Source organism: Callospermophilus lateralis, chromosome 2 (assembly GCF_048772815.1).
Source record: "Callospermophilus lateralis isolate mCalLat2 chromosome 2, mCalLat2.hap1, whole genome shotgun sequence".
Taxonomy (NCBI): domain Eukaryota; kingdom Metazoa; phylum Chordata; class Mammalia; order Rodentia; family Sciuridae; genus Callospermophilus; species Callospermophilus lateralis.
In genome coordinates this window covers 80,759,456-80,903,634 of record NC_135306.1, presented here as the reverse complement: position 1 = coordinate 80,903,634, position 144,179 = coordinate 80,759,456, and the positions used below count along the sequence as shown (strand labels likewise).

At 37.3% G+C, this 144,179-nt stretch overlaps 1 protein-coding gene and 1 pseudogene across 1 annotated transcript; one reads left to right on the top strand and one right to left on the bottom strand.

The window, feature by feature from the left end:
- Positions 1-24,718: 24,718 nt before the first annotated feature.
- On the bottom strand, positions 24,719-25,176 carry LOC143390992 (cytochrome c, somatic pseudogene; annotated as a pseudogene).
- A 40,256-nt stretch (positions 25,177-65,432) lies between these two features.
- Rasef (RAS and EF-hand domain containing) lies at positions 65,433-131,772 on the top strand. Its single transcript, XM_076843505.1, has 17 exons — positions 65,433-65,863; positions 91,437-91,583; positions 94,764-94,854; positions 98,205-98,300; positions 99,634-99,711; positions 102,244-102,359; positions 104,407-104,475; positions 106,031-106,115; positions 107,290-107,378; positions 110,816-111,050; positions 111,344-111,481; positions 111,600-111,747; positions 113,210-113,291; positions 114,327-114,441; positions 118,152-118,271; positions 120,922-120,998; positions 129,861-131,772. Exons 1-17 carry the CDS (start codon positions 65,433-65,435, stop codon positions 129,958-129,960), a joined length of 2,217 nt encoding a protein of 738 aa, XP_076699620.1. The 3' UTR covers positions 129,961-131,772.
- The last annotated feature ends 12,407 nt before the right edge of the window (positions 131,773-144,179 follow it).

Genomic DNA, 144,179 nt, shown 5'->3' with positions numbered 1-144,179 from the left:
TACTCTTTACCCCCAGATTTTGCCTGCTTTGCAGTATCCTGTCCACTTAGACCAGGCAGGGTTTAATGTGAGCCACTTATGCTTTCTAGTGTCCATATTTTCATCATAAAATAATGGCTTCTTAGATCTGCAGATTTTTCCCCAGGTGCCATCTAACTATGCTGCTGGTGGGTGGCTCAGGGAATTTGCCATTAAAATTTTTATTTAACATATCTATTTTTTTGTGTCCATTTAAGGAAGGTCATGTGTTTTGATAATATTCTACAGGTGACTGTTATTCCAAATTCCTTCAGACCTTGATTAGAAACATGTTTGAAAATGTTTGTTAATGTATGTGAAGCTAAAAAAACAAAAATACAAAGCTGTTTTAATAATTTTCATGATAAACTATTTTTTTGTACCAGGGATTGAATCTAGAGGCCCTTTTGCCACTGAGCCATATCCCCAGCCCCCCTTTTATTTTAAATATTTTATTTAGAGACAGGGTCTCACAGAGTTGCTTAGGGCCTCCCTAATCTGCTGAGGCTGACTTTGAACTCAAGATCAGCCTGCCTCAGCCTCCCAAGCTACTGGGATTACAGGCCTGTGTTGCTACACCCAGTTGATATAAACTACTCCTTACCAAAGTACAATACTTGTGAAACTCTCTGCAGTATATCTAAAGTTATGAATAAGTAGAGTGAAGTTGCTCTGAGTAATGGTGGTGGCACTAAAAGATTTAATCAATGGCCCCTTAGGACTTGAAGAGACGGCTCTTCAGCAGGTGGCACTGGGAAGTAAATGCATCCCTTATTGTTGTGTAGGCCTCCCTCAGTGGGGGATTTTTATTTTTCAAGCCAATATTATAAAGCATTGTTTACACAGTTTGATTTTCTTTTAAGGTAGGTTAGGCTTTTCTCTGAGACAGGAAATGATTGATGTCTAGGAGCCAAGCATTAGTTCAAAATATTCTGGCTTCATTCTGTTTAGACAAATTCTATGTTATATCAATTTTTATGACCTTAGTAAGAAGACTGCCTGACTTAAGGGACCTTTGCATTATCCTAAAATAGTACAGCTTGAGGGGAAAAATACAACAGATACTAAAAAGTAAGACTGTTTGGGGCCACATTATTTGATAATTATCATACAATTACATATAATAGTATGACCGCAAGGAAGGGTGACACAAGGGTTTACTTTCACACTGAATAAAGGGCTGGTTTTAAAACATCCTGAATCCATCACCTACAAAAATAACCCAATTCATATTTTCTATCTTGGTAGAAGAAAAAGTGTGTTTATGTTAAAGTGAAATCTTGTCATAAAGTGATCTGAATGGCGAGAAAATCCTGGAAGAGAATAAAAACACAGAGATAGGGATACAGATAGATAATGGCTATAATGACCCTCCTAATTTCCATGAATAAGGCAAGAGTTATTCCAGAAGTTAGGCTGGACATGATGGGCAATCCATATATGATTGGTATTTTCCATTCAGAGAATATATGAAAAGGAAAAGTAATTTCACACCCATACATGGGTTCTGCCTGCAATACCAACCATCTCCATTCGAGGTTGTTCTCAAGTGACCTCTGTGATTTTGACCTTCCTACCTTTAGAACATTATGGTTTTGGGTAAATTCAGGTTTAAATTAGCTTCTTAAAATATTCAAGTTTCAATAACAAAAAATACCTAGTGTCTTTCATGTTAAGCTTCTAGACTGAAAGGATTGAATTCTCTTTGTTTTTACTTCTAATGGAAGTAACTCCTTGGTATGAAGGCAGAGGGACAATAGAAGCAAGTGTGGACTGTGGTATAAGGAACGCCACTGTTACAGAGAAAGATGATGCCTCAAATTGCCTAGGCTCTAAGGGTTCAATGAATCCAGTTTAGCTCAGAAAGATGGAGTCAATTCTCCAACAGACATTGTCTTTTCACTATCCACTGCAAATCAATAAACTTTTGATAAGGAATAATTCCATCCAAATAACTGTCTCAGAAGTCTTACTTTTCACAAATTGGGTTTACTAAAGGTGAGAAAAGCCAGAGGTTCCACCTCTGTCATTTGATATTAGTTATATGGTTCTAAATTGTTTTTGACTATGGTACAAAGGTCAGGTATGGACTGTAGGCCAGATCATACCTAAGCCTTGGTTAAATTTCTCCCATTGTTTTATTATGAAATGTTTCAAATCTAGTTAAAAGTTTAAAAAATTATATAGTTAACATAATTACTTACCATCTGGGTTTTATAATTACATATTTTATTTGCTTTATCACATATCTGTCTGCCCCATTCCTCCATTATTCATTAATGCATCTTTTTAAAAAACTGATTTTAAAGTGAGTTACAGACATCTGGTATATATACTTTACCCCTAAACACTTCTGTATACATATAATTATAGTTCCTTTTCTTAGGTAAAATTTATGTATAGTAAACTGCACATATTGTAAATGTACTAGTGACTATTTGACAAGTGTGCACACTTGTGTGGGCCCAGTCCCTCCAGAAAGGGAATGTTACTACTGCCCTGGAAACTTACCTCTTGCCTCTTCTCAGGACAAAATCACTGTTCTAAGTCTTTTTTCCTGAGGGCAAATAACATTTTTTTAGGCTACAAATTCAATAGATATCTATTAAAGATCATTTTTAAATAATTTTTAATAACATAATAACATAATCAAGATTATAGAATATATAAAGCATAAAACATTTTTACACATCATTTTTACTTAAGTGTTGTCTCAGCTAGAAGTTCCTTATAAACATGATTTTTAATGGCTACATGATCACTGGCTGTTTGGTTGGACAGCCTCCTATAATCCAACAATGACTCTTGAGTTACTGCTCTCCCCTAATGTAATTTGATACCCTCTAAAGGTGTGATTCAGTTGGAAAATAAGCTAAAGGAAGATGGGCTGAAATGCACAGAAATATTTTCATTGCCCCAGTCAGCTTCTTCCCCTTTCTCTGGCTGGGCAGCTTATGCCTTGGTTGTTGGCTTCCATGGTGATTTCTGGTATTAGTCTGGACCACTATCATTTTACTGACTAAATCTCCTTCAGACCATTCTGTGTTCTGAAGGGTTTCAGAAATGCTTCTGAATGGTTTTAATCACCCAAGAGTTGAATGTGACAAGCTGCAGTGGTTCTGGGCTTACCAGAGAAAAGGTCCTGGTCCACAGGGGGGGCCTTTGCAGTCAATTGACAACAGTAGACATAAAGTGGTCTGGGGCCATGGATGTGGGCATCATAGCTGTTATACTAGAAGTTTCAAAGTACCTCACCAAAAGTTATCCTGCCATTTCCAAAATTAACTAACTAATAATGCATTTTCTAAAAATAGTACTTTTGTTCTGATTATGTACAAGACACTGTTCTAAGGGCTATATCTGCATTATTAACTAATTTTAATTACTGGCAAGTAAATAATTATAAACTAAAAATAATTAAGTGGCTATTTTTGCTATTAATTACAATGTTTTAAGTAATCCCTGTAACAACTCTACAAGGTAGGTATCCTGATTTTTTTTCTCATTTTGCTTATCTTGCAGAGTGAAGTCAAGTAACTGGCACTAGAGTCTGTAATGTAAACATGGACAATGAGATTTCAGAGTCCATGTGCTCTCTGCTGAGTATCTATTTTATGCAGAAAGAAAACAGTGAGGATCTTGATTTATATGAAATGTACATATTGTAAATATGCCAGTGGATCTAACCATATGGTTTTTGTAGAATCAGTTATATTAATCTCCATTCACAACTAGGAGTGCCAGGTTTCTAGATGGAACATAACCCAGAGCAGGGATTGAAACATTTATCTCTAAAGAGCCATGCAAATTATATTTTAGGCTGTGGGAGCCATAGGATATAACTACTTAACTCTGCCTTTTTACAACTATAAATGATATGTAAATAAAAGAACATAAATATGTTACAACAAATGTTTGTTTTTAAAGTCAAGTTATAGACCATAAATGGCTAACAGGTCATAATTTACTGACCCCTGCTAGAGAAAAGTGATTCTTAAGATGTTCAGGGTAGCAACTTTGAGAATCAGATAAAAGCAATGGATTCTCTACCAGTGTAGACACATAATGACATATATGTAAAACTTTTTACATATTTTTAAAAATATATTTTTAGTTATAGTTGGACACAATATTATCTTATTTATTTATTTTTATGTGGTGCTAAGGTTCAAATCCAGTGCCTCTCCTGTGCTAGGCAAGCACTTTACCACTGAGCCACAACCCCAGCCCTACATATGTTGATATATAAAAATATGCATATATCTTATGGTATATATGTCAGTTGCTACTATATATTTACATAGATTGATGTATTTCCTTAAAATATATTTTCTTCAGAAAAATCAGGACATAAAACCATATTTATGAATAATTTATCTCATTGATAGTTTTCATCTACCTGCTGACAAACTGAAATAACTTTACACTGTGTAATTAATACATAAAGCAAAAGTTAAATCTGCTTCAAAGCAAATCTAATATGAAGGCAGATTTTGAATGCAAAGTCTTTAGCTTCCTAATAATTGTGACCTCTTTGTTCTGATAGTAATGTAACCTGAGAGCTGAGCCCTGACTTGTAAAAGTGCATAAATGGAATCAGAACTCTACTGTGTTTTCATCAGATAATGATTCATATGCATTGAAGCATTCTGGATTTATCAAAGGCTCTTATATTGAATTAAAGCTGTATCATTTCCTTTATTTTTAAAGCAATAGGTCACCCTGGCAAGGTTTTCTTTCTATGGCACCCAGAAAATGATTGCAGATCTATATTTCCAGCTGAAGGATCATCTTAGTTGAAGGAACCTGTTAAATAGTTCTGTAACGTTTCTAATTATATTTAGAGTTCTACTAGAAGAAATATTACCTCCAGCAATGCAACATTGACATACTCCTTGTAACAGTCAAAAAAAACTAGATTATGTTATAACAGGCAACCTCCAAACCATATACACTTTGAAAAACAAAGGTTTATTTCTTACTGATGTCCATCCATGGGTTTGATATCTGTGGGATTCAACAAACTAAAAACATATTTTTAAAATTGCATCTGTACTAAACTTTTTTTCCTTATTATTATTCCCTAAACCATACAATAGCTATTTAGATAGCATTTATATTCATTGTGTTAGGTATTTTTAAGTAAACTAGAGATGCATAAAAGTATGTGGAATGATGTACATAGATTTTTTTATATGCTGTGTCATTTTATGTAAGGAAATGAAGCATCCTCAGACTTTGAAATCTTTGAAGGTCCTGGGAAAAAAATCTCCTACAAATACCAAAGGATGGCTGTACTTACTCCAGGGTCCATGGCTGGCAAATTCCAGGGTGAGACAAATTGCATGACTGATCATTGTCTTGGAAGAAGGGAAATAAAAATTGGTGAAGCTGACACTGGATCATAAAGCAACACTTCATAGCCAGAGCAATGAGTTCTATGGGATGGGGAATTGCAATTTTATGACATTTCTGGAAAGAAAGGGAAAAAGCAAACATTTTTGAACAGCCCTCTTGACATCACAATTGACCTTCTCTAATCTGTTTGCCCTAGAGTAGGATATAGTTTTAGTTTTCAATCAGCCTCTCTGACCACCTAACCCTTGGCTCCAATGAAGTTAAACTCCCACAGCAGTTGGAAAAGCTTCTTTCAGATTTGCTAATACAATCTTAGATGTCAATATATGTCAAATGCAGAACAATGACTCAGTCTGGCATTTCCACCAGAGCATCAAGATGTGTTGTGAAGCTTTACAAGTGCATGTTCAGGACATGGGACCTCTAAGAACCATTTGAGGGAATAAATTTAATATCATTTTGCAGATATTGGTGTTTTTACCAGCTTCCTCAATGGTGAAAGCAAAACAAAAATCTGTCTTCGAGGATGTTTATATGTATGTAAGAGATGAAAACTGGGAAACATCGGCAATGAGATATTTCAGCCATTTCATCCAGTTGTCTGTGTAAGGAAAATGCTGTAGATGCCAGACACCTCCATGGCCTGCTCAAAAGTGCAAAAACTGCTTGATAGAGAGGGAACTATTCAGGCCAGGACATGACCTCAGTTCTTTCCCTGTGCTCCAAGTCATATGGTAGGATAACCTTTTCTATGACATCTATCCAGAGTCCCCTCATCGTGCTTCTCAATGTGAAAAGTTTCCTCCTAGGATGTTTTAAGATAAAGATTTTGTATTTTAGTGACTCCAAGGGTTCATAAAGTTTCAGCCTTTGAAAATGGAGCCTTCTTTTCACAAAGAACATACCGATAACATAATTTTGTGTTAGAGGTAAGAATGCTGTTTCATGTTTTCCGATTTTGTGCATTCAATGGGAAGAAATGTGATTTTTATATAATGTTATATTTAGTGATAAATCTAAAATCAAGTGCTTTAATACTCATTTTGTTTCATTCCTTTGTCAGTTTTTAGCTGAAGCTTGGCCTAGTGGTGAGCAGAGAAATTTTCTGTAATGATCATGATATCTTTGTGTGTTTTCCATAATTAATTTCCATAGGAAACTATTCTTGGCTAAATAACATGGTAGCAATGATGAAAACTACATTTTGACTGACCACATCCAGGAGTAGTCCATATCCCTATGACCACATGGATTCAAGCAAAACCTTGATAAAATAATTTGAAATATAATTATGTTTTCTACAAAGACAAAAATCAAAGTGTCAAGAAAGCAATGGAAGAAATAAGAAGATATATTTGTGCCTGATATATTGACCCCTGCAAAGTCTATCTATAAATCAAAATGAAAGTTCATTGTTTACCAAAATGTAATTTCTCTTTAAATTCTAATAATAACTCATACTAGTACAAGCTACTAACTTAAGAATTTGGGGTATGAGATTCTTCTTTTTATATAAAAATATTATTGAAATATATGTATATATTTAGCAAACTTTCAGCCTTCCAGGTCTGTCTATTAATGGATGCCAGATTACAGAAACAGTTCATTAATGCTTTAATAGAAAAGCATAGAAACAATCTTGAACTTCTCATCCTTACAATTTGTTCATTACCTATCAGCTTCAGTAGTACATCCTTATATCTTTGTATTTTACAATTAGGTATTTTCATCAAGAACTCCTTGAGGCAGAAATTATACATCTTTGTCAGTTGAGAAAAATGTGTTATTTGGAGACACTAAGTGACCTGCTAGGAGACATACAGAAAATTACAGAAGCCATACCTTCCAGTTTCAAATGTTGTGTTTTCTGTTTTATAATACAACTTCAAACAAGTATCTTGAAAATATTTCTGCCCTTTATTACTGTTCTAAAATTTGTTTTTCCTTCTCCTTCTTTTTCTCCTTCTTTTATAGAGCAAAGCTAGTTACAGATAGCTAGAGAGTTTCCCTGTCCTGATATTTCCACTGTCTTGGAATGAAAGAGTTAATACAATGCATTTACTCCAGCATGAGGGAAAAATGGTTTAATGACCATGCATTCAGGAGTTACCATTCTCCCATACTCTGGGTGAGAATTATATGTATATGTAGGATGACCAGCAGCAGATGGCAGAGGTAGGAAAACACCCAGACTTACAGAATTCCAAAGGTACTTACAAAATGTGACTTCTGGAACTTGAAGTCTCTTCAAACTTTGATTTAGAAGTCTTCAGGTGAGGCAGCATTAGAGGGTCTGGTCTGGCAGCTGATTTCCTGATGCTCCCACAGAGAAAACATCTAGAAAAGAACCTTTATGCAAAGCAGTATAGCCTTACTCTATATTTCTAAAAGTAAAATGATACTGAGGATGACAGATTTTTCCTTCCTCCAATACAAATCTGCTTTTGATTTTTGAATAATTTAAATGGTGTTTCGTGGTTTTGTCCACAGTGAAGGCTAGGTTCTATGCATAAATAAGCAAATACCATGTTTATCTCAGTAATTCCCTGTAAAGAGGCTGCTGTTGTCTCTTCAAGTTTTTGTTTGTTTGAAAATACATTTTTCCAAGGCCATCAGTCTGGGAAAGTCTAACTGAATAATACATTTCAAATGGTGTTATGCCAAAACCATGGCAAATTATGACCTCAATGTGAATTGTGAGTTTAATATATTCTCAGTGTCAATTAAAATCCTAACTTCAACCAACTTTCTTCCTTATAATTTTATAAGTCAGAAAGCATGAGTCACTTTATATTGTGTTTCCAGAGTTTTACAGGAGACTAGATATTTGCTTTGGACTGTGGTTATTTTCATGCCTTAGGCTTGCTCTCTTATCAGGAGAAAATCATTCCACTAAATGGACTCAAGTAATTGGTCAACTTGTCACAAGGACAAGGGGCTGAATAAATTATAATTTATTTGTGAAATGACTGTTCTTTACTCATTGACATACCATTCACCTTTTTTTCTTCCAAATTTTCACTTCTCTTTGAGGCCTTCTTTGAGTAGTAAGGGAAAATGTAAAAATCACATAAACCTGTTCATTAGTTATGTGAATTTGGCAAAGTTGTGTGTTTTTCTGATCCCTAGTTGCCTAAGTTATAAAATGTTGTCCATGATGACTATCATGTAATTTAATACTAACATGTAATTTAGTGTTTGCATTATTTGTTGAGCATCAAAGTTTGAACATTTATAATACTTCCACATTTTAAAGTAAATATTTCCCAATGATATACCATTTTGCATGGAGATTCTTATCTTCTCTTTTATGATTATAGATTTAGGAGAGATTTTCTGAGGTGAGATTTTTGGATTTAATCAAATGAGAAAAATCTTAGTCTTAGAAAAATCTCCAGATATTCACAAAAGTGAATACATTCAATTGACAGTGGCAGTACCCTTGCCAGTATGCTCTTTGGTGGTGGCATACTGGAGGATGGGACAAAGTGAACTTCACTGATTTGACTGGGGAAAAAAGTCACTACATAATTGCTTTAATCCTCTTGTCTTTGATTATTTGATTTTATCTGTATCAATAGGTTGGCTATTTTTATTTCTTCAACTGTAAATTTTCTGTTTAAATTTTCTGGAAGATATAATGATTTTTGTAACAGATTTTATCCAGTGGTCTTGGATAACAGTTATTTTATATCTATATATCAGGTTATTATATCAACTTTTTTTTAACTGTTTAACATATTTGTCAAAAATTGACTGTTAAATCCATAGGGATTTTTAAACACCGTGCTTCCCTTTTAAATGTAAAATCAATGTATATTTTAAAATTTAGAACCTGCAAAATTAGAGGAAAAATTCTAAAATTCCCCATAATTCTATCATTGAGCAATAATTTCTGTTTTCAGCTTTCATATTTCCTCTATATTCTTTTTTTTCTGTGCAGAAATTTAAAAGAAAAAAAAGGAGGCTCATCTTAAGGATAGAATTTTTGTTGTTGTTAACTGCTTTGGGAGCATATACCCACTGGTCATTCCCAACTCATTTAATTAAATATCCCTTGAAAGCATAATTTTTAAGAATCATATCAAATGAAGGTACCAATATCCTTACAGAAACTTGTATGATTTTTAAATGTCTGCTATTATATATAATATGATGAAGAATCTTGATAGAGTCTTAGAGGTATAATTGCTGGATCAATGGACATGAAAATTAATATTTCAAAATAGCTGTTTGAGAAGTGATAACAATTTGTATTCCAGCAGAAAATGCAAGTGTCAATCCCAACACATCTTGTTCTCATTGAGCATTATTACAATTTTAAATAAAAAAATCTTTGCTTCTTTGACACCTTAAATTATGTTATTTTTATTTGCTGCTCTTTTTAATGACAGGTTTGAATATTAATTAGGACAATTCTTTATCTTAAATTTATTATTTGCCTCTATTTCTCTGTGGGATATATGTTCATATTTTTCTCACACATGTATTAAAGGAGTTTTGCTTAAGATCTCTGAACATAGAAGCCATTTCAGTTATGTAAGTATTTTTTTTTTTATTTTGTCACTTACATTTTAAAATTTTATTGTAAAAATTATAAAAGTTTTTTGGTTATATGTTAATCTTCTTTATGCTTTTTTATGGAGATATATATATGACAGTGGAATACATTAAGATTCTTATTACACATATAGAGCACAATTTTTCATATCTCTGGTTGTATAGAAAGCATATTCACAACACTTCATGTCTTCATAACTGTACTTTGGATAATAATGATCCTCACATTCCACCATCATTAATAACCCCATGCCCCCTCCCTTCCCCTCCAATCCCTCTGACCTATCTAGAGTTCATCTATTTTTCCCATGCTCCCTCTCCCTATCCCACTATGAATCAGCCTCCTTATATCAAAGAAAACATTTGGCATTTGATTTTTGGAGATTTGCTAGCTTCACTTAGCATTATCTTCTTTAACTCCATCCATTTACCTGCAAATGCCATGATTTTATTCTCTTTTATTACTGAGTAATATTCCATTGTGTATATATGCCACATTGTTTTTATCCATTCATCTATTGAAAGCCATCTAGGTTGGTTCCACAGTTTAGCTATTGTGAATTGTGCTGCTATAAACATTGATGTGTTTGTGTCCCCATATTATGCTGTTTTTAAGTCCTTTGGGTATAGTCTGAGGAGAGGGATAGCTGGGTCAAATGGTGGTTCCATTCTCTATTTTTCAAGAAATCTCCATCTGCTTTCTATATTGGCTGCACCAATTTGAAGTCCCACCAGCAGTGTATGAGTGTACCTTTTTCCCCACATCCTTGCCAACAATTATTGTTGTTTGTCTTCATAATAGCTGCCATTCTGAGCGGAGTGAGATTAAATCTTAGAGTGGTTTTGATTTGCATTTCTCTAATTGTTAGTGATGATGAACATTTTTTCATATATTGTTTATTGATTTGTTTATAATCTTCTGAGAATTCTCGGTGTCTGTTCAGGTCCTTGACCCATTTATGGTTTGGGTTATTTTATCTATCTATCTATCTATCTATCTATCTATCTATCTATCTATCTATTTATTTTGGTGTTTAGCTTCTTGAGAGATTAGTGCTCTATCTGATGTGTGAGAGGCAAAAATTTGCTCCCAAGATATAGGCTCTCTATTCACCTCACAGATTGTTTCTTTTGCTGAGAAGAAACTTTTTAGTTTGATTTCATCCCATTTATTGATTCTTGATTTTAATTCTTGTGCCACAAGAGTCTTATTAAGGAAGTTGAGACCTAATCCCACATGATGGGAGATTAGGGCCTACTTTTTCTTCTATTAGACACAAGAGCTCTGGTTTTATTCCTAAGTCCTTGATCTATTTTTTTTTAAAGAGAGAGTGAGAGAGGAGAGAGAGAGAGAGAGAGAGAGAGAGAGAGAGAGAGAGAGAGAGAGAATTTTTTTTAATATTTATTTTTTTTTTGGTTCTCGGCGGACACAACATCTTTGTTGGTATGTGGTGCTGAGAATCGAACCCGGGCCGCACGCATGCCAGGCGAGCGCGCTACCACTTGAGCCACATCCCCAGCCCCTTGATCTATTTTGAGTTGAGTTTTGTGCATGGTGAGAGAGGGGTTTAATTTCATTTTGTTGCATAGGGATTTCCAGTTTTCTCAGCACCATTTGTTGAAGAGGCTATCTTTTCTCCAATGCATATTCTTGGCACCTTTCTCTAATATAAGATAACTGTAATCATGTGGGTTAGTCTCTGTGTCCTCTATTCTGTACCATTGGTCTACCAGTCTGTTTTGGTGCCAATACCATGCTGTTCTTGTTACTATTGCTCTGTAGTTTAAGGTCTGTTTAAGGTCTGGTATAATGATGCCACCTACTTCGCTCTTTCTGCTAAGGATTGCTTTAGCTATTCTGGGTCTCTTATTTTTCCAGATGAATTTCATGATTGCTTTTCTATTTCTATGAGGAAAGTCATTGGGATTTTGATTGGAATTGCATTAAGTCTGTATAGTGTTTTCGGAAGTATGGTCAGTTTGATAATATTAATTCTGCCAATCTAAGAGCAAGGAAAATCTTTCCATCTCCTAAGGTCTTCTTTGATTTCTTTCTTTAGGGTTCTGTAATTTTCATTATATAGATGTTTCACCTCTTTTGTTAAGTTGATTCCCAAGTTGTTTTTTTTTTTTTTGAGGCTATTGAAAATGAGGTGATTTTCCTTGTTTCCCTTTCTGAGGATTTGTCACTGATATACAGAAATGCCTTTGAGTTATGGGTGTTGATTTTATATCCTGCTACTTTGCTGAATTCATTTCCTAGTTCTAGAAGTTTTCTGGTTAAACTTTTAGGGTCTTCTAGGTATAGAATCATCAGCAAATCATGCCAATTTGAGTTCTTCTTTTCCTATGTGTATCCCTTTAATTTCTTTTGTCTAATTTCTCTGGCCAGTGTTTCAAGAACTACGTTAAATAGAAGCGGTGAAAGAGGGCATCCCTGTCTTGTCTCAGTTTTTAGAGGGAATGCCTTCAATTTTTCTCCATTTAGAAAGATGTTGGCCTGGGGCTTAGCATAGATAGCCTTTATGATGTTGAGATATGTTCCTTTTATCTCTAGTTTTCCTAATGTTTTGAACATAAAGGGTGCTGTATTTTGTCAAATGATTTTTTCTGCGTCTATTGAGATGATCATATGATTTTTATCTTTAAGTCTATTGATGTGATGAATTACATTTATTGATTTCCGTATGTTGAACCAACCTTGCCTCTCAGGAAGGATCCTACTTGATCATGGTGCACCATCTTTTTGATATGTTTTTGTATTCCATTTGCCAGAATTTTATTTATAATTTTTGTATCTATGTTCTTTAGAGATATTGGTCTGAAGTTTTCTTTTATTTGATGTATCTTTGTCTGGTTTTGGAATCAGAGTTATATTGGCCTCATAGAATGAGTTTGGAAGTGCTGCCTCTTTTTCTATTTCCTGAAATAAATTGAAGAGTATTGGTATTGGTTCTTCTTTAAAGGTCTTGTAGAACTTGGCTGTGTATCTGTCTGTTCCTGGGCTTTCTTTGTTGGTAGACTTTTGATGGTTAAAATTGTGTATATTATCCTGATTCAATTTGGGCAAATTATATGATTCTAGAAATTTGTCCATGTCTTCAAAATCTTTTATTTTATTGGAGTATAAGTTTTTAAAATAATTTCTAATTATCTTCTGTATTTCTGAAGCGTTTGTTGTGGGATATTTCATTTTTCATCACATATGTTAGTGATTTAAGTTTTCTTAAATCATGGTCAGAAGGGGCGGTCCTGTGCCAGAGGCCAGGCTCTGGAGGGTGTCTGCCCCACAGCGGGAGGGTGAACTGGGCCTACTGAAAATGTGGGTCCTGTGAGGGCTGGTGTAGGTGTTCTGGGCTGGACCGTGGCTCCGAAGTAGTCTGATGGTCAGAAGGGGTGGTCTCCTTTATGCTTTCTCTTTCTTTTTATTGAAAAATGGCTTTTTACTACCCTGAAATTAACTAGTCACCCATTTTTCGATCTTTAGATTATTTTTTCTCAACTCTTAAGACATTATTCTTTGGAAACCAAAAATGCACAAGAGAATATAATAATTATATGTATTCTTTTTTTCCTCAACATTATTGAGGTACAATTAAGAAATGATAATTTCATAAATTTAAAGCATACATTGTGATACTTTGATATATGCATGCATGGTGAGGTGAGTGAAATGATTGCCATAATCAAGGTAATTGTTGTACCTTCACCTCTCAGAGTTACTTTTTTTATATGTACATATTGGTTTGAGAATATTTTAGATCTACTCTCATAAAATTTCAACTCTACAGTACCTGAAATATTCACCACCCTGTATATTATGCCTCTGGATCGTGTTCACCTTATAACTGAAACTGACATCTCCTATTTTCTCCACCTTTCAAGCCCTGGTAACCACCCTTCTACTCTCTTTCTGAGTCTGACTTTTTTAAATGAAAAAGTTGTTTTTGAAGGGCTGGTAGTCAAACCCAGGGCCTCTTGCGTGCTAGACAATTGCTGTACCACTGAGCTTCACCCACGGTCCTCAACAGTTTTAGAGTCCCCATATAAATGAGATCATGTTTTTCTGTGCCTAACTTATTTTACTTGACATAATTTCTTTCAAGTTTATCTACCTTGTGAAAATAGCATAATTTCATTCTTCCACAATGGGGTGTGTGTGTGTGTGTGTGTGTGTGTGTGCTACCTTTTCTTTTTTTATTTGCCCACCAACAGACATTTAGATAGTTTCTGCATCTTGGTCATTATGAATAATGCTGCAACATGGGAGAGTATATTTGAGGTAGTGATTTTTTTTTCCTTTGGATATATAACCTGAGGGAGATATCTGAATCTTTTGGCAGTTCTATTTTTAGTTTTTTAGAAATGTTTTTTGTCCCGACCGGCAGGACACATCAACGTGGGCAGCGAACCTAGATGGGGAGGAATGAAGGGACAAGAGACACGAAAAGAGACAGCAAGACAGTAGTTCTGATCAAGCTGCAAACTTTTATTGTCCACACAGGGGTATTTATGGGCTGGGGATGGGGAAGCTCTCTTATCAGCAGTTGCTAGAAGTCTTCACAAGGTGAGATAACGCAGGATGTTTCAGGAAGACAGATGGCCGTAGAATGTCTCAGGGAGATAGATGGCTGCAGGGTGTCTCAGGCAAGATGTCTCCCAGGGGGCTGTTTCTTGTAACTGTCAGGCTATTCTTTGAAGGAGAACTCCCTTTTGGTCCCTGGCAGTTTTTATTAGTGTGTTACGGTTAAACATAATAGTGGGGTTCATTTTGACATATTCATAAATACATATAACATAGCTTGCTCTACTTCAATCCCCAACACTTTCCCTTTTCTCTCCCTTCCTCCTCCTTTGTATTCATCTAAAAGGACAAAAATCTGCATACTATAGTGTTATATGCATACCAATTCATATCAATGTTTATCAAAGCATAATGCACAATAGCCAGGTTATGGAACCAATCTGGATGCCCATCAAAATAGATGAGTGGATAAAGAAAATGTGGTATACATACAATGAAGCTGTACCCTGGCATAAAGAAGAATGAAATTGTGTCATTGGCATGGATGGAACTGCTAAGGGTAATAAGCTGTACTCAGAAAATCAAAGGTCAAATGTTTTCTCTCACATGTGAAAACTAGTTTTAGTTTTTTAAGGAATTTCCATAGTGTTTTTCATAATTACTACCAATTTACATTCCTACTAATAATACATAAATGCTTTTCTTTTCTCTAACATTTTTTATTTTTTGAATTTTGATAATAGCCATCTAAACAGCTTCGAGGTGATATTTCATCAGGGTTTCGATTTAAATTTTTCTGACAATTAGAGATATTGAGCAACATTTCTTTTTTTTTTAAGAGAGAGGGAGAGAGAGAGAGAGAGAGAGAGAGAGAGAGAATTTTAATATTTATTTTTTAGTTATCAGCGGACACAACATCTTTGTTTGTATGTGGTGCTGAGGATCGAACCCGGGCCGCACGCATGCCAGGCAAGTGCGCTACCGCTTGAGCCACATCCCCAGCCCCTTGAGCAACATTTCAAAATGGATTAAAAACTTAAATGTAAGATCTGAAACCACAAACTCCTAGAACAACAAGGAAAATCTCCATAAAATTGTTGTGTGGTGATGACTTTTTGGATGTGACACCAAAAGCACAGGTAACAAAAGAAAAAAAAACAAACAGAATAGTATACTTAAAATGTTTCTATACCACAGAGGAAGCAATCAATAAAATTAAAAGGCAACCTCCAGATTTGTGAAAATATTGCAAACCATATACCCAGTAGAGGGTTAATATCCAGAATATGTAAGCAACTCATTCAACTCAATAGGAAAAATCATGATAAGACAAAACAAAATCAAACAAATGACACCCCACAAACAACTTGATTTTAAAAATGGGACAAGGATTTGAATAGACATTTCTGCAAAGAAATAGCCAACAGGTATAGTCATTCTTTTTATTGCTCCAAATTACTATTATAAATAGTCTAATAATTAAAAAATTTTGTCTTTTCAAGGAAAAAATCAACTACTTATGGCTTACTAGCATCCTACGTATAATTCACTTTTTTCCTCCTTATTTCTTCTAGCATCCTATATATAATTCACTTTTGTTTTCTCCTTTTTCTCAGCATTTTAAAAAATTAATTAATAATTTACTTTTTTCTGGAGATTAAACCCACAGGCTCTTTCTTTCTTTCTTTTTCCTTTTTTTATCAGATAGGGTTTTATCAAGTTGCTGAGGCTGGCATCAAGCTTGGGGTCCTCCTGCTCTAGCCTCCCAGTTCCCTGGGATTGTAGGCATGTGCCATTGCTCCAGCCTTAGGATACTTTTGACAGTACAAATTCCAAAGCTATGAGTGGGGTGGGGTTAGGAACCAAGTCATCCTAGCCCTTCTTCTCAGAGCCAAGATCTTCTGTTTCTTTCCTTTCAAAAGTTTTTGGAGTTTACTCTGTTCAGTGGGCAGTGAGAGCCTTCTCTCCCTGCATCCCGCCCCCTTCCCCGTGCCTTGGTGACTACAGAAAAGTTTTAGGTATGTTTAACTTTTGTCATGTTTTATTTTTCATTTCATTAGCTACTGGGGTGGGTGGGGGGAGATTCTAGGTTATAGTTACAACCCAGAAAGTCCCTTCTTATTCTTATTTAAGTCACTATCATAATATGGGGGACCAATTTTCTAATATTGTTTGCCACAGAATATTAGAAATGTTTCCAAATAATATTCCATTGGTTTGGAATGCTTTCTTTAGTAAGTTTTCCTCCTCATCAGAATATATTTTATAGCTACATACTCTAATACATTGATTTGTCTGTCAATTCTTATGTTAATATTGCATTTTTTGTTACATTTTTATTAAATATTTTGATAAGTGAAAAGGGAAGCTCCCCATTTTATTTTAGATATTTTATTCCTCATTCTTCTCTGCTTCATTTTTATAGAAAATATTAAGATCATTATCATAATTTTCTTCAAAAATTCTTTTCAAGATTTTTCTTATTGATGTGTTTTTAAAACTGTAAGCTATTCAGAAGAACAAATATCTTGTCAGCATTTGAATTCTGCATGCTGTCCTCAGATTTATTTCTGGTCCATTAATTCTTCACACAATTTGCTATTCAATCCATCAATTGAGTTATAAATGTTAATTATTACATTTATTTTTTAGATGTTTTCTTTCTTTCTGAAATCTGCCTAACCAAGTTTGATAGTTTCTTATTATTTCTTCCTTCTTTAATACTATCTTTCATTTCTTTAGTGACATGCATTCTCATACTCTGCATCTAAAAATTCCACTATTAGCAGACCACACATCTGATTCTGTTCTTGTTTCTGCCAGTTTTTCCTCATGGTGCCTTGTTTTTTTTCATGTGGTTTGCAATTTATTTTTTATTTTTTAATGTCAGCTTCTGTTGATATTCTGTTGGGACCACCTGGAAGACTGAGTGAACATACATTTCTCTAGTAAGGATTTGCTTCACTTTCTGGTTCCAATGAGACCCCTTGTCTCCCCCTCCCCACCCCCACCCCAGCCCCTTGGTTTCTACTGAAAAGTTTTAGATGTTTTTAACTTTTTTCATGTTTTTTTTAATTATTTTATTAGCTTCTGAGGTAGGGGGTAAAGATTCTGTGTAATAGTTACAACCCAGAACGTCCCTTCTTATTCTTATTTAAGTCACTATTATAAGGGGAGGGCCAATTTTCTAATATTGCTTGCTACAGAATATTAGAAATGTGTTTAAATAATAGACAGAATTACTTTGAAGGAAATTCCTGATTTAAGATATTTAAAACCAAACAGATTGTATAAAGTTAGGCCAAAAAGCAGTATCAAAACTAGCTCATGATTATTAATAATGAGGTAAAGGAAGACAGGCAATTTCTGTGATGTCTTCCTTTGTGGAATTGAGCACAGTTTACTCTTTCACTAAAGGTAGAGCCATTGAAGACTCTGACTCTATGCGCACACTCCTGGTTCCCTTCTTTGTATACACTCTAGGCTTTTTATCTTATCTTCTGTGGTGTCCTTAAAATTAAAAATTCAACACATGTCCTCTCATTTTCATTCTAAATCAAGGTGCTAGCATCAGTTAATATATGCGAAGAGATTATAATAGTAGTTTTGCCAGCATTGGCAAACATCTATCCTCAGCCTGCATGAGATGGTGAAGGGTGAAGCATTGGAATGCTATTGGTATACTTTAATCGGGGAGAAAAGTGCCTGCTTAGTTTTCAAACCAATGGGAAAGTGTATGGTTTGGATATGAGGTGTCTCCAAAACTCCTGTATTATCACAGAAATGTTCACAGGGAAAATGATTAGATTATGAGAGCTGTAATCTAAGCAATGGATTAATCCACTTGATGGATTAATACTTTAAATGGAATATTGGATGGTAACTGTAGGCAGGTGGGGTAGAGTTAGAGGAAGAAGGTCACTGGGGATGTGCCTTGGGGATTATATCTTTTGTTTCTTGCTCCTCCTATTCTCCTCCTTTCTATTTCCTGGCTGTCATGAGTTGCCTTTCCTCTGTCATGCCCTTCCACCATGATGTTTTGCCTCACTTTGGGCTAAGAGCAATGGAGTTGGCCATCCATGGATTGAATCTCTGGAATCATGAGCTAAAATTTCTTCCCCTAAATTGGTCTAGTCAGGTATTTTGTCACAGTGACAAAAATCTGACTAATGCAGAAGGGGTGATGAGAACCATTGCTACAGTTTATATATCAGGTGTCCCCCCAAAACTCATGTGTAAGATAATGTAAAAAAATTCAGAGGTGAAACAATTAGGTTATGAGTCCTTTAACCTAATTAATGCATTAATCCTCTGATGGGAATTAACTTGGTGGTAACTATAGGCAGGTAGGGTGTGGCTGGAGAAAGCAGATTACTGTGGGTGTACCTTTGGGATATATATTTTTTGTCTCTGGTGAGCAAGAGCTCTCTCTGCTTTCTGGTTCCATGTCTAGTGGTGCTTTCCTCTTCCACAGTTTTCCACCATGATGTTCTGCCTCACCTCTGGCACAGAGCAGCCCTCTATGGACTGAGACCTCTGAAACTGTGAGTCCCAAATAAACTTTTCCTCCTCTAAAATTATTCCTGTCTGGTCTTTTGGTCACATCAGCAAAAAATTTGACTAAAACAACCACTAGGTGAGTTCTCATTGTATTATTAGAGAGTTCTCAATGTAATATGCTCCTTGTGGTTTGGGCTAAGGAGTCTAATGTCAGCCTTGTATTCTTTTGAGTCTATTCTGGCTCAGAAATGTGATTGCTCTGGAATCATAATCTCTCCATATTAGATGTCCATTTTGCATAAGTTGATGCATGCTAATTACTCTGAGGCTTTGATAATGCTAACTACTGCAAATTAATACCAACAAGAGTTTGGGTCACTCAGTTCTCTTTAAAAATATACTTATCTGAGTAATTAAATGCTTGTTTGTTAAATTCATAAGAATTCAATGTCTGCACAGATCTGTGGATTCTTATCAAACTGATACAATAAGTAGCAAATATGGACAGAAATATGTTCCTTTCACTTTAAAACAACTTTATGGGAATTAGAGATTGAACCCCTTGATTAACTCATGAAGTCTTTCTACTATTAGGGGAAACAACACTGAGAAGAGAATTTATAACATTGCTTCTGGAAAGAAATGCGAATGGATTTTATAAAATGGGCTAAAGCTTGCACAGTGAGAGAAATGACTATTTTTTTGATTAACTAATTGTCAGCATGAGGCACATTCTTTCGATTTTCAAGCAATTTAAAATACCAGCATTAATTAGGTTTTGTAAAATGCCACCCACTGTTCATACAGCAACAAGGAAAGTAGTAATAAAGAATTGTAGAATCAGCATTAGATCAGAGACCATGCTGACTGGAGTGTCTTTGTTTGTATGATTTTTTTTTAATTTAGGAATTGTTCAAAACTTGCCATATCCTCATCAAATGACTTCTGTGCTTTCTTTCAGCACCATAAATAGTGTTCATAACCTGGCAGGACCCCACCAAGCAGACTTTTGATATATTATGTGAGTCCATTAAGATGAAATCAGAATTACAGAAACAGAGGGAGTGTTTGCTACTCATAATTATTTTTCTATATAAAAGAACATAAATCAAGCTATCACATTGCTCCCAGGAAGCTTAAACCATTTATAAAATAATAACTTTTGTTTTCATAAATTGGTTTAATTCATCCATTTCCTTATTACTTCTTAGCTTCCTATAATATGAATGCACCACAGGACATAAATAGATGCACAGGCATGACCCTACAGAAAAAGAGCTCATAACGTCCTCACAGATTCCATTGTCTAATCCACACATTTTCACCTCCTCTGTATTCTTGGTCTCTATGGAAATGAATAGAGGTGTCAACATTTTTAATATGTGGACACCTCTTACACCTCTGTAAGCTATTGCCTTATGCTTTTTCTAATTCTGATGCTGGGGACTGCCAGTTCATCATTTCTGTAGGTCATGTTGCATCAGAAAAGAGGAAACTTAACTTTCTGGCTGCTACCCACTTCCCAGTCCTGGGGCCACATATGGCTAAGAGAGCACCTAGCGATTAGCCAGAAGGCATTGCCGTGGGTTGTGATGAAGAATGGGACCACCTCTAGGATAGGCTCAGAACCCTTCTGCCCTCAAGGACAGCTCCTGTCTCCCATTACTGACTGTAGGATGGGTGTAGATGTAAATTCTCCCCACCCTGCTCACCTTTATCCTGATTGGCTCCTGTACATTATATTAGCTGTGTATGTTTTCTCATTAAACGAGCTCCTGCTTTGACAGTTCTCCCTGGCGCGTCTGATTGTCCTTTACCTTTCTTGGCCCATCCTGGTCCGGGCGTGCTCCCCCAATCTTTCCCACAGGTCAGGAGGGAACAGGGGGCTAAAAACCCCGACACACTTCTGATGGCCTTGGTCTATGTTGGTACCAAAGTGCATACATTTTCAGAAAGGCTTCTCAAGGTCGAGTTGTATGCAGATTGTTCCCTTGAGAAAAACAATGAACATGAAGTGCTTGATGTAGGACTAGATATTCAGCTTTTGTGATCTGGTTAATTTTGTTATTGGCTATAACCAGAAGTAGTTCCATGGCACAAACGAGGATGTGGTAGGTGGCACAAACAAGGATGTGGTAGGAAGTTCAATCAGATGTGGTTAAATACAAAAAAAAGCCAACCTGTGGATTGTTCTCAGGAGAGCAGATTAGTAATCTATGATAAAAAGCCTTGGACAGAGGTCTTAAGTTGAGGCTTGATGACCGTGCTTCAGAGTGAAAGGAAAATGACCATAACACTCAGAGCGACCAAGAGATCTTTATTGCAGCAGTGCAAAAGATGAGAAAAGAGAGAGAAAGAGTGGGGAAAGAGAAGAAAGAGAGGGGAGAGCAAAGAGAGAGAGAGAAGGGAAGAAGAAGAGGAGGAGGAAGAGGAGAGGAGAGGAGAGGAGAGGAGAGGAGAGGAGAGAGTGAGAGTGAGAGTGAGAGCGACCGCAAGAGAAGAAAGAGAGAGCATGAGCAAGAGAGAGAGAGAGAGCAAGAGCAAGAGAGAGGGGCCCGGCAGGAAGGAGGTTTTATAGCCAAATCTAATGGGGTTTCTGGGTCTGCAAGCTGCCTTGTTGGTGCACAGTGATTGGATCATACAGTAATGTCATCTTCTGCCTTCAGGCAGATGGGGCAGGGGCTAGATGTGGGTTTCTGTTGCACCAGACAGGTAGGGGTCAGTATTCAGCTTTGAGTGGGATTGAGTGTTCAGACTTGATGCAAACAGGTGATAAAGGACCTGACAGAGGGGGATTTGAGTGGGTGGGTTATCCTGCAGCTAACATTCCTTCAGCCTGCCCTGCAGACAACTTAGTTCAGCCTGCCCTGCACCTAACACAAAGAGTATATAGATTTTCTAAAATTGCAAATAATTTTTGTATTTAAAAAGCTATATACGTTCCTGAAGAGATAATCTATATTCTTTCCTGGGTTCTCCAAAAGATTCATAAACTGTCCCCAAAAGTTATGAACCATTGGCTTAGGTCAAGATCAGTGAACTTTTTTCTGAAAAGGGTCAGCTACAAACTATTTCAGGCTTTGATAGACTATAGTCCCTGCAAACCAATGTGTATGGCTGTGTTCCAATAACATTTTATTGGAACAGAGTAGAACTTTATTTTTCCAAAGAACTTTATTAGAATAGTTCCCCAAAGTAGAATAGTCCTGGGAACCCTAGTTCTCTGAGATCTGGCTTAGGCTATGATTTGGTAACGCCAAACTTTCAAATACTATGCTGAAGTAAGTTCAGCCAAGTTTTTTTTTCCCCCTGTAGCATTGGAGTTTGAACCCAAGGGTGCTGTAACACTGAGATATACCCTAAGTTATTTTTATTTTTTCATTTTGAAACAGGGTCTTGCTAAGTTGCTGAGACTGGCCCTGAACTTGACAATCCTCTTGCCTCAGCCTCCTGAGTCACTGAGATTACAGGCATTCGCCACCATGCTTACTTCACTCAAGTTTTGTGTCTTATAAAAATCATATTCCACATAAGTTTACTTAATATTATTTTTTATTTTTTATATTGAAAAATGTTTTACATTTGATAAAATGAACACATCTTAATTGTACAATTTGATGAATTTTTATATATGCCATATTCCCACATCCATGGAATATCACCCCAGTAAGTTCCTACATGTCCCTCTGTAGTCATAATCTTCCCCTTTCCTCTGAAGGTAAACACTCTTCTTCTGTGCTGATGGAAGTTTTGCCTTTTCTTAAACTTCATTTAAATGGGATCAGAGGGCACTGTGTATTTCCTTGTGTCTGGCTTCTTTCATTCAACATGTTTCTGAGATTTATCTGGGGTTTTGAACAGACTCAGATTTTTAATACAGATTTTCCTACTTGCTTAAAAATAAGAAGTTGTTGGCTCATTTGCTGTTTCTAATGCTTTTTCTAGGAGCTATAAGAAGATGCATGAGAATTCCTATCTCCAGCCCTCCTCCACTTGGAGTTAAGCCACAGTCACGTACATTGCAATTCAAGAACCTTAATTACAAACAACATCAACAAAATAAAATGTTAACTACAAGTATCTTCTTTCATTGGATAATTTGAGGTTTTAAACATACTGCTAATGAGCAAAGACTCTTGTTTGTCTTAATCTTCAGGTGGTAGAAATTAACTTGCTTGCATTGGGCCTATAGAATTGTGGGGAAGTTTTGATGTTCTTTAGTTCAGTGCTTTTCTGAACTTGTATGCATATGATGCACTCAAAGTCCTTGTTAAAAGGCACAGTATGATTCAGTTGTTCTGGGGGTAGCCTGAGAATCTACACATCTGGCAAGTTCCCACAAAATGCCGAGACTACCCTCATGCAGAACATGCTTTTGTTTAGTAATCATTGCAATGTATTTATACCAGAGATAATGATGTCTAAGGGCAGGGACTGTGAAAACATATAAGTAAGGTATTATTAATTAAAATTTATAGAAGTTCTGAGAAACCAGAACAATAAATGAGAAATAGTAGAGACCAAGGATAAATCTTAGGGAGACATCTGCCTTATGCAGCTAGATTAATTGCAGTAGCATACAAATTTATAAGTTAATGCTATTGAAGCATTAAAATTTGTGTGTATATTTAACTATGCTGAGTTTGAAGTGTTTTAATATACACATATAGAATGTAAAGTTAGGTATTAGGATATAGAGTCCTGGAGCTCAGAACCACATCCTCCTAGAGAGATAAATCTGAGAAGTCATGGCTATCGTTGATATCAAGGGAGAAACTGTACCATGAGTGAGGAATACAAACTTGCTCTTGGCTTTGAGAAACTCTTAAGGTCAATGGTCAGAGAGAGGAAGTTGACTTTATGAAAAATACTAAGAAGTATCCAAAGGGAAAGAAGAAAAAACAGAAGGTACATACTTGAGTGTATGTACACATAAATGTTTGAAATAAAAAGAAGAGAATGTAAGAAATAAACAATGGTTAACAATACCCAGAACTGCTGAAAGTATTTATTTATTTATTTATTTATTTATTTATTTATTTATTTTTCATGATCTGTGATTGTTAATTTAATTATCTTAAATCTTATGGTAACATATTTTACAAATTTGTACTGATGGGTATATCTCTTTTACCTTAATCTTTCCATCTAATAAGTTGGCAAAAGCACCACTACCAACCACCTAGATGTTCCATAGTATTGTTTCTGAATAGTTGTTTTAAAACAATCCTGAATGATAACTTAATCTTAGAAAATAAAGAATTAAAAAGTAAAGTCCAACTTGTTATTGTATTATGCTGACTTAAAAGCATCTTATAGATCAGCTGTAAAATGTGAGAAGTGTTAAATATTCTTTATTTAATATCATACATAAATCACACTAAAATGCCTTTCCATAAGGAAAAAACAGCATTTTAGATACAGGGAATTCTAATTAAATTGGCATGGTCAACAAAAATATAAAGTAGACACTGCTTCCTTATCTTCAACCACTGCCTTTAATAGGCTAATGAACACAAATTGAAACAAATGTGAATCATGCTTGGTTCTGAGTGAAGGGATTTCCCCCATATTTAAACATATTCACATAATCAATTCTATAAAACTAAATATAAAACCAGTTTTCAGATGTCATTCACCATTTCTGTGAACATTACTAATTAAGTCCAACCATAACTTTAAAAGGGGGAAACAGTGACAGAATTTACTGAAGTGGGAATATAAGCAAAATATTAATTTAACTGCAAGTCAGTTTTACTTAAATCAGGATTGTCCAACAAAAATAATTTTGTCAGTCATTCATGATCTGATTTCTGGTGTATCACATCAATTAAATTATGGTGCACATAAAAAAGCCAAGAGGCATTTCTGTTTGGTAATAAATAAGGCAGTAGCTATTACTCATTAGTGGCTTTTTTGAGGTAAGCTATTAGGTCTGCCCTTTCTCCCTTCTTCTTAATGCCAGAGAAGATCATTTTTGTTCCACGGATATACTTTTGGGGATTCTCCAAATACTCCATCAGTGTATCCTCTCCCCAGGTGATGCCTTTGTTCTTGTTGGCATCTGTATAAGAGAATCCAGCAGCCTGACCTGTCTTCTGCCCATATAGGCCATGGAGATTTGGCCCAGTCTTGTGCTTGCCTCCCTTTTCCACAGTGTGGCACTGGGCACACTTCTAAACAAAAATCTTCTTGCCTTTCTCAACATCACCCATTTTTAATTCGTTCTTTCATCGCTAGCTCAAAGAAGGTTCCTGATCAGAAGCCTGATGTCCCACTCTCTAGCCCAAGGACACGCGGGTCTGCACCTATGTACCTGTGTCAGTGCAACCGCACTCGCTCCATCTCCCCGAAGCCTGATGTGAGCTAAAGTATTTAAAATAGGATTAATATATGTCCATAGGATTTAGTTGTTATCAATTATTAGTGACCTTTTTGAAAATTATTCTGATGGAGCGACATAGTCAAAAAACAGATTAGCACAAATTGCTGAATAAATGAGATGTAAGAAAATGGAAAATTTTTCCATTCCCAGAAGGGTGGGAAAGAAAGGTAAGGTGATTGGATATGAATGTGAAGTTAAAAGAGTGGTTTATAACTGGTTAGACATGAACATGTTCAAATTCCACTGAAAAGAATTGATTTGAGATGAAGTGATTAAAGAGTAAGATGGAAAAAAATGGTATTATATAGTTCTGAGGAAGACTGGAGTTAATGGGGTCCAACTATTAGGAATTGACTTTTTAAAGGAAGATAAATGGAAAATCAATGTAAGATGAGTTGAAAAAGATGAAGAAAAATGTGTGGAAGGATGTGGTGGTGCAGTGTTGAGGGCTTCAACATATTCCATGAAGTGGCTATAAGAAAAGGAGAAGCTGGGGCTATAAGGACATGTCTAAAGAAGAGTAACATACATTAGAAATAGCCACTGAAAAGAGTGAAGTATGTTGACCAGAAAAATGTAACAGATTGTTGATCATTTGTTTAAAAATGTAAGTAGATTAAGTGACTGACTCCAGTGCAAGGCCAGAGAACATGGACACCATCTATGTGGATCCCACTTATGCAAGACAAGTAGGATAGGATTATGAGTGAAATGATGGATTATAGAATTTAATCAAAAGGAGAATGAAACTGAAGAAATTAGAGGCTGATAGTAGGAGGGATAGTAAAGCAGAAAATTTTTGGAGACCATTGTAGGCAGCAGATTGGTCACAGTAGGAGAAGATAATAAATTAGTTAATAAGCTGAAGGAAAATGTAGTTGGGATCTACCAAGAAATGCCCTCATTAGTAATTTCAAGGCATGACAAAGTCCAAAGCCTTCCTAGTGGAATGAGTAACTGCTGAGGTGCAAAGGATATGGTCCTATGTGATGAGGAGGTCACCCAAGATCAAGGTGCTGGAGGTGCTTCACTTGGCAGGAGATTGGCAGGACTTGCAGTGGAGAGGAAGACTATGGATCACCTGACAAAGTCTTCCATGAGTGGTGGTGACTGGAGGATAACAGAGGTTTATGACCAACTAGTAGTTCTCTAAAAATCATTTGATTGCTCAAACTAATAACTGTGAACCAAAATAAAACAAAACAGATCACATTCAATACTTCCCCATTACCAAAACCAGTTTGCTTTGGATAAAAGACTTCTTTATACTCTTCCTAGATTTTCAAACTTGACTTTGGTGCCAAGTATAAATAAATAATTTAGGCAAGATGGCTTTGGATTTTTTCATGCTTTGAAATTACTAAATAGGGCAAACTTTGGTAGATCCAACAACTTTTTCTTCCAGTTTAGAAACTACTTTCTGTGATTTAGTTAAGTGACAGCTAAGGGGCAAGAGAGGCTATTATATATGATGTAGGGGCAGACGATAATTGTTAACATTGGTGATGGGGAGGAAAGAAGAAAAAACTCCAGGTCCTGATGCTGAGCTATCTGACTGTGAGAAGATAACAAGAAGACTTCACTTGAGAGAGAGATAGGAAACCATGCACATTTAGAAGATTTAGTGAATGAAGTATTATTTCCAGAGAGTTCATCTCAATTGTTAGGATGAGTGGGTGAGAGAGGGCTGTCCCAGGGGCCCAGAAGGACTGAGAGTTTGTGGGTGGAAAAGAGGATGGATGACAAGAGACTTATACTTTGGGTGTTACTGATGAAATGTATGGTGGTTTGCAGTTAATCTCCTTGAGGAAAGTAGACCTTGGGCCTATTGTCTAATCAACTTTTCTAGGCTTCGATGACATCGGTCCTAGAAGTTGTAATTTTGAATCCAATTGGTCTTTGGTGGTTTTCTTTCAGTCTATAATCTATCAGCCAAGGTATGGAATAGTGTAAAACCCCTTATTGTTATTGAAATTTATAACAAATTTCTTGGCTAGGATTATTTTCAGTTTCTATATGTCAGCATGATACTCACTTGGCGCAAGTTGTCTTGGGTCTATATTAACGCGATCACACAGTTTCATAGTGTTTACAGGCTTTAGAACAGTTTCCATAGTATTTTCAAGCACACGATCACATATTATATCATACATTTTCTTATACAAATACAAAGATTTTTCTCTTACAGTTTATTTGTAATTCTGGTTAAATTCAGGCTTGAGTTAATTATTTTTATCAAGTAGAAACAGAAAAGCACATTGAGAAAAATTTAAATTTGAAAAATAAACTTAGGAACTGAGAGGCAAGTTATACTATGTCAATTTGCAGTGACCCTGAATGGGTGAGGTTGAACTAGCAGTCCCACTAATAGGTGGGTGGTCATCCTGTTCTGCAGACTCCATGATGGTTTCCCTCCATTCTTCTTTACTGTAAATACAATGATCCTGTGTTAAAATAAATCCTTTTTTTTTTTTTTTGAGTTTATGACTCTTCTGCTGAGGGGAGGTAGCCAATATTCCAAATACTTGACTTTTATATAAGATTCAAGAAGTGTGTAAGATGTTGAAATTCAGCCTCTTACAGATGCCCAGGCTTGAATAAGTTACAAATCAATTCCTGAATCCCATTTTCATTCTTGTTAACAAAGTCATGGATACTTATTTACCTGAAAAAATACAGGCCTTCACTAAATGTAGGCCTTTCCTTTCTTTCTCTTAGCTAAATTATTTGTTTATACTTTGCATCAAAGTCAAGTTTGAAAATATAGGAAGGTGTAAAGAGGTCTTTTATCCAAAACAAACTGGTCTTGGAAATGGGCAAGTATTAAACAATGTGACTTATTTTATCAGAAAACCCTGTTATTATTTTGAGCAGTTAAATGATTTTTAGAGAATTGCTAAATTTTAATTATCGTGGTAGATGAAAGTACACAAAGTTAAACAAAGTATCTGAAAGTTGATGTATTCTACTGAGAATTTAATCGGTTGGAAATGCAGAATTGTTTGGTCATAAAAAGTAAAGCTATTTCTTTCAGGATTTGTCACTGAGATTTTCATTTTATGGAAGGAAAAGAAAACAATTCTTTGTCATTTGAATGGACAGATACCACCAAATAAAATGTATTTGTGTAGGTTCATCCCTGCTGCTTTTCTATAGCAGACACATTGATTATTAAGTGCTCTGTGGCAGCATAAAGCATTTTGATTAAGGACCTCCTACACAGTTCATCTCCTTTTATCACACAGATTGACTCAATGTTATTTGCAATCTCTTGCATTGGTTTTACAGAGACGAGAGGATGACTCTCAGAGAATTGCTTCTTTTTAAAATTTCATTTATTGATTGGCTTATAGTTATAGTTCATTGATTTTTTTAAAAGATTGTTATTTTTTCAAATGAGAATGATGAATTTGGGTAGAGTTTTCTCAATCAAAAGGTTGGTTGTTTTATGAAAAGTTAAAGGAAATACTGTGTAAAGCCAATAGCTAGTACATTAAATTAACTGCTATTCAAGTCAGCATATTTTCCTTTCTTTTCCCTTCTTTCTCATCTTTTATTTTCCTTTCCTTCTAAGTCTGACAGGAATTTTCACACCAAAATTTCTAAGTGCTGTGTTTAGAGGATTCTATCAGCATGGCACAGATAGAAATGTCATCTTGACCTTGTTTCTGAAGGATGTTTTAACCTCACTAATTAAGCAACCTTCGCTGCTATTCAGGGATGCTCTCTTGAGAGTGAAGGGCTTTTGATTAGGGAAATTCCCTAATTGACAGGACCACTCATCATGAAGCAGTCATAACATGTTGATTATGGTTTCACCATTAGGGATTACATTGCTTAACACAAATGTATTACAGCAAGAATTTAATTAACCTAAGTCAATATTAGCCTGGAGACACTTGGAACTGATGAAAAGATCAAGTCACCTCAGCAAACCAAAAGTCTAAGGAAAGAGGACATATTTTTGACCCATGATACTAAAAATAAATATTGTACAGTAAAGATTCAGTTTCCATGTAAGAGTCCTTCAATGATTGCTGATGTCTAAAACTACTTCTATGTCTCTCAACCTGCATTTAAAACATTTTATTACGAAAATACTCATGAATACACAAAAGGAGAATTGAATAATGAGTTTTGTGTTCCCATCATCCAGTTCGATTATTAGCAGTATTTTTTTTTTAATTCTCATGTCATCAACCCCTTTCAATTTTTTGTTTGTTTACTGCTATAATTATAGCAAATCTAGATATATTATTTTACCCACAAACACTACAGTGTTCACCTCTGTCAATCTAATCTTATGCTGTTCAAATAACTATAAGTACTAACCCATTATATTCTTTTATGGTATTAAAGTGCCTGTCTTATGAGGGTATCACAAAAATTTGGTTAATATTATCATGACTATTGAACAGTTTTTTTTTTTAAAGTGCTTTCATGTGGCTAAATGACATATCCCAGAACTATTGAACAGGAATACTGATTCCAAACCTAGGTCTCCTACACATACTTAACTCATTTTTACATTGTTCCATGTATATGATCATATTAAGGAAAAGGTATTCAGCTTGGGGACTCAACTTCAACTGCTTTGAGCAGAGGCTGTCATCTTTTGATTTCATCATATCTAAGGATCTAATGTGGCCAGAGGGAAGTGGCCACTGGAGGTGTATATTAAGAATTTTACTCATTTTATTTTGGCCATTGTTTCTGGGGCCATGTTGATTATGGAGAAACTGCCCTCCTAGGGCTAGTCAATTTCTACAGATAATGAAGGAGTCACTTGCAAGCATGTTTTTCATATGCAAACTAACCAATCCAAAGTCCACACTGCCCACTCTGACTAAATACTTCCTTTACCTGGGGCTTACACTTCTCCCAACCAAGGAGAGTCCTATGCCCTAGAACCTGCCAAAATCAGTCAAAGTTTCCAATCCCAAATCTGCTTACATGCCTCACTTGCTCCTTCCCATAGAAACCACAATGACTCCTGCCCGTGATTTCCCTTTGTTCCTTCTAGCTTCCAACCACCCTGTGCTTGTGTGACTCAGTGCGGTATAGCATGCTCTCATGGGAACCCTGAGAATAAGAAACTACCTTCTCAAAAGCAGTCATCTTCTGACCTGTTGGCCTTGTTATACCTAGATAATAACAAAACTTACATTTTAAAACTGGATGCAAGAATTTGAGTATAACCTTGGGACTGAATATCAAAGTCTTGCTGCTGGATGATCTTACAAATTTAGCTGGAAGCGAGTGAGTGAGAGTTAGGCAATTGAGTTGGAGATCAAACACTGTAAAAAGACCGCAATAGGGGATAAGTAATGGCTCACCAACACATGGATTGTGTTGAATGAAGGGCAGTGGGTAGAATTGTCAACTGAGTCATCTTCTGTCATCTTGCTGGCTTCTTGAGGACGCTCAGTTCCAAGGAGAATTGGAGAATTATGTTTTTTCTTCTATACGAATGTCACCTTCAGTACTTGCATTATCTTTGTACTATGGAAAGGCAGCATTCCCTCACATCATAATGTTGATGCTTCCTTAATTTTTCTTTCCATAGGCCACCATTTTTGCTGGCTCTGAGTATTCTATCCAGTCTTGCAATAGTCAGGACTATCTCTGAGGCTTTCTGTACCTATCTTCACCTTCTGTACCTGTGCATTTCCTCATCTCTGAGACTCCAGTTCTAAGCTAACTCTTGCATTTCTAACCCAATGTCTGTCTCAGGTAGAACTGTGATCTATCAGAGAACTTAGAGCTCACTAAGCTCAATACTCTCACTTAACAGATGGGGAATCGGAACTTCAGAAAGATAAAGGGTTGTCCTAAGAACTCAGTTTGCAAAAGAGCAAAGTCTAAAACAAAGATTTCTTGATACAAAAGTACATATGCCATTACCCTGCTCATAATTTCCAATAAAATACAATTTCTATTTAGTATAGATCATGTCTCACATTCAAAAGTTCTAAGTGGACTACATAAGCTACTTGGCTGTAGTACAATCAATATAATAAACATTTATTTAAGTAACTAGGAGATTACTTCCTTTAAAAAATATTCTTACAGTAATTCATGTCATATTTGATTATAATTCTGACATACTGGTGTGGGGCTAGCTTTTTCTGTGTGACTTATTTACATATATACCAACACCCATAGACACAGGACTCAAACACACCCCATCCCTTTTGCCTTAAAAAAAAAATCCTTAACTCAGATTAACTCATCTAGATGGATGGAACAATAAATTAATAAATAGGCTGTGTGTTAAAATATATCACAAAAACTCATTAATTTCAATGATTTGATTTTGAAATAATGTCTTAAAATGCACTCTCAGTTTAAGATGCTTATTTTGTTTTTGGTTTTGGTTTTTAATTTTGTGCTGGATTTGGGATATGTATGATTAAGTCCTCATGATTCAAATTCAAACTTGTCCAAAAATCTAATTATGGATCCAAGGACCCATGCCCCTTTACTAATCACTAAAATGACATGGACATTCTTCAGAAGATTGCTTTGATCAGTGGTTCTCAAACTTGAGAGCTACCTGGTGGGCTTGTCAAGCCTTGGACTTCCAGGCCCCACTCTCAGCAGTACCTATGCAACAGATGGGAGATTAGATAATGGGTAGTCAACAGCTGCAATTCTAACAAGTTGCTGCTCATTCAGAAACCACATTTGGAGATCTGTTGCTGTAGGTAATCATTTACATGAAAATCTGACAAAAAGAGGCAGATGAAGGTTTCCTGACTTCTTCAGAGCCAATTCATGAGTTTGCAACTTCAAGTAGGCAACATGTTATGGTCTTCCTTGTGGTCTTTGTATGATCTGTAATCACCTAAGAGGAAGTTCCCCAAACATGAGAAAATAGTAACATGACAGACAAATATGTATGAAAAATATGCCCATAGCACCAACTACCAAAATAGACTCATTAGTACCTGCAAGGCCTAATGCTTTAAAGAAATTAGGCAGGTTTTATATGTCTTGTAAGAAATATGGGGGAACCAAAGGGGTTCCATATTTTTGTGGTACATACTGTCAACTTGGAAGAAATGGTAAAAAAAAAAAATTTTTCATAAACCTCCTCTGCCATTAAGAAGGCTATTATGAAATTTAAGTGTACCTAGTACAAACTAAAGTAGTGCTGCTTAACTGTAAGTTGTCTTTAATCATATATTCTATTACTGATTATTGTGTATTGATATATGGTCAGTCATCCTCATTTATGGATTCTCTACTTGTGAACTCACCTATTTGCTAAAGTTAATTGCAACCCTGAAAACAATACTTACATGACTTTCCTGGTCATTTGTGGACATGTGCAGAGCTGAGACCAATTTGTGTGTTCAGAGGTGCATATTCCTAGCTAAGGTTTAATTCAAAGACTCTCTATTACTTTGTATTTGCTCTTATACTGCAAAGAAATGTTCCTTTCATGGTCTGTTTAGTATCACTTTTTTTCCACATTTTTGTATTTTTGTTGGCAGTTTCACTGTTGAAATGGTCCCAAACTTTATACTGAAATGCTCTCTGCTCTTCCTAGTATAAGAAGACTGTGATGTGTCTCAGAGAAAATTTAGGTGTAAAGTTAGCCTTATACAGGCACAGGTTATAGTGGTGCTGGTCAAGAACTAAATGCTGATGAATTGAAAATACATATTAAATCATGTTTCTTTAAAGATAAACATACACACAACAATCTTGTGTATTAATTGCTTGATGAAAATGTTGTGACCAGAGGCCACAGGAACTTAACCAGTATTTCCTCTGGGAGCAATGATCCACATTTGCGAATTTGGTGTCTGTGAGAGCTTTATAGAATATAACTAGCATGAATAATGAGAATCAACATGGCTTATATGTGCTGGGAATATCATACTTAGTGAATGTTATTCATCTGTTTATAAATTTATCAACTCATATCAGTACTATATAGGAAAAAGTTAAAATGTCCCCACTAGTGATCTGCTCATGTTTAGTGGGTCAGGAAGCATGGTATGATTTTACATGGATTATTTTTCTTTCTCCCTCTCTACAAAATAGAAGTATTTGGCTGCCTTGCTCTTATCACCAGAGTATAGGCTCCACAGCTCTTCAACGTCCATACTTGTGGAAACTGAACATTGGAAGATTCCCCAAGGTTTCTGAGGCCTGCCTGATCAGAAGCCTGGAGAATTTACAAGCAGTACCTGCACTTAATGTTGCTGGTTTTAAAATGAGAGACTTCTGGACACAGACTGACTTCTTTTAGTTTTCCCATTCCTACCTTGCCAGTACATAAAACTAACATTGTTTCCCAGGCTTTCCCACCTTGTCATGAAGCAATTCTATGAAACGTGCATTTAAAAGGTAGAAGAGTCCCATATCTTGCATTGTACCTATGTGAGAAAAAGGTTTTGCACATTATGATTACCCTAAAGAAGAAATATTTGAAGTTGGAGGAGCAAGTTATGATTCACCAAGGGAGCATTGCTACTTAGTTGGGGAATAGGTAATATATCTAAGAGTTAACCCATTAATTAGATCTTTTGCCACTTTTGCAATGGAATGAATATTTATAGTAACAAGTAAACTATTAAAATAAGAGAGAATGATAATTATCATTATAATTGCTTTTGTTTAGGAGGCCCTCCATGTTCCAGAAACTATATGAGCTACTGGTAATACACATGATTTCATTGACTTCCTATCTTCTCTGTGTTAAAAGTAGCATTACCCCTCATTTACCTGTAGAACAATTGAGGTTTCAGGAGTTGAAAGAGGTTTAAGACAGGTCAGGAAGTCAGTAAGCATGCACCCATGTCTACAATTTCATCACTACTATATTCCATACACTTCCTTGTATATGGAAGGAGAAAGGAGTCTATTTCTACTCCTAACTATGATTAACCAAAAGGTGATATGCCATGACAATAGGGTGGGCAGGTTTGCAGACTGAATATTGATTCACAGAATATTCCGTGAATTTGGAGTAGAGTACTATGGCCTGAGAGTGGATTATCATCACATGGTGTTTGTAAACTTTGTGATGCTGGTTTCTTGGAAGCCAGTAAAAAAGTATGGTCTGACTTAAACATCCTGAGTGAAAATTTTTATGAGCACAAATTTCTCTTTTATTGGCTTTATTTTAGGCTCCAAATTGTTCTCGCTTTGAATACCGTTTTGAATGAAGCCATGAGAGAACAACACTGTGTTTCTTTTTCTTTTTAATAAAAGTGTCATGTCTTTGAAAGGAATTCTTCATTAGAAACTGACAGTCTGCTCTCAGCTTGCTTAATGTTGTATTTAGATATGTTTGAACAAGTCTTTCACAAACTTGAAGTTCTAGAAAGAAATAACCTATGATTCTTAGTTTCTGTTTATTCAAAACAGTAAATTCACATAGCGACAGTAGTTCAATCTTATTCAATTTCTAGACATTTACTTTTCATCCAGGAAGAGCTCTTAAGTTAGCATTATGGATATCACACTGGTTTATTCAATATTTTAAATAAGATGCTGGACACTGTACAATTGCAACATGATTGTCTATTACGTAACTTACTTGAATTGAATTTAATAAGTGCCATGTTGCTATAATATTTGAGTTTCCTTAGTTAATCTGAGCACAACATGGAATAAGCACTTTCATGACTCTGATTCATATATTCATATATTCAAATGGGGGTTCTATAGATTCTGGCACTAGAATAAATGTGTGAACTTCAGGATTCCCTAACCAAAACATTTGTTTAAATAATGATGATTTTATCAAGCTCCAGAGAATGGCTATAACTTACCCAAGATCACACAGCTGGACTATAATTACATCCCAGGTCATTTAGACTAATAAATGTACTTTCTACCACACTGAATGAAAATTCCCAATGGGGCAACATTCACTACAAATAAATCTAGCTTGTGGAAGGAACTCTTGCTGCAGTCTGGCTGGACACAAAATCACGAGCAACTCAACAAGGAACAAACTTTATTTCCAAAACTCCTGCAAATGCCACCCACGGGGCCTTCTCCTGGGACATACTACACCAACAGGAACTCCCTCCTCCGGAAATCCCTCCTACCGCACTTCCCCAACCAATGGGAACTCTCCCGGGAGTCCTGGGAGAACTCCAAAGTAGCAGGCTGAGGAGGACAGCAGGGGTCTAATCTCCAATTGAATGCTCATCTTAACATAATCATTATCATCTCAATGGCTTGCTGGTATCACCTTTCAACCCAAAATGCCATGTGTCATTCCTACTTGGCTATGGCTCTCAGCATCTCCCCCCTTCTGTTTAATTAAGCACCAAGCATGTGGCTTAGGGACCGTGCCTGTTAGGCTGTCCAATACTACATATGGCTCTTACCTGTCATCGGATGAGCTGACCTCAAGGCCTCAGCCTCCTGTCTTAGGTTGGTACCACTGCAATTGGATCATACCCATCACTGACTACCAGACCAGCATACAGCCATACTTGTGGATAGGCCTATGCACCAGTGGGGGGGTGAGGTTCTTTACCTCACCTCTGTTGGCCCCCAAATTTTAGACCATCACTAGCAGAAGGGAGGAGGATACAGAAATGCCACGACACTAAGCCAATTGACGGCTCCTTTGAAAATTGTACCACTGGTGACACCATCAGCAAAGATACTCCAGCATTACCACAATTCACTGCACCAACAGATAGTTCACAATGTATACAAGTGATACATAGTCCAGGCAAATTTTGCAAGCAGTTCCAAGCGGAGGAATCTATCAATATGTCCATTTCCTTCCAAAGTAAATCGACTCCTTGATTGAGCATTACTTGTTGAGTTATTATTCATTGACGCATCAGTTTTTACAGTTTACTGTGATAGCTATCGAAGAAGCTGTAGTTTGGTTTTATCTTTGTCTTCACTGGCACTGGGATGAAGATAGGAATTCTGGAAATGATGGCTAAAAAAAAATTATGTAACATTCCAACAGGTACTAAGAAAACAATTTTCTTAACAATTTACATTATCCTGAACTGAATTATTAAATATAATGAAAAGGAAAGGTGAAAGTAAACAAATAGATATGTTAACCTCCTTTTTTTGTTCACATATTAAAACAATCCTCAACAGCTGTTTATCTAATTTAAATTAAGCCATTTAAATCACGTGAATAAAAAAATATTTAGATCCATTTTTCATGAATGCTCCTCATAAATGATATATGGACATACGCATATACAACACAAAACACAAGTGTGCACACATAACATACAACACATAAGACAATAGGGTGAAATCTCCATTGCAATGTTTAAAAACTCCACAGTGAAAAAATAAAACTGATCAGAAATACATTAACCTAGGTCTGTATGAGCTCAAAAAATAAAATAGAACTTCATGATGTGGGAAAAGGCAATATTAAAATAGATATTGAAAAAAGCATCCTGGTTACCACCTGGGTTTGACTCTTATTTGGATATCCCATCCTTTTTCCTATAACTTGCATATGGATCTGAAGATATTCCCACAATCAAGCCTCAAGGTTTTTTTCACATTTGAAATAGGCCTTAATGGTTTCCATTATTCATTAGCCTCCAGGTTTGGGAGAATCACTGCTGAAGATGTAAGAATAGCAAAGCTGGAGCTCTGGATATCAGCTGCTATGGATTTGAGACAAATCATCTTCTTTTTGGTCTATAGAAATCACTTTGGTTAGTCTCTCTGGAATCCAAATCGGCTGCTGTTCTCCCTGTGGAAACACACAAATAGAACCCCAACTCCAGACAATCACTGGGTCAGGACCTTTCCATTGTCCTGTTAGAATATCCTTCCAAAGTACCTTAGGCTTATGTACATTTTTTGGATACATAAGCCTTTCTGCAGCACTAAGCCCTGATGAATCCAAATTTAAAACGTTTAGAGTATAAAGGGTTATTTTAAGTTTATCATTGGGGAATATATACCCCTTTACAATTCCCTCTTTTTGCTTTAATAAGTACATTTTAATAGTTTGATGAGCTCTTTCAACTATGCCTTGTCCCTGTGGATTGTATGGGATTCCTGTTATGTAATGCCAAATGATGAGCAAAATTGTTTAAAAGAGGTAGAGGTATAACCAGGACAATTATCTATTTTTAACTGTTTTGGAACGCTCACAGTGGCAAAATTTTGTAAACAATGAGCTATAATATCTTTAGTTTTTTCTCTGGCATGAAGGGAGCCCATCAAAACTTCAGAAGAAGTATCAACTGTAACATGCAAATATTTTAATTTTCCAAATTCTGGCAAGTGTGTGATGTCCATCTGCCAAATATGGTTAGGTATCAGTCCTCCAGGATTGACTCCAAGATTGACTTGTGGTAAAAAGGTCACACAATGTTGACATTGTTTTATTATTTGTCTAGCTTGTTCCTTAGTTATTTTAAAACACTTTTGTAAAGTATTAGCATTGACATGGAACCTTTTATGAAAATCTGTAGCTTCTTCTAGTGTAGAAAAAATATGTATGACATGTGTAGTTTTATCTGCTAACTCATTGACCAAACTAAGGGCTCCAGGCAATCCTGTATGTGCCCAGAAATGTCCTATAAAGAATGGATCTTTTCTGTCCCAGATTAGACTTTGTATAGTGGAAAACAAAGAGAAAACAGTACAGGAAGGTAAAATCCTACCAACATCTTCAAGGGATACTATAGCATTAACTATATACTGACTATCAGAAAATAAATAAAGTACAGAATGTTTAAATATCACAAAAGCTTGTAATACTGCATTGAGCTCTACCTTTTGAGCTGATTGTTTGGGTACTAAAAATGTAAAAGTTTGATCAGGGGTAACTACTGCTGCTGTACCATTATTTAACCCATCAGTGAATATATTTGAAGCATTCATGATAGGTGTTTTTCTTGTCATTTTTGGAAAAACTACAGGATGCGAAGAATGAAAAGACAATAAAGGATTAGATGGTAAGTGATTATCAAATGAAACATTAGATTTACACATGATTATTGCCCAAGTATTTAACTAATTAGCTAACTCATCAATTTGATCCATTGTATATGGAGTAATAATTTTATTGGGAGAAATTCCAAACACTCCCTTTGCTGCTTTTATTTCTTTGAGTATTAATTGTCCTACAGCCTCAGGATACCTAGTAAGAATAGTGTTAGGAGAATAAGATAAATATATCCACAATAATGGACCTTCTTGCCAACATACTCCTGTAGGAATATTTTTTGTTGGTATTACAATAAATAATAAAGGCAAACTTATATCAATTCTATCCAAATGCATATTTTCCATATATGTTTTAATAATTTTTAATGCCTTTCTTGCTTCAGGCGTTAACACTCAGGGTGAATTTGGATCTGATGGACCTTTTAGGATATCAAATAAAGGTTCCAACTTTCCTGTTGGTATGCCTAGATAAGGCCTTATCCAATATATGTCTGCTAATAACTTTTGAAAGTCATTAAGTTATTTGAGTTGATCTACTCGTGTTTGAATTTTTGGTGGATGTACCATGGTTGAGGATAATAGAACTCCTAAATAATTAATTGGAAAATTAATTGTACTTTATCTATTGCTATCTCTAGATTATAATTTTTTAATAAATTTGTAAGTGTGGCATAACATTCTAGCAATGTGTTTTTATCCTTATGTGCTAATAATATATCATCTATATAGTGAAATATTTGTAGTTCAGGATTTTGATTTCTAAGTGGCTGGATTGCTTTGTTAACATAAATTTGACACATAGTTGGGTTGTTAGCCATTCCTTGAGGGAGTACTTTCCATTCATATCTCTGATTGGGACCTTCATGATTTAGTGCGGGGATAGTAAATGCAAAACGTGAACTATCCTCAGGATGAATTGGAATTGAAAAAAAAACAATCTTTAATATCTATTGCTAAAACATGCCAGGTTTTTGGCAAAGCAGACAATTGAGGAATCCCTGATTGAGCAGGTCCCATAATAACCATCTCATTATTAATGCTCTTAAATCTTGCAATAATCTCCATTTACCAGATTTCTTTATAATGACAAAAATGGGAGTATTATGGGGAGATATGGAAGGTTGTATATGTCCCTCCGCTAATTGTTGTTTGACCAGGTCATGGGCTGCTTGTATCTTTTCTTTAGTCAGGGGCCACTGAGGAACCCATACTGGTCTTTCTGATTTCCAAGTAATTTTTATTATCTCAGTGACCCCTTCTGAAAACCCAATCCATGTCTGTCTGTTCCTTGATCTATTTGTATTGGTGCTGCTATGCCTTGTTCTTGTTCTCCTAATCTTTTTTCTTTCCAAAAACCTTGTCTAGACCTAATAGTGGGCACATTTGGATTGATGTTATTTGTTAATGTCAAATCTAACTGATCTAGGACATCTCGTTCCCATAAATTTATAGGAAGATGATCCAATACATATGGCTGTATAGTTCCTTCACATCCTTCAGGATCCTTCAAATCTAATACCATTGCACTTCTATGGGGATTAGTCGCCACTCCTAGACCTCGAAGCGTTTGAGTGGCCTGTTGTAATGGCCAATGTTTCGGCCATTCTTGACGAAATATGATACTAAGGTCTGCACCTGTATCCAGTATCCCATTAAATTCATGGCCTTGAATATTTATTTTTAGCATTGGGCGAGAATCTAAATTTAAAGAAAGCATAGCCCAGTCTACACCTGTGGAGCCTAATCCCCTGGAACCTGTTTCTATAGTACTACTGGAAAATTTATCATGCAGGCTGGGTATTATTAATAACTGTGCTATTCTATCTCCTGGTGAAATTACTGATATACCTCTTGGAGAACTAGCTATAATTTTTATTTCACCTTCATAATCGGGATCAATTACCCCAGGATTTATTATAAGTCTTTTTAGAATAGAAGAACTGCATCCTAACAATAAGCCTACTGTTCCTTGGGGAAGAGGTCCTTTTACTCCTGTGGAATGATTTGAACTCCCATCTCTGGAGTTAGTACTGCTCTGGTGGAGGCGCAGATGTCCAACCCTGCGCTCCCTCTGGTTCGTCTGATGACAGATCTGATGGATAATGTGTCCTGGGCACTACCCTGATGGTATTGCTGGGTTTCTCGATGGTGTTTCTGGGTTCCTCCAGTGCCCCGTATATTTGTGGTCATGGGCCCTGGAGCATTGGGCCCCCCAGTCCGTTTTTTGGCAATAGAGCCCCATGCTTTTCTCCATGATATTGTGGGTAAACATATGGTCCTTGTCCTTTTTTTGATAATGGAGTGCCCTCTATGGTAGTTTGAGAATGGCATTCATTAGCCCAATGTCTCCCTTTACGGCATCGAGGGCAAATACCCGGTATTCTACTCCTTTGATACCTAGCTTTGTTAAACCCTCCTCCTATGGGGCAATTCCTTTTAAAATGTCCTGTTTGTTCACAATTGTAGCATGTTTTTGGCCTGGCATCTAAAGCCTGTTGTACTGCAGCTGCCAAGACTTTCCCTTGTTCATTAATGTCTCTACATAATTTAATATATGTGTTTAAATCTTCATGTTTCCATGGTCTAATGACCTCTCTACAGCAAAGATTTGCTTGCTCATAAGCCAGTTGTTTTATTAATGGTATTGCTTGTTCTGTATCCCCAAAAACTCTGGCAGCTATTTGAATAAGCCTATCTACAAATTCAGCATAAGGTTCATTAGCTCTCTGTATTACCTTAGATAATTGACCTTGTAAGTCTCATGTACTTGTAAAGTCTTCCATGCCCTAACTGCGTCTGCAGCAATTTGTGCATATATATCAGGATCATATTCAATTTGTTGCTGTTGACCCTCATAAGGTCCTTTTCCTAACAACATATCTAGATTTCTTTGAGGGTAACTGGCTGCTGCTTTTCGCCTAGCCGTCTCCATGCAAAATTCGTCATTGGCAACCTTCCATAACAAATATTGTCCTCCATTTAGCACAGATTTACACATGCTGGCCCAATCTGCTGGTGTCATGTCCAAGTTGGTAATGGATTCGACCATGCTTACAGTGAAGGGTGCTTGAGGACCATAGGTTGTTACAGCCTCCTTTAACTGCTTCCCTGTTTTGAAATCTAAAGCATGGTGAATTCACTGCCCTCCTGCCTGCTCAAGTACAGGGCATGCTAATCTTTGAGGTCCTGTCTCAGGATCCCATCTATCAACTATGGGGATTGAGGGCCACTCAGCTGTCTGTATAGGTGGAGCCATTGGTTGAATTATGCACTCTGGTGATAGAACGGTGTTAGTAGCAGCCTCCTGTTGTAGCTTTTTCCCTAATAGCTCCTTTTCCTTTAAATTTTCTTCCTCTGTCTGACTAGCTCTCTATTGCTTGATCTAAAATGTCTTTCTCCTTTGTCCGAACCTCTAACAATTTACTTAACACTCTTTCAGTTTGTTTTTTAGTAATTTCTAATCTACTATAAAGATAACGCAACCCAATAAGATAACACAAAACAAAACCGAAACAGAATGAAACAAAAACGGAACAAAAAATTGCTGTATCAATTTTCCTATTTTCTTGACATGTGCATTTGTGGTCTATTTCTATCTCTTCCTCAGGGGAGAACAAGTTCAAATCTTGAGCCAACCATTTTTCCCAGTTTGCCTGAGAAAGTTCTAGGGATAGGCAGCTTGAAACAAAAACAAAGCAAATCAAAACAAGAACACATTGTTTTTTGAAATGGTCACCCCTTCTCTTGCCTTCCCTTAGAAGCGAGCAGTTTTACTTACCCCCAAGCTTCAGGCGTTCCCCGTACGGGCCACCAAATGCCGCAGTCTGGCTGGGCACAAAGTCACGAGCCACTCAACCAGGAACAAACTTTATTTCCAAAACTCCCGCAAATGCCACGCACATGGCCTTCTCCTGGGACACACTACACCAACAGGAACTCCCTCCTCCGGAAATCCCTCCTACCGCACTTCCCCAACCAATGGGAACTCTCTGGGAGTCATGGGAGAGCTCCAAAGTAGCAGGCTGAGGTGGACAGCATGGGTCTAATCTCCAATTGAATGCACATCTTAACATAATCATTATCATCTCAATGGCTTGCTGGTGTCACCTTTCAACCCAAAATGCCATGCATTATTCCTACTTGGCTATGGCTCTCAGCAAACTCTGGCTTAGGAAGTCACACCAACAGTAGCATCAAAGGCTGCACAAAACAGAGATTGCCACCAGAGAGAAAGCTGAGAAAGCCCATCCATATGCCACCTCCCAAAGCATGTTGCCTTCATTTGATTGGCACCTTCACAGGTATGGCTGTGTTTAATCATCAATAACTTCAAGTGGTAGGCACCTATTCCCAGCTTTTCCCAGAGGAAACTGGTATTTCAAAGGAATTAAGTTGCCCAAATTTGCCCAATTAGTAAATATCAGTCTAAGCCTCCAATTCACATCATCTCTCTGCACATCCTGTAGAGATTAAAGTTGTGTTTTAGTCTTTGATATGCAACAATATGAAGATACTATAGAAGTTTGCATTGTACTATCCTAAGAGGGAGTTCATCATAGAACAAAGAAACAATGCTAGCACTTTTGAACCCATCTGGTAAACTCATTTGCTCCCAAATAAGGTAAAACCTTTTTTCAGGACTCTACCCTTGACTCATCCCAGTCAAGCACAATAAACAATAAAAAGTAAAGATATAGTCATTACTACTGTAGCCACATAGATTCTCTAGGGGTAATAAATTTTCAGATTATCCTTTTTGTCCAGTTGCTTTAAGAAAATAAATCATGAGTTAACTATCCGTTTCAATTTATCATTCTATGGGCACCTTGTGAGACTGTAATGTACACTATGATATGATGGGCAAAAAAAAAAAATCTGAAGATTCTTCAAAATGAAAAATGAATATAGCTCAGAGGAGATTTATTCAATCAACTGAGGAGGAGATTTTGACAAGAGGCATATATGCAAAATATATATTTTTGGTAGAAATGCTTCATAAACTTGGAATTAAAATATGATCCTATTTCTTTACATGTATAACCGCAGTGATGCATCACTTAAGTACAAGGACACATTCTGAGAAATGTGTCATTAGGTGATTTCATTGTACAAACATCACTGAGTGTATTTACACAAACTAAGATAGCTCCAATGTCAGCAGGCTATATAAATCTTACGAACCATCATCAATGTGCTGTCCACCATTGACCCAAACACCATTATGTAGCACATGACTGTCATTGCTTGTTTAAGCAATTCCTGACTTATTTATAGGAAACCCATTTTCTTCCTCTTGGTCTGTCTTCTCACTAAGTTGTCCTGGAACCCTAGGAGCTTGCACCATCTAAGAATGGGTCAGATCTATCCAGTTGTTTTAGTAAGCTTTTTTTTTTTTTTTTTTTTTGTCACTGTGACCAAAATACCTGAAAATAACAACTCAGGGGAGAAAAACATTTATTTCGGGCCCATGGTTTCAGACGTCAAAGTCCATAGATGGCTGACTCCATTGCTCTAGGCCCAGGGCATGGCAGAACATCATGGGGGAAGGGCTCAGTAGAGGAAAGCTGCTGGGCCCATGGCAGGAAACAGAGACAGAGTGGTGGTGGTTGTGGTAGAGTGCAGGCAAGACCCTTTCAGGGCATACCCCAGTAACCCACTTCTCCAGTCCCCCACCCCAACCTGCAGTTACAACACAGTCCATTCCAACTTAGGATGTACTAATTAAGTTACAGCTTTCATAATCTAATTAGTTTTCTTCGGAACCTTTTTGCATTAACATAGGAGTTTTGGAGGGCACACCTCACATCCAAACACAAGTATCACTCAAGTGAAAAGACTGGAATCACAAATCCACTTCTGCTATTGCTTCCTACTATCGCAGGGGTGATGCTGAGGACTCATGGCTCAGCAGATTCCTGGATCCCCAGATATAGTGATGCTTATGGATTCAGATCTCTGTTCAAGCCAACAGGGTTCATTGAAGGAAATTGACTCTTCTTCAACTCAGTTCTAAGCAGTTTACCCCAAGACTGAGGTCTTGGGGAGGTTAACTTACTTGTGTTTAGTTCCTCCAGTTCACTTACTACCTACTAGGGTATTAGTTGGCTGATGACAACTGGTTCTGACACCTGTCCACCTGTGGTTCCAGAGGTGCCATCTCTCTTCCTCCCAGGTTAGACTTTCCTTTTAATTCTTAAATCATCATGAGTCTGTCTAATTACCTTTCCCAGAATGTTGAAAGCAATAGGCCACTCTTCCATTGCCAGCTGTGGCAGTCACTCCAATGTGCTCTGCATTCACAGTCTAAAGGAGATTTCCAGTTATGCTTGGGCACAGAGCTACTTTAACTATTGTTGAATAAAGTAAAAATTAAAATGTAAGACACAATAATTGTAGACATCACTACCAGAGTGCATTTTATTGCTGTAAGTAAAGTTAATTAGCCAGATCTCTTGTTAAAATAGTAATATATAATTAGGTAAAATTGTTCCATTTAATATTTGTAAGTGCCAACTTGAGCAAGATCTGTACATTAGACAGGCTCTCTCTTTCTCTCATTTTTTTAAAAGTAACCTCATTGTATTTTGTTCATACTTACTGATTATCAGTATTTTTAAATGAAACCTTATTATTAAACAAATATAATGAATTTTCTTTTTTATACTGTATGTACCTAACTTTTACAAGTTAAAGAAACAACTCTATAACTTTCCAGAGTTCATAAATAAGATACAGAGTTTTGAACTGATTTCAGATGATATTTCTAAGAAAGGTTTATATATTAGAAATAGAAATCAATTCACATGTATAATTAAAAATTTTTCTAGGAGTCACATTAAAAATTTAAAAAGAAGCAGGTAAAACTAATTTTAATAATGTATTTTCTTTGAGTCCAATATATTTGAAATATTATCATTTTAACATGTAATCAATATAAAATATTAATGATATCGTTTACATTCTGGGTTTTTTGTACTAAATCTTCCACATTCAGTGTGTATTTTATACTTACAGCACTCCTCAATCAACCTAACCTCATTTCAAGTCATCAGCAGCCACATCTGGCTAATGCTATTGTATTAGGTAGTGTGAGTTTAGAATGTAGAGTCTCAGAAGACAGGAATAACATCTCATCACAGTGTTTCAATTTGTCTTTGGAACACTAGTCCTATATTAATAGTTTCATGATTAAGTAAATATGAGAAATGTTGCCCATTATCTTCTGCATAGAGATGTATGACAGATGTATTTTGTATATACATATCAAAATAACTGAGAGGTCTTGCAATAGAGAAGTCTGTTAAACATTATGCAATCCAATGTTATATATTTCCTTGATTATGAAACTTTTTTGGTAAAACATCCATTGACATTCCTCAAGCTATCATTCTGTAGAATATATTTTTAAAATGCTGTCTCAAAAGAAGTATAAGTGATTGATAATGGTTATAGTGGGTTTTTTTGGGGGGGTGATAAAAAATGTTCTGCATTTAGATAATGGTGATGATTGTGCAATTCTTTGAATATATTAAAAATTACTTTCTTTTATACTTTAAAGTGGAAATTGTATGTTATGTATATTGTATCTAAGTTTAAGAAGTATTTAAAAACCCATAAATGAACTTGTTCATATAAGTCTTTCTATAACCATTTTATACAAGCTTAGTATTTATAGACAAAGAATAAGCAATCTATTTCAACTCTCTGAAAGGTATTTATTTCAGAGGGCCATTATTGCAATGCCAGTGCTTACTAGATGTGTTCTTTCAGAGTTATTGAGGTGCACAGGGCTCTTTGCCCCTCTATGAATGGACCTAACAACAGTACATTTAGTATGATTCAACTTGCTTTTTAAAGTCGTGTGTGTGTGTGTGTGTGTGTGTGTGTGTGTGTGTTCTCTTACTGTCAGTTGTCACTTTTCATCACAGAGGATGCCTCCCTGCAAATTTGATACTTTTATTTGACTGTTGGTGGGGTAATCAGATAATGCTCAAATATCCTGCCAGCTCTGTTTCCTAGAGATGTTTCCTTAAACTATTTGCTCTCAAATGTGCTAGATCTGGAACTTTTACCTGCCAAAGGGCTGAATTCACACTCTTTCACATTTTGTATCTCTCAAAAATGATCTTATTACCAATAAGCATGTGGTTATTTTGTTCAACTGGACATAAAAATCATGAAGTGACAAGCAGTACCATCAGAACAAGGCTTGTGCTCCAGCACAAGGGAGACAGTGCATGGAGTAGGGTTCCTGACAGCTCAAAATAAAACACTGTAAATCAAGAGGCTTATGAAACTAAAAATAGTTTCTCACAGTTTGGATGCCAAAAATCCACCATAAGAGTGCCAGCATGGTTGGGTTATGGTGAGGTGTCTCTTCTTGGCTTGCAGATGCCATCTTGAAATCCTCTCATGAAAGCAGGGTTTGAAGGGAGGATGAGAAAGTGAGAGAATAAGAGGAAGAAAGAGGAGAGAGAGAGAGAACACACACAAGCAAGTAAACTCTCTGTCTCTGTCTCTTATAGGGACACTAAATTATCACAAGGGCTCTCACCCTCATGACTTCATCTAAATCTAAATACCTATCCAAATATCCATATCCAGCTTCAAGATATGGATGTGTGTGTGTGTGTGTGTGTGTGGTGTGTGCGCGTGCGCGTGTGTGTGCCCAAGCATCTGCATGTGCAATTTAGTCCATCGCAGGGTGACTTTTGTTTTTGTCATCAATGTCTCTGCTACTATTTCCTATAGTCTGGCGTTGAAATCCTCACCCTTAGGTGGTCAGATATAGAATTATTCTCATTGTGTTCCTGGGTCTCAAAGAAATCAGGGGATGTGACCAAATACTTGATTTAAGTTGCTCTGAATGTCATAGTTACCCTTTTCAACAGCCAATATCCAAGATGGTTCCCATAGATTCCCTGGCTCCTGGTATTTATACCCTATGTAATCTCTTCCAACATTGTATTAGTATTGATTGGTCTGTGAGGCCAAGAGAATATGGTAGACATGGTAGTATCTTACTTCTGAGCTAAGGTGTTAAAAGACTGTGGCTTCCTTCTTGGGCAGTTTCTCTCTCTCTCTCTCTCTCTCTCTCTCTCTCTCTCTCTCTCTCTCTCTCTTTCTCTTTCTCTTTCTCCATTTCAACACCCCCATCACTTCTTTTGAAGGAAGGCAGCTGTCATATCATGAAAGCACTCAGACTGGTAAAGAATTGAATTCTTTGGCCAACAGCCAGTGAGGAACTGAGGCAATCAACCCAAGGAGCAAGCTTGGAAGCAATTGCCCAGTCATTAGGTGAGACTGCAGACATCCAACAGCTGAACTACAGACTCATCAAGTCACACCACTCAGCTAAGTTTCCCTAGAATCCTGACCCAGAAAAACTGAGGGAAAAATGTGATTTTTCAAAAAGAACTATATGTTTGCAGGGCTGGTGGTGGTAATTTGTCAAGCATTAGATAACTCATCCATATTGAGAAGTGTTCAGGATAAGGTTTACCTCTTTTGACTTACTGCAGACATTAATGACCTCTGGCAGTTGCTCCTTGAGCTTATCTATCAAAAGTAGCCTCTTAATGTAAATGCATGTTTTAACAAGTATGTTCTTTTATTTTTGTTTCTATTCTTGGACCTTTTCCAAATACTTGAATTTGCTGTATTTACGGTCTCTGACTTTCAGAGATTGATTGTATCTTTTCACATCCCCATAACACCTAGCACATTTTGTGCTATGTCATTAGTGAGTAAGCACTTAACAATTCTTAGTTGGTTTTGCTCTCGAATGTGTGCAGTGGGAAGGGTCCTATGCATGTCATTTGTTTACTGTTTGAAGACATGTAATGTATTTTTATGATACTTAAATTATTTTATCTCACAAAAATGAGATTTTCTATCTGTAAATTGAAAATAGTTTCAAACAATGAATGTATTGAGGATCAAATCCTACTGATTATACGAAGTCCATGATCTCCCAGCTTCTAGGTGTTATTTTAATTGTTATTATTTTCAGTTTGAAGCGAAGTGGGAGGGTATAGCATGACTGTGGTTTACAGATAGCAATTTTGTTTCCCTAGAAACATTAAATGATGTTCTTGTACCTATTTGTGCTGATTGGTATATCTTTGTAAAATGTCAAATAAAGGATTTATTTAAGTCTTCATTCCCTGGAATCACAAAACTGAGTGTTTCTGAAGCAAATGCAGCGGTGCCATTCCTCTCATTTAATTTAATAAGTATATTTTAAATATATAAAAAGTTCAAAGTAATTATGGTGAACTGTTTGCAGTGAAGGACATAAAAAACATGTGAGACAAGTTCTTCCCTTAAGATGAATATCATCTAACGCAGAAAAAATATCATATATACATGCAGAATCTAAATGGCATATGCATAATTTGAGATTCACGTAGCTTCAAGAGCAAATGGGGCCACATCCTGTTATATTTTCAACAATGTACATTTAAAAATATAAAACTATGTAGGACCATTCTGTCATGTTTTATGTGCTGGCAACCTCCCTGTACATTGAGTGCTTACCACAGTCCTTTGAGGTGCATGGACTAAGTATGATTATTAGCACTTAACCAGACAAGACATTTTAGGTCCTAACTCTACTTGAAAACTTTGTAAGTTAGTTAATGCAAGACAAGAGTTGGCAAACTGTAGCCAGCTGCTTGTTGTTTTTTTTTTAATCTTTAAATGATAATATTTTAAATGGTTATATATATCAAGGATATACAATATTTTTAGTTTATCTTTTGGCCCTATGATTAATACCAATTAAATCACGAAAAGCTTCAAATATTAACTACCTGTCCCTGTAAGAAAATAGTATGTCAGTCACTAATTTATGATCTTCATAATATGTCAAATAAAACATTTTAAATTAATTGTAATGAAATTCAGATATGACACTGTTACAATACACTTAAATTGGACCATTGTGTAAATATAGTTTTGTATTTATCTCTTTTCCACCTAAACCTGTTCTCCTTGTCATCATTTAAAAAATACTTTCATGTGTGTATAACATGCTATTATATAAACATGAAACAACTTATTTATATTTTCTTTTATTGTTGAACATATAGATTGCTTCTATTTTTAGTTATTAAAAATAACATGAAAATAAATATTATTGTACACAAATGTTTGCATCTTTATTATTTCATTGATATAAAGCCCTGGAAAGAGAAACTACCAGTTCAAAAATTATGAAATAAACATTTTTAGAGTTTATAATAAATGTGCTAAATTCGTTTCTAAAAAGGATATACTTGTTTATTTTTCCAACAGTTGCATATAAAAGTATCTATCTTGTCACAGCACTGGACACTCGTGGGGTCTTTTAAATACACAGCAAACTTCATAGGGTGTTATTATTATTATTTCTGATGATTTTTTTACATTTTTATATCATTAATGACATTTTGCATTTTTAAAATTTATTTTGCATTTTATACGTGTATGTGATTTTCTGTTCCCTTTTCTATTGAAATGTACATCTTATAAATATTCTTTATAACATGATTTATAAATATTCTTTATATTATGGCATTGGTGTTTGGTTTTTGAACTATTTTGTAAATATTTACCCAAGTATATCATTTTGTGAATAGCTTTTCAGTTAATTTTTTTATATAAAATGAGTAACATTTTAAGGTAGTTGAGGATATACAAAACGTGTGCTTTAAAATGTTTTAAACTCAATATTCTTAAGCCTAAAAATGTCTTATTAAAGTTAATATATGAAACACTTGTTTATCACCTTTAAAGAGTCATATAGGAAGCCATTTATGGAACTCACCTGCTTACTCTAAACCAGAATTTTAAGGTGTAACCCACTGATATTCTAGAAGAAATGTAGCAATTGCGCTCTATTTTCTTCCTTTGGCACTGCATCTAGATACAGGACCCAGAAATAGATCTGAATGGAAAAAATAGGACTATATTGAACATACACAAGTTCAAACTACCCTTGTGTTTTTCATTCATTCGCTACAGATGATGTATTCTTCTATACATAAGAGATCACTGAGCCCAGTATCTTCTGTTAGATTTACAAATTGATGCGCTTTCACCTCCATTTTCTATTTTACCAATCTCATTGTCTTCTAAATATACTTCTGTCTTTTTCATATATACAGCCACTGATAGAGTAAACTTGTCAAGAGTCCAATAAACTTTTATATGAGAAAAGCAGTCCAAACAAATAGAAAGGGAGACACAATAAATTTGCTTCATTGTAGACCTGAAGCCCAGTTTCATTTAGGCCTAAATTGTTATTTATGTCTAAACTCTGTTATAGATGGAAGTTGCCTTTCTTGTTTTGTCTCTTTCTGATTTTCATTATTTATGTTTTTCATCTGTGAATATCTGTACAAAGATTGTAGGAAGCTTTGATCAGCTGGCTACACATATTTGAATCTCACTTCTAAATCTTACTGACCTATAATGAAGAAAAGAGAATATGGAGTGCCCTGGGGCAATTGATAAGTCCATTACATTTTCACTACAGATTTTGTCAACTGAGACAAAAGCAAGTCCCTTGGTTGATATGGAATTAATGAAAGTGGTGTTATTCAGCTGGCACCATAGTTTTCTCTAGGATCTTCATGGTGGTAGGCTTCCATGAGTGATAGGTAGGTCAGATCCTTTCTCTAATTAGGAAAGCATGTTCATTTCATAAGGTAACCATGTCTCTAATTACTCTGATACTCAATAGAGGCTCCAGAGAGGAAATTTCCTAAGGATTGAGCATTGCCAATAGGCAGAATAAAGGTATTTTTTCCTATTCTGGTTTGATTCCAAAGGCCACGATCACAGTAATTAAAGAACACAGAGAGAGAATGACTCAAGTTTTAAGAGCTTATTTTGCCACATTTTTCAATATCTTTCTGATATCAAGAGTCCAGGCTGTTTCCTGGTAACTATGGCAACATCCCATTTTTGTTGGTCTTCCTTGAACTCTCTTACAGGATTATCTAGTTCATGCCTCCTCAGTGTCTTTCGTTTATATTTTATTTCCAAGTCTTAAATAAAACATTGAGTTGACTCAGATGTGAATTCAAAAGTAGTTACACTGTCCTGTTTATTGCCCCCAAGCCACTACTTCTATAGTTTAATTTATAGAGGGGTGATCAAGTAGGTAAATACATGACAGGCTCTGGAGACTCCTTTGTCTCATTGTTTAACTACAACTCTTGTAGACATGGTGCCTCCTGAGCAGAACTGAGCTATTTTAGCAGGATCTACTCTATTATGAGAAAAAAGACTGTTCTATTCTAAAAGCAATGGGACCTTCCAGTGGTGGTTAAATAATTTGAGAGAAACATACTACAGAAATATAAAACCTGCCTTTACGTGATTTTCCTCAGGTGCTTGAACGTGCTTTCTTAGAAGAAAATGTGAAGCATCATTTTTGTGCCTGTTGAAACATAGAAACTTGTGTCTGTATCCTGTCATGCACTCACAGCATTTTTGTTATTGGTTAGATTTGGAGCAGAGACGAACAGGAACAATTAGACCAAAACAGAATCATGTCTGCTCACTTTCTAGCTGTTATCATTTGGATCTAGAATGTCCACTAAAACTCGTGTGTTGAAGTCATTGTCCCCAATGCAAAGAGGTGTGGCTTTTCAGGCAATGATTGGATTCATCAATTTGATGGATTAATAGTTTTAATGGACTACTGGGCGGGGTGGGGTGGGGTGTAAAACTGTAGGAAGATGGGGCATACCTGGAAAAAGTAGGTTACTAAGGGTGTGCCCTGGGGACTGTATCTTTCTCTGACCCCCCCCCACCCCCCCCCCCTCTCTCTCTCTCTCTCTCTCTCTCATTCCTGATTGCCAGGAGCCGAGCAACTTTCCTCTGCTACATCCTTCTATGTTGAACATGGTATCTGCTTCACCTCAGCCCCATTCCAATGGAGTCAGCTGACCATGGGCCAATCCTCTGAAACCATGAGCCAAAGTAAAAATTTACTTCAAGTTGTTCTTGTCAGAAATGTTGGTCACAGCAGCAAGAAGTCAACTAACACACTGACAGACTATAAAGAATGAGATGCAGATACCTTTTTCTGTGCAAAGCAATGGAGTTCTAACTAAAATGTCTAGTAAAAGACTCAATAGTCTGAACCATTGATCTGGGGTGTGGATTTTAGAGCCTTATTCTGTGGTCCAAATACCAGTTCTTTTATTAGCTATGCAGCATAAGGTAAGTCAACTTAAGCTCTTCGTGGCTCAGTTTCCTTATCAGTCACATGAGAATGATGCTAAATCATGACTATTGAATGGATTTAGAGGGCTAATGTAGGAAAAAATTTAGGGGCCTGGCACATAGAAAGCACTTGGTGTTAAGCTTCATTGTTTGTTCAAATTCTATGAATATATATTTATTTATTTTGGTAAGATTTTATTAGAGGGAAAAGACCAAAGTCTTTAAGAGCATAGAACAAAAGTACTAAATGAAATCAAGGAACACATCCTAGAGACATTTATAGTTGAAAAAAGAAATGCTCAACTTCTTTCTGTCAGACATAGGCATTTCAAGTTGTTTGTTTGTTTTTAATGAGAGCAATTGAATCAGAGCCTCCTTTTCAGAAGATAACTCAGAGGCAATGTGAAAGATGCCTTCAATTTGCTTAATCATAGATGGATTGTTATTTCAGGACTCCAACGGACAGAAACATTTCTGGATAGTATATGGTTTTGTCATTTGATGAACATTTTTCCCTCCTAAAAACACAGTAGTCAGACGTGCATTCACTTGGACGTTAATTCTTGTGTTGGCATGGTAATGCCAACCAGCTCCCTGGGTGTCCACACCCACCAGGATTTCAGAGAAGCCCCAGGGAAGAAAGAAAAAGATGTGCAGCTTAAGCTCTGGCAGCATAAAGATGGTAGCCTGCTCAGAGCTGCTCCCCAAGACTGTGGCTGAAATCAGAGGTAACCTGATTTTATGCAGGTACACAGAAGTGCAGAATCTACTGAGGATATCCTGTCTCTATATGCATGACAATTGGTTGCTGCTCAACCTTGCAGTTAGCTCTAAAATGCAGAGCACTGTGGAGAAAGCAGGGCACTGGTGCTGGCCCTGCTGCCTTCAGCTGGTCCTACTGAATATTATTTTTTTTTATCCCAAAGAATATATATCACTCATTGTAAATAAACTTAACATTGCTAAGTTAAGAATCTCTGCTCTTAACAACATATTAACCCAAGTAATCTTTGATAGTGTGTGCAGGCCACACACATTATCTGGTTCTGTCATCTGGAAAGCAGAGATCACAATGGCCAGCATTTAAATTTGAAAGCTCTTTCACCTTTAATGTTGGCATAGCGTATCTGCCTGGGATTTTTATATTTCTCTTTGTGCTATTCTGAGAGGGATGACTGTTCCCCTTCTGTAACAGGTCTGAAGAGATGGAAATATGTTTGATACAAATCCAGTTGCCCTAATTTCCATCACTTTTTTGCTATGCTCCATTCTTACCAGTCTTCCTACAGTCCCATCATTTTTAAAATTGAAAGCTGGTAACTAGCCTAACTGAAGAGTCTTAAATGGACAGAAATACTAATGCTTTTGGAGAGGATAATATGATATTGAATATGAATTTTGTTGTCAAATTTATTAAATTATTTTAGGAGATCCTAATAGCGGCCAATTAAAGGAGATTTTTACCTTTCTGCCTATAGATTAATTTTTAACAAGTTGTTTCTTAGAAGTATATATATATTTTTTGGTTGGTGGGATCTTTGAAGATAATTCTCTGGCCATCAACATATTTTAAAGTATCATGTCACAGGTGAATTTAATATGCAAGCAGGCTGTGTTAAAAGCTAAACTGAAGCCAGGCTGGGTGTTGTTCACCAGTGGCACATAACTGTAATCTGAGCAACTTGGGAGGTTGAGGCAGGAGGAAGGTCAAAGCCAGCCTCAGCAACTTAGCAAGGCCCCAAGTGACTTAGTGAGACACTGTCTCAAAATAAAACATAAAAGGGGTTGGGAATATGGCTCAGTCATTGAGCACCCCTGGTTGACTCCCTGGTACAAAAAAAAAAAAAAAAAAGTAAACTGAAGAACAAAAGCATAAATTTTAAAAGGCTTTTTAGGAATAAGCAACAATTCATGAATTGGGCAGCTCCAAACCAGATGTGGTTCAAAGGTTCCATGAATAGAATGCTAGGGGAAGGCTTTTATAGGGTAAAATTGAATTAAATGTTTGGTTACAGTTATATAGTTGATTTATATGTTAGTTAAGTTTCTGTCACTGTGACCAAACAAATATGTGACAGAAACAACTTAGAGGAGGAAAGGTTTATTTTGGCTCATGGTTTCAGAGGTCTCAGTCCATGGTTGGCTGGCTTCATCGCTCTGAACCAGAGGTCAGGGGAACATCACAGCAGAGAGGCACAGCAGAGGAAAGATGCTCAGCTCATGGCACCTGGGAATCAGAGAGAAAGGAGTTGGAGAGCAGATAAACCTTCCCCAGGCACACCCCAATGACCTATTTATTCCAACTAGTTTATGCCTCAGTAGTTCATTTAGCCATTAATGGATCAATCCACTGATGAGGTAAGTGTCCTCAAGATCCAAACGCTTCCCAAAGCCCCATCTTTGAACACCCAAGAGTTCAGGAGACAATCTAGGTCAAAATCATAGCACCTTATTTGGTTTGTCCTGTTGGAAAATCCCTAGTTATACAGCCTATCAGGTAGTAGGTAGTTCTGATGATTATCCTTAAGTTTCATTTTTCTTTAATTTGGGCATTTACAAAGAAATAACTCAAGTTAAGTTTTGCTTATGTTCGCAATTAAGGAAAGTTAAGGTCACTTATGAGGCTTAACTAGCTTTGTCTGCCCAGGAACTCTTTAGCCTGGTCTCTTCTTAAATTTACTTTAACAACTAAAATCTATTGTTTGAGGTCAGTGATTCTCAAATTTTACCTGTGTCAGAATCAAAAGGAGAACTTGCCAGAACTCAAATTGGTGACTCCTACACTCAGAATTCTGGTTTCGGTGGGTCAAGGGTAATGTCAAAATCTGTAATAATCTCAGAGACGATGCTGATGATGTTGCATGCTCTATTTGTATTCCCAGTTTGGCTGATAGAGGAGGTGAGGAGGGGTGTGGCTAATGGACTTACCAAGAAAAGGTAAATTTGAGTGTTAATATATTAAAAATTATTGGCAAAATGTATGTTTAACAGCTCATTCTTACAAACTTTTTGTCTTCTTTCTCCTGTCCAAAGTTTGTTCAGTTAGTTGCTAATTATTGCATATTACTTTGGAATGTTTGAAACTAAATTTCTGCAAGAACGTCACCTTGGATGTGGTTGAAACACTTTGCAAAACTTGTAGACAGTAAGGGAACATGGATTACCTACCTGTGTTTCTTTCAGTCTTGAATGCCATCATAAAGTGAAGAGGAGGTTTGACATTAGCTGTGCTTTAGTCTGTGTTCCTTCATAAGTCCTCATGGTTATCAACAGAGAATCATAGCAATCATTAAACATCATATAGAAAGTAGCCTCTGGTAACTTCATTTAAGGATAAAACAGGTTTCCATGACCTTTTCCATAGCAGAAAATACATTAGTTTCTCTGTACTTTGAAATTTATACAAAAATTCAGAAAATAGTTGAACAAACTTAAAATGAAAGATGTTGCAGTCAGGGTGAACTCTGTCTTTGAAATACCATTTATCAGAATAATGCCAGAAGCTAGGGAAAGAAAAACATGTCAGGGGTTATAAGAGTTGATGTTATGACTTCAGGTGTTGTGTTCCATATTTAAGAATTATTTGATTAATCCTAATCTTTTCTTTGACATCTGAACTTTTTGAATGAAATCTGAGATTTTTTGTATCATCACAGCTTAAATGATTTTAGGTTTCAAAACAAACAAAATAATGAAACAGTTGAGGAAGTTTGGTTTTCCAACTGTAAATATATTTTTAAAAATTAATTAATAATTTTCTTATTGCTGTAAAATATGAGTTTAGAGCTTGAAATACACAATGAAATATATATAGTTTTAGAAAGCATTTCTAAAGGTGTGACATTCTCAACAAGTACGTTGGCGGGTAGGGGATTCTGTCTTCTTCCACTATTGCATTTTATGGTGCAAATGAAACCCTTGTTGTTATTGATTTTAAGCTCTCCATGTTATCCTCTTATTTTCTAGGAAACTAGAGACTTGAAAGTTAAGGAATACATGTTATGTCATTAGGAATCCTGATTCTGTACTTCCACTTACTGTGAAACATTCACGTCCTAGTTCATTGCTAACCTGAGACTTCAGGATATTGGTGAGGAAGAGACTCATTTGAATATCTTCTCCTTTGAATAATGAACTATATAATGGTTTCCAGGGGAATAGAAATATCTTTTGGAATTTTATGACTCTCCATGTCACTGATCTATTTTGTCTCATTTTGTACTTCTGGGGAAAGGAGCTTTAATCTTTTTTAGTCTAAAAAAATAGATTAATATTTTAGCATCTCCTCCTATTATAGAATTGGGGACTATTTTCAGTTCTATGTAGACTAGTATATCTCTCATTATTTTGGATAAATATGTGTACCTCTGATTTAATAACGTATATACTTCATTCCCTGGACCTAAAAGTAGTATTTGAGGGTTTGAGATCAAATTCATACTCTTCTCTCAAAAGAAGCACATTGTGGTCATAGAACATGATTTGTCTGTTGTTAGAATATAAATATGGAAAAATACTTAATGTTTGCCTACCTGCTGTAAAATAATTAGTAAATTAATAACAATAAAGTGTTGGTGTGATTATCTAATAGTACAACATTAAAACAAAAATAACTGCCCAAGAGTTATTTGTAAATATTTATAATTTATAATTCCTTCCTGTCTTCAAGAAAGCTTTGAGGCTTCCTTCTAGTTTAAAAAAACACAAGTGCATACAGGTGCATGTGCCATGCACACACACACACACACACACACACACACACACAGCTGAACAATTCTAAATTATACTAAAAAATGTTTGACCAGAAACTACATAGAGAAAAAGTAGAAATGGAGTTGAGGTCAAGGTGAGAACTGCAGTTTAACACTAAGTTTGTACAGAGTATATTCAGACTGTCAGAATTTGCTGGCAGGTAATGCAGAATGGGAAACATACTGGTCTTTTTTGCCTTCTGAGAAGAGGCCCAGCAATTATTCACAAAAGGCAAAATTAATGCAATTTAAGAAGAATGTATCACTGGATCCTTCTATAATACTGAGAAACCAAAAAAACCTACTCAGATAAAATTGCACAAGATTCTATAGGTCAGTAAGTTTTTTTTTTTTTAATTTCTAAAATGTTAAGTGAGTTGCCATTAGAATTTCCAGTCTTCCTTCATCTTACCATTTCCTACCATTTGTGATTTCACTTCTTTTTTGCAAGTTGAATTATTACGTTTTTATTAGATTTCAAAGAGTTTTAGAGGTGTCTGAAAGTTGAGGACTGGTTTGAAAATAAGTAGATTACTTACCATAGCACAAATTAACTTGTGCTATGAGAAAAACTGAAATTTCCCCTTCCTTTACTTTTCCTACAAAGTTGGATTGGCAAACTTTTGGTGAAGGGCTCAAGAGTAAACAAGTCAGGCTTTCTAGTTCATATGTGTCTGTCACAGCTACTTAGTTGTGCTCTTAGAGTGGGAAAGCAAATGGGCCATGATTGTATTCCAAAAAACTTAGTTATGGACACTGAAGTTTCATAAAATTTTCATATGTTCTAAAATATTTTTCTTTTGATTTATTTCAACCACTTCTAAAAATAATTTTTGTTTTCTTGCATTTATGGACCCTATACAAACTGGAGTGATTGAATTCCCTTACTAAACACATACTCACATGTGTTAAATTTTAAAAATACATTTGTTATTCTCATATTTGATGCTGTTTTTCTTCTCTGAGAAATATAAAGGATTAGTCAAGGTCATTTGAGAAATGTTTTATGCATTTATTATGCTTAGAATCTAGGCTAAATTTTAGCCACTCTATGTAATCTGTGAACCTCTTCCTCCTTTGCCTCTTCTTTCTCTTCCTCTGCCTTCTTCTTTAGACTGAAGATTCTCCATCTCTATGGCTGAACCAGCACCACTGATCTGAGTAATATAAAAGAAACTTACAAAAGAGTCAAAATATTTCTGCCCTTACCTGCTGATAGTCTCAGAAAATAGAATTTTTACCAACAATGACCTTAAAAATATAAATATGTCCAGAATTTTTTCCCAATTAAAGTGAGATATAAGTTATTTTTCAGTTTAGTTGGAAATATATAATGAAATTTTTATATGAAATTTCAGCATTATATAAAAATAATGCTTTGGGGGGAGGGCGGGGGTGGGAGAAATCAGGGATTGAACTCAGGGGTGTTTAACCACTGAGACATATCCCCATACATGTTTTATTTAGAGACGGGAACTTGCTAAGTTGTTTAGGTCATTGATAAATTGCTGAGGCTAGCTTCGAACTCAGGATCTTCCTGCCTTTGTCCACCTAGCTACTGGGATAACAGGCATGTGCCCACCACACCCAGCAAAAAAAATAATGCATTTTTGGATGTCAAACACTCTTCTTCTCCTCCAGATAATGATAAAGTAAAAAGTACAACATTTTAAATATTTTATTGTTTGCATTATTTGTTTATAATGTATTTAAACTCTTACCTAAGATTACTAATGGGCATGTTACAATCTACTGTTCTTTAGTCACTCAGCATATCAGGATGAAGAGTAAGTCAGATAACTCTAGGAGGAATATTTATTAGTTTATACCCCATAGATATTCAGTTACATTCCTAGTGGTTTTAAATGTGTTGTAGCAATGTCAAATAGGTTGCTGACTTCTGCACAACCTGTGCCAGGGCAGTGCAGTGGCTTCCAGATACCCTATGTAATGGTATAGAGTCCTTACTCAAACTTCACACAACATTACATCCATAGACTTCAATCTCTTTAGAGACTCTTCATGCTGAAGAAGTTGTACGCTGCTTTAGCACTGCCCTAGTTAAGTGACCATGACACTGAGATGAAGAGTCATAAGAATGTAGAAGGTAGGAGAAGGTAGAACTGGGTAGGAACAGGGGAAAAACCACCGATGCCCAGGCCATGTTTCAGCGGCTGGACACCAATAGCCTCAGTGCAACACTGACAACAAGCACTGTTATTCTGGGAGATGATTATGGTGTCAGTTCCACTGCTGAAGATTGTGTAGGGCAACCTAAGAGTTGTTCTATGTAGAGGGCAAAGGAGCTGGGCTATTTATTTGTTTAACGCCTACTTTAGAGAATTGTTGGGCACCTTTAGCTCCCTGGACACAAAGGCAAGGCAAATTGTAGCAGCCTGAGGGTGGTCTTCCAACAAGTGATGAAGAAGCTGATTATTGGCTCGCAGTGCACTAGGACCTGAGGAGGCAGGGTAGAGCAAACAGCATCTGGGGCATTCACAATGAAGGGAAACATGCAGCAAATTTGAATCAGTGATAAGGTTTGAATTCTAGTTGTGTGATCTTACTCATCTTGCTCAATCTGAGGCACAATTTTCTTGTTTTTAAAATTGGAAAACCTACCTCATGAAGGATTCTTAAGGAATGAGAAAAACTTGGTAGAAAAGTAGGAAATGGATCCTGGGCAGAGGAACCAACATGAATGAAGCATTAAGTGTTAAAAAGAATGCCTAATGTTTGTGAAACAGTGTGCCTGGAGGGCAGGGCACATGTGCAAGAGATATGGATGTGGAAATGGGGCCTGTGGGTACACTTAGGAAGGAATCCTAATCTGTTCCCTGGACAGCCTAAATTGAAACTAAATCGAGTATTAAAACAGGAAAAAGAAATCTGATCAATATGGTGGACTGAGTTGATATGGGAAATACTTCATTCTATTCAAACATATAGACATGCAGAAAAAAAAATTGTTGGTAATATGAAGGCAAATTCAAAGAAAGATAAGATCTGTTTGAGATGTCTTCAAATTCTTTACTACTCTTCCCACTAGAGGGAGATTAATTTCCTTCCCCTAGAATCTGGGCTGGTCTCAGTGATCTGATAGACCAATATAAGGTGCCTGAACTCTGAAGGCTAGATCATAAGAAGTCTTGCATATTTGGGCCCAGACTCTTTGAAAACTCACTCTTAGAGCTGATAGAAAATTGGTGGACAGACTAGTAAAGAAGCTCTGAGATCACAAGGAGAACAAGAATTGGATTAAAATGTGAAAATTCATCAATATCATTCACCATATATTAACTGAACAAAGGTGCAAAAACAACTAGATCATCTAAGTAGATGTTGGAACCATCTAACAAAATGCAAAATCCATTCATGATAGATATTCCCAGCAACTAGGAGTAGAGGGAAACTTCCTGAACCAAATAAAGAGCATCTACAATAAATGTAGAAACATCAAAATTAATGTTGAAAGATTGAATGACTTCCTCCTGTGATGAGGGGAAAAGCAAATCTATCTGTTACTACTACTGTAGGTTAAGGGGGTTGGTTCATTATTATTATGGGAAGTTGGGTCAATGTATAATGTAGTATCCAGGAATCATTTCTTATGACTCACCATCCTAGTCATTGTCTAACATGAAGTTTCCTACAATACAGTCCTCAAGAGCACTTTGTGGAAAGCTTATAGAAATTGTAAACAAATCAAACATTAACTGTTCCCATATTTTGAAGCAATTAGGAAATATTAGATTAAGTAGTGTTCTTTACCTCATCCAAAAAGGAATTTGAGAAGGATTCTTTTCCAAATTTATTTGTATTTTATGAATATACTTGATCATGAAGGTCTCTTTCCAAGAATATCTTTTCACTACGTTTAGAAACATACTCTAACAAGATTATCTCTGATTTTTAAGATCCTTGGGCAGTAAAAGAGCAAGCTGATCTCTCTGAAAGTCATGATAACAACCATGGGCAAGCTCTCCTTTCCTACCAATTCACTGACTTTCAAAGGCTCCTCTGTTCTTGGCTAGCTGTTTCTGGATGCTAAAATAGAAAAGAAGGGGATCCAATTTCCTATGTTACTTGAAATAATTAGAGACTGATTATATAACATTGACTTTCCCCTGAGAGTATTGCTGAGGATATTCAAGCCCGTTACTTAAGCTATATAATGAAATACACTGCTAAGCAGTGTATTTGTAAGTAACACATCACAATCAAATGGAGGAAATCCTGGTAGGAAAAACAAGATCCAATTCTACTGAAGCTGGGAAATCTCTTGGTTAGGAAGAAGAGGGAAAAATCTGAAGAATTTGCTTGATATTTACATTTTGTCCTGATAATAAGGAACTATTAAATTAATCAGGTAAATGGGGCTAAAGGGAGATATGCTTGGATGTCTACAGAAGAATTAGATTGAGAGGGCTTTGAATATGAAGAGTTGCCCTTGGTTCTCTTTTTACTGTGGCATTATTTGAAGTTGATAAGCTAGGGTGCAGTCTTTCTCAAGCTCCACACTACTGACAATTTTGGCCAGATAATTTTTTGTAATGGAATGAAAGCAAGTGTTTTAGTCAGATTTCTCCCTGCTGTGACTAAAGGACCTGAACAGACTGTAGGGGAGGAAAAGTTTATTTAAAGGCTCATGTTTCAGAGATCTCAGTCCATAAGTGACTGGCTCCATTCCTTGGGACTCAAGGTGAGGCAGGACATCATGGAGAAAGAGTGTGGTCAAAGAAAGCTGCTCATATGATGATCAGGCAGAAAAGAGAGAGGTTTCCACTTGCTAGATACAAATATATACCCCAAAGCCACACCCCCAATGACCACTTCCTTTAGCCACACCCCACCTGCCTCCAGCCACCACTTAATCCCACCAGAGATTAATTCACTGATTAGGTAAAGGCTATATTACCCAATAATTTCTCCTCCAAACATTTCATTGTCTCATACATGAGCTTTGGGGGATACCTCATATCCAAACCATACAGAGAAGGAAGTAGCTGGTCCATGCATCATGGAGTATTAAGCAGCATCCCTAGCATCTCCCTGCTGGATATCAGTAACATTCCAACATTCCTTTCTTCTTAACCAAAAATGCCTCCAGACATTGCCAAATGTGCCATAGGGAATAAAACTGCCACCTGATAGGGAACCACTGAGCTAAAAGAATAATTGGTGTTTAAGGACTGTTTAGCTGTGGTGCTGCAGAATGAACAAGAAGACAGCAGGACAGACCCTGGGGGAATAAGGATTGTTGTAGCCCCCATGTGTGGTCTGCTATTATAGTAAGGGTGTCTCCCTGGATCCATGGCTTGTGTAGTTCCTTGACACACTGAGCTAGGATTTGGCCACATGACTTGTACAGGTCAATAAAATGTTAACAATATGACACAAGCTGAGATTTCAAAAGCACTTGTGCATTAGGACCTTACTCTTTTGAAATATTGCCACTGTGTGGCGAAGCCCATGCTGTCTTCTGAAAGACATATGACCCAGTCAACAGTCAGCATCACCTTCTGGACATGTGAGCAAGGCCCTCTAAGACCAATAGCCCCAGTTGGCTCATAGGAACTGTCACTACCTGAGTGATCCCAGGTAAGCTAGCAGAAAAACCACCTAGCTGAACCCCATTAAAAGGGATGACAATGGAATTATGAATGAATAAATGGATGCTGTTTTAAATCACTATGTGGGGCTGGGGATACAGCTCAGTTGGTAGAGTTCTTGCCTTGCATGCACAAGGCCCTGGGTTCAATCCCCAGCACCACAAACAAACACACAAAAAAATCACTATGTGTTGGTTGTATTGTTATGTAATGATAAATAATTAATATAGTTAGTCTGAGACATATTAATATCAGTGGAAATAAAACATATGCGTATGATACTTGGAATAATATGTGTTTCTTGATGACTTTGTGATGAAGGGCTCAAGGAAAAGGAAAAGCTGGTCAAAGAACAGAAGAATTGCTGGGCATGGTGGACACTCACCTATAATCCCATCGGCTGGGGAGGATGACGCAGGAGGATTGCAAGTTTAAAGACAGCCTCAGCAAAAGCAGGCATTAAGTAACTCAGTGATACCTTGTCTCTAAATAAAATATGAAATAGGGCTGGGGATGTAGCTCAGTGGTGGAATGTCCCTGAGTTCAATCTCTGTTACCAAACAAACAAACAAACAAACAAAAAACCCAAAAAAACAAAACACAAAACAAACAAACAAAAAACAGAAGAATTCATAAATAAGGGGCACAAAGTTTACAGTAAAAATTCAGAAATGAAGTTGTGTGAACAGTCTGCTTAAGCAGTTAAAAATTACTAACTTCTCTGTTTTGAAAGAACAGAGTCATTAATGTCTAAACAGTATGATTATATTTCAAAGATTCAGTTTAATAAGTGTATCTGTAAAGTTTTAAAGCATTACCAAGTTAGTAACTTTTTTACTTTGTATGGAAAAATCAATCTTTAGAATAAACAGAAAAGCAAATAGACTCAAAATCAGTTAACTATATGGCACTAATGATAAAACTCATTTCAATGTGTTAGCTGTTTAACTATACAGCACTACCTTCATTTAGCAATTAGTGCTAAGATTAGGGCTTCTAATGGAATGACTCTCATAACTGACTAGTTAAATTTACAGATGGAGTTTATTTACAGCAGATAGATGCTGTGAATGTGGACGTTAGGAAACGGTACAATTCAAGAAACAGTTTCTCAGGTGTTTAGCACTGAGCTTTGAGTTTAAGAACGTTTGCCTAGAAGGAACACCTCAGTCAAATGCCCTACTTATTATTATATTTAAAAAATCCAAGTAATAAGCAACAAAGGTACTCTAGAATGAGATAAAAAGGAAATACATTCATAACTAAAAGAAATAAGAGTAAATAAAAATCTAAAAGGTAGAGAAAATCTATAAGTAAAAATAACCTACACGTATTTTCTTTCTTTTTTAAAGAGAGAGAATTTTTTAATATTTATTTTTTAGTTTTCGGCGGACACAACATCTTTATTTTATTTTTATGTGGTGATGAGGATCAAACCCAGCTCCCAGAGCATGCCAGGCGAGCGCGCTACTGCGTGAGCCACATCCCGGACACAGTCATAATCCAAGACAGTCTGAGGGTCTCCTGAAAATGGAAGGACAGAATTTTCTTAAAAGGATATAAACAGAAGGATTTTAAAGATCTTATATGAACAAAGAAGTCAGTGTTAAAAAATAAGTCAAAATAAGTGTTTAAAATCAAAGCGTAGTATACCTTTGTGTATATAATTTCCATAAAGTTTGTTAAAGAAAAAAAAATCAATCCCCAAACAAATCCAAGCCAAACTACGCTAGTCTTTTTCAGTTTTTCAAAATGCTGCCTGTCATGCAATTTTGGTTATTATTTTCTGTCAGGCTGAGGAGTCATGAATTAAGAAAAATTGTTAGGATTGGGGGGATATGGAAAATCTAGATTAACAGGGGCCCTCGTGTTAGATGAATATAGTTTAACGATAGCTTATAAAATTAAAAAAGGGGGTCTTCCAGTAAACTTTGTACTTTGGTTTGTCAGAAAACTTGTACATAAAGGTTTACCAAGTTTCTGAAATTAGAAGAGAATACTTTGCACATAACTAACCAATTTGGAATCTCACCCCTCCCTTCCTTTCCTATGAAGTTAGCTTCCATGGCTCATGCCAGCACCACCTCTGGGGAGAGTTGAGCCATGCGCTTTACTAGAGCATCAGTGTTTAAGCGAAGCACCCCTAGTTCCTGCTGGGTTCCCCAAATCCTACTGGGCCGACTCAGGCGGGTTCCCGGAGGCTTGGAAACCAGAGCCGGGTTCCTCCTCTTGGCTGGGCGGAGCCAGACCCGCGGGGAAAGTGGAGAGTGCCAAAGCGCAGCGCTGGCTTCTGTAGCCCCCAGGCGCGGCCGCTCTGTGCAGGGAGCCCGGGGCACACCGACCTCTCTCGGGGCCTGTAGGGGACCGGCAGTCACCAGCGTGGAAGCGCGCCGCCCGCCAGGCCGCCCTCGACCCGCCCAGACGCTTCGCCCCGCCCGGATATCCCGGCAAGTGGCCGAACCAGCCTGACGAGCCGAACTCGCCGCGGCTCCCGGCAGCAGCAGGTGGCCCTGACTTCCCACACTCGAGCTGCCCCGTTGCGCTCCGGAGCCCGGTCGGCTGTCCTCGCCGGCGGGATGGAGGCGGACGGGGACCCGGAGGAGCTCGCCCGTCTGCGCTCCCTCTTCACTGCCTGCGACGCGAACCGCTCCGGGCGCCTGGAGCATGAGGAGTTCCGCGCGCTGTGCGCGGAGCTGCGAGTGTTGCCGGCCGATGCCGAGGCCGTGTTCCAGCGGCTGGACGCCAATAGCGACGGCGTCATCACCTTCCAGGAGTTCGCGCGCGGTTTCCGCGGGGCCCGGCGCGGAAGACGGCGCCGGGGCTGGGGGCCACTGGAGCCCGCGCCTGCTACTGCGGAGCTGGGACCCGAACCCGCGGACTGCGACGAAGACGTGGACATTCTGGACGACGCCGGGGATCTGTCCGCCCCTTGGGGACCGAAGAACCCGGGCCTGGCTTGGCAGGACTTCCAGGCGCGACTTGGAGACGAGGCCAAGTTCATCCCCAGGTGTGTGTGCTTCAGGGGCGGGAGGTGATGATGGCATTTCCTGCCTTCTCTGCTGCACTGCCTTGTGTCCTGAACTTTCAGAACATGCAGACCCAGTGGATCCGGCTCTTCTGTGAGTTGCTTTTCTCTGTTCAGCAACTTACTTTAACTTTGCCAAAAAAAAGTTAAGGAAATGCGTTCACCTAATCCTGCTGTAGGGGGAAAGTTTCACTTGCTGATTTCTGAGCCGTGCAAATGGCACTTTGTTGATTACAGGCGCCACCTTGAAACCCGCAGCCTCCCGTACACACACACAGCACTGGTTTAGGAGTGCTCCCTAAGTCTCCACTGGGCCCTATTACGTCATCCTCTACTCAAGGCCTTCTGGTTGCACCCTGAGGCTAATGCCTGGGCACTTTGCCAATTTGGCATCCTTTATAGTAGCTTTTGGATTTGCTATTTTCCCAAGACTAGGTAGAAGAGAAAACTTGGTCAGGCATATTCATTTATTCACTGATATTCACTGATGCCTACTATGGGATAGGCATTTTACAGAGTTCATGCCTTTAATTTTCAGAATTCATGGAAAGTAGACTTATGTCTGATTGAAGGTGAAACTGACTCAGAAATTAAGGTACTTGGTCAGTTAATTAAAGACCAGGGATTCAACTTTCACTTTTTATACACTAGAATAAAATGACAAAATCATACTGTATATTCATTGCCCCTATGATTCTGAGAGAAATAAATAATACTAAGTTACTAACTTAATTCCCAGGGGGTAAGGGAATGGTGGCAGGTGGGATTTCAGGGCATGGAGGGAGAGATGCTCAGAGCTTTTTTCAGTTTCATTTGCTTCTGTCCATGTCTTGGTGTCACAGTAGGTCTCCAGCTGCTATTTCTGCTTTTCAGGCAACTCAGACTGGTGCTGAACATGCTTTCCTGTTTCCTGTTTGGATATTAACTGACAGTATATTGAGCTCTAGATGTCCTTATTGATATAAGAAAGGCTCCATTTTAGTGATCAGAATGCATATCTGAGACTTAAAACTAAGAAAAGGAAATAGTCTTGGGAGTTGTCAGTGTGCATGTTCATTGGTTCAAGGCTCACATTTGCAGATCTGGGAGTCCTTGTTTCCTCCTCCTCCCAGTGTCTCCCTCTAGTCTAGAAAGTAAGGGGAATACTGTGCAGGGGGAATGACTCACTCAGGTGAAAGAGGGAGTGTGTGGAGAAAGTGGGTGTGATACTGATCCTTTCTACTTTTTACAAGTGAGGTAAAAATACAGTGCCTCTTCCAGGGAAGTAGAAAATTTTTACATTACTATATATTGTATATTGTATATTGTTTGTTTGAGTCATCTTTCATCTTGTAACTTAGTTTGGATCCAGCTAATTTTTTAAAAGTAACAATCTTAGGAATGAAGCATGGTGAGTCCACGTCATATTTGATGTGTGTGTGTGTGTGTGAAATCTCCTTCTCACAGATATCAAGTCTGCAGCAGATGTTTGACACTTGATTTTTAAATGATTAGTGACCTTTTTAGGGTCAAAGTAGATACCAGGAGTAATATCATTGGTGGAATTACTATTATCATGCCTTTCCAAATTCTCCAGGGGTTATCAAATTTAATGGGCACCAGTGTCACTTGGTAGACTTGTGTCCTAAGTCCTTCCAATCTGAAATTAACAAGTATAATATTTGCCTTCCAGTACTTGTTAGTGGAAAAGAACTAAATTGAGTTGCTTCATCTGATTGTTACCATGGCAACCACTAGTTGTTTTGGTAAATTGGATTGCTTCTCCTCTACTTCCTCATGCAACTGTTCATCTTTTCTTCCTTCCATCCAAATGTGATAACAGTCTTTAGTTATTGATAATGCTGTTGTCATTATTTCAGCCAAATTAATTCTGCAAGCATTATTGAGTACCCACCATGTGCCAGATACTGTCATAGGTACTGTCCTAGGTACCAGGGGACAAAGAGAAGGACTTGGATGTAATTCACACTCTGAAGGATTTCACAGTGTGTGTGAAACATTCCCCCAAAGTTTCATCAAAGAACATTTGAGGACTGGTGGTGTAGCTCAGTGATAGAGCACTTGTCTAGCATGGGTGAGTCCCAGGGTTTGATCCCTAGCATAACTCTCCCCTCACCACCCCCCTCCCCACAAAAAAGCTACACGCTTTTAAAGGCAAGAGGATTATTTGCAGAAAATGCCATATATTGTGGATATAACCTAATACACTGCTGCAAGTAGAAATTTTCTTAGACGTTTTGGAATTTTTATCTTTAAAAGACATCAACTAGTTGTTAATTTTACTACATGATACGTTGGGCCTTTTAATATAACATATTATATTTTCTTCTGAGGGGAAAATTGTTTTTCTAGGAAGGTGTGCCCTTCCATCTGTGGCTTTGTTTCCTACCTGAAATTCTGTCTTATCTGGTGGTGCCCTGCCCTTAACCTGGGAGAGGGCAGTATTCATATCTAGTTTGAGAAGTGTGGATACTAAATATAATAATGTTTTATTGCTATATAGGCAAAATAGTAGTGTTAACAGGATTTCCATTTCAAAGATCATTCAAGCAAAATATTAAGTGATTTTGACTTCAAACTACCCGGTCCCTGATAATTGTGAGATTAGAGAGAAAATAATATTGCATTGTAAAACAGTGTTAGAACACCCTTTGAGATATGTGCCAAAATTGTTTTCTCTTAGAAAATTCAGGGGCCACTTCCTTGAAGTCTTGGGAGGGGGAGTCCCAAGGAGTGTGTGACCTGTTAACCTGAGCCCAGCAGGTATACATGGTCTTCAAATAAACGTTTACTGGATAATCAAATAAATTTGTATTTTCAAATTCCTTAGTTTGTGTGTAAGTATTTAAAGAGAGTGTAGTTACTTTATGCTGTGTTTTCTCCATTTCTTTTGTAGATTCCTCCACTGTTTTTTGTAAGTTCCTGGCATAAACTGCTGGTAGTGTTCAAAGATTGCTAAGGAGAGGAAGAAATAGGGTGCATGTGTGTTGAACTGTTGATAGCAGACAGAGGCGGGTGAGGGAGACTGAAGGAGAGTTCACCTCTTTCCTGTAGTCAGATCTGTATATTTTCAGAGTCTTAACTCCATTTGTATCAGTTTTAAATTGTTATTTGTGAATTGGTTCACTTTGATAAATCAATTTAGAAATTCACATTATCAGTCAGGAATGGGATCATGCAGTTGGCCAAATAGAGCACAGACTTAGGTTGACTGCCTGTCTGTTAACTTAGTGATTGGTCATCTACCAGGCAGGGCTAGGCAGGATTTTTTTAAACAACCAACATCATTCCTGTGTGATTAGTTGTTTCACATTTTTTTGTGGAGTTTTTGTGTACACTATTTAGAAAGGGATGCTTTTATTTAATAATTTAAAAACAAGAAACTTAATTGAGAAGAACCAAGACCATTCATGTGTGAACTGTACAAATACTGGGAAAACAGTGTACATCAGCATGCCCCTCCTACTAGAATGGTGATTACCAAACTCACAATTGAACATCAGCTCCATTTAGCTGTGCATATTTTAAGAACTAGAAGCAGAGGCAAAGTTTCCTTACTAATCAGGGTTCTTTTGTATTTCTCCGCCATGGGTTCCACGTTAGCCCTTTCCAGTGTGATTGTTTTCTATTGTAATCCTGTAGCTGCTTCCTCAGCGCCCTACATTTCCATGACCTTGGCAAGGAAGGAAAGGGAGGAGAGATGGAGGGAAAGAAAGATCTGCACAGAGAGTGAGCCCAAGATGCAGGAGAGAGAGGGTACCATGAGAGGGAGCAAGATAGAGATCAACCAACAAGGGAGTGGAATGGAAGAGGGCTGTTTGAGTCCATTGTGCCTCAGTTTTCTCCTCCTTTCACCCACTGAGCTTTTGGCACTGATCCACCTACAGATCCACCTACAGATGGGAGAAGAAATTCAGCTTTTCTATTTTTGATCTTGGCTCTTGACTATCTTCAGCATGTTAGCATCTTGGTACTTTGGTGTGTGTTGATAGTGTTTAAAGATAAATGTATATTTTCATGCACATGGCTGGTAATATGTGGTTGTCATCCAAGGAGATGAGATTTCTTCCAGCCTTGCAACATAGTGATGGATTGCACACCAGTGCTGAATGAGGTTCAAGGCTGTTTTAGACTGTGTGTGGTGTTTACCTTTGGCACTGTCTTTGAGAACTGTTAGTGTATCAGCCACAGGCATTCTGGAGATCTCTCTGCTTTCTGGATTCTGATCGAGGATCCTAATGTCTGTGTCTGTATCTATATCTATATCTTTACCTCTATCTCTTTATTATCTTTACTGTTGCTGTTCTATTGCTTTTCTCTCTTTACTATGTCTTTTGTCATAGTTATATGTATTATTACCCTGATGAGTGGGAGAAATCCGTCTTTTAAAATCACAAATATTCCTTGGAGCCTTTCTTCTGGGCCTTGTATAAATCCATGCATGCCTTAGGTCTCATGGGTTCTGCTTGGTCACTCTCATTCTGATATTTGAATTCAATCTCAAGGTAGTAATTTCTTTTCAGCCTTCGTCTTTAGAGGACTCTCAGTTTTGACCACGTGGACAGTGGCTTTCTGACTCTCAGATCTCACTTGATTGCTCAGAGCGTGGCTCTCAGAATTTTAAGAGAGATGATTTATTCTGTCCTTATGATTTAGACAAATAAAAAGGCTTAAAACTGAGTGTACTTGGGAAGACTAGACTTTAAGAACATAGACTGTTCTCTAGCTTTTCTTTGAAGACAAATTTTTTATTTACTCTTCTCCCCAGTTATTGTTCAAATTCATGGTTGTAGTAATCCTATCACTCTGAGCATTTAAATCTTTCTCTGTTTCTTCATTTCTGCCTGGGTTACTCAGTATTTTTTTCATTTGTAACATAAAAGTAGCTGCATCATGCTGATCTGCCCTGAATAGAAGTTTGGAAGCCCATAGCTGATAGGACAGGTGGCCTTTAAGAAGCTGGGAAAGGTCACAGTGCGGTGGTGATTCAAAATGTGCTTCTTTTTCCTCTTCTAAGAGGGTGTATACGATATGTATTCTTGCTTTATGTATAACTCATTGCAATTTAGGTAGCACTTACACTTGACAGTGGTATGTAATTGGAAGGAAGTATTAAGAAGAGATTATGTATTCTGAGTGTTCAGACTGTTTCATTTGACATTATTAGTCTTGTATCAGGTTATAAAATGGAAAGTAAACACTGTATCCTGGAGGAAAGTTGTCATGGTGGAATTTATCTCTGACATATGTTGTCCTTGGAATCATTTTCTCAAACATACAAGTTCATTGCTTCAACTCGTAAATATCCAGGATCTTCCAATGATAATTGCTTTTGTCAGAGTAATTAGAAAAGTGAAATTTAGTGAATTTTATTCCTGCAAGCCTTAGTCTGCATGTCCTATAAAAATCAAGATATACTGATGCAGTAGCACAAACATGTTTCTTTCATTCCTTCTCTAATTCACTGTTGGCATCGTCCTTGATATCTCACTGGGCACTGGTGAGAGTACATAGAGCTGACTCTGACCATTAGAGAGTTCATTATCTTACTTTCTTAAATACTCAGGAATTTTTGATATATATCTCATGGTATCTGATATTTCTCATGGTATCACATGCAGAGCAATGAATGGAAACATTCCTCCTGCCTTACCAGAACACTGTTCACCCTGGACTGTGGATGTTTTATGTCAATGTTTCTTAAAACTGGGGCCTCAGATCCTTTCAGACATTTACACATATTTTCAAGATATGTAGAAGACAGACTTCGTGTTTTCTTTTTGGACGTGTTGTCAGACAAATAAATGTGAGCACATTCAGAATCACATGGATGACTCCTGCATTGCAGATTTAGCTATGCAGTTTCAAAAAACCTGTCTTTATGTTTGTGTGGCATATATGTAGTAGCGTAGGCAGACAATCAAAGAGGAAAGGTGGGCTTGGTGTATGAATGGTGTGTTCACGTATACCGAAGTTGATTGAAAACACAGAGTGGTGGATTTTCTATTGTCTCAAAAAAAAAAAAAAAAAAAAAGGGATGGGAAGAATGGGGTTTGGTTCACAGAAGTGCACCCAAGAGAGCCAGTACCACCTTGCCATTGGCTGTGGAGATTTAGTTTTAGTGAAAATGTATTCTCTGTCAGATTGGCTAAACTGCAAAGTTTAATTTTGCTGATTTTTATTAATGTATGTTGATATTACAAATGTGTTGGAGCTATCAACATAAGGAATTTATGTGTTATTTTCATGTCTGTCCATAATTAACAAATGTGGTATTAAAAATATTTTAAGTCATTTCTGGAATCCTCAGGAAATTGTTTATTGAGGTCTACAACGTAGTCAAGTATGATAGATATTATTCTAAATGGACTTGAAATCCTCAAGAACTATATAGGTTCACAACATTGGTCTAGTTTTCTTTATTTTCTATTTTTCATATTAATTTTCTTCATTTAAGCTCAGGACATAATACTGGGGAAGAAGTTCATCTTAAATTACTCAGTTTTAAACAAGGAATGTTTTTGTTCTTGTTGTATTCTTTTCCCAGAGAAGAAACTCCTCTTACCTTTCTCCTATAATTTCTCATTTGTCCATTCATTTTTTTCACTGAGAAAATGGTGTTTTGTAGCCATATTTCCTGCCCCAAAGGAAAGTTTCCTGGGCATGTTCTCTCTATCCAGAAGGTGACAATAGCAGTGATCCTTACTTCTCAGGAGAGAAGAATCATGGGATGAGTCCAGCTCTCACTGGTTGTCAGGAATCAGGCAGATCAGCCCCATCAATGGAGTGTCCTCCACTCTCAGACAGAGAATTCATGCCTTCATGCCTTCCAGAACATGCAAAAACTCATCCTCTTCATGGTGGCACAACAGCTCCATCCAGAGGGACTCCAGGCCCTTGTGAAATGAGTCCAAAGTTCCCTTCCACCCTTACCACCATGAGCTGCAATTGATGAAATGGAGCAGGGCTCACAAACCAGCAGGCTTCCTGGGCCAGGCATGTACATTGATCCAATGACTTTTTGGAGTCTGTGGCCAGTAAGGGCCTGGGCTTCAAATGCTAGGGGTCAGTCATACCTCAGCTCTATCACTTCTCAGCTATCCATAGCTGCTACACAGAATGTAGGCTCACTGTTGCTAAGAGTGCTGGATTTTGGGTGGACATTTTCAGTTTTGCACGATCTGTGAAGATCAAAGGATGGAGATAGGAAAGATACCATTTGTACTTAGCAGCCTCTGAATCCATACCTTGTAAATGCAGCTGTCAGGCCTGATTTTGTTTTAATGATCTCTGTTAATCTGAGCTTCTGGTTCCGTGATATCTTAACTTCAAATTGAATGGTGTTACTTCTTTTCCTTTGCAAGTTTGTGGGATAGTATTTTAACCTGAAAACATTCTATCTTTATTTTCTTTTTTGCTCTTGATATTATTGCACTTTGCAGAGTTACCCTATTCAAACTTTATCAAATGTTGATAAATAATATTTTCTACCTCCAGGTTTTCTGCCCTAATAAGTCTGTCTTTGGTGTCAGAGGTTGAGTTCTCAATGTAATAGGATGTACAGTATTCCTTTTACCCTGATATTTTCACTTTTTTCCCTTTAAGTCTGGAAGTACTTTTCTGTCATGTTTTTAAAACACGTAAGAAGTCATTTGGAAAGGAATGATTTATGATTAAAACTATGGGAATTTAGTTAAATGTGGTCATTTCCTGGTATTTCAGTGTTATTTTCTTTATTATTAGAATATTTTAAAAATTAAATATTTAAATTCCTATAAATAGTGAAAACTATTTATAGGAATTTATTTTTTTTAAATTAGTATTCTTTCTTTATTATTTTGTTTTTACTTTTCAAGTTTTTATTTGTATGAGAAAGCTTTTTTGTTGTTATTTTTATTTTTTTAAATTTTTAATGGGTTTTTAAAAAATAAATGACAGCTGAATGCATTACAATTCTTATTGCACATATACAGCACAAGTTTTCATATCTCTGGTTGTATATCAAGTATGTTCACACCAATTTGTATCTTTGGTGTGAACATTCTTTATATACCTGTACTTTGGATAATGGTGTCCATCACATTCCTTGTTAACGCCCTGCCCCCTCTCTTCCCCTCCCACCCCTCTGCCCTATCTAGATTTCATCTATTCCTCCCATGCTCTCCCTCCCTACCCCACTATGAATTAGCCTCCTTATATCAAAAACAAAAACAAACCAAAAAACATTTGGCATTTGTTTTTTTGGGATTGGCTAACTTCACTTAGCATTATCTTCTCCAGTGCCATCCACTTACCTGCAAATGCCATGATTTTATTATCTTTTATTGCTGAGTAATATTTCATTGTGTACATATGCCACATTTTTTTTTATCCATTCATCTACTGAAGGGCATACAAAAACTCTATGTCTTGCTCCCCTTCACCCACCCTGGGGCATGTCCATATACCTGGCCTTGTCTTCCAAGTTTATGTGACTATGTTAGTTTTTCATTGCCGTGACCAAAATACCGGAAAACAACAACCAACAACTTAGAGGAAGATTTGAGCTCATGGTTTCAGTCTTTGATCAGCTCATTCCATTGCTTTGGGATGGAAATGAATCAAAATATCATGGTGGAAGAGTGTGGTGCAGGAAAGCTTCCCAGCTCATGACAGCTGGGAAGTAGAGAGAAAGAGAGAGGCAGAGAGAGACAACAATAGTCACACACCAGGGGCAAGATATAGTCCCAAAGATCATGCCCCAGTGACTTACCTCCTCAGTCTCTCCCCACCTGCCTATGGTTATCACCCATTAGTCTATTCAAATTATTAATCCAAAAAACAAGTTAATTCACCAGTGAGTTACAGCCCTAATCACTGTGTAAAAAGCCCCACCTTTGAACCTTGCTGCATTGGGGATAAGGCTTTCAAAACATGAGCTTTTCAAGGAACATTTCCAAATCCAAATTATAACAAGCAATTATCAAATACTTCAGAATTATGTTTTAAAACACCTGTTTGAAGCAGGTTATTCCTAGAGACCAAACAGAAGAAACATTCAACTTTAATTATTTAAATTTAGATTTGGGGTGTTTTATGAGAATGTTTGGTTTTGACACTTCTTTGTGATCCTTTACAATTATAAAATAATGGTGCATGCTTAAGTGGCCATTTTATTGTTCCATAGTCTTTGACCAAGAATGGTTTTGAAATATTTGGATAGAAAGAAACAAGCACAAAAGGAGTGGTACATGCTGAAATCTGAATGCAGTGGTGAAAATACAGGTGTATTGTTGGCTGCCTGTAGTACCTTGTCCCAGGGTAGAAGTGGTCCTGGAAAGTTGGGGCAGCACTTGCATACTTGTTGCCCATCTGCTTAGGAATGCCAGACTACACCATTTCATCCTCCGACATGACACAGTCACCTTGTAATTCTTGCTTCAGTAGAACAGAGTTGCAGTCTGATCTGGGCTGAGGTGGAACAATTACTGAAACACCAACCTATTTGTTTGGAATATCCATGTTGTAGGGCATTGCTATCTCATGTTTCCTAACCAACATGCTGTAAAATGTGTTAGTGTTTGTGGTGTGAAGTACTTTCTTTTTCTTCCTCAAAAACCTACTTGCATAGCTTGTTCTTCAGAATGGTGGGTGGGTATGGGTAGCTTAGAGATGCTAATGAATGGTTGACAGTGCCAGCATTCCTACTCTTAATGTAGTGGGTGTATATACTGTGAAAATCACCTACTCTGTTGAATGATATTGGATGTTCTGAAAGCATACACAGGGTGTAGGGAAGAAAAGAATTAGGGAGAGTGCAAACCATTCAATATCTGTATAACCCTGTAACCAGAATGAATACTCAAATAAACATTAATAATCCTAACACAATACTAGCACAATAAAGAAGTCATGTTAGATTCTTAACAGAAATACAAGAGTTCAGAGTAGATATTTTAAAAAGAAAAGAAGAAAAAAGAACATGTAGGATTTTTTCAGTGTTTTTTTCCCCCCAGAGGTGAAGGTAGCTGGATGGAGGATATGTGGGTTGTGGCTGCTTGGTTATGGTGACAAAAACAAGTGCCCAAAGATCTGAGAGAAGCCACGGAAAGCAAGAGATCTGTCTGTGCCAAGAGGAAACTGCACCTGAGTGGGTATTGTTTCCAGTCTGCTTTCCTCTGCAGCCCCTATATTCAGTCATGTTCATGGTCTTGCATTCTATGGCTGTGACTTGGGGACATAAAGCATTAAAATTCTGGGAAAGCCTTTTCCACTCTAGTGCCATTCACCTGTTGATCTGGGGAATGAGCTAACTGATACAAAAGGAGGCTGGCTGCCTTATGACAAGAGAGGCTCTAATTTTGGGTACAAATTCATGGAAGGCTACAGCAATGCACAAAGATAGAGAGTCTTTGATTGATTCTCTGTATAAAGATTTGAGGCTTCATATTGGTCTAAAAGGACAGTGCATCTTCTCCCCTAAGAAAGTACAGTGATAACTGCCTTCAGGTTAATAAGATTCTGTCAGTTCACGAAAGTTCGCAAATCTCTTAGATTGTTACAGTCCCAATTACCTAATGACCCTGAGCTAGAATTAAAACATGGTATAGCTGAGCATTTGGGGCCTTAGAAAGTCACCTACTCTGTTAAATGATATGAAGTTCTTATCCAGCAATTAAAGTTTTTACCTGTCAGACGCTCACATATACCAGCATCCAGGGGGAACCAGGACAATTCACCACACTGCGGAGCCCCCCCGAAAGTCCCCTTCCAATCAGCTTAGCTCCTTTCCTCCAGGGCAGTCATTATTGTTTGCCTACTTTTTTTACTTCATATACATAGATTCCTAAAGTGTATTTGGCATATTTCACTCATCCTTATATTTGTGAACTTGTAGTCTTTTTATTTGCACTGCAATAGAGTGTTCTGTGTGGAGATACCACAATTTACTTATCCACTTGATTTATTAATAGCCATTGGGTAATTTCCATTTTGTGCTTATTATATGCAGTTGCAACTAGCAGTCTAACACATCTCTTTTGTAAGTGTGTGGTTGTATACAGTGAATGCATTGCTCAAAATAATTATTTGCAAAATCACTTAATCTTTCTTCCCTAACTCAGGGTGATGGTTATGAAGTCTGGTTTTACCCAGGGCTGTGATATAGGGATATCCCTGGGATTTGTGAACATAGGGGTTTAACTTGGCCTTGTGAGTTCCTGTGTTTTCTCTTCATGCTCTCAGGCTGCAAGCTGATGTTTCACAATTTGGTATGTCCTTCCTTCCTTTTTAAATTAATTCTTATCTTTATCTGTTGAAGATTTGGGAAACAATTATCAAATACCTCAGAATTGTGTTTTAAAACATCTGTTTGAAGCAGGTTATTTCTATACCAAGCAGGGGTGCAGTAGAGGCTGGGTTTTGTTTATTTTTGTCCTGACTTTCAGCCTTCTTTTGAAGGTTTTATGGTATCAGATACCTGAATTTCAGATAGCTGGAGTGCTACCATTATTTTGAAATAATTATTATTTGCATTTTAATTTCTTTTCCATTTTTATTTATACTTAACCCCCTTTTCCAATTTTGTTTATATTGAAAATTTCCCAAATAAACACTGTAGTTCCAAATTGCCCTTGTTGAAATTATGCCACTTGGAAAGATAAGCACAAAACATAGGTTTGTGTTTTTATAAATACAGGAAACAGGGAGGCATCTAGACATGAGAGGGCATGACTCAAGCTGACATGAATTCATGGGAGTCTGTCACCCTGTATCTTGGATCATCAGCCATGGAATTATTATTTTAATCTTTTCTTTTAATTTTGGGAAATGCTTAAAAAGCTATATGTGGAAGTAGATAAATACTACTGCTTTGTGGGATTCGCCTTGTTCACTCAGGTGAATTACTGTAATAACTTTTTTTATAGTTCTCTCTTTAGTATTTTGATTTAAAGCAACCATTAAGCATTTATTTCCATTTCATTTAGTAGCATTTGTACCAATTTTACTGCCCAGAGGGTATAATATCTGAGCAGGTGAGAGAGGAATACAGCTCTGATCACAGGGAAGGGAACTAAAATCAATGGAATGTTAAAGGTTTGGGATGAAGAATATAAGTTGAGATAAATGTAAACAAACAGACCACACAATAGTTTTTTTCTTATCAGATGACCAGAGAGTTTAGATAATGGCTCAATTAAGGAAGAACTGGTGTCCATTCTTTTCTTGACAGTTGAAGTTGAAGGTTGAAGGACAGATTCCTTCAGCAGATACATTTTGCAAATTGAAAGGTTGTTTGCTCTTTTAGTGAGGGGCGGCTCAGGGAGCTTCAAAGTGGATCTGTTTTCAGGATAACCGATCCTTATATAATGTAAAAAAGTCAGATTTTAATAAGATTTTTTGAATATCACCCCTCTACATAAAATCAAATGGAAAAGCAGTTAATCTTTTTAAAATTAATTTATTTATTTTAATTAGGTATATATGACAGCAGTACAGCAGTTAAACTTTTTACCATGATGCAGGGTAAGCAGTGGAGTGGACAGAGGATGGGAAGTGGGAGGTGTCTCAGGAAGTTGTCAGCCTCCTGGAAGATGTAGCTCAGCCACCACTGAGTGATTCCAGGGGCCCTTTCTAAAGGTCCAAACTGTTGAAATGTCAAATTAGAGATGTCAATAGCATTTTATTTCAAAGGGGAAATGTTTTCAAAAAAAATTGTAAGAACATCTTTACAACTAAATTTGCTTTGGATTTGATATTTCTAGTCTACTTTTCCATCTTTGTATAAAACAGACTGAATAACTTACTGATTTGTCTTTGTGTTTGATAGGTAGCAAGGTAGGTAGATAGAAATCAATGGTTCTTAAAGAGAAAAATAGGTGATAAATTTTTTGACACATCTTTCTGGACGGCAACTAATTAAACAGTATCATGTATACAAAAGGTTATAGGCTATAAATTTAATCAGCTAAATAAGGGAGCCCTATCCATAGATTTTCCTTTCAAATGGAGACATTTGAAATCATAATTACAGAGTTTCAGAAGTAAATTTATGCTCATCATTTAATCTCTAGTTCCTCAGTGTCTTTCTAGATTCAGGCATAGTTTTCAATTAATTCCAGTCTGCTAAGATCTTCAAAAGATGAAGGTAATTTTTATAACTCTTTGTTATGGAGTGATTTGATTAGTTTTTCAACTGATTTTTTTTTTTTAGCAAAATATAATGAAAGCTTAGAGAACTAGTTATGAGAAACACAAGGCTTGTAGGATGACTAGCTGAGTAGTTCTTCAAGGTGTAAACATTTCCAAACCCCAAATGATGATAGGCCACAAAGATAGAAGAAAGTGACTCTTACAAAATGTTTAGTTCATGTTATGGTTTGGATATTGAGGTGTCCCCAGGAAAGCACAAGAGTTAGGTAACGCTGGAATGTTTAGAGTTGAAATGATTAGATTCTGGGAGCTATAAGTCTATCTGTAGATTATTTCAGTTCATGCATTAATGATTTGAATGGATTCCTGGATGGTGACTGCGGGAAGGTGGGGAGTGGCTGGAGGAAGCAGGTCACAGGTGTGTACCCTCGGGGATTTTATTTTGTCCCTGGCTCTTCACTTTCTGTTTCTTGGCTTCCATGAACTGAGCAGCTTTCCCCTGCCACATCCTTCCACCATGATGTCCTCTCTCACCTTGTGCCCAAAGCAATGGAGCCAGCTGACCATGGACTAACCCTGTGAAACCAGGAGCCCCAATCAACTTTTCCTTCTCTAAGTTGTTTCTTTCAGGCATTTCACTCAGTGATGAAAAACTGACTAACATAGTTTATATACTGTTACTGTGTGTACAAAGATATTAAAAAATTTGACAGAACTTTAATTTCAGTTGGCAGAAATAAGATTTGTTTGAATGTAGTTATATGTACCACTGTTCTCCACAGATTTCTTTTTAAATTAATTCTTATGTTAATTATACATATTAGGGGTAGAATGTGACAATTCTATATATAGACAGTATGTAATAATCAAGTCAGGGTAGTTAACATTTCCATTTCCTTAAGCTTTAAACATTTTTAAATTAACACATAATAATTGTACATATCTATGGGATAGAGTATGATGTTTCAATACATGCATGTAATATGTATTGATTAAATCAGGATAATTAACATCTTCTACTTTGTGTTTGGTGTTAGTTATTCATAAAATACATGTAGGATGTTGCAAGCTCTAACCACCCTATTTGCCGTAGACCACTGGAACTTGTTACTTAGATCTAGCTATGTGGTTCCTGTTACCTAACCTCCCCTTAACCCTCCCTCCTTTGCACACCCTTCCTGGCCTATATGTGATGCTGTACTATTCACAGTAGCAGGGAATCATAGAGCCCATAAGTAGCTGGTTGGATAAAGAAAATGTGGTATATCTACATAGTAGAATAATATTACTCAGCCATAAAGCAAATGAAATCCTGTCATTTGGAAAATGAATAGAACTGGAGGACATTATGTTAAATATAAACTAAGTCAGATGCAGAAATACTGCATGTTTCCTCCTAGATTTCTCAATTCAATAAAAATATAATTCGAACCACAATGCTTTATTATTTTATTTTGCTTGAATTTATAATAGCCTTTGTAATAAGGTTGCATGTTTTACCTTTAACAGAATGAACTTCTGAACGCTTTACTTTGATTCTATGCAGAGGATGGAAAAAAACAAATTATGATTAAAATTAATACAGCTGATTCTTTTTGAAGAATCTCATTCCACTGATATAAAACTAAGCTCATTTATTTTGGGGAAGTTTTGTCTGTTAATGGAAACAACATAATAACTATTGCTTTACTCTTTGTGCTAGTGAGAAAAAGTTGGAATAAAAAAGATGTAGAATTAATTTAGAATAATAGTCCCTTTGCCTGAGGGAAAAGGCATGCTTCAGGGTGGTGTTTAAATGAACCTTTTGCAGTTTCATGAGTCAAACTGCAAACTTTACAGTTTTCTGGAAGACCCAGTTGCTGATGCTTCTTCAGGAAATATGTGTCTCTGTTTTTTTGTGTAGTTAATGTGTATCACTGTGGTATAGCATCATGGAGGATAAATATTGACAAGCTATTTTTTAAAATAAGCTTAAGTGTTTTAGAATGGTTTGGGTTTTAAAGAAAAATTGGACTGGTAATGCAAAGTTCCCATGTAACCTATTCTTACCCTCTTTTATTATTTGTATCTTGCTTTGGTGCAGTGCATTTGTTACAATTAATGAAGTATATGATATGATTAACCAAAATCCATAGTTTTTCTGATTTCTTCAATTTTTCTAAATGTTCTTTGTGTGCTCCATCATCCCATCCAGGACACCACTTTGCATTTAGTTGTCATGCCTTCTTAGGCACCTCATTTATGATGTTAACACATATTTTGAGCAATTATTCATTTATTAACTTTTCTGAGGAAAATAAATTTAGTAATATAACTTTTTATTAACAAACAGACTTGTTTTGTTTGTGTTTTTTGAGATCTTTGCTGTCAAAAGGGTTTATTACATAATATAAAAGTGTTACCATCCAATAAAATAGTAGTTATAGGTTTAGATTATATGAAAAATCGTTCAATCACTGTAGCAAGAACCATTTTATTATTCTGTATTTCTCAGTGTCAGGACTGCCCAGTGTCTGTTTTCTGTACCTATTTTGTTGAGCATTATGCCTGTAATTCCCAAGTTCTTACTGATTTGGCTGAATGACCACTGAGCAATGTTGCCCATCTTACAGGAAGCAGGATAGTTGGCTGGCTACCCTGGTGTCCAGCAGAGAAAAGTACCTGCAGTCTTTCTCCACCACCATCTGAGCCCTGAAAGAGTTAACTGTTTCCAGCTACTTTTGCCTAAGCTTAATTTACTTTATCAGTGAGTATTCTGTTTCCTGTTCCTAAAAGGGAGTCTTAGTTGCATTCTACCTAGAAAGGGTCAGGAAAGAAAAGATAGGTTTATCACTAATTATCTTCTGAGTTAGCCACGTGTGAATGAGAGATCTTTTTTCTGCGTGGATGTCTCACACACCACCAGATTAAAGTGGAGATCCACAAATTCATCCCAGCTTATTTGAATGCAACCTTGATAACTTTAAATGTTCAGTTAATGTATGGCTTAATCATTGTTGATAGTGGTTAATGCAACTTTTTGATTTAGAAAGGGAAAATTCTGGATAAATACAAAAGTGACCAGGACGTAGGACAACAAGCATAAACTGGGACTATCTCCAGGAAACCTGGGAAGGTGAATGATGTCATCTAAAAGTAAATTTTGCATAGAGACTGATACTACGTGCTTAATTTTTCTTCAGTGCCATATTTTCCAAAATAGAAGTTTTCAGTAAACAATGACTGTTGTAACACCAAATTATACTAACATTATGAGACTGATTATGTCTACATTTAATTTGACTCAAAGTAAGTTGATATATAAGAAATACTGGGAGAGTAAAGGTGTTTTGCAAATAAGTACTCTTAAATGAAGAGGTACATTTCATATATATATATATGTACACATCTAGAGTACATTAATAATGTGATATCTACAAAATTAACTTCTGTATGTGAAAAAAAATTCACGATGTAAACAAAAGCCTTTTTTCCTGAGCATAGAAGGGTGAGATCTCAATTGCTCCATCTCCAATCCTGTACTGAGGGACTTACATTAAAAGATCTTAACTAGGATATGCAAAGCAAGGGACATTTGGCTCTCTGCCAATTGTGTAAATAAAGTTTTATTGGAACACAGCCATACGTAATCCACGTATTTATTTTCTGGGGCTGCATTCAACCTACAATGATAGAGCTAGGTAGTCATATCAGAGATCACCAGGCCCTGCAAAGACTAAAATGTTTCCTATTTCGTGCTTAAAAGAAAGTATTTACCCTGGTTGTAACCGTTGCAGACCTTGGATATGACCCTATTCTCATTATTCCAGAGCAGTGGTGCTCAGAAGACATTTCTGTCCATGGGACTTCTACACCATAAGGAGACAACCACCTACTTTTCTCCAACTCAGCTGGGTAGAATCAAGAGTAATAACAGATCATAGCAGTGACTAATACCTTTTGATTATCTACAGCAAGCCAAGGTGTTATATCCAGTGTACTTTAGGAGTGGTCTATCTTCAAAACAACCCTAAGAGTTAGGGTTCTGTTCTTAGACCTACTGTAAGGTTGAGGAAACTGAAGCACAAGAGGGTTAAGGGTTTTGTCCTGGGTCATGAAACTAGGATTTGGTGAAGGGAGCATTTGAATCTGGCCATTGTGCACATCCTGTACCATTCATTCATGACTTCAGAAACCCTCAGGTCTTTTGAGCACAATGTCTCTTGTTGTTTCTCTTTTCCTGCCTCAGTTGGCAAACTATCCATAACTAAATGTCTGTGATTTTAAATAGAAAGCAATTTGCAACCTGAATTGTTCCTAGCCTTTGAGTGAATCTAGTTAATTCATCTTCCAGGAACTTTTCATTTTAAAACCTTTTGGGGATTGTTATCCAGATAAAATACTGAGACATTTTTCAGGGTGACACAATGTGGAAAGAATTTCATCTGCAGGAGATGTAATTGGGCAGAGGGACCTGGATGAAGCTTTGGTGATTTATTACCTGAACTAATTTCTCATCTGATCGAGCAACAGCCTGTTCAGAGGCCTGGAAAGTCCAGGCCATTGGACCAACTTGTCTTCCCAGGACTGCTGACTGAGGACCAGGTAGAGGAGACCCTTGAGTATTGTCTATAGAATGGAGAACCAGCTAACCATTCTATAACTGAGTTATTAAAGGAAAAGACCTATTGCAAGAACACAGATGGGGACCATTTCCAGGCACAGGGACCTGGACATGGGGGCTGAGTGGGCCGAGGCACATTCTGTCTAAAAAGCAAAATTGGAGCTGAAGAAGGAGAGTTAATATTCTCCTCCTCTAGCAATTGGCTGCATCTGGACATTGAGACCTATTTTCTGGCTAATGGGAATTTATTCCAGGAGTAAGTATACTATATAATAAAAGCACATCTTAAATGAGTAATTTGTATGGAGGGAAAAGGATAAGTCTTTGCACTTACTGACAGTGTGGTTTATTCAGGGAATCTAAAAGGGTCATTATTCTTAACCCCAAAGCAAGAAGTAATTATACTATCAGATTTTAATTGTCTGTAATTCTACCTATTTTGTAGTACAGTAGAAGCTGGTGAAAACCCCTGAAGTCCCACATCTCTGGATTAAGTGAGAATGCCCTTAGATTTATTTCTATCTCTACAGATTTGTTTCAGAATCCTTTCCTTAATTATCCGCATCAGCCAAAGCTGTGTGAAGATGGAATAGTTAAGGTGCAAACTGGATCATGTCATTTCTTTAAGTTTTTTGATGCTTCCCATCCTCTCAGAACAGCCTAACTCCCTCTGGTTTTTTGTTTGTTAGTTTGTTTATTCTTTTTAGATATACATGACAATAGAGTGTATTTTGACGTATTATACATACATGGAGTATAATGTAGTCTAATTAGGATCCCATTTTTGTGGTTGTACATGATGTGGAGTTATATTAGTTGTGTATTCATATATGTATTCATATATTCGACTGTCTTTCCTATTCCCATGCCCCCTCCCTTCCCTTCATTCCCCTTTGTCTACTCCAATTAACTTCTATCCACCCCTCTTATTGTGTATTCGCATCCACATATCAGAGAGAACATTCATTTTTGGATTTTTTTTTTCACTAGTGCTTACAGTCCCTATACACTCCTCTGGTTCCTGCTGACATCTGCAGCCCCACCTGATGTAGAACTCTCTTTGCCTGTGATTGTCGGTGCTGGCCACACCCATCCTACCTTCTTCCTGCTTTTCACCTGGTTGATTTCTACACATGCTCCAGGTCATCCCTGGTGGTCTTAGTTCCTCTATTCTGTGCTATCAACAAAGCATCTTAATCTTCACAGAACTTTTCCATCATGTATAAGCTTTATGTCAGAAGGAACTCAGTCTGATTATAGCATCTTATTTCCAGGATTTCACATGATGCCTCTTGAATGGCATGGATATTCTCATTGCTTGTACTCAGATATTAGAGCATCAGTTCTCTTGTGCCATGCCTTAGTTTAGAATGATGAAGACACTGGCATTTAATACTGTTCACTTTTGTTCATAAACCCTGCTTTGGGGTTTAGGTCTATATAACATGTAGCTTGGATAAATAGTTTAGCTCTCTATTTCAATGCTTAAGCAGCAAGACTTGGCATCTGATAACCATTTTATTTTTCCTAGAAACTCTCTGGGTCACTGTGTTCCTTAGTGTGGAGTGGTATTGTCTGCATTTGACTGTTTCTCAGGAATGTCCTGAGACCAGAAATATCCCGGCATTCTAAAATACCAGCCTCACTGTATTGCAGATACATAAACATAAATATATATGGGCTCTAAGTAAAATGTTAATCTTAGCAAAAAAATGTGTGAAGATTTTTATATATCTTAAGTTTGCTTTTTTTTCTTTAAGTCTTTAAGTACATCTGATTTCCCTCTCAACCTCAGTGGTAATGTTTGCAAATGCTTATTTCTCAGGGATTGTTTTTAAAAATTTTAAGTTGTGAATTTTTTCATTAGTATTTAGGCATTATTGCTGTCTTTTATATAAATTATCTTGTACTTTATTAAACAAGAAGATGACTAGGCTCAGATTTTAAGCATCTAAAATTGGTAGGTAATTCAGGGTGGATTTTTTTCTGACTTTCCTTTGATTTCCTCAGGTATAATTTAGGTTTTTGGTATTGGAGGCTCTCTTAGTGCGCTCGCTCTCTCTCTCTCTCTCTCTCTCTCTCTCTCTCTCTCTTGACTGATTCATTTGACTTGACCTTTAATTCTTACCTAGTATTTGTCAAGCCCACTTCTAGCAGGTCTCCCTGGTATCTGTGAGTCCAAGTGTAATCGCCTTACATGAGGCTGGATGTTCATGAATGGAAGGTGTGTTCAAGCCTCTTCACTACCTGGCACCTTTCTCGACACTCACATGCACCAAACTGGGTCAGATCCAGAAGGAAATAGAATTGTGTGTACAGCCATTGTGTGACTGCTGCTTGTTTAACCTTTGACGTCAGGAGCAAAGATGTCATGAGAAGCTAGTGACTACTGTACTGTCCAGTGAAAGATTATCTTGACACCAAGCAGTGCTGCCTGGGCTGTTGAGTCCAAGAATCCACAGGGGTTTAGCTGCCTGTGCAGGGCACAGCATTGAAGTACCATATAGTGTTTTCCCTGAAGACCTTGAAGTAAAACAAATAATATCTTAATTTCAGTTATGCTTTCATTATTTCAAGGAGTTCATTTGTAATGTGGGTAGACCTTAAGCAATAAGACAAGTCCTCCTTTGAAGTAGTTTTTAAAAACCTGGTATATGACATTTTATTAAATGGTGGTATGTACTTAGGACTCTAGGAAACCAGTTCATCACTTGATTTGGGCATGAAGAGCTACTTCCTCCTTAGAAGGCCAAATTCTGGAGCTAGGTGGACTGAGTTGGAATCCTAGCTCTGCTGTCTCTGCCTCAGTGAAACACTGGTGAAAACTTCTTGCGCTTATCCTGAGATATGTATTATAAGTGAATAATACATGTAAATATTTAAATCAGTACCTACACTGCATATATAAGGTGCCCAGTAAATGTCTGCTTCAGAATATAAATGCTTCAGACTAGTCTTTATGCCCTCTTAAAGAGAGTGGATGGTGGTGGTAAAGATTTACCTTGGTCATAAAAGTTTTATTACTTGGTTAATATGAAGCTATCAAGTAAGGAGATCCAAAAGTATATTCATTTGGAAGAGGGTGGTAAAATATTCAAAAAGGAAACCATCATGCCAACTCTAAGCTAACCGACTATAACAAAGGAGTTCCAAGTCTAAGTGGCTTCATATAATACAAACTTCTTTTTCTCTTATGTGTAGGACAGATTAATGTGGTTAGGCAAGACTGTGTGGTTTCCTTCAATAAGGTGACTCTGGGATCCAAGCATGTTACATTATGTGATTTTCCCATATTGGAGTTCCTCAGTTGCTCTATGAGGACAAGGATGAGGAAGAAAAGGGTAGGAGCCAGGAGAAAGAGAGAGTGGGGAGGGGCAGGGAGGGGGCAGGGATGGAGAAAGGGAGGGAGGGAGAAACAGAGACAGACACTATATTTCTTCTGCTGCCCTGTTCCCTATCAATGGTCCAACATGGCTGCAACCTACACACCAGGGGTTTTGGGAAATCCAGTTTCCCTGAATTCCAGTTTCCCTAAATTCCCTGCAATAAGAAGCAGAATAGATGAGTATCCAGCAATTCTGGCACCAAGAGTTAGCCATACAGCATATTTTCTATTAGAGAAAGACATTTTTTAAAATAACCTATTTATATACTTCAGTGTAAACTGTTCTTGAAATTCTGTAATGCTAGGACCAGCAGATGACCTAAGAGAATTTATGAGTCATTATGTTTTCTTTTCATTTTAGAAATTTGTAGAAAATAAGGGAATCTACTGAGACGTCTACTTCTGAGCATTTCATTTTTGTTCAGTTAGCCAGAAAACAAGGACTCCAGAGGACAGTTTCTTAGTGGTTTAGTCCCTGGCAATTGAGTTTCTATTACACAGAAAGTTTTTAGGTTTTTTATCCTGCCCTTGTTTAGTAAATGACAAAGGCAAAGAAGTCAATGATCTTGTTATACCCTGAGATTACATGAGATAATCTCAGAAGTAGAGTTTTTTTTTTTTTTTTTTAACTGCTCTTAGAACCAGTATTTGTCCTTAGCTCTGATGGAAGAGGAGATGGCAGCTTTCTCTGTTTTAAATCACTAAATAAAGTGACTTACTCCTCCAGGTTTATTAATGCTATTTTACTTGAGCAGTTAGTTCTTTTGAATCATAATTAGTCTCTGCACAGAGTTGGTAGACCTTGAGGGGCCATGTTTAAGGTTCAGGGTTAATATGTACATGGTGTTTTGCGGTGTTTCATAGTTCTTTGCATTGATTTTTGAATATTGCTTTTCTTTTGCCAAAGTTGAAATGTTTAGCACATTTAGGAAGCAATAGGTCATAGTTGATTGTGTAGTCTCCAGCATGAGGCTGAGTTTGAATTCTACCTCTGCTTCTCAATCACTAAATGACCTTGGACTCTATGGGCTGCCTAGGAGTAGTGGTAACAAACATGGTAGACTGGAGTGATTGAACAACAAAAATGTATTCTCTCATGATTTTGGATACTGTAATTCTGAAATAAGGTGTCATCAGGGTTAGTTACTTCTGAGGCTTCTTTCCTTGGCTCATAGATGACTTCTTCCCCTGCATCTTCACATGGTTTTCCTCCTGTATATGTCTGTGTCCAAAACTCCTCTTTTTATAAGGTCACTAATAAGAATAGATCAGAACTCACCTGAATTACCTCGTGTTAATTCACTTACTTTAAAGACCCTGTTTCCAAATATAATTGCATTCTGAGATACGGAGGGTTGGGACTTCAACATATAAATTTGGGGGGTATGGGACCCAAATCAGATCATAACTGGCCCTCAGTCTGCCTGATCTGCAAAATGGGTTAATAAAAGTACTTCACAGGATTGTTTTGTGTGTTCAGAGAAGATGCATACAAATTGCTTAGTACAATACCTGAAATCTGTTGAGCATTCACTAAATTGTACTATAATCATAATTTTTTTTAATCTAACAGTATCATCTCTACCAGTTGGGAGATGGTTTTGTGCCTAACTTTTCAATTACTAAAGCTTGAGATTATCATTGTCTTTCTTGTGCCCCCATAGAATCTGAACAGGCTGCCTTCAACAGAGTAATAGGACAAATGTCCAGGGAACATGGATTGAGTGAATAGGTATGAATTTGTGTTCAGAATTTCTGAGTGGCCTTCTGTGGATATCACTTTGGTGTCATTAGACTGTGGAAAGCTCTTAGGCATCCTGGTTTCTGTAGTGGCCTGTCCCATGGCTCTACCAGATCAAGATAAGTAGTCTCTCCACATTAGGAGCAGGGGACAGAAAGCTTTTTGCATTGTTGGAGGTAACATAAAAGTGTTAGATCATAAAGCATAAGAATTATCCAAGCACTGAAGGTGATTTTTTTTTTTTTTTTGGTTGAACTAGGGGCACTCGACCACTGAGCCACACTCCCAGCCCTATTTTGTATTTTACTTAAAGACAGGGTCTCACTGGGTTGCTTAGCACTTTACTTTTGCTGAGGCTGGCTTTGAACTCATAATCCTCCTGCCTCAGCCTTCTGAGCTGCTGGAATTACAAGTGTGGCTAGAGGTGACTTTTAAGTAATACAATATGTGAAAGTGTTTAGCTTTCCTGTGATTGTTAGCTATTCCTAACTTTTCTAGACTTGATGAAAATTTATAGAATTTTTTTCATACTAATATTGTTAGTCAGTTATTTCAGGCTCAAGGAATTGCCTGTATCTTAACTCCTTGGTATTTCTTCTTTCGACTGGTGTAAATGTTCTTTGCTGTAAAAACAAAACAAAACAAAACAAAGCGGTGCTACTGTCATGTCACAGTTGCAGCTTGTGTTAAATAACAGCAAGCATTGCTGTCTGTTAGTGTCAGAAGAAGGAAGATCAGATTGCATGGTCTCTGATGTAAGTTGGAAAGAAGGTGAACATGCAGCCCATCGATTAAGAAAAGCTTTGGATGTTGTGGTGTGTTGTTTTTGTTGTTGTGACCAAAATACCTGACCAGAACAACTTGGAGGATGAAAATTTTATTTTGAGATCATGATTTCAGAGGTTCAGTCCATGGTTGGCTGATTCTATTCTTGTGGGACCCAGATTAGACAGAACATCAGGGTGGAAGGGCATGGTGGAGGAAAGCTGCTTACCTCGTGGTAGTCAGGAAGCAGAAAGAAGGTGAGAGGATCCAGAAACAATATGTATAATCCTCAAGGCACGCCCCCAGTGACTGACTTCTTCTAGCCATGCCCCACCTGTCTACAGTTACCACTCAGTAGTTCAGAGTATTTTATATTCCAATATTAATTCAAATAATATATTCAAATTATCAATCACATGGATTAATCCACTGATTAGATTATGACCCTCATGCATTAACATAGGAGCTTTTGGAGGATATCATCCAAACCATAACAGATGGGGACTAGTGTGGTTATTAAGTCATGGTGTCCACTGATAGCAGCTGATTATGTAGGCTTTATTAACTAAGAATATGGGGCACATTCCTCATAGATCATGCTCAACTCCACTTAGGGCATCAGCTCCTAAACTGAGTCAAGGGCACCCTAGTTTCACTCACCAGTTCCTTTATTCTCTATCATGTCAGCTACTGAATCTTGTCACTTTTTCTTTTGAAATGCCTCTGAAATTTTTTCTTGTAATAAAAAGTTATTTTATGACAAGTATGAGGACTGTCATATGTAAATACTGTAATACAATAAGAAATAGATACTTGGTCTTTGTCTCAGATTCCTAGCACAGAGTTCTAAAAACCCTTGGAATCTCCACAGTGATGAGTGTCTTTTGTCCTATAATGAGATTACTGCTAGCTCCAGGCCTCTATGTAGCTTCAGGGTGGAGCTGGTTATTCAGAAGACGCAAGGCATGATTAGAGAATTTGAATTTTCAGCCCCATTCCTGACTAGTAAGGAGAAAGGGGCTGAAGATTGAAGAAGAATAATCTCCACTAGAAGCCCTAACCAAAAGGTATGTAGAGTTTCTGGGCTGGTGAACCCATAGAGTGACTGAGTGGTGTGACTGGAGAGGGCATGGAAGTCCGCACCCTCCCCCAGTTCCTTCCCTCTGCACCCCTTCCATTTGGCTGTTTCCAAGTGTGTGCTTTATAATAAACCAGTAAGTAAGCCGTTTTCTTGAGTTCTGTGAGCCATTCTAGCAAATTCTTGAATAGGACCAAGGGGTCATGGGAACTGACTGGTTAGAAGTACAGGTGGCCACCTGGGGCTTGAGAATGGTATCTAATATGGGGCAGTCAACTATGGGTTGTGCCAACTCCAGGCAGTGTTGGAACTGAATGATATTGTTGGTGGCTGGAAAATTAGAGAATCGATTGGTGTGAGGAAAAAACCCATACATTTGCTGTCAGAAGCTTTGTGAGTAAAAATAGTGCAAGTAAACATGAAACTATGAATATGCATGAACTATTTTTTTCCTCACCATAAAATAATAGCTATATTCACTCTTGTGACTGCAAAAATTAAAACATGTCTTATTAGGGATTAATGAAATATGGAATTAGGTAATTGGTTTCCTGTTATCTGGCTTTTATATAAATTCATTTACTTTTCTATTTAAAACCGAAAACCTAAACCCAGCAGGGACAATAAACAAGTACCTTTTCTCAGTATTTTGCTCTTCTGCATTTCTACCACCTTCCTGTCCCTCCATCTTCTAATATGGAGAAAAACACAAGACCTCTCACTGCTGTGTTCCTTTAATCCTGTTGCTGCTTTTTCTTTCATTGTTGCTTTAGTTATGTTTTTATTTCCTAAAAGTATTCTGCAGATGTGCCTCTTGACCTTTTCATTGATTCATTTTAATTGTTTTGGCAGAAAAGAGCAAGTTAGCGTCCTATATCAAAACATCAACCTTGTGGAGCCAAGACTAATTCAGCCATATGAACATGTGATCAAGAACTTCATCCACGAGATCAAACTTCAAAGCACAGAAATGGAAAACCTGGCCATTGCTGTGAAGAGGTATGGAAGTTCATTCTAAGTGGCACTAAGGCTCCTCTAACTCATTCTCTGGCATGGGTAGCAAATGAACTGAATTGATATAGGCCATAAACAAGCCAGCACAGGGTAACTTGAGCCAGGCAGTGATTTATTGGATCAACCATCAATGTATCAGCAGGTCATTGTGATCCTATCATATCAACTGTTCAGGACCAATGATTCCATATGGAGCAATTCAGAGATTTGTCTTATCTTATCCAGCCCCTTGAAGTACACAGAGAATTTCATCCAGATAGGTAGGCAGGACTCCATTTGAAGCCTGGCTTTATTACAGATGTAAGACCTCATGGGAAAGTTACCTAATCTCCCCAAGTCTCAGTTCTTGCATTTCAAAATGAGAATGAAAAATATTCACAGCCTCAGGGTGTTGCACCTCAATAGATGATGTCATGGTTGGAGCCCCTCACAATATGCCTACCACATGTAGGTGCTCAGCAATGATGGTTTCCCTCTTCCTAACCCTCTTCAGTCTGCCCTCTCCCTGAACTGAAAGCCAAAGCACTGTTTAAGGTCATCCTGTCATACGGAGAGTTCACGTAAGCCATGGCTTTCTTACATAGGGTATCCTCTTGTTTAAACAGCAGTTCAGTACAAAATAAGAATTTGTATATCACAATCCAAACATCTGTCTCTTTGCTCCCAAGAAGGACCACACTCTTCAGCATATGTTGGGAAAGAGGGGGCATCTTGTTCGTCACAGTTCCTGGGTGTCCTATTCCATAGCACCCTGCTGCTCTCTGCCTAGAACTTGTAAACACAGCCCCTTTGATAGCACCATAACATAATGTTGAAACTATCTGATTGAGCCTTTGGAGTAACTGGAGGGGATTATAATATAGGAGGAAAAATTGTTTTAAAATTATAATGCTAAATAGAACTGTTTTTATAGTCCTAGAGTCAAGCAAAAGTTGAACTATTCACAGGGGGTTTCTTATGAACATTTTCAAAATCTACCTAGCCCTGATCTTTGCCTTTAGGTTTGACTTCTAGGGGGCTTTCAAGAGGGTGATCCTCAGACTCCAAATTCTGTAGTGCATCCTGGAGTTTGGACCAGAGACAGAGTTGGCCTTCTTTGAGGCATGACAAGCAGATGCATTGATTCTTGAGAGTGTCTACTGTCTATTAAACACTCACAATCATATTCACATATGTGCATGTACAGACCCACACAAAGAAGTGTGTCACATACATTCACAAGCGTGCACCCTTTAAAGATTCATCATGTAAACTGAAAAGGGAAGAGAAAAAGGATGCCTTTCTTTGTGTTTTCACTGCCAGCCAGGCTGCTCTATCAAGGTGGAGTGAGTCTGTCATGTTGTGCTGAGCTGTTTGTGTGTGTGTTACTCTCCTCCTGACTTCTGTGTTCTCTCAGAGGGGTGATATCTGGAGTTAGGCTCTTTCCTGAGCCTGTAGTCTCCTAAAGGCCCCTCTTTTGCTATGAGAGGCCTCACTGATGTGCTTGAGTGGCTGCTTGTGAACCATCCTTTGCAAGCATCTCCACCCTCTCCTCTGCTTTTAGCTGAGTGTGTGGTGGCGGGGGTGGGGGTGGGGTTTTGTAGTAATTTTGCTTTGCACTTGTACTTGAAGGATGAGCTCCCAGTGACCAGGTGACAGTGGACAGTCCTAGCACACTAGACATTTTACTAGGAATTAGAAATTGCTAGGCAAAAAGGGTCATCATGTAATACCCTGATTTATACACCACGTGTGCACATGTGCACACTCACACACACCCTCACACACACACACACACACACACACACACACACACACAAATACACACAGAATGAAGAAAGGCAGAGAAAACATTTCCTGAGAAGTTCTAGATGTTTGGAATTTGATATCTAGAAGGAATAGCTGGAAAAAAATGATCATAACAAAGGGAAAAAAGGCATGTGACCTTGCTATTTACAATATAGATTTGGTTTTTAATTTGATTGTGATAGAGATGCCTAAGTTCTAGACTTCAAGTAGCAAATATTTATAAATAGAACTAGTTAGCTTTCCAAACTTGGTTAACTCAACCCTGGGCAAGCTGTATGATTATGAGGAAGTAAACAAGAGTAGAAAATGATAATGTTTCTCAGAATTTACTTTGGATTCCCAACACTTGTCTGTAGTTGTACATAGAAGTTAAACTAATAAACAAAGTGTGCTGAGAGAAAGTAAATAATTCAATAATATGGTAGTATGTTATAGCATTCTCATCAAACTAGAAATAAGATGGGTGATCTTATATAAGTCCTGTCCTCTACTCTTTATTAACAGCATGCCATTGGTTCAAGGGAATTGACTCTCTAAGCCTCATGGTGGTTGCTGTCCGGTCACTTGTAATCTAGTTGGGAAGACAAGGCATTATGCAAGTGAAAAGCTAGATAATTAGACAGGCAGCTGAGAGGACAAAAGAAAGTGTAAGTTTTTAAAATCTTAAACTTCAACCATCAATCAAGTGACAGGTATGTCCGTACTAGACAATTTCTAGTAAATAAAATAATCCTGGAATGTCTCTCAATGAATTTTTTTCCATTTATAACTTTTTGGCAAATAAGTATCTTTTGTTTCCATAGAGAGATGATTTATTAATTGCATTAATAAAAGAAACAAAAATTTTCTACATGGCAACCTTATCTACATTATAGAAGTTTGGCAAGGACTGATGAGAAACAATTGCTGAAACCTCTTCTATTCTCTTTTCACTTTAGCATATAACATTGTGAGTTTCATATAATGAAAATTTAAAATCATAACCATTTTTTTTCCATGGAGTTTTTGTTGTTGTTGTTGTTGTTTGTTTGTTTTGTGAGGAGGGAGGGTTCAGGTTATAACTCAGTCATAGAAACAAAAAGAATTTTAAGAATTTGTTGGGAGTCTCAGTGATTTGGTGCTTTTGCCACAGTCTAACTTACTATCATGTAATCAAGTTTATCTCATTTATTTAATATCTAGTCATTTTATACCTGAATGGTCACATTACCAATCTTATTTTATTACCTGGAAGGAATGGGGAATATAATTTAAAATGGGGCATTTCTTTTCACCTATAAAATAACACTGTACAGAATGGATGAGCTCGAAGGTTCTCTTCATTGTCTATTCCAAGTATACAATGAACCATTCATTGTGCCGCCTTTTGAATTTCAGAGCCCAGGACAAGGCAGCCATGCAGTTGAGTGAGTTGGAAGAGGAAATGGACCAGAGAATTCAGGCTGCAGAACACAAGACCCGGAAAGACGTGAGTTTCTGAGACTGGACATTTATTCAGCAGATCTTTATGGAGCACTTCTGTGGGTGTTGCTCCTGGACACTCCTCTCAGTGACAGGGTGTAAGCACAGAAGGTCCAGGCTCCCAGAAAGGGGATTTTTACTGGTGGTGGCACCTGTGGCATCATTTCTTTATCCTGCAGTGAGAGCACACATGGCTAGCAAGTTGCTACAGGCATGTGGTCTCTGCAGCCACAGTACACCAGTCCAGGAACTCACAGGACCTCACTGTGCTTTGGCACTGGAAGGAAACCTATTGGCCAGCCTGTCCCAACAGCCACTTCACACTCTTCTAGTCACAGTCCCTCTGGAATGTTATGTCCTAGCTCACTAAAGATTTTCCCTAACATTCCTCCAGTCACCATGGCTCCCTGCAGCTCCCCAGGGTCTTGGTTCAGTGGTATCACTGCTTAGGGCTCTGCTTTTGCTCCAGCCATTTTCTTAGCCTTGGTGATTGTTGTCCCATTCCTTCCCAAAATGCAAAGCTCAGATAAATCGCAACTTCTTGATGCCCTGCCCTAGTCCTCCAACCACATTCATCTTTTCCTGACCTTGATGACAATTGTACGTAGAGGGTATATTGCATTGTTTCAGGTTCTTATTTTTTTTAATATTGTTAACAGCTTTATTGACATACACTTGGCATGCAATAAACTGCATAGAATATTTAAAGTGTAGAATATGTAAAGTTTGCATCGTCACACAAGACATCTGTGATGTTTCCATTCACCATAAAAATTTCTTTATGCCCCTTACTTAACAATCTTCCTTCCCTCCTTCTTTTTCCCTCCTTGCCAGGAACCGCCCCCCCTTTTTTTTGTCACCATAGATTAGTTTGAAGTTTTGAGAACTGCATATAAATGGAATCTTGCAGTATGAACTATTTCTTGTCTGACTTCTACTCAGTGCAATTATTTTATAACCCTGATATATTATATTGCCATTATCTATATTCTTTTTATATCTGGTGGTATCCCATTTTGTGATCATATCCACAGTTTGTCTATCCATTCATCTATTGAAGGACACTTATTTCCAGGTTTTGGCTATTGCAAATTAAGTTGCTATGAATATTCATATATAAGAACTTATGTAAGCATATACTTTGATTTCTCTTGAGTAATTTCCTAGAGTGGAATAGTTTGATCATCTATGTAGGTATATGTTTATTTGTTGAAGACACTGACAAACTGATTTCCCCAGTAATTGTACAGCAGTGTATGAGAACGGTGTCCTTTAGCATTGGAATAGGTGTATAGAGGAATTTTGTTATGCTTTTGTTTCCATTTTTCCAATGACTAATGGTGTTGTTAAGGATCTTTTCATGTGCTTATTTGCCATGTATGTAACTTCTTTGGTGAACTATAAAAGTCTTTTGCTGGTTTTAAAAAATATGTCATTTTCTTGTTACTGAGTGTTCATAGTTCTTTACATATTATGAATATGACCCCTCATCAGACACCTGACCTAGAAACATTTTCACATAGTGTCCTTTCTTTTCAGTCTTCTAACAGTACATTTTGAAGAGGAGAAAATTTTAATATTGATGAAGTCTAATTATAAATTTCTTCTTTCATCAATTATGCTTTTGGCATTTTATTAAAAAAAAATCTTTGATTAGCCCAAGTTACAAAGGTTTTCCCTTATGCTTTCTTTGATAAGTTTTACTGTTTTAGGTTTTACACTTAGGATCCATTTTGTTTTACATTTTGTTTTTTTATGATGAAATTTTAATTTTTAATTAAGTATACCCTATAGGCAAATGAGGATTTAGAACATTTTGTATTCTTTAATGAAGAATTACAAAGTGAATCCCTATGCACCAGAGAAATAGAACATTGCAAGTACCTTTAAAGTCTGGCTACCATTCCCATCCCTCATTCTATAAAGATTTCTCTGAATAGTTTATTAGTGATGTCTTTATTTTTTATTATGGTTATGCAAATATAAACAGTGCATTTTGCAACTTTATAAAAACAGAATTATTCTACCTGAGTTTTTCATGGGCTTGCTGTACATTAACAGTATGTTGCTTACATTTTGTTTAGGTTTTACACTTAGGATCCATGGTTTAAGATATGGTTGTTCTTTCTTTTTTTTAAATATTACTGTGGTGAATGACACTGATCATTTTTTTGAATGTTAAGACAAACTTGTATCCTGTGATAAACCTTGGTTGGTTGTGATGTATTATTATTCTAATGTATTGTTAAATTCAGTTTGCTAAATTGTATTTATCATCTCTGCATATGTATTCATACGTGACTTCAGTTGTGGTTTTATTCTAGTGTCTGTCTATTTGGGTTCAGGCTGATGTCCATCTCATAGAATGAGTCTTCCTCCCATGTCAGTTTGTGAAGAGCTGACTGGAACCACCACCATTTCTTACCTACATCATGTAATAACTTGTCCCAGCATCTGCCTGTTGTAGATGGGGAATGACATAAAGTAGGTAGAAATGACTTTCTTTATTTAGCTCTGAGTCAAAGTATCTTTAAGCCATAGAGGCGATGGGTTTGGTTTTATAGCCATAGATCCAGTGAAGAGACTCGCATACAAGTTGGTTTCTATGTCAGAGATGCTGCCTGCATTAACACCTCCTTGTAAGGCTTTGGTGTCTCCATCCACCTGTGAAATGAGCGGTACTTATTGTACAGGTGGATAAAGATAACTCCTTAAAAAATTAGTTGCTGTTAGGGAGCATGTTGTTCTTCAGTTCAGTCTTTCACATACATTATTTAATTTCCATGGATTATTCAATTTATGCAGATCATTTAATTTTCATTGGAGTATTTGTTTAGATTATTTAATTTATGGGGGTTATATAATTTATATGAATTATTTAATTTATTTGAATTACTTAATTCTCACAGTCATGCAATAAGGAAATGGAGACGTAAGGTAAGTAGTTTGCCCAACCTTAACTACCAGTAAGTGAATAGTAAGACCCTTGAACTCGGCAGGTATCCACATGTGGGATCATGCATCTCTGCAGAGAGGTATGACCACACCCCCATGAAACTGGCTTCCTGTCACTTCTTGGCCCTGTGTCACAATGTTAACAGTCTGAAAGGTATCACTTCAAGGTGGTATGTGCATGTGGATCTTGAGATTCTTCCATATCTGTAGGTTTTAATTCCAGACCCTCTGCACATCTCAAGCCATCTGTTTTTTTCCTGCGATCCCCGTCACCCTCCCTGTGCAGGACAATTGAATTCAGCTTAGTTTGACACAAAGTGCTTCTCACTTATGAGCTTTTGAAGGCTGCTTATTATATAAGGCTAAGCCTATTTAAATAAACAAATTCTTTTTTTCTTTTAGGAGAAACGCAAAGCAGAGGAAGCCCTCAGTGATCTCAGACGTCAGTATGAAACAGAAGTAGGAGACCTTCAGGTTACCATTAAAAAACTAAAGAAGGTAGGTATGTGGCAACTTGACTTCCAGGATCAGCCTCAGGATCTCAGTGTTTCCATAATTAAGAATTCTAATTATAAATTGTTTTTTGTGTGAAAAAGCTGTAAATATGCTACTTTTACAAATGAGTTCCAGAGAGGGCAAATAACTTGATCAAAATTACACAGCTGATAACTGATGGAGTCATCTTACTGCAAGTTGTGCCTTCTCACTTATACCAGACTTCCTGCCTACCTGGTATGGTTATTATATGAAAAAACAAGATGATTCATGTGACAGTATGTTAAAGGTGATAATAAAATCATAGAAATGCTTACAAATTTATTATTGCCATTAACTTATGTCATTGATTCTGAGATACTCATTTTCCCCCATAACTTTTCTTCTGCAAAGTCAGAATGCATGTAAAACTCAGTGTTCTTCTCAGTCACAAGCAACCATGTGGCAGTCTTGATGTAGTTGTATAAAAACCTTCCATTGATATCATCTGGCAAGATGAATAAAATCCAGAGCTGAAGTGCTTACACTTTATCAGATGTGAGATATATTTTGATCAATGTGTTGATATTCCAGAAATGCACACCCACACATCCCCTCCATTTCAGGAGATGGAAACTCTTTATAGAAAGGACACTTTTGCTCTCCAGGTTGTAGATGTTCCTGAACCAGTTTATTCTAGTAATACTAATGAGTCAAGCAGTAAGCGCAGCTCATGTATGCATTTACACAATTGTGTGTGTGTGTGTGTGTGTGTGTGTGTGAGAGAGAGAGAGAGAGAGAGAGAGAGGAGAGAGAGAGAGAGAGAGAGAGAGAGAGAGAGAGAGAGTGTGTGTGTGTCTATCTTCATATCTTGCTTACATGTTATTGGTTTCAGTTATTTAATAAATATTTCTTGAATTCACCATGATGAAAACATAGGTGAATCTGACTCTAACTCTGCTCTACAAAAATCTTAAACTTTAGTAGGGATGGTAAGACATTTATAAAACAATTACCATGCAGCATAGGAAGTGTTACATGCAGAGAATGGAAGTGTCTAGACTCAGATGCAGCATAATTGAATAAAGCAAGGACTGGATTGCTTTATAGTTGAGTGGTTTCCAAAATAAGGCTTTCTCACTATTTTTAAGAAAATTAATTTAACAACAAAACCTCTTTTCAGGCATTTAAGATAAATATTTAACTCTTTATGGATTCTATGTCATTTAATGAGGTATGAAGTCATTATATAATGTTGAAAATTGAAGAATTTCCACATCTCTATTCAGGAATATTCCTAAACTTACTTCAGTTGACAGTAAATTTGTGAAGTTACAGCTTTTATTTGTCCTTTCAGCTTGAAGAACAATCAAAACACATAAGTCAAAAGGAAGACGTGGCAGCATTAAAAAAACAAATTTATGATTTATCAATGGTAAGAGTCACCTTTTCACTTTCAAAAATACATTTCCTGCTAGACAACATAGACATAATCATGTGATTATTTCAGTGCTCCAGGAATGGGAACTTAACGAGAAATTGATACCATAGTTAAAGTTTTTTAAGTACTTTTGAGCAAAGGTGTTATATATGCAGATTTTTCCCTTCAGAAATATGCCATTTACTATAAATGGCTTTATTTATTTTTATTTAAAGTAATAAAGACATGGAGGTTAAACTTTACCCAGCATAATAACCCATTTTTTTGGTCATCAACTCTACTTCATAGCCCTGGTGTTATAAGACGAGATGCCCTGAACTTCCTCCAGCTATTCTCTTTCTCCCTTTTCTGTCTTTTCACCACCAGATCTTTACTTTTACTGTTGCAAAAATTGATAACATTTATATCTGTTGTGTTACCATTACTAATCTTGGATTTTTTGGTAAGCATTTATTGGATTTTTATGATTGAGTTCCTAGTTTCATATAAAAAGAAATCCTACTGTCTTCACAATATCATTGATACATTAAGACTTCTTATTTATTTTCTTAGTGTATAGAATTTGGTTCATTTTTTTCTCTTAATAATATTAATTTTGGAGTCCATGAAATTTTAGCTTTTATGGGACTGACCTTTTTTAAAACTTGCAATCTAGCCATGTGCCATCCTAGAATTTATTTTCATAGAATTCTTCCTAGAATTTTGTATTTTGTATTTCTTTGTATTTTGCATATTACAAATTCCTTCCTTATGGGTCGTCATTCTCATTTTGCTGTAGTCCATTCTTAAGAGAAGCTTCTCCAGAAAGGATATGTGAGAGATAGGTTTTCTCATTTTTAGAATATTTGAGCATGTATAATTTCCCCTCACCATTTGTTGAGAGTTTGTCTAGATAAATAGGATTTTCTGGGTCTCTTCTAGTTTTTACTTATTTAGGTTTTTCTAGCTGTTTTCTTTTGTTTTTCCCCAAAACCTGGGAATCCTTGGTCTTAGTTCTCATTTTGAAGTGAAGGATTAGCTTGATCATTTTAGGCAGGTGGTGGGGAGTCCTGTGCAGCTATGTAAACAGATCTGTTAACTTCAGTGTCTCTCCCCTAAGACAGTGTTACCTAGGAGCTCAGTGTGTGAAGCTGGTTGTCATGCTGTGAGACCCCAGTTCCCAAAATAAGTGAGTTAGGGATATTTAGGGAGCATCTTTAGCATTCCCGAAAGCAGTCTCTCAATTATTTTAAATAAATCATCTGTCTTGTTGCCCTGGAAATCTGTCTGCTGCTATTCTATACTATGGTAAGGGAGGGAAAATATTTGAGTGTGGGTGCCTTAATATACAATTTTAATCTCTATTTCCAGCTTCACTTCTCATTCCCATTTTCTGGGTTTGACCTAGTCATGTATCTGCCTCCTTTTGTGTTCTACAGAAGAACCTTCAACATGTTTCTTTTATACAGCTGTGTCCATTTTTTGTTTACTATAACAAAATACCAAAGACAGACTAACTTTATAAAAACATTCATTTAGCTCACAGTTCTAGAGTTCCAAGGTCACTGCATTGGCATCAATTCTCCTTTTTTGGTGAGGACCTCATGGCAAATGGCAAGAGCAAGTTTGACAGGGAGTGATCATATCACCAAACAGGAAGCTGGAGAATAGCAGCTGAGTCCCAGAATCCTTTCTGAGGGCAGCACCCCCAGTTGACCTGAGAGGCTCCCACGAGGCTCCACCTCTTAAAGGTTCCAAACCCTCTACACCACCAAACTGGGGACAAAGCTTCCATTTGTGTTACCTTGAGGTACCCAAATTACATTGAGGCCTTAGCAAGCACTTTTCCCTAACTGTCTTCCTTTCACAGCACTTTTCATCCAATTCGTTTTTCCATAAGTATGTTTAAGTCACTTGACTGCTGATGGCCCCTCTTCCATTCCCTGAAGTGTCACCAGTTCATTTCCTCTGGTAGTTCATGTTATTGGGATTTCATAAGGGAAAAAGAGAAGCTTATGTACTCATCCACTGTCTTGAACCGGAAGCCTCCCATGATTTTTTTAAGTGAAGAGTGTAGAAATTCCCTAACCAATACTCATTAGAGTATACAACTTAAGGTTAGATGATAGGATTTATTGTTAAAAATAGCCAATATGCCTGGTAATTGGTGCAATAAATTTCACAGAATGTTTATCAGTAGTTTTATAGCTCTTACTAAGTAAAGCAGGTGTTCAAATGTTTGGTCTCAGTTAATTTGCCAATAGCATGTTAACGTACATCATGATAAACTCTTGACTATTATAGTTTTCTAACAAGTGTCAGGTATTAAAAGGAAGAAGGATTTTGAGGGTTTAGATTTTTGACACTTTAATAATTTATAATAATGTCAAATTACCTTGAATAGACAGTTAATTCTTTGAAGAGCAAGATTTGAAGAACTGGGAAAGGATAAGAGTAACATGTGTAAGGGTTATATTATACTTGGCTTCATTTCTCCCAAGAGCAAGAAACTCTGAATCTAATGCCCCACCCCATTCCTTTGTCTAGGAAAATCAGAAAGTTAAGAAGGATCTTTTAGAAGCACAGACAAACATAGCCTTTCTTCAGAGTGAACTAGATGCTTTGAAAAGTGATTATGCTGACCAGAGTCTAAATTCTGAGAGGTATGAAACTTTGCATTTTATTTTTCAGTTTGGATGGAATATTTTTTGAGGTGATTATCAAGGGGGTTGAATCTTGGCTATGTGATCTATGCAATAATAAAGGGTTCTACATTAACTTTGCTGATGTGTTCTATAATATCTAAGGATTGTACTTTGAGTGACATATTTCCTAAGTTTTGTGTATTGGTGTGTTTAATTTAAAAAAATCAGATTAATTGCTTGAATTAGTGCCTGCTTAGGACAGTGCAGGGCTTAATAAAGTTTGTATCAACCAGGAGCTAGAAGAATATACCTAAAGTATCAAGAGTCTATGCTTGTTAAAATGCTTTCCCAGTAGGAATCCTGGCCTACAACATAAGAACCACAAGAATAGTCCTCTTAATTTTGGATTTCTATGCTTTTGTTTTGCAAGCTGATATTAATAACATGAAACCTAATACACAGAGATATGTGTATACATAAGAGGTATAAACATTTGGGGAAAATGTTTTTTGTTTGCAAACTTTAATCAGAATTAAGTTCTTGTAATAGAAAACAACAAAGCATTTATTAAGTATGTTATATATATAGATCCTTAGATCTAGAGGAGTTATAAGTTTGTATATATAAAATAAAAGATAAAGACAAGATCTCTGCTTTTCAAGAACTTCAAATTTAGTTGGGGAATCTGCGTTGGTGGTATAGTGGTGAGCATAGCTGCCTTCCAAATTTAGTTGGGAAAACAAAAAAGTTTACAGAGGTAAACAACGTAAGAGCTAAACAGTGTCAGAAACAATACTACTTTCAGTGCCATGTTTGGGGTTAACTGCCTTGTGATCACAGAAGAAATTTTCTTTTTATTCAGTCTTCGTTAAAGAGGATACACCAGGCTAGGCAGGTGGAAGAGCAGGTTTAGTGTCATCAAGGGCAAAGAGGCAGCAGTGATAACACTAAAACTGGTAGCAGTGCTGTCTGCCAGGTGCTGTCTTTTGTACTTATAGTACCACTCAGTCCACTAGGGACCTTCCTTATCTCCATTTTATGGATGGGAAAAGAGAGTCTTGGAGACTTCCCAGGTAAGGCATTGAGCAAACTAGAACATAAGAGAGGAATAAGACTGGTTAGGGGAAAAGCAGACAGACAAAAAGATATAACTTTGGATGGAAAAATGAAAGTTTAAAAACAAAACATGAAAAAGGCTATACTATGTGTAAGGGTTATATTATACTTGGCTTCATTTCCCCCAAGAGCAAGAAACTCTGAAAGGACCCAGAATTTTTGTCTAAGGAACTTAAATTCTTATAGACAACTGGGAAACTTTTAGCTTTATCACCCAGGGAGTAACTAGATTGCTTATTTTGGAGAGAGCTTGATGGCCTAAGAGGTTTGGGAAGCTACTGATGGGTTTGTCTGCTTAATGATGGTACAATCTGAAGAGGAAGTCAGGGCTTCTCTAATTAAAACAATAGGGATTGCAGTGTGTTTCTCTCATTAGCCCAGAAAGCCAGGTTATGTAGATTCCCCTGTGACTTAGGGTGAGTAGGAGGGTCAGAGCAGGTACTCAGGATGGGGTGGGAAAGGAGGAAATAAGAGGAGCTGGGATTAGATAAGGCTTGGAGAGGGCAGAGAAGGTTCTGAGAAGGATTGAAGATTAAAGTACCATTACTTTCCAGAAAGGGAACTTTTTACCATGACTGCCCAGAAGAGGGAACTCCAGGGCAGACAGAGTTCAATCCCAATGAGAAACAGAGGCAGACCAGAGAGTGTGGGGCAGCAAGAGCTGGGGGGTGCTAAGCAATGGGTGAGGAGGGGAAGCTCCACATTTATGATGTCAGATATGGGGCAGAGCTTTGCACAAGGAAGCACAGGTTGTGGCTGAGCCCATAGAGTCTGGGAAGGAGACAAGGCTGCTGACACTACAGGGCACAGAGCAGGAGGACTGGGAGAGAGAAGATGGTGGTCAAGGACACATGACTTTTGAAAGGTCCAGAAGGACCTGGGAGGTTAGGTATAGATCAGGCAGGACTTGACACTAATTCTTATTTCAACACAAAGTATAATTTTACAGGGATCTGGAAATAATCCGAGAATACACAGAAGATCGAAATAGTCTTGAGAGGCAAATTGAAATTCTCCAGTAAGTTCTCATATAAAATGCTCATTGCACTTGCATTTTAGTTATTTTCTGTTAATAACACACATGCTGCATATTATACAATTTGCCATATTCCAAAGTCCACATGGACTTGAAGGTCAGTGTATGTTTGTTCTCACTGTGCTGCATTCATCGTGTCCACTCAATTTCTGAAGTGTTTAATCCTAAATAAATTATTCAAGTGCAGAGAACAGAGCATAGTTATTAATAGTCTTGCAAGTTAGGTGGTATGTTTAGCATGTCTTTATTATGCCTCTGTAATGAGCAACGACCCTGATCTCAGCTTTCTTTGCAGCTCTGCACACAGAGCTTGTCAGCCTTTCACATTGGTGAGTGGTGAGTGACACAAGAAAAAGCCTATGTCATTATTCTTTCTCAATTTATTATGCTTATTTAGAGGTATATTTTTCTTAGGTTGTTTTTTTTTATTCCTTTTCCCAAGAAATGCTCTACCCATTCTGTCAACTTCATTACTGCACTGCAGTAATTTCATTTCCTGACGTCTTTCCCACAAAACAGTGACCTTCTCGTCCCCTTTCATCCTTTTCCACCTCTGCAGCATTCTGTTTTCAGTTTACCAAATGAAGTAATATCAAGATTGACAAGGTGTTTCCTTCACCATTTTTGAATATTTATTAAGTCTCACCTGAAAAATTGTGGAGTCCATAAATTTGTCCACCATCCATCCATTCATTGATTCATTCAGTAGATTTTTCAGTCAGCACTTTTTATGGGTCAGATATGCCAGAAGCTGTGGATAGAGTAGCAAGTAAGAGAAAAAAAAATCTCTTCTTATTGGACTAGTCTAGAGAAGAAATATGGAAACTGGTTGATAGAAATAAATACAAAATACCAGGTGAGAGAATGGATAATAAAGGAAAGTTGCTTATTCCCTAAGGGAGCTCTGGCCTGCCCAAGAAGGTCAAAGATGTGTTCTTGGAGGAAGTGATAATTGAACTGAGCAAAAATGAAGGGGCCATAAGCAGGGAAAATTAACCACTCTGTGAGGCAATAGTTCTATTCCTCATTTTGTAGCTGGGGAAGGCCCTGATGCGAAGGGTCTTTCATCAGGTCATATGGAAATACTTCAGTTAGGATTTGAATCCAAATCTGTCTGAGATCAGGATCCAAGTGTTTATTTGGTACAGAAGTCCTACTACTCCATGGGTAGGTTGAAGGAGTAGCCAAGAGGATAATGTATCCATGCCTGGCCATGCCTGGCCACTGGGATGTGTGAACTGGCTGTCTGGGTTCAGGCATTTGGGAAACAGAGACCTGCATGAAATAAACAGGAAAGGTACCTGAAGGAAGAGCGGATTCCACCTCTTAGCTAATTCATTTCTAAAATACCTTAAGATATTTAACAGAGATAACTAATCAGTTGTTGTATTTCAGATATTGAATTGTGATCTCAGATTCTGAGGTTTGAAGGGGAATGGGAGAAAGCTGCAAAGGGTGACAAGTAGTTCTACATTCTGAACATCACTGACTAAAGAAAGTGCTAATACAGATCCCCACTAACACTTTGCCTATCTAGAACAGCTAACCGGAAGCTGCATGACAGTAATGATGGCCTCAGGAGTGCCCTTGAAAACAGTTACAGCAAATTCAACAGATGCTTGGTATGCCATATCATTTTGTAATTCATTTTGCTAGTGATTGAATAATTTGGAAGTGGTGAAATCATGCAATATCTTAATGGAGAATTTCACATGGATCTTATAATGAGAAAGCTCAAGAAGCTCTTTCCAAAAAGTAAAGAGAGCAATTTTCTAAATTAAAAATATGCTACCCATCTACAGAAATAAATGCCTTGGTGTTAACCAATTCTTAAGTTTCTAAGAAACTAGAGAAAGACATATATGATCTTTGACCTGGAAGAGTTTATAATGTAACAGGTAGTTAAGATGTATACATATGGGTAGCAATAGTATAAGAAAAAGTAGGGGGGCTGGGGATGTGGCTCAAGTGGTAGCGCGCTCGCCTGGGATGCGTGCGGCCCGGGTTCGATTCTCAGCACCACGTACAAGGATGTTGTGTCCGCCGATAACTAAAAAATAAATCTCAGAGAAATTCTCTCTCTCTCTCTCTCTCTCTCTCTCACTCTCTCACTCTCTCACTCTCTCTTTAAAAAAAAGGGAAAAGAAAAAAAAAAGAAAAAGTAGGGAGGCTCATGGTGTTAAAAATATTGTTTTGCCAATTAAGAAGAGCAGAATCACTAGGGGGTGAGTTTAGACATGTTGAGTATTCTTTATGATAGGGAGATCATCGGATTGATAGTTATTTGTATGTGTGTATAAAATGTTTGCATGGAATATTAAAAATGTATGTATCTAAGTGCATAAATAACCTATCACCAGGAAAATGATTCCAAATGCTCCTACAGGGTAAGCCAAGCCCCATTTGGAATTTTGAGGACCTTCCCAAGATTGCATTTGTCTTGAAGCCTCTTGTTACACTTTTGAGGGTCAGCTTAAGCATAAGATTCCAATGCCATATTTGGATATTAAAGAGTCAGTTACTAAGTCAAATTATGGTTCCAGAAGAGATATGTCCAAGGAAGTTGATGTTACAGTGTCCTGGAAAATCTGGGTAACCTGGGTAGTCTCTCTGGAATTTGTAGTAGAGTATGATCTTAAGATCTGATGACTGTGGTCATCAGCTGCAATTTTTCAGTTGATTTTCATGTTCACATTTGCTCATGTAAGATACCAAACTTTCAGTTACATTAGAAGTTAAATTGGGTGTGTGTGTATAAAATGTTTACATGGAATATTAAATATTTATGTATTGCAGCGCATAAATAATGTATCACCAGGAAATACGATATCTAGAAGCAGTCCCAAATTTAATGGTCATTCTCTTCAACCTCTGGGATATGACAGGTATGTTAACACTTGTTTATTGTTTTGAGTACCAGATCAAAGTTAAAATGAGGACAAATTTCCTTGAGGTGAATTAAAATAATGGAATATATTTTGGGCACTAATTTATATTTTCTGTGATATTACTTTAAACTTCTAAAATATGAACCATGTCAAAACTATAAGAAAAAATGTTTCAGAGAGTGAAAAATTACTTCCTTAAGATGCTATGACTTGTTTTTATCCATGCCAGCCACTACCTCATCCCTAATCATGTCTTGTTTCTTAAAAGTGGACTCTGAGAATAGTTTTGGAGTTACTGATATTGTAGTATATGATGTTGAGGCTATTGTCATGATCTGTCAATGTTTAATAGATCAGCATAATATATGAACTATTTTACAGAAAGAGGAAACATTCAACACAGATAGAAACCTGGCCAGAACAGGTTTATGAACTACTGTATTAAAGGAGTCACAGAGAAATTCCAAACATTAGAATTTAGCTCTATTTTTAACCAAATAAAGTGAAATATTGGGCCTGTTATTTCTTGAGACTTAATAATAACAAAGATTGCATGCGAATATGTACACCTATATGTTCAGTGATGGTTATTAAAAAGTTAATTTTATGCTATGTCAAAGTCTAGAAGTAGAGGTGAATGCATGAACAAGAGGTTTCGAGTTCACAGTGTCTTTGCAACTTTGTAACTCATGTACAGCCCCTTTCATTTGGGTTCTTTGGGTATAGAGAATATTGTGCATGATATCCTGGTCACATTGCCCTTCAGGAAGGTCTGATACCAAAGCTTATTGGTGATCACTTCTAAGAAGATACCATCTAAAGATCTTGGTATAAAATCTTTTTATTGTTCACTGATTTCTTAAATAAAAATTTTAATGGTTTATTGATTTATAAGCTGCTGACCACTCTGTTACTGAGAAATATAGATTTTTAAAACTAGGTAATTGTGATGCATTTTTCTGGACTAATATTTCAGATCAGTTCTAAGCAAGTAATAGGAAAGGGTACATGATGACGAATTATGTTAGGAATTTCACCATGATTTCTCTTTGAAAGAGTGGACACCATGAATAAGGTTCATAAGTACTGAGAAGTCCTCCATGCTGTGTTCTGAGGGACAATATCATCATATCACCAGGGCCTCAGAGTGACAGTGTGTTAGACTTTCATTGCTGTAACCAAAATACCTAACAAGAACAACTTAGAGGAGAAAACACTTATTTTGACTCATGTGTTCAGAGATTTAGTCCATGGTCAGCTGAATCTATTCTGGGCCAAACTGAGGCATCATAGCTGAAGGGCGTGGTAGAGGAGCATTGCTTTGTTCATGAGCGATTAGAAGCAGAGAGAGGAAGGGGAAGGGGCTGTGGGGAAGGTGCACCCTTCGGGGAAGGCAGCAATGTAGCTCTCAAGTGCTCATCGTGTGGAAACAGAACTGGAGGCCATCATTGTCTGCACTGCTGTTCCTTTCTGGGGGGTAATTAATTTGATATGTGAAGTTTTATTAATATCGTATTTTCTTTTCGATACTAATGTAAAAACGTAATAAAAGCTTGTCATATGTTACATGTTATGGTTTGTGTAGCTTTATTTAATTTTAAATTGCAAGTTTGTTTTGGTCTTGTGTTTTTTGTAAGAATTATAAACAAAAAAAATAACTCATTTCATGATTTTTTACATAGCTAATTGTAATGAAATCTCAGGGAAGGTAAGAGTGGTTTACTTTATTTGACTTTGTGAAAATCTGGTTGGCTCTTTGTTTTTAATTTAGAGACTAGATATTCATGAGATAATCTCTCATTCAGGATTTTGCCTATTTTTTTGCCCCTTATCAAAAATAGAAATACGTTAAGAAAAAAAGAGTATTAATGAAGAATGGAACTGAAGTAGTTAGTACTACATTAGAATAAAAAAAAGTTTTTTGTTCCTCACAGATTGACCTAAATGCAATTTCAGAAGAAGAATTTTATAAATTATGAAACAGTACAAAAATACATATACACATTCACAAATATTCACGCCTGGCTAACTACATAAATTAATATCTTATATGAAATTCCTGTATTAGAATAAAGATGTTATACTTTCACAAGTATTGAGAGAGAATGGTGGCTAAATCACCTTTTTAATTAATTTTAAATTTTTGCTAATGGCTTAAAAATGTTTTTGTCTCCTCAGGTTTACATGCTTCTACTTATTTATATTAAGATCAACCTTTCTCTTCTAAGTATATCTTATCTCTTCTTACTTCTCCCATTTGAAGACCATCTACCCTTCCCAATCTCCTTTACCATAAGTCACGTAGGCAGAGTGCTAGAATGGTGCATGGGCATGTGGTGGGAGTGCTAAATAAATCACAGCCATTGTTTTATTTCAAAATGAGCTTTGATTCTTATGAAAAAGGTATAGCTAAGTAGGAAGGTATGTAATTTATTTGAATTATCTTGCTTGATGTTAGTTTTTCCCTCACTCATAAAATATTAGATTTTCACAAATGGAAGGATCCACTGAAGTAAGAAATTCTAGGTTTGTCTGATGAAGCATCTTCTAAAAGGGCCTTTCCAGCAAATGTGTCAACATGGAGTGACAGAAAACTCATGTCAGAGCATTCTGGTAGCACACATTTCTCATTGCCTGTCATTTTCACCATGTTGATCAGAAATCTGACTCCCAGAAAGTTTATCAGTTGATCCTTATTTTGTCTTATGCATCTTTAGAATACTTAGAAGAGTTCTCCTTCATTTGTCCTCTCTTGAAGTATTTGAAGAGAAAACTCATCAAGACTTGTCCATGAATCTGAATTAGTCCATGTATCTGAGGCAAACTTTCCAAGCCTGGTTTTTAGCATCGCCTTTAAATAGAGATGTTGTCCAAAAACAGAGACACTATTCAGAATATGGTCTTGATCACACTGAAGCGAAAAGGCTCACGTTCTATGTCCATTTTTATTAATGTGGCTTGAGATTGCATGTGGTTCTCTTTTATATCAGGAAACAAAGAAGGTGATTTTAAATGTTTTATTTGAGGTTCTTTATCGTGCTTGATTGTTGCAATTAACTGATGTTGCCTATTTTTGGGGGGTACTGGGTATTGAACCAGGAACCCTTCACCACTGAGCCACATCCCCAACCCTAGATTTTGCATTTTATTTAGAGACAGGGTCTCACTGAGTTGCTTAGTGCCTCGCTTTTGCCAAGGCTGGCTTTGATCTCACAATCCTCCTGTCTCAGCCTCTCAAGCCACTGGGATTACAGGCATGTGCCACCACAACAGACCCTCTGTTGCTTTTAACATTTCATTTCCCTGATGCTTCATCATAGCTCTTGGAAATGGAAGATGCTGGTATTCTTGACCCCGTCCCTGACAGTCTGTCACCTGTGCATTTTTGAGAGTTGCAAGCTCCCAGGTAAAACAGTCTCTTCTTTCATTACCAGGTCATCCCGTTCTTCATATGTGGATGAGGACTGTGACTCATTGGCCCTCTGTGATCCTATGCAGAGGATGAATTATGAAGTTGACAGCCTGCCTGAGAGCTGCTTTGACAGCGGCTTGTCTACCCTGAGAGATCCCAATGAGTACGACTCTGAAGTGGAATACAAGCACCAGCGGGGATTTCGGAATTCACAGAGGGTGCAGGAGAACTGTGCGGGTGACGCTTCAGACATGGATGTAAGCCGAGAAACCACTGCCCTCCGAGGCCTGCCTTTGATTGGATTGTTTCACCATCTTCGACTTGTAACTGTCATAAGAATCTGTTATAAATGTTATAAACTTGAAGCTTAGTCAGTAGTGTTTTGGTTTTCCATCAAATTAGGAAGAAGTTCTCATAGATTTGCCATTCAAGGCTTCTCTATTCCATAACATCATTGGCTGTAGATTGAGCTATATAGTTTTCTTCTCTTTAATTCATGATGTATATGTGTAATGAAAGGCTTTATTTTTAACCGCTTTTTACAAAACAGGTTCCTGATATAAGGGATGAAGAAACATATGGTTCAGAAGGTGTGGCTTCTATTTTGGACTGGAAGTCCCAAGGGTCTGTTAGCGGAGGCAGCATAGTCAGTTCTTCAAGAAAACCCATCTCTGCTCTTTCGCCCCAGGTAGGTAGCTTCCAAGACACTTCCCTTAATGAACACTAATAATTTTCTGTGCCATGGTACTTATTTAGGAAGAAAACTGGCACTATCCTTATCACCCACTGTGGCTTCTTTCCTCTAGACAGATGTGGCAGGTGATAACTCCAAGTCTGCCAGCTCACAGAAGGCTTACAAGATTGTGCTTGCTGGGGACGCTGCAGTGGGGAAATCCAGTTTCCTCATGAGACTTTGCAAGAATGAATTTCGAGGAAACACAAGTGCCACATTGGGTATGGCCTCTGATTCATTTGGTAATGGGAAGATGACCTTCTTAGCTTGGTTTTCTTTTTTTTAGGGATTATATACACAAATACACAGACACATTTCTCTCTCTCTCTGTATACTTTCAAGTATAAAGTTTGTGTGTATGTGTGTGTGTGTGTGTCCTTGTCTACAGAATGGTTCTGTGTTTTGGGTAAAATCTCACATTATTGAGGAAAACTGACAAATGACAGCAGTATCTGTTTAGCCTGTCAGATAAAACAACCCAAGTGTAGAGCTGGAGATGTTGGATTCATTTATTTAGTGTACGTATCCTAAGTCCCACCTAGAGGCAGGCACTATTGTAGGTGCTAAGGACACAAAATTAAGAAAGCTGACTTAATCCCAGCCTGTAGAGAATTTATATCCCAATGGAGAGGAATAGACCAAAGGTGGGGGAAAAACTTAAAAGCATGAAATTTGGAAAAAAGTGCAGAATTATACAAGGTGGCCAGGAAAAGTCTTTCTGATAAAATGTCGGTGATATTGCTGCAATGACAGTATTGGTGACCAGTTTGTCATTATGGTCAGAATCAAAGCCAGATGTATGCTTCCATCTTCTGTCTCTACATTAGCAACAAAAAAAATTTTATCTAGATGTCCCAAATTTACATAATAATCAGTAAAAGGAGTCGAGGATATATAAATTATCATATTTTTCTTCTTTATTTAAAGAGTTCTTTGTTTGATAACTAGAAATGTTAGAACATATTGATTGCCCTTTTCACAATGGGTGACTTTGTACATTTATAGGGTGTATTCTCTGATACACCTTTGAAATAACAAACCTGAAAGTTCTCTTCAATTTAGTTTGTAAACAGACTACACAGTATTTGGTTTGGTTGCTAGAGACCATAATGTGTACACAGGTGTAAATTTATGTGTGTAATCACATTGTACCGCATGTACATGCATATATGTATGCATGCAAACATACACACAAAACTACATATACATGTACAATATTACGTGTGTTCTTATGTATACAATATACATAATATACATGTGTACATGCATAGCCCTACACATACACACCTATACATATCAGATATATACATAACACACATGTACATATATGTATACATGTACAACATGCACATTCTTACGTATACATTCACATGCACATACACCCACACACACAGAAATACGACAGTCATCTAATCATCTGTGAAAACAGAACATAGATGTTCCCTTTTCCATAGATTAAGCCCTTCCCCACATCAGCCAGTCTGCAGACAGGGTATCTGTATGCATATGTGTGATCTGACTTACAATTAGTATTTGAAGTTCACTCTCTTGAAGGCCTGTTCATTCCTTTCTACCTCACTGAGCTTTGGTTTATTGGCTCTTCTCTCATCTTAAAAGAGGGCTCGAACGTAGCAAGCTAATGGAATGATTTACTCTCTTCTCCACTCTCATATTTCTTTTCAGGAGTTGATTTTCAAATGAAAACTCTCATTGTAGATGGAGAGCAAACAGTTCTGCAGCTCTGGGATACAGCTGGGCAGGAAAGGCAAGTGCTTTTCATAACGCTTCAGACTCCACTTAGTTTTGCAAAAACGAGCCTTATAGGATGCTTGGTGTTTTTTATATTCATAATTACATAATATTAGTAGACCTTTTAATTATATTTATATTACATTAGTATTAATTGTAAGTTATATTATAATCTCAGTAATGCTCACCTTCTTCCATGTCCCCTCCTTGACATGAGTGTCAGTTGTGTGAGAAGAGGGCCTTTAAGCTTCTTTTGAGCTGATGTTCATGTGCAACTAGAAGAGTGCACTTTCCTAACAGGGGAATCTAAGTGAGGCACCACTCCTGAATGCAGCATCAGAGTGAGGAGCTACTTAGCTGTGCAAAATAAATGGTAGAGAAGAGAACTTGTCTGCCTACCCTCCCACTGAGTTCAAGTTCAATGATACAAATTTGCTTTCATTGCCAATACAAATCTTGCATTCATTGCATTCAAAAGTATAAAGAATATAGGTTTTATACTTATCTAACCCTTTGAAATTACATAATTGTTTAACAAATAAGAATGGAATGTGTGCCTCTTTCCAGGCACTTGATTCATTCAGTGTTCTGAGATTAATTGATCAGGTAGACACAAAGACATATCCTCATGTAGCTCAGAGTCTCTATCAGAATGGAATTTTAACATTTTAAAGATGTCCGTGGTTGATATAACCCTAGATAAAATAATTGTCTGTTTAACCTTCTCTATGTCCTACCTGTGATGTTGACATTTTTAAAAATTGTACTTCTCTGTTAATGTGGTTCTGCTTTGGGGTTAGAGATTCTTGGGATTGTTTAGTGGAAAAAAATAATTGGCTTTTCTAAATCAGTCACCCATACCTGTATCCTGTTAACTTTCACTGGTTCATTTGAAGCTGTAGAGATGGCCACTTCACAGCAATACATTGCTGTTAGAGTCTCAAATGGGGCTGATTTTAGAAGATGAGAAAACAAAAAATGAGTGTAAGGGAAATGAAGAATGAAGCAGCACCCAGCTGATGGAGTCACAAGGTGCTTTTCTGTTTCCCAGATTCAGGAGCATTGCCAAGTCTTACTTCAGGAAAGCAGATGGAGTTTTGCTGCTATATGATGTCACGTGTGAGAAAAGCTTTCTTAATGTACGAGAATGGGTAGATATGATTGAGGTAAGGAATCAAAATGAAGAAACAGAAAATTATGTGGAGGAGTTATAGACTTAGAAAATGCTATTGCTCTTTGTGGGGGTAAACTTGACTAGAAGCCTTTGATCCAAGCTGTTAGGAAGAATGGTGTACTGGAGGCAGAGTTTCCAGTGGCCCTTGGCAGCATTGGTCTCTTCTCAGGAATTGCACACAGACACTACTGAAGGTAACTTCTGGGAATAAAACTTCCGGGTTCTCTTATAGATAATATTGGAACCCTGTGTAACCAAGGGAGAATGCAGGTCACCTGAGGAGAAGCAGCTTTCCAAACAAGATGGGGGTGTGGTTGGATGTGTACTGTGGTTAAACATGTGTAGGAGCTTCCACGTAGATTAAAACATAGATGAAACTCCACCTGGATGTGAGCATGAGCTGAGGTCTGAAGGTTACAGCAGCTATGTTCTAAACCTTATTTTGGTTGTGATGTGGGGTCTTCAGACATCACAGGTACCTCTGATATACCAGTTGGTATTTTAACTTGTGGGATAATATCTGTGGTTGGTAAAGTAGGTTTGTGTCTTTCATCTAAGGAGCTTTCATATCATTTGGTTTCATGCTAAATGATTTTTAAAAGTAGGAAATGATTTTGGCCACATTTAATGTGCTGTTAACAGTTATTAATCAACAAAAGTGTGGTTCAAGCTATGGTTCAGAACACTCTTGAAAAATAAACTAGCAGCTAATATAACTTTTCAAGTTAGTATGTTATCTATAATTTTAAACAGACCTTAAACACCAGTAGTGGATAAGCAGGACTGATTGCAGTCTGGTCTTGAGTTAACCTCTGGAGTTAAATTCTCTAACTAGAGAGGAATAAGAGAAATGATGTGACTGTGGTTGGCAACAAGATGTCAACAATGATGAATAAATATGTACTTTGTTCTGCCAAAATTTCCTGACCTACTATCATTTTGAATGCAGTGAAATGTGTTCACATTTATGTTATATTTTGACTTCACAAAGTTTTCCATGTTATGCTAACCCCTCTAATATCTGAGAAAGGAAGTTAGAAATGTACTATTGTCTCTTATAATGAGAAACCTGAGGCACAGAAAGTATATGGCCCTTGCTTACATTTATTTAGCAGTTAGAGGTAGAATGGGGCTCAGCACCAGAGTGAGCAGCAGATGAATAGAAGTCTTTAATGAGTAGAAAGGAATTCAAAAGTACAGGAGAGGCATCTGCTCAAGAAGAACAAATAGAGTTCCCTGGGCTAGAGCAGTAAGATCTGAGCAAAACGTTTTATTGTTGAAATTTGGAGCTTAGTCATCATTTTAAATGTTTGCATTATGCTCAAGAAAAGAAGGCACAAAAGGTAAGGTTGTTCTCAATGAAAAAGCTGTTACATAAAGTGGCACAGCTATGGCTTGCTGAGCACCTGCACACGGTAAGTACCCTTTCAGCCATCAGTATCACCTTTTCATAGGGTCTCAAAAGGAAGAAAATGTCACACAAGATGAATTCTTAAATTTATTATAGGAGGAAAAAATAGATACCATATGGAATTTGAATTCTGCCTTAGAGAATGGGCACAATGAATCTTCTCCACAACTTTATCTAATTGAGGCAATTCTATGGACCATTTATATGACCACAGTAAATTGTGTGGAAATGAGTGGTGCCATCACTAAACAGGCCAGAGGACAGAGAAGTACTAGACTGTCGGTGTAAACCGACCCTCTGAATTGATAGTTGCTATACTTCGATTGAAAGCTGCTAGATTACAAAATCTTATTAACAGAATCATGGATAAAAATGAAATTATAACTTTTTACTTACCTGTTTTGAATAATTTACTGATTGAATGTTTAGGTCAAAGCTGAATGGAGAAAGATACTTGCGATGTGAGATCTGATCCTGACTTTCACATATTAGATAAAAGAATTTTTGTTTTTAGTTTCTTCCTCCTCTTTGCACATATGTTCTTGTGTTTGGGGGATGTATCTGATGGTAAAAGTAAGAGCCTTATCCTATGAAGCTTGTATTTTAGTGGGGGAGTCAGATAACAAGCAACAACCATAAGGAAATAAAAGAGATAGTATGATAGTAAGTGATAATTGTTATAGAAACAAAAGGAGAAGCAGGCTACAGTTTTCATTGTGTGGTCACAGCAGCTTCAGCTTCACCAAGAAGGTGATGTTTGGGTCAAGACTTGAAGGAGGTGCCACTTTTCACCTGTGTGACTCTGGGGAGTCATTTAGATGCTTAGCTTCATGGCTACTTAAGTGAATATTGATTAATGACTTCCTGTTGAATTCTGAGATCGCTAAAGAATACAATTCATGAGCACATGAAAGGGTGGAGCAGCTGGTTTTTGGAAGGACATTTTTCTTCCTTCTCCCCTTTGCTTTCACTGTATTCTGATGCCTTCAATCAGAGAAAAATTATCTGAAGAGAAAGGAAATCAAATATAATTTCACTTTAAGGCTCTTGTCTTGATCCTGTATCAGGTATAGCACCAAACTAAATGAGTCTCCCAAGATCTTTAGGCAGAGAGTAATTTCCACATATTTGTGTCAGGGCTTCCACTTTTTCTTGTTTAGGAGACAGAATCCTGTTTTTCTTGGCTAGTCAGGTTACTGTCTTTTGTTGTCATCATAGCCGCTGAGGTAGACTATGCTCTCAATAACCCTTTCAATTTATAGAGAAGGAAATTGAGGCAGAAGCCTGAGAATACTTGACTATTCTTACATAGCCCGTGAGTGACCAGGTGTTGGGAAGAGTAGGTCCTGAGTTGGCTCTGCACTCATACCTTAGGGTCAGTGTTGCTCTGAATGCTGGGAAGCTGTGGCATTTTTCATATGCTGATAAGCTCTAGCCTTCGAATCTTTTACTTTGAATGTCCAGCAGTAGATTCTTATGAAAACTGTTGACCTTTAGGACTTTATATTTTGCTTTTATTGGAAACCAGAGAACGGTGAGTGGTGAACTTTTGAACCCTGTTTTTCCCATGACAGGTAAAGAATTACTTGTGTTTTGCACCTGTGATAATGAAGTTGACTAGGACTCATCATTGTTTGAAGTGAAAGCTGTAGAAAATTATGTCGGTGCCCAAGCCAAAAATAATTCTGTGGTCATGCTTCTTAAGTTTATATTGGTTTGTCATGCTCTGTGTGCTAGAAATGAGAAATTAGCAGATGCATGTTTCCTTTGCTGTAAAGCTGATTAATCCCAGTGCCTTTTACCCTTTTCATTAACCTAAGGATGCATCATTATATAATAGGGGGACTTGAGGTAACTTTGAACCTAGGTCCTAGGCCTAACATGTTCTTATTTGACCTCTCAGAATTTCACTTTTCTTACCAGTAAATGGAGGGGGGAAAGGCTAGCTGAGCTTAAAAGATATACTAAACTTCAAATAACAAATAATTATTGTAATCGATGATCTAAGAGTTGTACAATGATAATAAGTGTGCTCTTTATTCTACTGAAATGTTTCTTAACATGACTCTGAATGCATTGAAAGCAGCTTGTATTCATGTAACATTCTTTTCAAGAAATTCTGAAAATATCATCTGACATACAACTGGATAGTGGCAGCCGCTACTGCTGTTACCAACAAATATCATTTGACATACAACTGGACAGTGGCAGCTGCTACTGCTGTTACCATTGTTACTGTTATTGTATTTCTCCAATGTCTGATGTGTGCCCATTTTCTTTCTTCTTGGTAGGATGCAACCCAAGAGGCTATTCCTATCATGTTGGTAGGAAACAAGGCTGATCTTCGTGACACTGCTGCTTCAGAGGGTCAAAAATGTGTATCTGGGTATTTTGGAGAAAAACTGGCCATGGTAAGAGTGAGGGTGGGTCCAAATTGAAAGAGAATCTAGGGGTTCAGTAGCGTTGGGATCAGTGGCCTTTCACTTTTGTCTCCCTTTGCTTATGAGGTTCTTTGGTAAACCTCCACCCTGTTTGATGGGGTGATGGACTGTCCTTACCCAGTGGAACTCCCAGAACCCTACCTTCCTTGCACGAATGTAAGTAATGATGGCAAGGAGCAAATCCATGGTGGAAGGAAAAGAGTCACAGAATCCTTTTCCCCCATTGAGTATCGTTGACAGAGAGCCAAAACAATCTTGCCATCTTCCTTTGCCCTCTCACCCAGTTCCTGGAATCCTTCTCTAGTCCTGGAATCTAAGTAAGGGAAAAAGAATGAGTGTTCTATTTTAAAATGATGGGTTTGGTTCCAGAGGGTGACCATGCCAAGGAGCAGAAGATACAGCAGCATTTGACCTAGTGGGAAGAGAATCAGAGGGCTGCTGCTTTTTTTTTTTTTTCCTCGAAGATTTGTGTTTAGTTGGAACAGTCTCACGATATTTTTGGATATGCATTTGTATACAGGAGTAAGTTTATTCTTGTGCTGAATATTAACATGGGAAAAGTTCCTCCCTGGTTACTATGGCTGTGTCAGAATGCTGCATGGCCTTCTCATCACTTGTCTAACCCATACAAGAAATCAGCTGTACCTGGGGTCAAGTAAGTTCACACCGTGACAGTCTGGTGGGATATTGGTATTGCTGTCTGTTCTCAACACCAGGAAAGGACTACTTGGTAGCATATGAACATGAGCTTTAAAAAGAAGTTTTATTTTATCTTGGGTTGTGGCTCAGCAGTAGAGCACTCACCTAGCGCCTACAGAGCACTGGGTTCGATCCTCAGCACCACATAAAAATAAAATAAACGTATTGTGCCCAACCATAACTAAAACAAAATATTAAAAAAATATATTTTTCTAGTTTAGGTTAGAAAATCTTGTTTTAAACCTCAGAACTGAAAACCAGTTGTAATAAACATCAAAAAGTACATAAGGAAATGCAGAAGCAATTGATTAAGGCACCTGCTTAATTGTATCCATCGTGAAACAAAAATCAAAGAGGAAATTAGAAGACAGAGCAACATGTTTGTCCTGGTGTCCTTCATTGTCTGGGAAACGTATACATGGAGACTCCATAGTCCATGGGCCAGAAGCTCTTCCACACAGCCCTTTGAAATCTAGTAATTCTTATCTGCCTGGTAATTTTATTCTTCACCAGATTTCTTTTTTTTTTTTTAATTTTTTAAGTTTTTTAGTTGTAGCTGGACACAATCCTTTTATTTATTTTTATGTGAGGCTGAGGATCGAACCAGGGCCCCGCATGTGCTAGGCAAGCACTCTACCTCTGAGCCACAACCTCAGCCCCTCTTCACCAGATTTCTAAAGTTTTCTTCTTCAAGCATATTCTGCCTTCCCCATCCTGTATCCTCAAAGATAGTCTCTGTTTCACCTTATAACATCCTGGGTGTTAAAGTCAATACCAGTACTGTTTCTACTTGACATACATTCACTTTATGATGTGTAGATTTTTTTTATGGACTTGGGGGCTCCTAGATAAAGGTCCCATTGTGGAATTTGTTCCCTTTCTCAACCTCTTCTCTCTCTCCCTGCTCCAGAGCAACCATCAAATCCTCCCCTTGTCCCACACAGGAATATTTAACCTACATCCAGACCTGTAGTCTATGCAGTTCTCCTTTATTAAGAGAAAAATATCTCCAGCTTGTTAGACAAAGAAATAACTGTCTTTGGTGGCAGATGCTATGTTATTTGGTGGCAAATGCTATACAGAAAAAATAGTGAGTGTTGTGAGGTTTTATGATATGAAGACCTTGTATAGACTTTCCAGGTTTAGAAACAGCTTAATCTTAACTTCGATAAGGGAATGTTACCTAAAAATCCAAAAAGTAGGTAGGACTCTGGTGAAGGCATAGTGGAGGGAAAGGTAGCCTTAGGTCCTGGGGTCAGTGCAAATTTGGGGAACTGGAACTATTTAGGGAAAGCCAGGGTAACTGGAACTTTGTAAGTATGATGATAGGGTAGAAAGCAAAGCTGGGAGATTGGCAGGCACTTGTTGGCCATGGGAAAGCATTTGAACATTGCTTGAAGAGGAATGGGAGGCATTGGAAGGTTTGAGTGATCATATACCTAATGCTGGGAGGTTAATTAAGAGAGGACTAGAAAATGTCCACTGATTTTAGCAACAAAGAGACTGCTGGATCCTCAGAGGAAACGATGATAGTGTGAAGCTGGCCAAAAGCAAACCTGCTTTTGATGAACACTTAATTCCTGTGTGGTTACCTTAAGCTATCATTTTTATTTCTCTCAGATTAATTGATAGAGAACATTTGGTAGCATGTGTATAACAAGAATTGGAAGTAAAAAAAATCTTAAAACAGTGCAAAATAAAAATCGGTGCAAAATAAAAATCCTCTGAAAAGTGAACTGTTCCTGGAATAACTATGCTCAGACTTGTTCCTTGTTTTAAGTACTGAAACTCTGAATTCAATTTCTTAGCTATTAGTTACTCTGCATGCTTGATAGAAAACATATTTTATCTATTTTAATAACAAAATTTCAGAAAACCCAATTAAAGGCTTCATTTAATTGTGTAATCTTCTTTTCTACAGAACTATGGGGCGTTATTTTGTGAAACAAGTGCCAAAGATGGTTCCAATATAGTGGAAGCTGTTCTCCATCTTGCTCGGTAAAGTTTCACCTTATGCTTGGAAAACTGGACGTAGGACTGAGTTTTCACTTAGTTAATGTTTATGTCAGATTTCTTGACCATAACATACAGTTAGAGTATCCTTTGCAAAACACTGTCCTATTTTTCAGACATGATAGGAGAAGAAAATACACACTGAGGTTACAAGAACTGGTAATGCTTCTGGTTCACTGTGAAGTTGGGCAAAATATCCTTACAGGTACATTGAGATGTTGTTGACATTCTGCAAAATGTTATCATATAGCTAATAATGGACTTGTATGAATCATCTCCAGGAACCAGATTTTAAACACAAGAGACTATTGCCAATATAACTATGTATTGTGGCATTTTACTGGGTAAAAAGGTGGGGGAAACAACCAACAGAGCAAATTGTCTTATCATGCTAGTTAGAATCACTTTGCCAAAATTATTACCTAGGTAATTATTTAGTTAAGGCAATGGTGTTGATAATAAATAATATTTTAGGATGTGTATTAGAATGAAAACCACATCATTAAGGATGTATATAAATATGCCTTCACTTTAGTTCTTGATGTATCCCTAGGAAATAACATTTTTGGCTAAATTTATCTCTGCGGCTTAGTTTTTCTGCCACAGATGTTTACTAGCCTAAAGGGATTTGTACCCCACCCCCAAAAAGGGAAAAGAATAAAGATATCAGAAAAGAAAACCAGGACAGTGATATCTGGTTGTAGACAAAGCAAAAACAAAATTTTAGGCGTATAATTCTTTTCCTGATGATTTGTGAGATTTTGTGATAATTGACCTCTTCCACTAGTAAACATTGACAGTTAAAATACTTTGCATTATTTTATATGTTACTTTTCAATTAATGACTTGGTATTTAGAGTGCCTAATTAACTGGAGTTCTGTTAGTAGAGTGCTTGGGCCAGGACCTTGAGCTTAGTGGCTTGCCCTCAACTGAGAGAACAAGGAAACAAGTCAAGGACCTCTGGCAGCCTGCATAGCATTAGCGTGTGACAGGGCTTGGCAGACACCCTGAACTCACACTCAGAGTTTTTCCATTTAACATCAGTTCAAGAGAAATGATCCCCCACCCCACATGACTAGAAATTATCTTTATTTAAAGCACAAACCATGCGAACTTTGAATGTAAACTAAAACAGGTAGGAAAAAGGCAAATATCTAAACATGTATATAGATTCAGTTGAAGTACATTGTTTTTGTTTTTGTTTTGGACTAGGGATTGAACTCAGGGGCACTCAACCATTGAGCCACATCCCCTGCCCTAGTTTGTATTTTTATTTAGAGACGGGGTCTCACTGAGTTGCTTTAGTGCCTCACTTTTGCTGAGGCTGGCTTTGAACTTGTGATCCTCCTGCCTCAGCCTCCTAAACGCCGCTGGGATTACAGGCGTTGCCATTGCTCCAGGTTTTTATATATATATTTAGTAGGAGAATCCTGAACTGATATCATATTTTACAGAAAAGAGCCATTATATTATATTCATTATCAGATCAAATAATGAATTCCACATGCCTCTGGGTACATAGGGAACACCAGCTGTTTTGACCTAGCAAGTTACTTGTACTACAGGGAGAATTCATTGAAATGTAGTGTTTGCATTTTAGACGGAGTAATTGCTGAATTAATAAGTATTTTCACTTTTTCAAGTGCTTGTTTTGGTATTTCATGAATATGTGTCCAAGGATTTCTACACAGCAGGAAATGATGCACTTTTGGGTCCTGCTCCACTCACATCTGTCCCAGCAGCTACATAATCACCTCCAGGTCAGTCCTTGTGTAGGTTGAGCATCCCTAATCTGAAAATCTAAAATCCTAAATACTCTAAAAGCTGAAACTTTGGACACAGACGTTAATGGTCAAAACACTGAATTTTCGATCATTTCAGATTTTGGATATTTAGATTAGGGTTACTTAACTGGTAAAGTCTGGACCCAAGCACTTTGAATAAGAGATACTCAAGCTCTTCATGGTTACTGGCTGCTGCCTAGCATATTAGAGGATTGTGGAAGGAGAAAACTCAAAGTCCATTCTTAAATCTACCCCTAAGTAGCTATGAAATCTTCATCAAGTCTTGGAGTTACTTTAGGCATCTGGAATTAGCAAAATGAGGAAGGGGATGAATAAAATGACCTTTCCAATAGTAACAGACCATGATTCTTTATATAGTAGACTACACTCTACTGAATAAAATAATTAGTGTTTAATGCTCAATTGTCTCATGGGGCCATATTAAATTGAAATGCATGCAAAATGCCCTGGTCACACCCAAAGTGTGGAATTGATTCTCTTTATTGTATCATAAAGATGGGAGAGGCTACACACTGCAGGCTTCCTCCCCATCTGCTCATATGTGACCTGTTGGGTCAGCCAGTCATTGGCCCTGTTTATTGTGTAACTTAGACACCAGTTTGTGTTTATTTACTTAAAACAATTGGTGTACAAAGGAATTTTGATAACAAAGTTCTTCAACTGTGTAAGGTAAGGTCATAGTTATTTTTTAATCTTTAGACAATTAAAGAAATCAAACAAGTTTCTTGTGACTCACTTATCATGGAGGTTTTCTTTTCATTGTTATTACATTATGGCCTGGTTTGGTGGGACTCTAGTATATTAGTAATATTAGTAATATATTAGTGAAAACTTTGATTTATGTCATCCTCAGAGTTCCTTGTCAGAGTACTTAAGACTAAAGTAGGAATGTTACAGACTCCACAGGAAGAATTATCATTTTTAAAAGTTTTCAACCTTTAAAAAATTGCATGTTATGTAGAACACATAAGTTCTTGATTTAGATCTCATGGGGTGATTCTAGCATCGTCCCTTCTTTACCATGTAATGTCATAAATTGTGAAATAGTATCCTATTTGGTATGTGTTTGCACTGTCTGAAACATAGTTTGCTTTTGAAGGGAGGCCACATGTGTTTGGTTAACAGCCTGGACTCTATCTGCTTTTTCTTGAAAAACTTCTGAATCCAAGGAAAAATTTCTCCTAGAAATGCAATATTCTTACAGTGCCACTAGTTCCAACCATGGTCCTATTATAAGTAAATTTGCTAATACCAGAACCACAGGCTTTAAACATTTTGTAGTAGAGCCAAGTTCAACAGGCATTCAGTTGAGCAACAGCCTAAAATTGGAGAAAAACATGAAAAGTTCAGGCTCTATGCAGATCAGCTCAAGAACTGAACTGCTCATACGTGGCCTGTTGGCTACATTGAGTCATTTCAAAGGCAATTGTTTTATTTTTCTGATTGGCACATAATAATCACATATGTTTTAAAATGTAGTCATTAAGCATGTGGCAGCTTTTGGTGAAGTCACTTAATTTTCCCAGGCATAAACCTGTTTTAGATGTTTCTGATCGTATCTTTCTGATTTCCTTAATGTTGGCATGCCTGCAGTTTTGATGAATAAAAAACGAAAACAAAAACACAAAGACCAGGTGAAAGATGTGGGTGTATATTTTCCTTCCTTAATATTTGCTTTCAAGTTTAATAATGTAAGCATTATTATGAAAATTTAGTATGTGCTTAGCCTTCTACCAGGTTCAATAGGATATCAGTGGAATAAAAGGCAAGCCTTGTAGTTTGATATTAGAAGGAAAAATATAAATAAGATGTAAAATATATATAAAGCCAGGCAAGGCAGCCATATGGTTTGTAGCTGATAAGAGGCCATTGGGTCTCCCAGAGGGAGATATGCAAATTGTCCCATGAGGATACAGTGCTTATCCTGCCCATTTTACAGATGAGGAAACATAGGAATTAGGATATTTAATCGGCCTGATCAAACTGACACAGCGAGAAGATAGTAGAGTCAAGACTCTCCACTGCTACCCTGAATCACTGCTTGCCACTTCAAAGTTGGTCACCTCAGGATTTCATTCTGCACTCACTACTTTCTCTTCCTCTTCCTCTCCATCTCTCTGATGTCTTCCGTGCCCCTGGCCTCTGAAACCATTTCAAGCTGGTGACTTCCAGTTTCTGTTTTTTTATCCATTTCATTTTAAAATGCCATAAGCATGTCCTGAACCCTCAGCTGGAAGTTCCATAGGCATAATGACTTGGTGTCTAGCAATCATAGTGGACTAAGAGTCCTTTAAATTTGTTCTTCATCCTGGGTTCTCTTTCTAAAGAGTCTGCCAATATCATAATTAAAACCTAGTCACCTGGGCTCAATCTTGATTCCTTTCCCTTCTTTTCTTGCTTTATCACCTATCCCCAGTGGGTTCTAAGCCCTGGGGATTAATGACATTGGTGTAATTTCTGTTGAATTCCTGCATCTCTCTTTGTCTCTCCCTCTCTCTGCATTTCCTACCTTGTTTAGTCCAGGTGTTTATGCCTCATATTTTCTTCAATACGAGTTCATTCTCTACTTGGTAATTAGTGTACTCTTTATAAATAAAAATTCAATTAATATTTACTCTTTAGTTTACAATCCCACATTAGTATACTACTTATAATATAAAGTCATATATAAATATAAAACAATATAAATATGAAGAGATGCTCATCATGTGACTGATAGGCCTTCATGACCTGATCTTACCTGCACTTCTAGTTGAATACTCTTTTCCCAAAGTGAATAGTACTGTTTGTAGACACAGCAAACTTTGTGTCCATTTTTGGCAAAGTTCTTTTATATCTCAACTTTTATGCACTTGGCAAAGAGTTTGTATTTGGAAATTGCATTAATTTCTTTTGTCTCTAATAAATTTCCATGGATGTAATAGCATAAATAATACACATTTTGAGAATTCGAGAGCACAGAAGTCTAGACTGTCTCTTGGGGAATTGGGGGAGGATTTGTGCATTTAATTTCTTTTTCTGAGACTTTGTTTCCTCATCTGTGAGATAATACTCATGTCTCACCTGTCAGGGTGTGTATGGGTGTGGGTATGTGTGTGCATGGTGTCTGCTAAATAAGAAAAATGTAAAAACATGTATCATAGCACTTTTTAGCTGGCCTAAAGCAAGAATTACTTTCCATTTTTTTTATTTGTTAATTTTTTCTGCTGAGATATGTAGTTTTTGACTCATAAGTGACTTTCAAAGGTTACTGTGTTAGTCATCTTTTTGTCACTTCGACCAAAATAACCAACAATAACAATTTAAAGGAGGAAAAATATATTTGGATTCACAATTTCAGAGGTTTAGTCCATGATGGCCCATTGCTCTGGACCCAAGGTGAGGCAGGATGTTACTGTGGAAGGGCATGGAAAAGCAACACTGTGCACCTTGTAGTGGCCAGAAAGCAGAGAGAAAAAGAGAAAGGGGCTTTAGGAAAGATCAACCATTCCAGGGCACATCCCCAGTGACCCACCTGCCATAGCCCACCTGCCCACAGTTGCCATTCAGTTAGTCCATTCAAACTAGGATGGACTCACACAATGACATCTCTCACCATCCAGTCATTTCATATTTGAATATTCCTACTGACACAGGAGCTTTTTGGAGACACCTCCTATCTAAACCATAACATTCCATCCCCGGACCCCAAAAGCTCTATCCACTTCACAATGCATAGTGTATTTAGTTCATCTCTATGTGTCCCCACAGTCTTACTAGTTCTAGCATTGCCCCAAATTCCAAGTCCAAAGTTTCATTTGAGACTCAGGGTAAACTCTTGGCTGTCAGCCCCATAAAAATCAAAAGCAAGATACCTGTATCCAATATACAGTGGCAAAGAGTAACATTCCCATTTCAAAAGGAGGAATTGGGGCATGTAATGAAGGGATGGTACCCAAATAAGACTGACACCTAGTCTGGCGGACAGGCCCCATAACTCCACATATTGCCTGTAGGACATGTGGTAGTAAGATGTGCTCTTCAAAGGGCTAGGGCAGCCCCACACATTTGTCTTACTGATTGAAGTGCACATTGGTTCTCTCTTGGCTTGACTGTCTCCACAGCCAGCTTTTTTTTTGTGTGTGGGGGGGTGCACAGACAGTTCATGTTACTGACATATTTTACTTCTCATTATCTCTATTCCTGCTTTTGCTTCACCTTCACAGCTTTGGGCATTGCCCTCACAGTGTCAACTTTCTAGGACCCTCTGTGAAAATAGGGTTCCCTGTGTTATTTTTCTCAAAGGAATTTTCCCTTCTTTATTCTTGAGTCTGCAATGGTGTAGTCTTACAAATTCTTGAGATACCCTCAAGCCATCTTTCCTATTATCTCTTTTCAAAGTACTTAGCACATCTTTAGGAACTATAACCTTTATAACCTCTTTGGTTCCAGAGTTACATTTACTTTCCTGGCCAAATTGCAAATTTTGAAAATTCTTTAGCTCTGCTTTCTGTTCCTGATTCTCACAGTAAACCTGGCTGAAAGCTACAGGAAGTAAAACCCATGCATGCCACTGCTTGAATGCTGTGCTGCCTTGAAATTTATTCCACCAGATTAAATTGGTCCGCCACTTTTAAATTTAGCCTCACACAAACTCTTGGGACATAAACAAAATGCAGAAAATTTCTTTGCCAGGATGTAACACAAAGGGCTTCTAGTCCAGTTTCCAATAGAGTTCCCATTCCCCTCTTTGACTTCATGAACACAGTCTTGACTATCTCCATTCCTATTGACATTGTGGTTTTCTGAGCTCACAGTAGGATTGCTCATTACACTCTAAACATTTCTAGTCTTCATTTCCAAACTTGGTGAAACTCCTCTTGCAAACCATTTCAAAAGGCTTCTGAATCACATAGTCAGGTTGGTCACAGCAATAACTCTGCTCATGGTACCGATTAGTGACCAAAATACTTGACAAGAGCAACTTTTGGTTGATGGTTTCAGAGAAATGTTTAGTTCATGGTGGACCAACTCCTTTTCTCCAGAATAGGCAAAACATCATGGAAGGGGCAATGGAAGAGGGAGGCTTATCCATTCATGGCAGCCAGAAAAAAGAGAGAGAGGAAGAGGAAGGGGCTGCTGTAACCATGCCCCACCTATAGTTTCCACTCAGTCATTCAAACTAGGATGGGTTGATTAAGGCATAGCTCTCACAATCCAATCATTTCACTACCAAACAGGCATTTTGTGGGAACACTTGAATCCAAACCACAATAGAACACATCAGAACCTTCTGTAGCTGCATTGGCTAATTTGGTAGCCATTAGTTGCTTGAAATGTGGCTGATTCAAATTGAGTTTTCCTGTGTGTATTATATATACTGAATTTGAAGAAAGTACAAAAAGCATAACATATCTCAGTTATATTATTATTGATTTCATGCTAAAAATATTTTTTTCTATAGTGTTAATAAAATTATTAGTAATCTATTAATAAAAGTAATTTCCCCTATTTCTTTTTACATTTTTTAATGTAACTACTAAAAAATTTGAAATGACATATGGACCACATTGTATGTCTATTAAACAACCTTACTTTATTGAAAAGATTCCTAGTAGTTTCCATTAAATACTCCATAATAAACCATCCCCAAAGTTAGTCATCTTAAGCAAAAACTATTTTTTTTTAATTTCTTACAATCACCAGAGGTTGCTGATCTTGGCTAGAAGATTCCTCTACAGCTATTCTTGGGTTTTATGTATTTGCAGAGAGATGGGTCTAGAGGCTATGGCTTTGGCTGAATATCTGCAAACAGGGTGTTCCTCCTCATGGCTTCTCTCCATGTAGCATCTCATTCTTCATGGCACTCTGGTGGCCTCTCTCCATTAAGGAATCTAGTACTTCTTAAATGGCAGCCCAAAGCACTAAGCGGGAAGTGGCTAAAGTGACTGAGATTATTAACACCTGGGTTTGGAAGTCCAGCGCATCATCTCCTTAATGTTCTATTGGTCAGAGTCACCAAGAGTCAGCCCTGACAGGAAGGTTGGGGATGGGCACAGCTCCACCTCTTCTTGGGGAGTACCAGGCTTTGAATCCTTCATTTCTTCATATATAAAATGGCACACAATAAATTAATAGGTTTCTTTTGAAGAATAGGTAAGTGGACACCAGGAAGAATTTAGAAGTGTCTAGTGGCTCATGCAAACATTCAGAATTGCTATGCTTTTTTTCTACAGAGCCATTTGTTTGGCAGAATTATTGATGCCATCTTGAAGATAAGCAGTCACACTCATCTCACCCACAGAAATAGTTATTCATCTCATCTATAGTGAGATGCAGGGTCTTTATATTTTGTGGGAGTTACATGTGGGAGGACATTTCCCTAGGGAGCTTTCAGAAGATACTAAAAAGTAGTACATATTTTATCAGTGTTGCTTCTATTGAGAAACTTAGGAAGAAACAAAAGGAAGATTTTTTTTTCCTGGATTTTAACTGTCCACTATTCTATGTCATTAAATAATGGTTCTAAAACTGTCATTGCTTTGTTTTGGTCAGCAAATCATTACTTGTGGATGGAAGCCACACTCCATAGTGTTAAGGAGTGAACTGTGTATGTGGCAGATGATACAGCATCCTGAAATTTCAGGAAAGAGGAGAGGCAGGGTGTGTCTATGTGCATCCTGGTGCTCAGAATACCGGCACTAGAGCCAGCCTATGTGGTTTGAATTCCACTTCTCCATTTGTGTGAACTAAGAGAAAATTCTTTTTTTTTTTTTCAAATTGGTACATTATCATTAAATAGTAGACTTCATCATGCCATGTTTATTCTTGCACATAACATAATTTGATTAACCTCTTTCTACCTTCATTTTTTCATATATAAAGTGGGGCACAATAAATTAATAGGTTTCTTTGAAGAATAGGTAAGTGGCCACTAGGAAGAATTTAGAAGTGTCTGGTGACTCATGCAAACATTCAGAATTGCTATGCTTTTTTTCTACAGACCCATTTGTGTGGCTAAGTTTGTACCTCAGTAACCCTCTCCCCCTTGCCTACACCTAGGGAAGTAAAAAAAAGGACTGACGAGGATGACAGCAAATCCATCACCAATCTGGCCGGGACCAAAAAGTCAACACAGATAAAGAACTGCTGCAATGGTTAAACTCCGACATCCTCAACTGATGTACACTTCATTTCCAGAGTACTGAATTTTGTTACCAGTTTGGTTTCTATTAAGGTGATTCACCCTACTGACACTGTCCTACGGAGAGTTAACAGCATGGGCTATCTGAACTGTCTCTTGAGTCCCCCTGGAATCTCGGCTCTTCTTTGCTGTATCTAGATGAACAATTTGGGCCCTTTGGTCCTTACAGAGTCTTAAAAGATAACACTTAAATGTTTTCAATGTGGTATAAAAAAAAGATCACATGCTTAAATCCAAGCTACAGAAGAAACTCACATTACTAGATTGATGAGGTAGTTGACTTTGTAGTTAACCTATGGCAGTGTTTATTGAAAATATGTGATGCTAGACATTAGTATGAGCAGGTTCTTATCCTAGCTTCCCTGCTAACTAGCTTTGTGATCTTGGGCATGTCACCAGCACCTTAGATCTGTGTGTGTCCTCTGTAAAAGCAGCAGCTGGCCTCCAAAGCCTTGTAGTACCTCTCAGATGCTGTAGCACTGTAAGCAGCTGGAAGGAGAACAGGATGACCTACAGTTAATAAGGGCTCTGGTTGTTTCTACTTTCTAAATATTGAAATATTGATTTTCTTACTTCTGAAATGAGAACAGAATTTAAAAATGAGAAAAAATGGTTCTATTTTAGGCTTCAGTGGAAACAGAGATATCTATTTTTATATATAAAAAATGTTTGAAAAAAACTTGTATATAGAAAGAACTGTACTTTGTAATCTTTAGAGGAGTTATAAAGTCCACAGTTTGGATTCAGTATGAAAAATTTTAATGAAAACATGTAAAGCCACATACTACTGAAAGTACAGAGCCCAGAAAAGCTGTCCCTCTTCATTTAAAATGTACACCAGCCAGTGGTTACCAGAGACTGAGGAAAGGAGAACTGGGAGTGACTGCTAATGGGTATGGGGTTTCTTTCAAGAGTGAAATCGAATTAAAATTGTAGTAATTGTTGCATAACTTATTGAATATACTAAAACCACTGAATTTTATACTGTGAAAGAATTGATTTTGTGGTATTTGAATTTTATCTCATTAAATTATATGAACACTTACAATGATTTAATGTTTTACCAAATGAAAATATTCATGCTATTTCAAACCTTCCCATGGTTTAGGATATAATCTGCAATATAATACAAATCCCCTAACTCCCTACTTTCAAGCGTTAACTTTCTTAAATAATGAAGAATAAAAGAAGCAGTATGCATGGTTTTAGGGGAAAAAAAAATCTATAAAAGAGGAATTGCCATAGAGAATGGTGAGCTGAAGTCCTTTGTTTAACATAACATCTGACTCTTACTCACCAATGACCTGTTCAGTCTTGCTGTCCTTCCAGAATCTGTGGGGTCTCCAGGCTTCCCTTCTGAAACATCTCTAAGAGCCAAGGGAAGCAATATCAGGCCCAAGTGTGGGCCCGGCTTTTAATGATGTGAGCCAATTAAGTTGCTCCCAGCAAGAGATTTGAACTTATCTTAGTGCCTCTAGATCCAGGCTCTAAAAAAAAAACCCTAAATAATAGCTGTTATTTATTGTATGTTAAAAACATTTCTTTTTGTTAAAATAATTATATGTAGCAATCATTTTCCTGTTTATGAATTTTTTATGGTCAAACTTTAAATTCCTTAATTTTTAAGCTCTTAAAGCTTGCCAAAACATTTCAAGGCTTTTTGTATTTTTGCTGGGAAGTTGAATCCTCAGTAACTCTACCATGAATTCATGTTTTAACACTTTATGGTTTTCGGTCCCAGAGAAAGATTTCTGACTATGGTGCCTTGCTTGTGGGGAATTGTCAAAATAAATGGGGGTGGGGAGGTGGGGTGAGTGGTTGTTATTTTTGCTGCACATGGTATGGTGAAATGAAAGTTTTATGGTTGCTGTGCCTCAATGGTGTCTATAGACCCCAATGAGGTTAGTTGGACATGTGTGGATAAATAAGGCACTCATTTGAGTTTTATTGTTCAATGCTGTTAGTATACATGTTATTGTATTACATTTATTTATTTCCTTCAAACTGTCTCTTTTTATTTGTCTTACACCATTATTCTTGTAAATAAGAATGTACCTTTAATATAGAAGTCTTATCTTGATCTTTGCCTCTGAATCATGCTGCCAGCACACCCAAATTGATTAGGAGATTACTTAGGAGACTTTGAGGGACAAACCAGTCATCTTCAACTATCAGAGCACTGTAAATGTTTAGGCAGTGTAGTCCAAATAATAGACTTTTATCTTTGGTTAGCAATGTTGTTTAAAGAAAGCTACTTTAAAAAGAAAGATTCCTTGCTGGTGATCATCATTGTTTACCCAAATTTTTGTTTTGTGAAGTTGTTCTCCAATTTATGGTATATTTTCAACAAAGACAAGAATATTTAATGTTTTTAACTTAGACTTAATTTGGCAGGTTTTAATATTCCTATGGATGTAACTTATCTTGTCTCTGTTTCTCCTTTGAGAGATTTTAAAAGCATAATCATACTATACTCCTGTTTTATATACACTGACACATTGGATAATATTTTAATTTCATTATGGAAAATAATGTTGGATAAGGAGGCATTTTTCACTGCTAAATTTAAGCCCTGTACATTTTCATAATTTATTTTTTCCACTTGCTGTTTTATATGATGTATGTGACATTTGATTATTTAATACTATATGTGATTTGCATAAATCCAAGCCACACAACCCTCCTGCTGAAGATAAAATTGAGGTTAAAGATAAAGATTTATTTTCATATTTATACAGTGATTGGCTTCAGATTGATGGTTTTTGTGGGCTTTTATTGTATGTGTGTGTAAGAAATTTCATATGTATATATTAAGTAGGCCTCTGAGAATTGAATAATTGTTTTATGATTTTGATTTATATGGTTTACATTTTCATGGTTTGGGCCATATTTCGTTTATACTGTTTATTTCTCTTCAAGCCATTAATAATTATACCATAAAGTATAATTTTATAGCAATGCAAATATCTAAGGAATTACAAATATTTTTTGCCTTGTAAATTCAATAAAGTGTGCTTCTTTTGACCTATTGGCTGCTTCCTTCAGCTTTACTGCAGATACTCTTGAGCAGTTTTTAATTGCAAGATGTGTCTGCATGAGCCCGTACCTGTACAACCCATCTGTTCTGCCTATGTCAAATCTGGCTGGTTGGAGAACAGAATGACTGCCCAGTATTTGGTGCTGTGACATAGCCCTGACATCTTGACCAACAGGGCAGCAGGTAGACCAGTGTAGGGCGAGGCAGTCAGGAGTAGTGAGGCTTTTGTCGAACTATTTCAGAATATGCTCTGGTATCCTCATGACCTTTGAGGGCTCAGCCCTTGGTCTGACTGTCACTAGCTAAATCCTCCAGGAAGGTTTTTCTGGACCCCCAAAACTAAAATGAGGCTGTTTGTTCTCACTTCTTAATGTCCTTATTGACCTTACATTTATTTAAGTAAGACTTATTTATGCTCCCTGTTCTTAGCCATTTTGCTGTCACCACTATTCAGTGGGCACAGTGCTTATAACTTTAATAGTACCAATTATTGAATAGATTATGTGTTAATCAGCTTCCAATTACTGTAAAAAAGTGCCTGAGATCGTCAGCTTTAAAAAATGAAAGGTTTATTTTGATTCATGGTTTCAGAGTCCATGGTTGGTAGGTCCTGAGGTGAAGCAGAACATTATGGCAGACATCATGGCAGGGAAGCAGAAAGAGGAGGAGTCAAGAGTCCCAATGTCCCTTTCAAAGGCATTCCCCTAAGTGACTAGAAGACTTAGAATTAGGTCCCCGCCCCCCTTAAATTTTCTACCATGTCCCAAGAGCATTTCAAACTGGGAACTAACACAAGGGCCTCTGGGGGACATTCATAATCCAAACCATACTGATTATCAAGAATGGACAGGGTAAATAAGGCAAAACAAATATTTTTTAATCTGCCACAGATTTTATGCAGAAACAGAAACAGACATTTTACTCTTTAGATAATATCCCAAAACTTCTTAACATGATGTCTAAGGCTCACTTATTCAGTTAACACTCACTGAACCTGATATTTATTGATTTCAACGATTTCCTAAATAGTATTCTAGACAGTGGGATCCATAGTGGATAAGACAGACTGCCAACAAGATAGCATTCTGCTGGGAGATCAGCAAAAAATTGTGAACTCATAAAGAAGATTCACATTCTATTTCTTTTGTCCTTTTTCCACCTGAGTCTACATTCAAGCACAGGAAACTTCTTCAGACACACCATACTGACTTACCTCCTGCCCTTTACACAAGGTGTGCTTCCTGCCTAGAAGAAACACCACTGTCCTCTCGAGCCTGCCCACCCAGCTGCTACACATCTCAAATCAGCTACAACTTCCTCTGGCAGCAGTGTCTGACCTCAAGTATGAGCTAGATCTGCTTCTCCATGCAGATCTGCAGATCTGCCCACCATGTCCATCACAGCACTTTATCTGACTGACTTGTAATGATCAGTTCAATTGAGTACGTGGCATGTTGAATGACTTCTGTCTCCCTTTAAGTTTTAGTGGAGTAGGCTTTCTCCGGGATGCACATCTCAAACTGACTTCCAGTTTCTCTAGATCAGGGTCTTCGGTTTTCTATGCCACAGACCACTTTAAAGCACAGAAACCCCTCAAAATCATGTTTTTAAATGAACAAAATAAAATCTTACGTTAAAAAGGAAAACAATTACTGAAAGATAATTCCCAAAGTATTATGTATTATCTATATGAACTATATACACATATTTCATATAAATATATATAATATATAAACAGTATATACATATATATAAAATATATACACACATGTCATACATCTCATACACACACATATTTCAGTACTGGGAATTGAACAAAGCGTGTTCTGCCTCCGAGTTATAGCTGCAGAACCTTTTAATTTTTTATTTTTTGGACAGGGTCTTGCTCAATTGCCTAGGCCTACTTTGGATTCATGATCCTCCTTTCTTGGCCTCTGAGTACCTGGGATTACAGGCCGGCACTACTGTGCCCGACTTTATTTTAAAATTTTTTGTGTGAAAATAGTAGTGTTTGTGCTGCTTTATTGGCACATTAAATGACAAGATCTGGTGCTAGGTCTCATAGCCACCATAATTTTGACACGGTGAAGGTACATGGTATTTTGAGACATTTGCAGCATTTTAATGTGAACAGTAAATATCTGTGATTTCTGTTGGTGACATACTCACAGGCCTGGAGTTTGTTGCCATCACTCTTATTAAATGAAATGCTAAATGTCAGATGGAATTCAGTGAGCATGTATTTTTTTCCCAAGATAGAAATATAGATTTCTATTCATAGATCTAGTGGGCCCAGGAGCCCAAATTAAGAAGCCCTACTCTGGGTGAGAAACATATTATGCTTAAGATGCAGAGCATTCTCAGGTGAGAATTCCCATGTAGAAATCACAACTCCAGTCTTGCCTTGGTGATATTGTCTTCTCCATCCCACCTGGCAGCTCCCTGTGGGAAGTCAAGGTGGGTCCTCCTGCTTTGTCCTGCTTACCCTATCCCTGGCCTCTAGTTCCTGATCTAGTCCTCTTGAGGCTCCAAGCAAAAAAAGCACAGTGCATAACAAATGTTGTTTTATATGTTAGCAAGATAAATGTCAAAAAGAAAAAGAGTGCACGTGGCCAGCAGTTCTTGACTTATCAAATGTGTTGAAGGTAAGTAAAATGTGTCCCTTGTAGGAATATGCTGTATGGCTCTGAAACCAGTCTAACTCACTTACCCCTCTTATCACTGTGGGGTTGACTGAGGAAGAAAGAAAAAATATAAAGCTTTCAAAATATAAAACTTATAAAAGTGAAACTAAAATAAATCTAGCAGCAAAATGTCTACAGAAGGGCATGCTGTACATAGAATTGATGATAGTCTGGTTAAGTTTCATATATATTAAATGTTTTCTGGGGTGAGATAATATACCACGCTTTTTTTTTTTTAACTCAGAAACTTCATTATAACTAGAGTCAAATGAATTTTTTCTCTTAAAGATATCAACTTACAAGGACAGAAGAAAATAGCACTGAATAGTGAAGCTGGAAAGCAGATAGATATTGGGAACCAAGTTAACAAACCTAAGAAAACTGACTTCCAAGCCAATACTGGGGGAAAGTTGAGAACGATCTATATTTCCATCGTGGATTTCACAAAAGGTTCAGGAACAGGCAGATGGTAGGCACCTCAGGGACTGGTATGGCAGGGGTATATGGGGTAAGAGCAGTTTGAGAAGCAGTTCCATCCTTAAGTAATGTCCCATGCTATGCTGCCATTGGCCTGACCAATGTCTGGAGATTTGTTTTCTACATTTAGTAAAATAAGGCTTCTAGGTTGAGGTATGGATGCCAGGCATGCATGGCTTATTGTTACTATTCTAAAAGCAGGGAAGTTAGTGTGGAAACAGATATTCTGTGTGATCAATACTAATGCTCAGACTTCCCACCAAGATTTCAGAATGCTGATACCTCTATCTTCCAAAGACTTTTCCCTGAGGTATCTAACTAGCCAAGCAGAAAGACCTAAAGATACAGACATTAGGTATCTCTCTGATAAATGGCTGCCTTGATCGTCCTACAGCGAAGTTCTAAGGTAGCAAATGCCTCTCCACATTCAGAATCTTTAATCAGGATTTTAGCTTCCTTGAGCAATCCAAGGATCACTGTATAATCATGGAAATTCTCTAACATGAAAAACATAGACCACATAATGCAGAAAAATATCAACATGGGGAAATAGAGTCTATGAAGAGAAAAAAACAGAAAACATACTGCAGCCATGGAACAAGAGCAGGGCATATCAATTAACAGTATTCAGGAAGCAAAAATGAGCTTTTAGAAATCAAAAATTTGATGGCAGAAGTTAAAACAAGTATATAAACCAGAAGATAAATTTGAGGGGTCTTCTAGAAAGATAAACAATGGAGAAAGTTGGAGAGAAAGTCCAACAACCAAAAAGAGCTGTTCCAGAATGATGTATCAGGGAAGACATGGTGATATAATCAAACAATTCAAGATGAAATTTCCAGAACCATAGGCTGCTAGTTTCTAGATTGAAAGAACCTGCCTAGAACCCTGGAGAATCGATGGAAATATATCATCATTAAAGCCATAGACTAGAGAAAAACAATCTCCAAACTTCTATAAAAAAGGGAGAAATTAGAAACAAGATATTTGAATGGTTGCACACATCCCAGCAGAAACCCTGGAATCAGGAGACAGTGAAGCAGTGCCTGAAATTATTTCCAACCTATAAATATAAATGGAGCCAAGCAATGAATGAAACGTGAATAATAATGACATTTTCAAGATATTAAAAAAAGCAACAACAACTTGTCTCTCATACATTGTATGCCCTTTTAAAAGAAGTCACTGAAGACATACTCCAACAGAGGAGAAAATAAATGACGGAATACAGGAAATAAGAGATTCAACACAGAAATGATATGAAGTCCAAAGTCAGGGGGATAGTGAAAGGAGAGCCCAGCAGAAGAGACTTCACCAGTTATGTGGGGTTACTGGTTCATGTTGGAGCAGGGTGGCTCAAGAGCCATCCTCACAAAATGCTGGTGTTGAAGCTTTTCCTCCGAGGTCAGAATGCCTGGTCAGCCTGACCCAGATTCTTCTCTGCACTTCTCTTGTACTTACTATCTACTGACACAGTTCCTGCTTTTCCATTTATGTCTGCTGCTTGAATTAACCACTCCTGGGGGATAAGGAAACAGAAAAGAAAAAGAGGAAATAAAAAAGAGACAAGAAGAGAACACAACAGAAGTGATAGAAGGGAAAGAAAGAACATGGGCAGCAATACCAGGGGTTCTGCCCCTGCCTGTGTTGCTGCCAGCACCCAGGGCACAGCTCACAGAGGGGTTCTCCCACATGGCTCCTCTCTGGTGAGCCCTGTTTCTGAAGATGAACCCATCAGATTTTGCATTGGTATACCCAAAGATCTCTCATAAGCTCTTAGGAAACTAAAATCAATCTTCTTATGAAAAAAAGGAAAAGAGAGGAGCAGGGTTAAGAGGAAGTCTAGTGTTCTGCAAAACACAACTTGGAAACATTCTCTTACTTAGATATTTGAATTTAATTCAAAAACTTTACGTTACTTGCCTACATTGTTACTAACTATGGACAAATGGCTCTGCACAGCACTATTTGAAGTTTCTTGATTGATAATCTAGAAATTTTAAAAAGTCAGATTATCAGACCCTGTTGTAGATAGTTGTCTTTTTCTACTAGCATCTGAAAACCCTTTGTCTTTAGGGAGAAGCTGATATCATATGAACATTTGTGGCAAGCAAAACTCCAGATGCCACTGGAGAAACCAAAGGGACACTTCTTGCCTCTCCTGTCCTCTAGGTTGTATGTATGTCATCTGGATTTAGCTCATTCTGGCATCAACCCAGCATGTGACACTGAAGGGGAGGTATGACCATGAAGGACAATCACTGCAGGACTCCCAGGACAGTGGCACAGCAGGGGTCCAGCAGTGGAAAGCAGGTGCTTGGCTGCCAGGCTCTCTGGGGCCTGCTGGGAGCTGTCTTCACCAGGGACTAGTTTCCCTAGATTCTGCTAATTATCTATAATTTGTGGAAAATTTCTTGAGCCATCCCCCTGGGAATGACCAGGTAAGATCACTTTCTTCTAATGTTAAAAAATACAACGAAAATGTAAAATACAATTGATCCATTAATCTCCCTAGTTTATTTACATGTGGCATCTCTTAATTTTGATAGCAAAAGGCCAACAAAACCATGATATATATATATATATATATATATATATATATATATATATATATATTACATCTTGTTTTTCTACTTGATCTATATTATTCTTCTCTTGCTAACAAATTATGATGAATGATACCATACAACTTTATCATCTTACAGTTTTAAAGTCCAGAAGGACAGGAATGGATCTTTCTAGCTAAAATCAAGGTATCATCATTAGGACATTCATTCTGAGATTCCACAGGACAATCTATTCCTAGTCTTTTCCAGCTTCCAAAGGTTGTCTGCACTCATTGGCTCATGGCCCCTTCCAACAACAGTGTCTTCCCAGCTTCTGTCTTCATGTCTCCTCCACTGACACGACCCTCCTGGTTCTTGCTTTCCCTTATGAGGACCCTTGTTAGTACATGCAGATCACCTCAACAACCCCAAATAATCTATCTCAAGATCCTTTACTTGATTACATGTGCAAAGTCCCTTTTGCCAGTCATGGGACATATCCCGTTTTGGTGGATTAGTACTGTGGGGATCTATGATTCTGTTTTTTTTTCTTCACCAACCACAATAATTTTATATCACTATCATTTTCCAAGTCATGAGGTGATTGAAATTTTAGCAAGGAAGAATATTATTCTTTAATAGTTTTCTTTTTAATCTTCTCATTGTCTATAATGACAAAGCTCAAACACATGAAGTGTTGGTTTTTAAAAAATTCTTAAGTCCCCTTTGAGAACAGGAAATGTGCAACTTATTATTTTAAACATTATGTTAATCTAAATGACCACAATTTGACATGGAGTTGGCAAACTGAATATTTACATAGTGATAATTATGGGTGGAAACTCTTTGAAAGGACATACAGAAAATGAAACAACAAAATTGCTTGCTCTTTGTTCTTGAAGGAAATATCATCAAGTTAACAAGATCCCCAAGGAATTCATTTCTTCAACCGAAGAAAATGGAGCCCGAGCAAGTGCACAGATGAATTACTAAAATTATGAAGCACATAAAAATAAATGACTATGTGCAAGATGGTCTGTTATAAAGAAAGATGGAAAGTCCCCTACTGGAGAGTCCCCTCAGAGCTTCAGTCAGATCTTTGGTGCATGCAAAAGATAGGATATACATTTCTCAAGGTAAATGGTATTCCCTCAGTGTTCCATGTGCCCTATAAGCTTTTACATGTTTTCTCATGTTATCCTTGCACAAGTTCCTGTTTAAGTGGATGAATAAATACATTTAGCAAAGTTGAGTGTCTTAGCTAAATTGATTCAAGTCCTAAGTGGCAGAACTGGGTTTCAAAGATACATCCACACTTGAGTCTTTCCTCTAAAGTTCTCTGCCTTAGCCAAGATGTATCATATAGATCAATCACATTTTAAAATCTAATGCTCTTGGGGAAGAAAATATCTCTTGAAGTTATAGATCACGTGTAAGACAATGCAAGAAGGTTCAAGAAGAAATGATTGTGTTACAAGAGCCTTAACTCATTCAGTGCATTAATCACTTAATGAGGTTAATTGAGTGGTAACTGAAGGCAGGTGATGTGTGGGTGGTGGAGGTGAGGCATTGGAGGTGTGGTTTGGGGGTATATATTTGTTCCTGGAGGGTGGAGTCTCTCTCTCTGCTTCCTGATTATCATATGAGCTGCTGTTCTGCCTCACCTCAAGCCCCTAGGAATAGATCCAGCTGTCTATGTATTGAGACCTCTGAAACTGTAAGTACCCAAATAACCTTTTACTCTTCCACAATTGTGCTGGTCAGGTCTTTTAATTACAGCAGTGGAAACGTTGACTAAAACACTTGACTTAATTAATGATTATTATGTTTATTTTTAAAATCACAGGAAATGAAAGAACGAACAAGGCTTGTCATTGGAGAAAATGCCTGTTTATTGAGGAACAGCTCTGCATATTTATAGAGCCGGGGGTGGTTTGACAGTTAGCATGGGGTGCTTTTGATTGGTGGGTAAGGATCAGGTGAGCCAGCTGGGCTAGTCTGATTGGTGGGTAAGGATCAGGTGAGCCAGCAGGGCTCACCATTGGACAGCTCTTCTTGGGGGATGGGGAAGTTAGTTTTTGGAGCTGGAGCAACTCCCAACAGGAAACATCATTCCTTTCTATTGTGTTAACTCAGTGAGCTGGAGTACCTGAAAGGGGTGGCTACCCTTGTAATGTGGCTAATGTTGTTTTAAATTCAAGTTGACCATCTCAATAGCTTTTCTTTGTGGTGCACCAGAATGCTTGCAGTTCCTCTTTTAGAATGACTATGGTATCTGTAAGTTGTTTTCCTTCATCGGCCATGGGTATTTGGAGCTCTCAAGTTCACCAAAGAACTGGTTCTTGATTTCCCAAGTGGATGGTGGGCATGAGAAACAGTCTTCTTTCTATAGACCTAGCTCAGTGACCAAATACCCAGGTTAGAGTCATTACATGCAGGTGCTGAGAGGGATTATAGAGAATATCCAAAGCACTTTGTTTTTAATTGGTGGGGTAACTGCTATTCAAGAATAGCCTGTGGTTATTCTATAGTTTCAGAACTCTACTCACAGCCCAATTCTCCCTTATTCAGGTCAACAATTCAGGACTGGAAACTGATAGTAAAGGCTTGTTTTCTTTCTCTTTCTTTTGCTCTTCCTTCCTTCCTTCCTTCCTTCCTTCCTTCCTTCCTTCCTTCCTTCCTTCTTCATTTTCTTTCCTTCTTTCTCTCCATTAGGTATAAGAATGAAGACATGAGGGGTATGGAGGCTCTGCTTCAAATATGAGAAGGGAAGAAGGACAATTAGAACCAAATGGACCAGTTACAAGTGATTTCTTGTTAAACTTAGAAGTAAAATTCTTTCACTCATAGACAGATAAAAAGCTCCTAACCTAAGCTACTTGGTGGGGGGGCGGTATTAAAAGCAAATCACTGACCATCAAGTAATTTTTAAAATAAGCAACTAATATTCATACAGATAGAAAATTAACCACTGGTCTTACAGCAAACGACTTCATGTGAGTCAATTGTATATGTGATGATGGAAGCAGAGATTGGAGTAATGTTTCAAGGAATGCCAAGAATTGCCAGCAATACCAGAAGTTAAGAGAAAGGGAAAAGTTCTCCCCTAGAGCACTCCCATGGAGCATGGCCCTTTTGGCTTCTAGAATTGTGAGAGAATAATCTCAGCTGTTTTTAAGTTTCCCAGTTTGTGGTGATTTGTAAGTTTCCCTAGGGAACTATTAAAGTCACCAAGTATTTTCATAAATCTGGCCATAGTCAGGAGTTTTGAGTGTATGTGTGTGTGTGTGTGTGTGTGTGTGTGTGTTGTGTGTTGTGTGTTGTGTGTGTGTGTGTGTGTGAAGGGAGAGGAAGGGAAATAAGACACAATGTTATCATTTTTGTCTGTGTGTGTGTGTGTGTGTGTGTGTGTGTGTGGTATCAGGGATTGAACTCGGGACACTCAACCACTGAGCCACATCCCCAGTCCTATTTTGTATTTTACTTAGAGACAGGGTCTGACTGAGCTGCTTAGTGCCTCACTTTTGCTGAGGTTCTTTGAACTCGTGATCCTCCTGCCTCAGCCTCCCAAGCCACTGGGATTATGGGGATGCACCACTGTGCATGGTGTTAATCAGCTTTTTATTGCTGTGACCAAAATGCCTGACAAGAATAATTTAGGGGAGGAAGAATTTATGTTGGCTCACAGTTTCAGAGTTTAATCCATGGTTGGCTAACACCGTTGTTCTGCACCCGAGGTGAGGCAGAACATGATGGCAGACTGCTGTGGTGGAGGAACACTGTTCTGATAGTTGACAAGCAGAGAGAGAGGGAAAGCTACAGGGAAGATAAACCTTTCCATGAAATGCCTATAGTTATCACTCAGTTAGTCTATCTAAACTGGGATGGATTTATTAGATTACAGTTCTCATAATCTAGTTGTTACACCTAGAATAATACTGCATTAACCCACGAGCTTTTGGGGGACACCTCAGATCTAAATCACAACATTTTACCCCAACACCCCCCGCATAACTATGTCCATTTCACAATCCAAAATGCTTTTAGTTCATTTCCAAGAGTTTCTACAGTCTTAAAAATTCCAACATTTCCCAAAAAGTCCAGGTCCAAAGTCTCATCTGGGTCTCAAAGCAAACTCTTGGCTGCAAGCTCCTGGGTTTGATCCACAGTAGATAAATAAATAAAGATATTGTGTTCAACTAAAAATAAATATTAAAGAAAGAATTTTAAAAAATGAAAATTAAGTTACATACATTACATACATATAGTGGCACAGAGTAAATATTTCCATTATAAAAGAAAGAAACAGGAAGATAGAAAGAAGGGGTGGGACCAAAACAAGACCAAAACCAAGCTGGGAAAATGGATCCCCTAACTCTGCATACAACATCTAGGAGACATGACTTCAAGATGTCCTCTTCAGAGGGCTTGAGCAGTACTGCCTCCTTGGCTTTGGCAGTTGTGGCATACATTGCCTCTCTTTCATCTTGGCCCTGTCCAGACCAACAGTTTTTCTCAGCAGACAGTTTGTGTTACTGGCATCTCTTAATTCTTTTGGTCTTCATTCCAGCTTCACCTTCACCTTCACAGTTTCATGCGTTGCTCTTTCAGTGGCAGCCCACAGAGATTTCAACACTTTGCCTGGTCTCCCAGGCCTTCCTTTAAGATATCAGTGGGTACCTCCATGACCCTATAAGTCCAGCATTCTGTGTTCCTGCAGACCCAGTGCCATGTGTATGACTCCAAGATTTACCAGCTTGCAAAGTAGCCAGGTCTCCTGGGTGTCCAAGCATGATGAAACAGCTTCATGGGCCCTCTGTGCAAGCAAGATTCCCCCATGGTGTCTTCTCAAAGGAATTTTCCCTTTTACATCCTTTATCCTGCAATGGGTGTGGTCTTACAAATTCCTCAGTTGCCCTGAAGCCTATTGTCTCTATGCAAAGTTCTTAGCATTGCTTTAGGGACTTTAATATCTTCAACAATCACATCTTTCTTGATTCCACTTTTTAAGTACTTTTCAGGCCAAACTGGAAATTTAAAAAATTCTTCAGCTCTACTTTGTGCTCTTGATTCTCACAGCTAACCAGGCCAAAAATTTGTGCAAAGTACATACTACTGATTGAATGTGGTACTGAAATTTCCTTTGCTGGTTTAATTGTCCATCACTTTAAAAACAATTTTTTTAGTTGTAGATGGAGATAACTTTATTTATTTATTTGTTTATATGTGGTGCTGAGGATGGAAACCAGAGCCTCACATGTGCTAGGCATGCACTCTACAACTGAGCCACACCCCAGCCCAGTTCATCACTTTTAAAGTTAGCCTCACACAGATTCTCAGGACACGGATAAAAGATAGACAAGTTATTTGCCAGAATGCAATAGAAATGGCCTCTAGTCCAATTTCAAATAGAGTCCCATTCCGCTCTTTAAG

Bases quoted from the DNA above. Each gene is read 5' to 3' on its own strand.
- Rasef (XM_076843505.1), top strand. From the start codon at position 65,433: ATGGAGGCGGACGGGGACCCGGAGGAGCTCGCCCGTCTGCGCTCCCTC. The intron at 106,116-107,289 runs GTATGCCATATC...TATGTATTGCAG, and splicing joins GCAAATTCAACAGATGCTTG to CGCATAAATAATGTATCACC. The intron at 107,379-110,815 runs GTATGTTAACAC...TTTCATTACCAG, and splicing joins CAACCTCTGGGATATGACAG to GTCATCCCGTTCTTCATATG.